The 116,343-nt window shown below is 33.6% G+C and overlaps 8 protein-coding genes, 5 long non-coding RNA genes and 2 pseudogenes across 19 annotated transcripts; 8 read left to right on the top strand and 7 right to left on the bottom strand.

Moving 5' to 3' along the window:
- Nucleotides 1–2,515: 2,515 nt before the first annotated feature.
- LOC148769978 (uncharacterized) lies at nucleotides 2,516–2,921 on the top strand. Its single transcript, XR_016031526.1, has 2 exons — nucleotides 2,516–2,563; nucleotides 2,653–2,921. It is a non-coding gene; the product is annotated as an uncharacterized LOC148769978 (long non-coding RNA).
- A 7,471-nt stretch (nucleotides 2,922–10,392) lies between these two features.
- On the bottom strand, nucleotides 10,393–14,674 carry LOC148769979 (uncharacterized). The gene is made up of 6 exons (XR_016031769.1): nucleotides 14,405–14,674; nucleotides 14,012–14,082; nucleotides 11,976–12,066; nucleotides 11,172–11,467; nucleotides 10,923–11,072; nucleotides 10,393–10,805 (listed from the first exon to the last, which is right to left on the bottom strand). It is a non-coding gene; the product is annotated as an uncharacterized LOC148769979 (long non-coding RNA).
- Nucleotides 14,675–31,160: 16,486 nt separating this feature from the next.
- Nucleotides 31,161–33,209, bottom strand: LOC148769980 (putative calcium-binding protein CML13 pseudogene; annotated as a pseudogene).
- A 7,455-nt stretch (nucleotides 33,210–40,664) lies between these two features.
- LOC148769981 (receptor-like protein 9DC3) lies at nucleotides 40,665–45,322 on the top strand (annotated as a pseudogene).
- Nucleotides 45,323–48,991: 3,669 nt separating this feature from the next.
- On the top strand, nucleotides 48,992–53,982 carry LOC148769982 (uncharacterized). The gene is made up of 4 exons (XM_088819719.1): nucleotides 48,992–49,793; nucleotides 51,736–51,799; nucleotides 52,013–52,092; nucleotides 52,344–53,982. Exons 1-4 carry the CDS (start codon nucleotides 49,160–49,162, stop codon nucleotides 53,420–53,422), a joined length of 1,857 nt encoding a protein of 618 aa, XP_088675845.1. The 5' UTR covers nucleotides 48,992–49,159; the 3' UTR covers nucleotides 53,423–53,982.
- A 6,816-nt stretch (nucleotides 53,983–60,798) lies between these two features.
- LOC105957272 (uncharacterized) lies at nucleotides 60,799–63,145 on the bottom strand. Its single transcript, XR_016031773.1, has 4 exons — nucleotides 62,381–63,145; nucleotides 62,191–62,287; nucleotides 61,346–62,083; nucleotides 60,799–61,264 (listed from the first exon to the last, which is right to left on the bottom strand). It is a non-coding gene; the product is annotated as an uncharacterized LOC105957272 (long non-coding RNA).
- Nucleotides 63,146–67,293: 4,148 nt separating this feature from the next.
- On the bottom strand, nucleotides 67,294–69,665 carry LOC148769983 (uncharacterized). 2 transcript variants are annotated; one of them, XM_088819717.1, is made up of 4 exons: nucleotides 69,361–69,665; nucleotides 68,678–68,788; nucleotides 67,834–67,914; nucleotides 67,298–67,638 (listed from the first exon to the last, which is right to left on the bottom strand). In XM_088819717.1, the coding sequence occupies exons 1-4, from the start codon at nucleotides 69,562–69,564 to the stop codon at nucleotides 67,564–67,566; spliced, it is 471 nt and encodes a 156-aa protein (XP_088675843.1). In that variant the 5' UTR covers nucleotides 69,565–69,665; the 3' UTR covers nucleotides 67,298–67,563. The 2 variants fall into 2 exon arrangements, with proteins under 2 accessions (XP_088675844.1, XP_088675843.1); XM_088819718.1 differs by lacking the exon at nucleotides 67,834–67,914 and having other exon boundaries at nucleotides 67,294–67,638.
- Nucleotides 69,666–73,906: 4,241 nt separating this feature from the next.
- Nucleotides 73,907–75,938, top strand: LOC148769984 (uncharacterized). Its single transcript, XM_088819716.1, has 4 exons — nucleotides 73,907–74,253; nucleotides 74,341–74,469; nucleotides 74,562–74,751; nucleotides 75,701–75,938. The coding sequence occupies exons 1-4, from the start codon at nucleotides 74,011–74,013 to the stop codon at nucleotides 75,748–75,750; spliced, it is 612 nt and encodes a 203-aa protein (XP_088675842.1). The 5' UTR covers nucleotides 73,907–74,010; the 3' UTR covers nucleotides 75,751–75,938.
- A 907-nt stretch (nucleotides 75,939–76,845) lies between these two features.
- Nucleotides 76,846–79,424, bottom strand: LOC148769985 (uncharacterized). The gene is made up of 4 exons (XM_088819711.1): nucleotides 79,034–79,424; nucleotides 78,797–78,925; nucleotides 78,279–78,480; nucleotides 76,846–77,081 (listed from the first exon to the last, which is right to left on the bottom strand). Exons 1-4 carry the CDS (start codon nucleotides 79,301–79,303, stop codon nucleotides 77,032–77,034), a joined length of 651 nt encoding a protein of 216 aa, XP_088675837.1. The 5' UTR covers nucleotides 79,304–79,424; the 3' UTR covers nucleotides 76,846–77,031.
- Nucleotides 79,425–84,126: 4,702 nt separating this feature from the next.
- LOC148769986 (receptor-like protein 43) lies at nucleotides 84,127–85,581 on the top strand. Its single transcript, XM_088819671.1, has one exon. The coding sequence runs from the start codon at nucleotides 84,603–84,605 to the stop codon at nucleotides 85,485–85,487; it is 885 nt and encodes a 294-aa protein (XP_088675797.1). The 5' UTR covers nucleotides 84,127–84,602; the 3' UTR covers nucleotides 85,488–85,581.
- A 379-nt stretch (nucleotides 85,582–85,960) lies between these two features.
- Nucleotides 85,961–87,261, top strand: LOC148769987 (uncharacterized). Its single transcript, XR_016031771.1, has 2 exons — nucleotides 85,961–86,301; nucleotides 86,713–87,261. It is a non-coding gene; the product is annotated as an uncharacterized LOC148769987 (long non-coding RNA).
- A 314-nt stretch (nucleotides 87,262–87,575) lies between these two features.
- LOC148769988 (uncharacterized) lies at nucleotides 87,576–89,523 on the bottom strand. 2 transcript variants are annotated; one of them, XM_088819714.1, is made up of 4 exons: nucleotides 88,958–89,523; nucleotides 88,747–88,854; nucleotides 88,418–88,626; nucleotides 87,576–87,833 (listed from the first exon to the last, which is right to left on the bottom strand). In XM_088819714.1, exons 1-3 carry the CDS (start codon nucleotides 89,294–89,296, stop codon nucleotides 88,444–88,446), a joined length of 630 nt encoding a protein of 209 aa, XP_088675840.1. In that variant the 5' UTR covers nucleotides 89,297–89,523; the 3' UTR covers nucleotides 87,576–87,833; nucleotides 88,418–88,443. The 2 variants fall into 2 exon arrangements, with proteins under 2 accessions (XP_088675840.1, XP_088675841.1); XM_088819715.1 differs by lacking the exon at nucleotides 87,576–87,833 and having other exon boundaries at nucleotides 88,296–88,626.
- Nucleotides 89,524–90,960: 1,437 nt separating this feature from the next.
- LOC105949088 (uncharacterized) lies at nucleotides 90,961–95,766 on the top strand. 5 transcript variants are annotated; one of them, XM_088819706.1, is made up of 12 exons: nucleotides 91,124–91,256; nucleotides 91,718–91,848; nucleotides 91,959–92,011; nucleotides 92,113–92,573; nucleotides 92,683–92,771; nucleotides 92,900–92,962; nucleotides 93,639–94,013; nucleotides 94,119–94,174; nucleotides 94,511–94,578; nucleotides 94,655–94,720; nucleotides 94,803–94,927; nucleotides 95,165–95,766. In XM_088819706.1, exons 1-5 carry the CDS (start codon nucleotides 91,212–91,214, stop codon nucleotides 92,758–92,760), a joined length of 768 nt encoding a protein of 255 aa, XP_088675832.1. In that variant the 5' UTR covers nucleotides 91,124–91,211; the 3' UTR covers nucleotides 92,761–92,771; nucleotides 92,900–92,962; nucleotides 93,639–94,013; nucleotides 94,119–94,174; nucleotides 94,511–94,578; nucleotides 94,655–94,720; nucleotides 94,803–94,927; nucleotides 95,165–95,766. The 5 variants fall into 5 exon arrangements, with proteins under 5 accessions (XP_088675831.1, XP_088675832.1, XP_088675833.1 ...); XM_088819705.1 differs by lacking the exons at nucleotides 94,511–94,578; nucleotides 94,655–94,720; nucleotides 94,803–94,927; nucleotides 95,165–95,766 and adding an exon at nucleotides 90,961–91,071 and having other exon boundaries at nucleotides 91,180–91,256; nucleotides 94,119–94,509; XM_088819707.1 differs by lacking the exons at nucleotides 94,511–94,578; nucleotides 94,655–94,720; nucleotides 94,803–94,927; nucleotides 95,165–95,766 and adding an exon at nucleotides 94,328–94,509.
- A 48-nt stretch (nucleotides 95,767–95,814) lies between these two features.
- LOC105951125 (uncharacterized) lies at nucleotides 95,815–101,130 on the top strand. The gene is made up of 7 exons (XR_016031770.1): nucleotides 95,815–96,271; nucleotides 96,333–96,479; nucleotides 96,654–96,715; nucleotides 98,059–98,126; nucleotides 98,235–100,251; nucleotides 100,445–100,547; nucleotides 101,029–101,130. It is a non-coding gene; the product is annotated as an uncharacterized LOC105951125 (long non-coding RNA).
- A 10,396-nt stretch (nucleotides 101,131–111,526) lies between these two features.
- On the bottom strand, nucleotides 111,527–114,520 carry LOC148769989 (uncharacterized). Its single transcript, XM_088819712.1, has 4 exons — nucleotides 114,130–114,520; nucleotides 113,893–114,021; nucleotides 112,041–112,242; nucleotides 111,527–111,762 (listed from the first exon to the last, which is right to left on the bottom strand). The coding sequence occupies exons 1-4, from the start codon at nucleotides 114,397–114,399 to the stop codon at nucleotides 111,713–111,715; spliced, it is 651 nt and encodes a 216-aa protein (XP_088675838.1). The 5' UTR covers nucleotides 114,400–114,520; the 3' UTR covers nucleotides 111,527–111,712.
- Between the last annotated feature and the right edge of the window lie 1,823 nt (nucleotides 114,521–116,343).

Consider the following 116,343-nt stretch of genomic DNA (forward strand, 5'->3'; position numbering starts at 1 on the left):
ACAGACACACACACACACATATAGATATAGGGGCAATTTTTTTTTTGGGGTTGTTTGTTTTGGAGTTTTTAAAATGGGGTTATTTTTTAAGTAGTAATTTAATTGGTGTTGGCCGCCACCAGGAATGGCGGCATCGGACGGAGACGCCAACGCTGGTGGCGGCACCGGGAGGAGACGCCGCCTCCAGTGGCGTCTTCTACTTTTTAAATTATTATTTTAATAATATAATATTTTAATATTTTAATATTTTTTAATATTTTATTATTTTAATATTTTCTTATTTTATAATATTTTTATTATTTTTTAATATTTGAATATTTTCTGATTTTTAATTTTTTTTACAAATAAAACAATTCTAACTACATTTTATTAAATTTATTACATTTTATCAATTAGATTTATTACATTTTATCAATTAGTGTTAAATTAATCAGTGCATATATTTATCTAATCAACACAAAAAAATATGTAGACAAAAACAAAAGGAATTTCTAGAAAATAAAAGAGTCATATAAAATAAATAGGTCCAATAAAAGAGTTATATAAAATAAATAGGTCCAAAATGAGTAAAAAGACAAAATGAGTACAAGAAAATAAAATTGACACTATGAAGTCAGTGCCTATGTGAACCAGTGCCACATGCAGGTGCCCGTCTAGTGCTACGCGACCTACCATCTCGACGAATGTCAGGATCTGCCGGTACATCATCAACAAACTGGGTGTCATCCGGTGGATATGGAACATGAGAAACATTATACTGTGGTCGGATCCGCTCTTGGGGACTTGAGTATCCCAAATTGAGCTCCAAATGTGAACCCCATGAAGAGAACTGAGTATCAATAGCAGGAGGATGTGGGGTAGCTAGAGAATCGGACCATGGCATATCTGGAACGTAATCATTCGTAGATAGACCAACTAAATCTGTAAATATGGGTACCTGAGATGTAGACGGTGACATATCCATAAATCCCTGTGTAGTAGATAAATCGTCCATACCTCCATGCACATGAACATCTGCATAAAAGGGTGTATGGGAAGCAAATGGACCGGCAACATCTCCAGATAGAGGTACCCGAGATGTAGATGCATAATAGTTTCCCTCTCTTGTCTGTCTCACGTCATCCTCAGTAGCTCTTTCGGTAGCGTTGGACCTTCTTCTGGTATTTATTTTATATAACTCTTTTATTTTCTAGAAACTCCTTTTGTTTTTGTCTACATATTTTTTTGTGTTGATTAGATAAATATATGCACCGATTAATTTAACACTAATTGATAAAATGTAATAAATATAATTGATAAAATGTAATAAATTTAATAAAATGTAGTTAGAATTGTTTTATTTGTAAAAAAAAATTAAAAATCAGAAAATATTAAAAAAATCAGAAAATATTAAAATATTAAAAAATAATAAAAATATTAAAAAATAAGAAAATATTAAAATAATCAAATATTAAAAAATATTAAAATATTAAAAAATATTAAAATATTAAAATATTAAAATAATAATTTAAAAAGTAGAAGACGCCACTGGTGGCGGCGTCTCCTCCCGCTCCGTCCGATGCCGCCGTTCCCGGTGGCGGCCAACACCAATTTAATTACTACTTCAAAAATAACCCCATTTTAAAAACTCCAAAACAAAACAACCCCAAAAAAAAAAATCCCCCTCCTGTTTGGGTAATTACAGCCACCCCTCAACTATGTATTATCTTACAAAAATACCCGTAAAAATACCCCTCCAGAGGTAAATGTAGGGATGTTAAATCGGTAAAACCGGACCGAAGTTTCGGTACGCCAACATTTCATACCGTTTACCGAACTGAATATGCAATATAGTTCGGTAATTACATGAATTATATGTAAAAATATTTAAAAAGAGGAGGTGACTGTAATTATCCAAACAAGAGCGGTCTTTTCATAATTTGGCCATACCTCAGGTAGTGGCCGTAATTTGCCCTAATTAATACATAGAGGCCCCTGTTTGGTTGGAGAAATTAGTCATGGCTTATCATTTTCCGATTTGGCCCTAATTGTTTTTTAGGTGGACCCGCCAAAATAATTTTTCGGGTTAGCCCTAATTGATGTTTATGATGATTTTAAGAATGACTTGTTTCCGCGAACAAAACCGAGTAGCTGATGCGCTTGCCAAGGATGCTTTGATATCTAAGAAAACGGAAAATGGTGTCACTTCGGAATCTCTTCCGTACCACATAAAAAAATTATTGTTTGAAGATAGAATTGGGGTATGGAATTTTCGAAGATAGGATGTTGGTTTGCGGATCGTGATTCCATGCAGAGCGATTTTGATGTTTTCTTCTTATGTAGGCTTAATTTAGCCCAATGGTTATTTAGGAGATTATTCTTCGATGCTTTTATTCACATTATGTAGGGGTACTCTTTTTCCTTGTGATTGGCCCACAAGGTTTTAACGAGGCCCCCTGTTCGTATTTTATAATGGAATAAAAAGTTTTTTGGCCAAAAAAAAAAAAAAAAAAAAAAAAAGAATGACTTGTTTCGAGCAGGTTGTCATAATGTCGTCCGAGAACGTACCTACGCGAATTAACAAGTAATCGACTTTTTGATTCATATCTCGATTTTTAGCTTCTATTTCGAGATAGAATAATTACTAATATGATTTTTTTGGAAAATGAATAGGTGTTTGGAAGAGGGAGCAGAAATGTTCATGTTGAAGCCTCTCAAGTTTTCAGATGTAAAGAAATTGAGATGTCAGTTTCTGTGCAGTTCTACAGTTAGAGCTTCATAGGGGATTCTTAAAAAAGGGCTATTATTCATTCTTATTATTGCCTTAATTTTTTGCTACATCAATTTATATGGATTGCCTTTTTGTTTTGCTCCAAAGTTGCTTGTAATTTTCATATAGGGCAAGTTCTTGCATTGGGTTTGTCAAACTCTCATACACTTAATTCTTGTCTCGATTTTATTCTTCCAAAAAAAATAAAATTGAAATTCACAATTTGATTTAACTAGGGATGTTCACTAGGTCGGTAAATCGACCGAACTAAAAATTCGGTACGTGTCAAATACAATCGAAAATTCGGTTGAATATTTGTTTTTTTTTTCTGTTTTTTTTTTTTTTTGAATTCCAGTATGGTATTGTATACTGTATTGATGTCTGATGTAACGTAACGAATACCGAAAATTTAATATGTATTTATTTTTTTCTTTTATTTTAAATCCTTTAAAGTTATATCAAATTATAAAATACTTATCGATTGATATTTTTTTTCCATTATTTACAATATAGCCTCTGGCCCTCTACTATAATCACTTTTTGTTTATAGAGTTACTTATTTAAATTTAAATGTCACATTCAAGAAGTAATTGGTTTAAATACTTCCTTTTACTTTTTTCTTAAAACACGTACCAAACTGAATAATCTATATAATATATAAATTGAAACCCTCATAACTTAGAAATCCGACATTTGGCATCCATGCCATCGCCACGTGTGAATCTACATGGCATCCTACTTATTTTACACATGTCATTATTTATTACTTTGATATCTTCTATTTTTATTTATTATCATTAATTGATGATTAGGCTAAACTTGCCAAAAATATTATCCGGATCATTAATTGAAATTTTAACATGGAATAATATCTTATGTCATAACAGTTTACCAAATATATTTAAAATATTTTTCATATTCCATGGTATCTACTTTAATCGTAATCAATTAATATCAATTAAAATATTTATCATATTAATTTAATATGTAAAATATTCAATTTTGATTTTCATAGAATGTGTTTAACTAATAATTGTCATTAATTCCGATTTATAGATTGTCGCCCATTATAGAATTTGATTTTTTTTAACTTAATTTCCGAATTAAAAATCCTACAATTTCAATTCAAATAAAATTGAAAACTCAACCCAGAATAAAATAAATTATCCGGATTTGTGTATTAAGTGGTGTCAATTATTTCTATAGATAATTTGAATCAAATCAATTTACATTGGTTTTAAATATTTAGTAAGCACTTCAATGCACATTTCTATAATTACTAAACATTTAAAATATTTGCTTATAAAATCAAAATCAATGTTGTACATTGTAATAATGAAATGAATGCTTAATTTAAAATTAATTATCCTTATTTTTTTTCATAATGTTATTTACATCCTATATATTATAAATATCAAAATCAAATCTTTTTTATTACAATCAAATCTCCGGAAATTTATTTTCACAATGAATATCACAAGAATGGATTATTTTGTCAATTAGTCATTATTCAATAAGTGTAATTTAAATTTAATTTCCTCAATTATCTTCAAAATATATGGCATTAAATTTTTCTTTCCTTCATAACATTTTTCTTTTACTTTTTTATTCTCCGAAAATTAGTATAAAAACCCTCCTCCTAACACATTCAATCACATTCATACTTTACACCCCACTTTTTAGAATCACACGAAAACACTATAGAGTCAACACAATTTTTTTTTTCATATTCGTATTCAATTATAGAGATTTACGTTTATTTTTGTGTAATTATTATTTTAGTTCGTTCGATGCATATATATTTTTTCTATATTATTTTTTTCTCGAAATGTTCCGTTATAAATACCAATATAATTATTTTATTTTGGTTATAATAGGAGGAACATGTTGATCAAATTTATCAACAAAATTAAAGATTCCACATGCAAGAGATGAGAGAGAGCGCATGACGCTTGCTATTTAAACTTCTTCTATTGTTTTCTATTTTTTTTTCTTACTCATTTAAGGAGACACTTTATGGTTACACTTTGTTCTTCTCCATTGCTAGATTTGTTTGTGTTTTAGAACGTAGTTTAGTATATGTTAATAAAGTAGAATACATTTGTAAATTGATATAAATATTTCAAAGGTATTTAATTTTAATCAAATCAAGTGAGTTTTTTTGGTTTTTAAAAATATAGTCATTTTTTCCGGATTTTTCGAATATTTATTTTTATAAATTTATGTTCTAGATACATACTCATTATAATATACTTCATGTTAACTACCGCAAACTATGTTAGTTGGCTATAGTTTTGAAATTTAAAACTCATTGACTTAGCCGTAAACATGTAGTCTTTTGGCATTTTGCACCCCAAAAAATATTTATTAGTATTTTTCACCATCAAACCACAATATATCATTCACACTGCACACTATAATATTTTTTTTAAAAATTTTATGAGGGAATGGTCATGTTTTTGGTAATTTTGTTTTTCGAGATACATTATAAAAAATTAGATTATCATTTATTCTAATTGAGTACAACCTAATTTCGAGCAAAAAGGCAAAAACAAAAAGTCTCTTTAAATTACTTAAATTTTTATTTTCTCACGTGAGATATAAAAGAAATTATCATAAACTTTTATTATCAAATTATTCAATTGGTAGATCTTTCATTGCAATTGGTGAAAATATTTGATGGATTTTTATATATAAAAAAGCACAACTTTTACGTGACTTGGTTAGAAAATGGGTGACAGAGAACTAAGTATAATACCCTCCCTTCTCCACATAGTGTTTTGTTACTTTCACATGACATGGGCAGGTGTTTTTTTTTTCGTCCGTGATTTATATAACAATTGTGTGATGTTGTTTGTACAAAAAATCATTTAGTTTGTTCAATGGATACTTTTTTTTTTCGTTATGTTTATGTTTTATTGTAATATTTCATTATATAATAAATCTAATATAACATATGTTATATAACATATAAAAATTGAATTTCATCCTCAATTGCTTGACATTTGGCATGTATTCAATTTCATCCCATGTGGCAAATTAATTGGTGAAAATAAATCATCAAAAAACATGTCACCGTTTTCTAAAATTAAAGATAATTAAATATATTTAATTATTTTATTAATGTATTTATATCCTATTATTTATAAAATACTCTAAATATATCAACTTTCTTGGCAAACTCTAAATATATTTATTATTGAATTTAATTTAATTTTAGTAATAATTAATTTTATTTGAATTTAGTTAAATGCAATTTCGAATCTTCCCTTATTATAATCCCTTGATTGGTGGTGTTACAGAATTTTTTTATTTGAATTCATAAACATGGATTTATATTAAAAAAAACATATGCAAAATAAATCATTTGATGTTATATATTTTATATGAACATGACCATATTATAAATAATGCGAAATTCGGCACTAATTTTTTTGTCTGCCATGTGTACACTAACATGCTGTCAATTATTTAACATATTGAAAATTATACTACTTGAATTTCATGTTAAAGTTTTAACTTTTGTTTTTTGTTCACTGAATCCAGTGACAAAAATTTATGATTGATTTAACTTTTTTAGATACTAATTAACATACAAACTTTCTTATAATTATACTAATAAATTGAATAACTTAAGTTAAGTTTAATCAATTGATAAAAAAAATATGAATTGATTTTTATATATTTCAAAATATAACAATGTTATTCTAAATATTTGGTATTATTTATTTATTTACTTTATTTAATACCAAAGATTAGTAATATCTCTTTGAAAGAAAAAAAAATTAAGAATACCAATTGTTTTATTTAAAATGTATAATGATCGTATATACTATATATTGTATTCCACTAATAATTATTTCACTGTAATAAATATAATTAAGTACACATCTAGAGTAACTCCAGCCCAAAAATATCAAAATGAGTTTGCAAAAATTTATGTGATATTTAATATTTTATTTTGATATTTATCTAAATGTATTTGCTCCAACCATATGTATATATTATAATGTTGTTAATTAAACATAATTAAATTGATTTATAAGTTCAATCAAATTGTAATAAAGAAATAGACAGTGGGTAGCCCGTCTATTTCAAAATAAATATTATAAATATTTATAATATTTATTATTATTATTATTATTATTATTATTATTATTATTATTATTATTATTATTATTATTATTATTATTATTATTATTATTATTATTATTATTATAAAACCACCACTACCACCACCAAATCTGCCGTCAGGCAGATTGAAGAGTACAAATCCCCTCACATTCAATTAGTGAATTTGGAAAGAATCACCGCCGTATTATGTGAGGCTAGGCATCACCGCCAATCGACGGCGATATGGATGGTGCAGAGTTTTTCTCATCCGGTGGATGGGAGGTTTATGTCCTCTATTTCCGGTGGGCCGCGAAGCAGAGGCGGCGGAGGGCTGCGAAGCAGAGTTAGCAGGCGATAGAGGGTCGCGAGGCAGACAACCGGCGAATTAGAGGCGGCGGGCGGCGGACGGCGGTGGGCTGAAGAAGGACGAAGAGTAATTTGGTTTTTGGTGGTGGTGACGTGAAGAAGATGATTTTTTTTTTTTATCGTTTTTTAAATTTATTAATATTTATTAAAAAAAGGAAGAAAATAGGTGTACGAGGAAAAGGCCAATTTATCCCTGCTCAAATCATGTGCTTTTCACGTGTTGTGGACTCCGGTTTATTTTTGCTAAAAATGGACAATTTTTGCTCCGGTGCTACAAATTAGTAAGTTTAGGTATGCCCGTGCAACTTTTTTCCGTTCAGGGGTAAAGTGCAAAAACGTCCAAAGTTTAGAGAAATTTTTACAGTTAACTCTAAAAATTAAACCTAATCATGTGAAAAACAAAATAAGGCTTCAAACAAAATTGTTTAAAGGTGAAAAATGACATCCACTAATCTTTACATCAAAATTTTGATAACCTAAGTATCCATTCTAGTTTCAAAGGTTTGAAATCCGTATGTAGAGTTCTCAAAAAATATTTCACCTTTTTATAGATAATTCTTTTTGAATTGTTCCAAATTTTTTTAAATAATGCAATAATATATTTAAAATAATATAGAACCTTACGTTTAGAATGTTATTATATTTTTAATCAACAATTGAAAAAAAAATTAAAATAAAGTAAGTAGATGCGTACTGTAAAATATAAATAAATAAATAACAATGAAATTTTTGTTTATGAAATATTATATTTTCTTTGAATTATTTTTGAAAATTAAAACGATGAAAAATATTAAATTTTAATTTCGATTTTAATAAAAAAAATTAAAATAAAATAAAATAAGTAGTTAATAAGTTTTTACTTATCTTGCAGGTATATTAATAATAATATACAAGTACAAAATAAAAACTATAATATGCAATCAACGTTAAAATGTCTTCCATAGTGAAACTATTGAGATATACTTAAGTTTCGCTTTAAATCTCACAAAAATTTAATGTAGGTTGCCATTTTTCACGAGAAATATCAGTTGAGGGTGAACTTTGAAATTTTTGAAATATTAGGATGCAAATCGTCAATTATAGTCAATTTAATTTGGGTAAAACGCAATTATTCATTTATAATTCCCCACTCTCAATTTTATTATTATTTTTTTTTTGCTTAAATAGTTATTGATGTTGTTGGTTTTTTTATTTCTTTGTCCCTCGCCAATTTTTGTTAGTCGTTAATTCATTTATCTTGAAGAATAAATAGAATTTGTTGGATTCTTGTAGACTTAGTTTTATATAGCACTTTGACGTATCAATCTAACCATGCATCATCAGTGTAAACTACGAATAATGAAGATAATTTTTTTCCCCAAGTGCATTATTATTTGTCTATTTATTAAATTTTGATTGCATTATTGTTTGATCTATTTTTTTTATTCACTTGTATCATATGAAATACGTTTGTTTATAGGCAATGACATGTGAATTTCCTATAAGTTTATTGCAATTTAATCTTCACCAGTTAGAGTCAAGTTTGGGTGTGAAACACAATTCTCCCCTCCCTCTCTCTCTCTCTCTCTCTCTCTCTCTCTCTCTCTCTCTCTCTCTCTCTCTCTCTCATTTTTGAAATAGTCATTGATACTAGCCAATTTTCATTAATTGTTAACTGATTTATCTTTAAGAATAAATAGAATTTGTTGGATATTTGTAGACTTAGTTTATCACTTTGACATATCAGTCTAACCATGCATAATCCGTATAAAAGATGAATAATGAAGATATGTTTTCCCCAAGTGCAATATTATTTTTCCATTTATTTTGTTTTTGGGGCATTAATGTTTGAACTTTCTTTTATGTCACTCCACTATATCTATATTCCATAATTTCAATTTAATAAATTGAAATATATATTCATAATTAAAATTTAATAAATTAAAATTTAATTCCATAATATTTATTTAAATTTATTAATAATTATTAATAAACATTAGTAAATATCAATAAATATTATTAAATTTTTACCATATCATAAATAAAAATAAATACCTAATATTTTTTGATTTTCATATATTTATAGTATTTTTTTCTCCTTGTTCTAAGGCCTCGTTTGGTTGCCAATATAAGATTAGCCAATATAAGATTAAATAATCTACTGAAACCCAATTATTTTATCGGACATTGGGACGTCCAAATAAAAAACTCCCTAAAAGACGAGACAAAGCAAGATAAGCTATGATTACATTATATTTGCGGGTCGCCGGCAAATTATTAGGGATACCAAACATCAACCAAAGTCCAACTATTTAGTTCATCATGACTAATCTCCCCAACCAAACGAGGCCTTAAGTTACTACACATATATTATAATTATCGAAAAAGTAAATTAGTGTTATCTAAACGATAAAAATACTAACATAGACATTATTATTATAAATTAAAGTTTTAATTATTCAGGCCAAAAGTATGAGAAAGAAACAAAAATTAAGTTAACATTGAATTTTGATTATATTTTGAATTGATAATTTAAAACTAAAGGAAAATAAAATTACATTCTATCTTGTAATGAAATATTATTTTTTTTGGGCTAGAAAGTCAAAAATGAATTAGCTCTGAATCTTGATTATATTTTCTATTAACGTATTAAAAAATGGTAAATGAATTACATTCTATCTTTAAAAAAGTATTGTTTTATTATTTTTTATTTGTCTCAAAAGTGGAAAAATAACAATTGTAATTAGTTAAGCTTCCAGTTTAATCGTGAAATCCATACGTATTATTAAGTTCTAGATACTTTATATTATGATGATTAATTTTTAGTAAATAAACCTTTCTTATTAATAAAAGGACTAAATTATAAAATGAACGACTTTAATATTTTTTTCTTTGTAGAGAATGATAAATGTGATGTGGTCTATTTATTATTTAAATTGTTAATTATTCAATTAACCATAGTTACTAATGTTACAAAACACATTTTATTTGGCTTAAAAATACAAAAAATAACAATTGTAATTAGTTAAACTTCGAGCTTAATCATGAAATCCATACATGTTATTAAGTACTACATAATTTATATTATGATGATTATGTTGTAGTAAATAAACTTTTCGTATTAATAAATTGACTAAATTTAATGAACTTCTTTAATGTTTTCTTTGTAGAGAATGTATAATAGGCACTATATAAAAGGGAAGAAACCACCACCCTATTCATCATTTTATATATAACTAGAAAAGTCATAAATCTGAAATAAGTCATACAGCCTCGCAAGAAATAAACAAAATAAATCTGAAAAACTAAATCGTCTCAAAGCTTAAAGATACATGCATTGGATAAACAAAATACCACAAAAGAATAAATCTGGAAATTGTCTTTAACAATGCACAACATATGCATCGGTAGCGTAGCAAAGCGGTGTGATCAGATTTGCATAAACTTTGCCATACCCTTCGTTTCCCCATTCCACACCCCATGTGTTGCGGATGTAGTAGAACAAGTTTCCTTCATCATACCCCCATCCCATGATAATAACCGAATGGAACTTGTCCTTCTCGTCATCGGGGTGTTCGAGATGCTCACGATACATATCCTACAAATTAAAAATAATAATAATTATAGTATCAAATTTGACAAAGTTAGTATAATTTTTTGACAAATTCTAAAAGACTTTAATAATAAAAAATAAAAAAAATAAAAAAAGACTTGCATGTTTTTTCAGCTTCTTGAAGCTTAAGAAGCTTTGGATACTCCCGATAATTGGTTGTGCAAAAATAGCTCTCTTAATTTCCGTCGATGTAGGATCTTCCAATTTATCCTTGTTCAGATACTTGATGTGTCTCACTCGGATTCTTGGGAACTTTTTTAATTAAGGAAATAGAACATAATATGTAAGAGAAAATTGTAAATGACATATTTATATTCTAAATAACTAGATATTTAGATTTTACATGCATACCGCAGGTGGCACTCGGCGCTCCAATCAGTGTGCCCTGTAAGGATAGAGAGCTTCTGTCGTCACCCCGTGTTCAAGTACATATCGGAATCCTAGTGCGGGCGCTGCCCTATAACATTTATTCTCATTGTCTTCTGTTGCGTCGTATTTAATCACTTTTGGGTATTTTCTAATAACCATGTCAAGTAACTCCTGCGACGATGCTGCGAAGCTGGGAGATTGATAGTAACGGATAAATGGATACCGCAACTTCAAGTAGTAGGTAATGACATCAGCTACGTCTATCGCCCAACAACAGACTACATGACAAGTAAATTGCAAAATTATTTAATGACATATAACATTACAAATGAATGCGACAATAATTTCATAGAGTAAAACAGAAATGTTTGTATAATTTTCAGTGACGACATGAATTTTCAAATTTCGATATATATCAATTTCTTTAAAAATTGATGGTTCATTCCCAAGTCTAATTAAACCAGTCAACCAAAATATATAATAATTGAAGTTTCTCAAAACTCTAGTGCTAGATTGACTTAATAATATACTTTTATCAGTTCTACCAACTTTCATATATACTAGGAACATAATGAAACTGCCCTAGTTCATAAAATAATATAATAAAATTGGCCAAAATAATTCTCAATTAGTTATTTGAGGAAACAGGGTCACGCAATTTTAGACAATAGAGAATGCACACATTCTTAATTATCATCCTACTTTCTCATTTTTATTTAACAAAAAACATATCACACAAAATCATAATTTAGAATAGTTACATAATTAAGAGAATTCAATTCCTACCACATTTGAATTGGCGTCGGATAGGTATGTTCAGACGCGGGTCATCCTGCCAATTCCAATTCTTCGGAAGTGGGAGTGACATCTCGATCACCTGTATAGATCAATTGAAACAACAAGTACTCGAATTTAAGAAAAAAGTTTGTAATATATATCTGAAACAAGAGAAAAATAACAAGAGGGGAGTATATCACAAAAGAGGGTTTCGTGGTGACGGTCAGCACATAAACAGAAACGAGAGAACAAGCTACAGTATCTGAAAATTCAAAACCAACCCACAAAAACAACAACCCACATCTTTAATAAAACTCATACATTTCAACTCACTTACCCCGAGATTAGATTTTACACACGCATACACAGAGAAAAAATGAACAACGGAAGCACCTTTTATATAAATATATTACCACACACCGATTAAGAGACACATTACATGAATGTCCGAGAGATAGAGAGAGAGAGAAAGAAGGGCCAAAGATATGTATATATATATATATATATATGTATGTATATGTATGTATGTATATATGTATATATTACACACCGACTCACACACATGAATGTTAGAGAGAGAAAGAAGGGCCAAAGGGGGCTTACCACAACGCAGAAAAATCAAGAGGCGGAAATGGAGAAGAAAGTGTGTGAAGTGTGTGAGATATATATATATATATACTAGTGTCGGTGCACCGCGCAAGGCGCGGTGTCTTTGCCCATGTTTTCGATTTGTTCTCAGGAATTGGAAGTGGACAAAAGAATTTACATAAACTAATTTATAAGCAGCGTTGCTGATATTTGCTCCAGTAATATATTGATGCTTTATCCTTACCTCTCAAGCATTGTAGTTGCATCACATAGGAAATAAAATCCTTATTTTCAATATAATACGTGCACAACTTCAAATGCAGGCACGGCACACAACTATTTGTGCATAGAGATCAGCTGTTGTCGTCAAAATAAAAGTCTTCGAAATAACGCGATCCACCATGCGTGGCGTCGCTGCCCAGTCGATTTAATCATACTCAATAAAATCGTAAATTTCCGAAGAAAAAAGAGATAGAAAATGGCTGCATACGACATGATGGAATACCTCGATCATTTTGCTAGAAAGGCAGCTAAAATATATTCCATTATTTCTTTTTTCTAAGCCTAAACCCTATAAATATTCTAATTTTCCAAAGTACAGGACATATAATTTTTTTAGAATGGAAAAGAGTAGTACAAAATATCACAAAAATAGTTATTAAATGAAGCCTCTCAGCACTTATGAAATGGTAATGAGTTGAGAAACAAATGTAGGAAAAATCGTTGGAGCCAAAAAAAATAGACCTGAAACTAAAATGTGAAAGTAAGCTCAATAATTAATTGTCTATTGAAAAGAAAGAAAATCAAAATCGACCAAATATTTCTATCTTTACAATCCATCAGTATGCAGCCGATCAAAACACTAGAGACCTGAAAATTAGCTTATAATAAAAGATTAGAACTATATATTTACTATAAAGGTTTATATAAGCCATCATCCACAGAAAAATAAATACCATCATCTATAAAACGTTGTATTCTGCTACACAAATATGTATATAACACCTAAACAAGGAGATTCAACATGTCACCAGGCAGACGAGAACTTAAGAGGCACAAATTTATTTATGAAAATTTAAGGTGCAAAGAAGATAAGCACATTAGTTTAAGCCAATGAAGGTTGGAATCTATGAAACAGGAGTCCGAAGACACTAACCGAGAAAATATATGAAAGAGATAATAGAGAGGAAGCCAAAGTTTTAATGTATGAAAAATGGGACGACTGGTTTGGAATCGATGATGATTCGATGAAGCATTGACAGCCTGTAGAATGACCTCTTCTTTCATCATGAACTGAAAATTTCTTCGCATAGGAGAAGATAAGAGGTGCGTAGCCAAAAACGAAAACGAAAACAAAATGCGATAAAAACATAATATTAATATTCATAAAATTAAGCATCTATAATTATGAAGCATATAACTTTGTCAATTAGGGCAAATACCCATTTGTTGTTTACCTGATAAAACCCAAACAGAGGAGGAAGAAATCAAGATGATGCCACAAAAAATCAACTCAGCAGCAAATAATCTGCAAATCCCAATTGATGAAGAAACAGATAAGTTTTGAGCTAACTATTAGGGCTCTTATTTTTTGATAATAAACTATTAGGGCTTTTGACTACTGAGAAATAGTAAACAAAGGCAACTATCCAACCAATATACCCTTTTTTTAAACATTAAAATATTTGCAAAATCTTAGGTTGGTAAAGGAACGAAGCAGGTAATTAACGCAAAAAGTTGATTGGCATATGGAAACAAAACCTCGTAATTTCAGTAATTAATGGACCAAAGCAAAATGGGAAAGAAATTGAAAGCCCAAATATAGCAAAGGTAAATTAGCAGCGGAAAACCTAAGGTCGGCGTCGGAGGCCGCCACGGATGTGAGCCTGGCGTACGCGTAGGTGGCAGAACCGGCGGCGTCGATGTCTGCGTGGCGAGGCCTCTTGATCGCCCCTCCTGGTCTGCGGGCGACGGGACGGTGACGAGGGACCTTGAAGGGAGGCAGTGGCGTTTTCCGGCGATAGAGAGACGAGAGGAGGTGGGTGCGGGATTTCTCTCCTCTGGAGAGGAGGCACAAATTGAAGACGAAAAGACGAGAAAAAAATAAAAATAAAGAAAGGGCCTGCGTACTAAGATGACGGCAAACACCCGGTTATTTTCACCAGGCACCTTAATTGATAAGATTTTCACTACGAATTCAGTTATGGTTCATTGTGTTTTAGAAAATGATTTATTAGGGATAACTCCTTTGTAGGAATTTTCTAATGACATGGGTCCATTTGATTTTTCACTTTTTGTGATAGACCCAAATTTGCTAACTTGGCCAAAAATATATGATTTGATATACCTATAATGTCCCTGTTACCATATGAACGTGATTTCATGTAACTGTTTTCTTGCCTAAAATCACGGAAGGAAGAAATCAACGCGACTTTTGAGCTGATATTATCGTCTTTTTTCCATTCAATTTCTCAATCCTGGAAACGATTGATTCGACATTGATTGCATCAAACTTGGTCTGCTTTCTCGTACATATATTGTTAGATGTGAGTATTCTTGCGTGGTTCTGTTTTTGTTGTCGTTTTTTGATCTCGTAAATTTTTTATGTGTTCTTTCTCCTAGTTTGATGATTTCGTTCCCATGGATTATTGAATTTGGATGTGTGTTTGTGTTACAGTTTTTGTTCGTAAGATCCTATGTTGTTGGTCATAAGCGATGTTAGTCCCGAATTTAGGTTCAGCAATGGTGATGTTTTTTTGTCCAATGTGATATACCAGAGTCGATTTAATATCACATGATAGTAGATTTCAATTCACGTAGTCGAATTAGTAGACTATCATTCATATATTATTGTACTACCATGCGATTAATAGACTATCATGCATATATTACTAGACTACCATACATTTATTAACAGACTATCCAATAGTAAGCACTACACATTAACAGACTATTAGATATTTAATGTAATACCATGCATTTAATTGATAATCAGGGTTTTATTAACTCAATTAACAGACTATCATGCATATATTAACATACTACTAAACTAATAATTAATAACGCACAGACATTAGGACTCCATCATTCATATATTAATGTACTACCAAGCGATTAATAGACTATCATTCATATATTAATGGACTATCATTCATATTTTAATAGACTATTATTCATTTATTATCCAATAGGTGAGTTGTTGTTTGCCGGCGAAGGATTTCCAACAGCGACGCAGCGAAATAAACCCCTGTCAGTGGATTTTTTTTGGGGGTTATGAACGAATACACTCCATTAGTCGATTAATTAACCAGGCGTTCCTTCTACGGTGGTGTGATGGTCCGGTGAAGTCGGTTGCGCCGTCGTCCCACGAGATGTGATTGCTGGATTTCGACATGTGGTTTAGAGAGGATTTCTGGATCTCTGTTGCCGTCTGTAGAATGGGGGTAGTGGATTAATGGGTAGTTGTTTGACGATATTATAGAGAGTGATTTCTTCTAATTTTCAAAAGGTAATGTAACGTGATTTGTGGGATTTTGTTCAGGGCATTTTTGGTATTATAAAAAATGTGGGTTTCTCTCAAATGGAAAATATAATATTAGATTTATCCCTATTTTTTGAAATTCTTAAGGTCCATTATATTTAATGGACCCTTTAGAAAAATAATTATAAAATAAATTAAAAAGAACACATGTCAATAAAATAGTTACCCGGTGAAAATCACCTGGTGTAGCATCGTATTTTCCGCTCTTATATAGTATTAATATAAAGAGAGAGAGAGCGCGCCTGCTTGCTTACTCATTAAAATTAATAATTTCCACCTTGGATCTTGAGCTGCTGATTACGTTGTGCCTTAATTAGTTAATTAGGAAAACAAAACACGTAGTATTAGGGTTTTATCTATCCTACACCCGGTGAAGGTTACACCGGGTGATTTTTTACCGTTGATCTACATATACCAATGTGGGTGTGGGTGTCTTTGTGTGTATATGAATGGTAAAGATCTACCCGGTGTAGGATCTCAAAAGCCTAGTATTAGTGTGGTGTGTCGTTTGTAGGATAATGATTTATAATATTATTTTAAGACAATGCCATATTACTAATAACTTTATAGGGTAAATGAGTGATAACCCCCTAGTTTTGAAAATATATATGAGGAAGTCCAATGATTTTTTTTGTCATAGGCAAAAACCCAAATTTTGATATTAATTTGTCAGACCCCCCTAAAGCATAGTGATATGCCAGTTTTTTTTACCCTTAATGGGCAGCTTTTGTGAATAAGGCCAGGAAATCACGATCCGTTTATTCGATTATCTTTTCCCCACCCAAACCCTAACTCTTCTCTCCAACCAAAACTCCTCCCCTCCAACGCCGCTCGCGCCGCTCTCCTTTCATCTGTTTTGTTCCGCCCGTCTCTCTTTTGTAACGACGGGACCAGATTCACTCTCCAGGCCAACCACCTCGACCGGCCAAATAGGGCGTCAAAGTCTAGCCGTACGACGGCTCCCCGACGATGTTCGCCGCGTACACGGCAGTGCTCGACCCACACAATCGGATCTTGGATGGTGGCCGGAGAAGTATTAATCAGAGTCAGCTGAGCAAGCAAAGATGCAGAGCGTCGGAATGTAACCACCATTTGAGCAGAACCCTTAGGTCCATTCTTCATGCTCGTTTTCAGTTATGGAACATAAACATGTATTTAAATCCCACTTTCTTCGTGCAAGGGTATCATAATAGAAGTACTTCCCTTCTTTGAGATTTGAACAGAAACAAGCATTCAAATCTCCATTCTTCGTGAAGGGTTCTTCTTTAAATGAATCAAGGTCTTTTGTCTTATCGAAAGTCATGTTTTTTGCTATTAAAATCAGCAATGGGGAAACCAGAAACCTTCAGCGAAAGGTTATATATATATATATATATATATATATATATATATAAACTTTCTCTGACACCCTCTCTCTCTTTGTAATGATTATATGTATATGTATGTATGTATATATGAAGTGATTTACTTTTTGCAGCACAGGGGTTGGAATGAAATATGGATAGGCAGCGGAGTAAGTACAACCCATCCCTCCATAATGGAATTTAGACTAGTGGTAATTTTGTCAAAGGACATGGTGTTCGCCTATTCAAAATATTTCTTTTGCAACCGATAGATTAGAGTTGTTGTCGGGTTGAAAAGTGGAATTTGAAGCTATAAATTCAAATTCCATTATATATGACTATGTGCATATAATTAGTCACATGTAGTTATATATAGTCACATATGGTCATATAGATATAGTTATATATAGTCACATATGGTCATATAGATGTAGTCATATATAGTCACGTGTAGTAATATGTAGTTATATAAATCTCTGAGTTTTTTCTAATGTGTAGTCATGTATGAGTTATGTGGGGAGTATATGCTGGTGATGTATATGTATATCAGTAGGTGATAGTATGTGTGTGTGTGCAGATTCAAATTTGAAGCAAAATTCGTTGTTTGTTCAATTCTTTTTCTTTTTTCACAGGTCTTGGTGTTTGAACTACTATGTAGTTAGTTTTTGCGGAGTGGACTTTGTGTTCGTCGTTCAAAACAAGCCGTTCTCGTCCTGGAGCTATAAACTACATTATATATATGACTATACTCGTAGTCACATGTAGTCATATACTTGTAGTCATATATAGTCACGTGTAGTAACATGTAGTCATATATAGTTATATATATATATATATATATATATATATATATATATATATATATATATATATATATATATATATATATATATATATATTTGTGATTGTATATTTCGATCTATATTTATACAAGTTGATTTATAATATTAAGAATTAAATTGTGATTTTTGTTGTTGGTGTTGATGAAGTTTTTTTTGTATATAATCAGCGGTCTATATAGTCGATCGACTATATATAACTAAATAATTTTGGGTGAAAAAAATGTACATAACTATATATAACTTTGGAGGAAAAAGAAGGTACATGACTATATATACTATAGTCATGTGTAGTCAGTTTATGTACAGGAAACTTTATAGAATTTTTTTTTTTAAATTTGAAAAAAATTAAAAAAAAATTAAAATATTAAAAAAATTAAAAAAAATTAAAAAAAATTAAAAAAATTAAAAATTAAAAAATTAAAAAATTAAAAAATTAAAAAAAAATTAATTTTTTTTTAAATTTAAAATTTTAGAATAAAAAAATAAAAATAAATAATAAAAAATGAAAAAATAATAATAAAATAAAAATTTATATTTTTTATTAAAAAATCTGAAAAATGATAAATGCAAATAAAAAAATGCTAAATGCAGTTGACTATTATGCTGAATGCAGTTGGCAAAATGCTGAATGCAGTTGGCAAAATTACAAATAAGGGCACAATAGTACTTTTGCCTCTCTAGGGGGTTATCTCAAAGAAAGAATTTTAGGGGTGGACCTATCCCTATATATTTTCCATTCTAGGGGTGTATATCAAATGGACCCTAATTTATAATATTATTTTCAGGGAATGCCATATATAACTAGTAATTAGCAGTGTTCTAAATAGCGGCCGTGGCGGTCGATATATCGGCCGCCATATCGGTATCGGTTATAAACCTTTACGATTTTGTTGAGGCGGTTTGGAATATCGGTTTTTTACGGCGAGGCGGTTTGCGGCGGTTTTTTGGCGGGTCAAACCGATATATCGATCAACAAATCGGTTTTTTATTTTTATTTTTTTTATTTTATAAATTTAAATTAAAATGAAAATATGTTTTGATTTTTTGTTTTTCTCCAATTCTTTCAACTTCCAAAACCAAACCAAGTACTACCCGCAATTTATGCTTTGTTGTGTTTATATTAATTGTTGATGCGAAAGACTTGCGAAGTATTTGTATTTCGTAAGAATCTTTTATTATATTATGATCTTATTATTTTTAATTTTTATTTATTTATTGAGTAATTAGAATTATATAATAACATATGAATGATAGGATAGAATTATGTTTAAATATTCTTTTATATATATTTTGAGTATTTACAAATAATATTTAGAAATATATTACACTAAATTTAAAAACCGATATATTTCCGATTTATCTCCGATAAACCACCGCCGCGCCGATTTATCGTGTGGCGGTCCCTCACCGCCACGTACCCGATAACCGCCTTTTAGAACCTTTGCTAATTAGTGTGGTGTCAAACACGTTTTCATCTCCACATGCATAAAGTAATTGGTTTGGGGAAATTAAAAACAAAACATATTTAATATTTGTTATCAAATTAATAAACTGAAAATGAATTGCTTTGGTTATTACAATTTCACAAAAGAAGAAATAACTTTCAGAAAAACAAAAATACTACATGACTACTTATACGAAATTATACAGATTATTAGTTGCAGAAGATGAAAAAATGTAATAGTAACTTTATTTTGAAACAAAGACTCTGCACTCTGCAGTAGTACTTATTTGCCAAGCCAGTTGGCTTTTTAGATGTGTGTTGGGGGGTGGGGGGATGGGGGTGGGGGGTGGGTGGTGGGTGGTATGTTGTGTGTGTAAAAGATAAAATGAAGTCAACTAATTTTCTGCCTTTATCAATTTCATTCTTAAGCTAATCTTCTGTTAATTTTAGTTAATGTTGATATCATGTAGTAATTTTCGTTATTATTTAACCACTTACCAAATCGTTATGGGTGACGGTGAAAGTTGGATGGATTAGATCGGAAATAAGTTTTTCGAAAAAAATCAACTTCTTATCGTATATCAAATAACACTTCTGATTTTATTTTTATTTTATTTCTGAAAGTTTTGGAAAATAGAAGCTCTCGATAATTCCAATAAGTCGCAGCTGCAATGATTTTTCGGAAAGTTAAGAAGTATTCGGAATTTAATTGGAATTCTTGGAAATTTAAAAAACGATCACAAATAAATTGTTACTTTGCTTAATGAGTTAAATGGAAACTAATACAATCACACTTATTAAAATTTACTATATGTAATATATTATATTCTTATAAATAAAATATAAAATAATTATTTAATACAGTATTTTGAAAAAAAATCAGAACATTGGAATTATTTTTGGACAACAAAATTGGACAGGAAATCGAAATTTTAAAAAATGTGTAAATAATATATGACAATTTTAAAATGACACTTAATATAGAAAAAAAAAATTGTGGTCAAAGCATCACTTAAAAAGAATAGAAATAAAGGGTAAAATTAAGAAGATAACAATTAATGTATCAATGAAAGAGTAAACTTATAGATAATATAGAGCAAGAAAAGATTATTAACTTCAAGTATAAATCAATATGGTTGCTATTATGTTTCTTTTTGTTCATTGATTGTTTACAACGTACATTCCTATTAAATCTTTGGGGAAATATGCAAAACCCCCCTCAAACCATAAATATTATGAGTTAAACCTATTTGACTTTTAAGACTTTTGCCCACACTCAAAGTCCAATCTTAATTAGTGAAACCCCCTCAACAATTGTGATAAGACGAAACTACCCTTATCAGTAGTTTTTTAAATAATTGCAATATTTATTTTCCATAACCGTCTCACGTGATTGTAGGATTACATTAATTCTCTCCATATATCTCTCCATATAAAATTTGTGGGGGTCATTTGTGTTTGATTTTGATATTCCAATTGTTGTTAATCAGTTAATTTATTTTTTGAAAAGATGCAGTTTGAGCATGAGAATGCAGTTGCAGCAACATGACTATAGTCATATTCGAATATGACTATACTCGTATTTATGTATTTAGTTATTCGAATTGTTTTTTTTTTTTTTTTTTTTTTTTTTTTTTGCGTTACTTGATATGTTAGTGTTAGTTTCAATGTGTTTGTTGTGGCTGAATTGAATTCACGTAATATTATGTGAATTGCATTTACAAAATAGTGCAGATTCATTCAGCAGAATTATGCACACAATAGTCACATTCTCATGTTTTTTTGTAGTGCTGCACATCATGTCGTCAACCTTGATGATTGTGTTGAAGTGTGGAGGGTCGTTTGGGTGAAGATATGCCAGGGTGATTTTGTGTATGAAGACCTCGTCGACTCCCGTCCCTCTCTCTCGTTTTTTTTCTATCTTTATTTATGTTTTTCGATTTTCTTTTCCAGATCTGAACAGCAGTAGTAACATGACTATAGTGATATTCGAATATGACTATAGTCATATTTATGTATTTTTCGAATATGAGTGTAGTCATATTCGAATACGACTATTGTTGAATATGTTCTATCTTCTCGTTTTAGAGTTGACTTCTAATAACAAGATTCAAATTGTGATTTTTTGTGTGGATGTTGATTGAATTGTTTTCGTAAATAATAGGGAATCTTCATTGGTTTATATGATTTGGTCATTTATATGATTTGGTTAACATGACTATGCCATATAATCGGAATTGTTCAAAATGTAAAAAACAACAATATATAGAAAGAATATGACTACAGTTTATAGTCACATATAGTCATATTCAACCATAGTCATATTCGGCGTTGCAAACCTCTTGAGAAAAAAAATTCAATTTTTTTTTTTATAAAAAGTTTTAAAAAAAATTTAAAATAATATTTTTATTAAAAAATATTAAAAATAAAAATAAATTAAAAATGACTAAATAAAGTCCAAAAATAATATAAAAATAAAAAATAAAAATAATAAAATCCGATTTTTTTTTTTGATTTCGTAGCAATTTTTTAGGAATTTGGAAGCAGATTTTTAGGAATTAAATTGTTGTTATGGAAAGAGAGAAAAAAAGAATAATTGAGATAAATTATACGATGAGCAGTTTTATTAGGGAAAGTATATAATTAAGCCTAATTAGCCAGATTAAGTGCCTCATTAATAGAGATTTCGAAATTAGTGGATAATTATAAAAAAAAATGTGATAGGTACTAGAGGGGTAAGATTGAAAATAAATATTCTAGGAGGTTTTCACAAATAAAGAATTATGGTATAGACATATCACTAGTTTTTATCTAAAGGAGGGGGTGTATTGCTAATGAGTAATGACGCCTAAATCTTTATAAAATATAGCTACTACTTATCAAAAAAAAGAAAAATACAAAAGTATAACTCAAGACACGTGTAAATTTGTAAACAACAGTAGTTTAAATTTTTGTTCTGTAAACTCACACCTTTGTTCACTAACTATTGAAAAGACACATGTTAAACTATCATTGGTATAAAATACAAAGATAAGTCCCCATCAAATATAAATATTTGTATCTATACTATACTACGAAAAATGTCTATCTATCATAGTACAAAAATAATTACTGGGCCGAAAATAAATGTCCTTATCAAATCAAATTAATGGGTTCAACTCGTATATTAAAGACCCCTTATTAAAGGCCCAATATTTATTACCCAATCATACAATTAAACCATAATTGACTACAGTCAACGCATTACTTGTATTGTGTAGATATTGTGTTGAGTCAATACATTAGCTATTTTCAGGTGGAGTCAATAAATATCAAGGGATTATTTTGTAGACCCCTCATTTTCAAACTATATAAAATTAACTAACAAGTGGATTACACCTTAGAGGAAATCCTTCTCATTCGAAAATATTTTGACATATCCCCTGGCCTCCTGAAGTTCCTATTATATCCTTTTAAAATCAGATTTAAACCCTAGCCACTCACATTTCGGTCTCTTTCTTCTTCTCACAGATTCAAAATTCCGCCTCCACAAACCTCCCACCGATGAAATTGCTTCCCGGAGTCATAATTCTCTCTCCGGTGGTCGGAATTCGATGGTTTAACTACCGTTGGATTCCTCTCGTCGAGCTCTTTCTTTTGGTGGTGATTTCATTCAGTTTTGAGCGCATATCAGTTTCTGCAAATTTTTTTCATTCGACGACAGTGGTCTTGCCGGAGGTGTAATTTGTGTTCCACCATTCGAAATTTGACGGGCTACCCACCGTTGGATTCCTCTCGTTGAGATCAATATTTTGATGGTAATTTCGTTGTTTTTATGTTCTTAGATTTATTTCTATAATTTTTTGCATTTGTGGGCGCGCGGAACCGTGGGTGGTTATTAGCGGCGCCTAGGGTTTTGGTAGGAGGCGAGGGGGTGAGGAGTCACTGTCTATTTGATTTAAAATATGTAGAATTTCCTAGCAATAACCTCTCTCTCTATCTCTCGATCTCTTAGTGCTTGTTGATTTTTGAGTGTTTTGATGTTTCTTCAAATTTTGTTGATTTGCACTAAAGTAATTTCTTTTGTTTTGATTTGGCAATTGCAGCTTAATGAAAGCAATTGATCCTCTCCTTGAATGTGTCAAAAATTTGGTTGAAGTTACATGTGAAGTAGTGTTCAACAAACTGTATACATTACTATACATTACTATACATATAGTAACATGTAATTACATATGCATATATTTGTGTATTTTCGATTTGTATTTTATTGGTTCTGAGGTGATTTATAAAAAAAATATTGAATTTTGTAAATTTTTGTTGGGGTTTATGAATTTCTTTTGTATAAGCCAGTATTCGTGTGTGTACATAATTGATCGACTAAAAATATGCGTAAAAAAAAACGAACATAACTACGAATTACTATAGGTACTATAGTTACATGAAGTTATTTTCAGTACAGTAAACATATTGTTTTGAAAATTAAAAAAAAATTAAAAAATTAAAAAATTACAAAAAGAAAATTAATTTTTTTAATTTAAAAAAAATAAAAAAATAAATATATATATATAAATTTAACAAACATGTTTATTATTATATAAAAAAAATAATAATAAATAAATCAGCGAAAATGATAAATGCAGGACCAGAAATGCTGAATGCAGTTTGACCGAAAATTGCATATAAGGGTAGTATAGTACTCTCGCTTCTCCAGGGGGTATGTCAAATGATGATTTAGGCTTGGGTTTATCCCTAGTTTATTTGGTAGTTAGGGTTATGTAAAATAACCCCAAATATTAAATATAACCAAAACACTCTTCAAAATAATGGGTAATTGGCCTTTGCACCCTTGAATTACATGTCTTTGGCACTTTGGACCATTAAATTAAAAAAATAGCACTTTGCACCCTCTAATTAGTATTTGCTTGGCACTTTACACCCTACTACACCTTTTGGCTAAAAAAATAACATACAACCAGTTCTATGTGTTTCAAGAGTAGCAACTTTGGCATTTTACCGCAACAGATTCAAAGAATCCCTAAGAAGAAGTTCTAATATTTTTTTTCTCCAATCCTTCCAAAATAAATCTTATTTTGCCCTAATATGCTAATTTATTAGCTATAACTCAAGAATAGTTGGAGAATCTACACAAGAAATCAACACTGAGATGCTTTTAAATAAAAAAATATTATCTAAAATTTTATGAACTGTGTATACTGATATACATTGGTTATTCTTCTACGTGCCTGGTCATGGAGGGGGGCTCCGTCGAGTTTCATAAAAATCAGGATACAATGGGATTTTATGATTTTCCCCGTCTTCTCTTTATGTGTTCATTATCAATAAAAAAAAGGGCTCTTCTTCTCTTTATCTAGTCGTTGTTATAGGAATTTCTATGGAAAATGTTCGGTCCCAAATAAGGTCAAATTATTTGATTGGAGGCTTTGTGGATGAATTATGTCATGTTTGCCATCATCCCTCTATTCACTCTGTTTTTCAATTATGAGTTCTCTGTATATCATAATACAAGTCATGTATATAATCTGTAAACCAGTAGTGATTCAAAAAATATCTAATACACTTGGCTACTACATCATAATCGGTAAGAATTCATTAAGAATATTAGAGTTGAAAAAAATAGAACAAATAGCTTAGAATTCATAAACTTTGCAGATTTCCAATTGAGAATGAAGAAAGAAAAGTAAAAGAATGGTTTTTAAGTTTGTGGGAAATTATAAAGACATATATGCCCCTTTTCAAACCCATAAAACGGGTTGTAGGTCCATTTTCTAGCCAAAAGTTGCAGCAGCGTGCAAAGTGTCAAGCAAATACCAATTAAAGAGTGTAAAGTGCTATTTTTTTAATTTAAGGGTCCAAAGTGTCAAAGTCATATAATTCGAGGGTGCAAAGTGTCAATACCCCCAAAATAATTCAATAAAATTAATCAAATTGATCACTTCCCCCTGAACGCCACATTTTGCACCGTTTTCCTCGTACTTCTTTTTTACCGGCAGAAATGCCAGCCGGCGGCGGCAGCGAGGAAATCTCGGCATAACCGAAATCGCAACCAATATCCGCCATAATTGTACTAGATGATCTCATCCTGTAAAGCCAGAAGTTTACTCGCTCCAGAAAATTCCAATTTACCCAATTCAAGTTCAGCATTATTAGCCGACGAAGATGGCGCGTGTAGACGCTCGGCGGCGAATGCAGTGACCAGGCGATACGAAGATTTGGCGGCTCAAAAAATTTGTTAGATCAAGTTCCGTCTCCTAGATTTGGAGCCACGTGGAGGTTGTTCATTTTCTAGGTGAAGTCGACCGATTATGGTGATGGCTGAAGAAAATCGAGGCAGAAAAGCCTTTACTTGGGTAATGCCTTCCTCTTCGGAAGGATTTGATGAGGGGTAAATTAAAGGAGTGTGTGGTGCATGTTAGGAGTATCACAGATGTCATAAAACAAATTTGATGAGCAATGTATAACATACATTCCTTTTTGTTAGCATAATTAGTTTTTCATTTAAACTTTCAAATGTATAATTTAGATAAGTCGTATAGGGTTGGAGTCTATCTATTAGTTACTCCATTGTATTCTTCCTCTATATAATAGCAATATACATCTACTGTTTTGGTGTGAACTACCAAACAACTTTTCTTCCATCTTATAATCTTACATGGTATCGGCCAGATATTATGCACAAGCCTGACTCTGAACTTACGCTTCCGTACAAAATATTTTCTTTATAAAATGTCTACCCCTTCCGACACCTCGAATGGAACCACCAACCCTTCACTCACTCTCACGTTTCCAAATATCTCATCCCAAATAGAACATAAAATGGATGGCACCAATTATCTTCAATGGCTTGCACAAATTGTTCCACTCCTTCGAAGCTTCGAACTTATGGGGTTTGTTGATGGTTCAGATTCCACCCCACCCTTAACTCTTGCTGATCAATCTCCAAATCCAGCATATAAGATCTGGTATAGGAGAGACCGACATCTTTTAAGTCCAATCCTTGCTTCTTTAACTGTTAATTTTGTTTCAACAGTTTATGGTCATAATACCTCCAAGCAAGTTTGGACTGCCCTTGCATCTCGGTATTCGGCACAGTCTCGTTCTCGATTGGCTCATCTTAAACGCCAATTGCAAACTATTTTTCAAGGGTCCCGTTCATGCAATGAATTTATCGACACTGTCAAATCCATTGCCGATCAATTAGCTGAGCGAATTGATGAACACGACGTTATCTCATATATTCTTGCCGGTCTCAATCCTTCTTACAACTCCTTTGTCACGTCATTCAATTTGGCGTCCATAGATAAGGAATTCACTTTGGAAGATCTTGTGGCTGAGTTACTTGGATGCGAATCAATGCTTGACTCTCAACATTATTCTTCTCTCAACGATACACACTTTACTATGGTTGCTGCCAAAGGGAGGAGTTCAATGCCAAAATGAAAGCACTTTTCACCTCTGCCTAAAGGTAACAATTTTGGGCAGCAAAGAAGATCACTCCATGCCACTTTTAACAGTCGTTTGCCACTTTTACCGACCCCAACGCAAAAACCGGGTGATGTTTCTACTCCCATTTACAAAGAAAAATGTCAGATTTGTGATAAAACAAGCCACAAGGCTATCGACAGTTACCACAGGTTTGATTATTCTTATCAGAGACGCCATCCACCATCTCAACTTGCTGCCATGGTTGCTGAAAGGAATGCTCAATATGACAATCAAGTTTGGTTTGCGGATAGTGCAACCAATGCCCATATCACGTCAAATGTTGAGAACTTCTCCTACCAACAGCCATACCACGGAAATGAATTTGTTACTATAGGAAATGGCTCAGGTTTGCATATTAAGAATACTGCCTCTACTTCCATAAAAGATGGCAAATCCCAGTTTAATCTTGCCAATGTTTTACAGTGTCGTTCAACATCTTCAAACTTAATTTCCATAAATAAGTTTTGTTTAGATAATGATTGTTAGTTTTTACTAACTCGTGATGATTTTTTTGTGAAGAAGAATCACACGGGCAAGATTCTGTTCCACGGAATGGTTGAGAATGGCTTATATCCCTTTGCTTTCAATTAGACTTCTTCAAGAAAACTGCAGTGTCATACATAGGAATCAAAGCATCTTTAACTCGTTGGCATTCTATATTAGGGCATCCATCTTCATCTGTTCTTAAGAGTTTAGTTAATTTACACAGTCTTCCAATTTTAAGTTCGATAAATAAAGTGTACTTTTGTTCCTCTTGTCAACTAGACAAAGCAACAAAATCGCCGTTTTATTCTTCAGCTCGTCAATCAACAAAACCTCTAGAATTAATACACTCCGATGTTTGGGTTACACCAATTAATTCAATCAGTGGCTGTAAATTTTATGTTTTATTTATTGATGACTTCTCTCGTTTTTCCTGGTTGTATCCTTCATATCACAAGTCGGATGTTTTCTCTACATTCGTGAAATTTAAAGTACTTGTTTAAAATCTTTTTTCCATGTCTATCAAACAATTTCAATCTGACAATGGTGGTGAGTTTGTTTCAGCTTCATTTAAAGATTTATTTACAAAATCTGGGATACACCATGGATTAACTTGTCCATATACTTCTCAACAAAATGGTGTAGTCGAGAGAAAACATCGTCATATTCAAGAGATTGGGCTTACTTTGTTGGCTGGTTCGGGTTTATCGCAAAAATATTGGGTTGATGCTTTTCAAACACCTATTTTTTTTAATCAATAGGTTGCCAACTAAAGTTTTGGAAAATGATACACCATACTTTAAGTTATTCCATCGACACCCAAATTACATGGAACTAAAAACCTTTGGGTGTGAATGTTTTCCTTTACTAAGCCCATATCAGCCACACAAACTATCTTTTCGGAGCAAGAAATGCATTTTCTTAGGATATTCCAATAATCAACGAGGTTATAGATGCTTAGATTTTTCTACACGGAGAGTATACATCTCACGGCACGTTGTTTTCAATGAAGAGTCTTTTCGAGCAAGTCAAATTAATCATTCTCCTATACATGTTCTGAACAAAACTCTCTCTCATAAGTCTCTCACAGAAGATCAAACTGTTAATATGAGTAACGATTATTGTCTTGCATATTTTCATGATCCTACAGTCACTGCTAATAACTCTTCTGATCCAATTCAAACTTCACAAAATATCGTCACCAACAACCAAAAAGATCGTTCAGAACAACGTCCTTGTAACCTCAGATTTGATACCTAAATACTCCCAACAATTCACTACACGAGTCATCCACACCCGAGTCATTTTCTCATGAAATTTCACATAATTTTCATGTACCTTCCCCAGACACGCAACTTGATCAATCATTAACTTTGTTAATTCCTACTCCAACTTTGGCTATAGAACTACCTACTGAGTCCATCTCTGAACCCGACAATTCTCGTCGAGTTACTCGTTCATAGAAGGGAAATTCCAAACCAAAGTATTTTCCAAATTTCAAAGCCCTTTATTCAACTAGACATCCACTACGTGTATTGAGCAGTGTTCTTAGAACTTCTGAAACCGAGCCATCTTCTTATAGTCAAGCAGCATCTTCTCCGGAGTGGCGGGCTGCTATGGCCTATGGGCACAGAGTTTGATGCTTTGATGAAAAATGGTACTTTATCTCTCTGTCCAAAACATTTTGATCATCATATTGTGCGTAACAAGTGGGTTTATAAAATTAAACGCAAACCTGGTGGGAGTATTGACAGATTCAAAGCAAGGTTAGTTGCTAAGGGATTTGATCAAATTAATGGAATTGATTTTCATGAAACTTTCAGTCCTACCATTAAACCAGCTACTGTTCGTTTGGTGGTCGCTCTAGCCGTCTCTTTTGATTGGCCAATCGCCATTGGATGTATCTAACGCCTTCTTGCATGGATTTCTTGAAGAGGATGTTTATATGGTCCAACCAAAAGGATTATTGACCCCGGCCATCCAAGTTACGTTTGCAAATTGCATAAGTCTCTTTATGGTCTCAAACATGCACCACGTCAATGGTTTTTACGTCTCAGCCAACAACTAATGGAGTTTGGTTTTCAAGGGTCGTCTTTAGATCACTCTCTTTTTACCTTTCACTCGACTACTGTGACAGTCTTTATACTTATTTATGTCGATGATATCATAATAATTGGATCAAATGAGCATGGTATATTTTTTGTTATTGACAAATTGAAGGATAGTTTCGGCATGAAGGCTCTCGGACCTTTGAACTATTTCTGGGGCATTCAAGCATCTCGAGACTCTACCGGTCTTCACTTACGACAAACCAAATATATTTCTGATTTGCTTGATCGTGCAAAAATGACAGGAGCTAAGCCACTTAATTCTCCAGCAAGTGGCACCAAACTATCTGCTTATGGTAGTGACACACTAAAAGATCCAACTCAGTATCGTCAAATAGTTGGTAGCCTCCAATATTCCACATTGACACGTCCTGACATTGCCTATACTGTTAATCAATTGTGTCAATTAATGCATAATCCTTGCTCGACCCATTGTACAGCAGTCAAACGTGTGCTACAATATCTTAAGGGAACTATTGATTTTGGCTTGTATTACACTCAGTCCTCTATATCTCTTAATACATTTTATGATTCAGATTGGGCAGGTAATCCGGATGATAGAAAATCAACAAGTGGTTATAGGGTTTTCTTAGGCACTAACTTGATTTCTTGGTCCGCCAAGAAACAAAATGTAGTATCCCGGTCAAGTACGGAGGCGGAGTATCGCTCTATGGCAATCGCTACTGCTGAATGATGCGAACCCCGTAGAACTTGTTACGAAACCCTAATATCTTCCACAGAAGTAAGACCGAACACATCCAAAAGAACAAGGATTCAGATTGGCGGAGGCAATGAATAATGACCCCATAGCTATGAAGAGCTAGAAACCATTATTATCAAGGTGGAATATTGACCCCGTGGTTATAATGAACCAGAAACCAATATTATGTCGCTAAGAAACTTACAAGAATCCACTTCTAAAATCCCAAAGGTTGCTTTAGAACAGCGAATGAGAATTAATATCACCAAATATTCAAAATATCATTAAAATTCGTCCATTAAAATAGGCCAAATTGTTAACCTATTAATAAGGTCTTAAAAGACTCATTTTTCACCAGGAAAATGACTCCTATCTAAACTATAATACGGAAAGTTATAAATAAGCAACGTTAACCATAAAAGACTCTAAAATAATAAAAACATAATAAATCCTAAATTAAAAACGTGCATAAATAAAATAAATAACTAGATCTTCAAATCGACTTCTCGATCAGCCTTCTTAACTCGCGTAGACGGTAGGTTGTGCACGTGTATGCAATTAAAGCTCCATTTCGACACTGTTCCACTTCGAATATCTCTTCACTCAAAACATATAATCTTACAGTGCACCAAATACAAAAGAATGCAAATTCATCTTCTCTCACTTGGCTACCATGCAGGCGATGAAATCCTCGCAGCGGATCTTGCCATCGGATCTGACATGGATCTCGCGGATCCACTCGTCAAGCTCGGCGGGATCAAGTTTCTCGCCGATGCTGATGAATATGTGCCTGAGGTCCGAAAAGACGACGTATCTAGTTCCGTCTTTGTCAAGCGCCTTGAATGCGTCCCGGACCTGCCGGTCGAACGGCTCCGGCTTCGGGTGCTTCGACATTAGTTCTGCGAATCTCGCGAAACTGAAGGGGAAATACAGCTTCTCCTCCACGATTATCGACTTCAGCTACACCTGTGTAGGGTTTCCGCCAAGTGACCGCATAAGGATTCTGAGCTCCGACGCCGCAATCTTGCCATCGCCGTCGGTGTCGAAGAAATTGAACGCCTCCTTCATCGATGATACCCGCTCGTAGCTCAGATCCTTCTGTAAGAGTAGTTGACCAAGAGCCAACTAATTGTTGTGTTTTCTCACGCTACTCGTAAATAATCTATTTAGTATTAATGATAAATATCCCCTTTGGCATTCTATATCTTTGTCCCTTGCATAAGCATAGATATAGTCCTTACCGTTACTTAATTACTATAAGTAGATCTAGTAGAATCATGAGATTATTTAGTTAAGTATAATAACTGTTAAACATGGTTCCTAGTGAACGGGTTACACCACTAATGAGGATATCGGCCTTTCCCATTCGAGACTAGCACTTAGTGTATGTGTACTGCGTCTCATCAGTCAACGGTGTTGTGACATCGGCATACATAAGTGGGTGCTCATAAGTTGATGAGTTCACTGAACTCCCTTAATCTAGAGGTCTTTAAGTGGTTCCCAATAATCGAGTAGATATTTCAATGATATATTTCTACACCATTAATCCTTAAGACCCAGACATCATCGTGACTTCACTAGAGGACCAGCTGCATCGTGACCTATCCCAGAGTTCCACCAAGGACCGCCCCAAGGGCCAGTGTTCGTGCAGTCCGAAATCTAGTGGGAGGTCTGTGTATTGTAGTAGGAGATTGGATCGCTTGATTAGTCAAGGATATCCTGTGTGTTCTTGTGATTTATAATCCATGAAGTCTGTGGCCACAGCTGAAAGTGTCGTGATTAGAGAAATCTATTTCTCTAAGTCAAACACGAACGAATTATATAATCAAGAACGTCCACACAGTGATTGAACTCATAAAGAGGTCTCGACGAACCAATGCCTCTAGTTCAATCGGGATATATGTATCGAAGGGAGCGTACTGTACGTTAACTATATCACAAGGTTCTTGCAGGCACTTCATTTGTATCTAGGGAATCATGACGCATAGTTGCTAAACGCCAATCTTGATTCGTTGGGTAGTTAAGTTGAAACTATATTCAACTTAATTGTAACTCTAGGGACGAGTTTAAACCACAATGGGTTGTGGGCCCACGGCTAGCTTACATCTGAACCATCGAGGGTCACACTGCTCGTGTACTTGAGATCCTTAATGCAACGAGCTAAGATTAATTAGTTAATCTTAGTGTAATTGGAAGTCAATATGATTGAGTCCAACATTTGTAATTGTTAATTACGGATGAGAATAAGTAGTGGAAAATAATCCGACGGAAATTTAGTGAACTTTCTATATTGGGAAGTTTCCCAATTTGGTAAGTCCTAAATTAGGGTTTCCAATTTGGGAAATTGGTAAATTGTAAAGTGGTACTCGTATGGACGAGAATTTGTGCTCGTTGTCAAAATATAATTATTATATTTTTGTGAGCATTCGTTTGTTAGAAACGAGCTGAGAAAGAGAGTGGACTTAAGTTGTTGGGCCTAGACCAACTTAAGGCCTGTTAGGGTTTTTACAATGAGCATATAAATAGGATTTATATGTCTTGTGAAAGACAAAAAAAAAAAACAAAAAAAACATAACACAAGCTTGAAACTCTAGCTTCTCTCCCCACGGTCGTCCACCTTGAAGCCGAAACCCTACCTCCGCCACCAGACGCCGCGCCGCCGCTACTCCCTGCCGCATCGGCATCTTCCTTTTTCCCTTCGTTCTTCATCGTTGTACTTAGCCTATCACGTATCTAGTGTTGTGTGGATAGTGGATTGAATATACGAGGTGAAACCTAAGAGGAGGAAGATTATTATGCCGCCAACGCCGCCACCAGGGTCGTCTCCACGCGCCCCCATGCGCCGCCACAAGCCGGTGATGCGAGAAGGCAATTCTGAAAAACTGCTCTTAGATTTTCTACGCAGTCCGGCGAGAAAATTCGCCATAAATCATCGGAGATCGGATTGACGTGAAATTTTGGCAGAAGCTTCAAGACTCATAAATATACAATAGTCCAGAAGAAATTGTCCATCCAGTTGATAACCATGGAGATATTGAAGTCGGAGCAGGGCTTTTAATTTCAGATCAGCAAACAAGTTGGATCAATAGAAGTGGGAAGAGCAGCTAGCCATCTTCTCGAGTCTTCGTTCGATTCACGCTTCAAGGGTAACATATAGTTTTCCCTAATTCATATACATGTATTAATTAATTTAGGGTAAATTACAAACACCCCCCTGAGGTATGGTCAAATTACAAAAACACCCCTCTTGTTTGGATAATTACAACCACCCCCTCAACTCCTCAAATTTAGTGGAATCTTCGAAATTATATGGAATATTATCACTTTTGTACCCGTTTTATCCCATTCAAACTCTACATTATGAAGCAAGATGATCATAATATGTGATTTTTAGCTTGTATATATCAGTTTGTGGTGCATCGGAAACTATATTTTTACACAAAACGAGTACAAACTAGAGCAAATTTCACGGAATCTAGACGATTATGTTGAATTTGGCACCATAAGGGTGGATGTGTAAGAAAAAAATCACAGTTGAGGGGGGTAGATGTAATTATCCAAACAAGAGGGGGGTTTTTGTAATTTGACCATACCTCAGGGGGGTGTTTGTAATTTACCCATTAATTTATATTAATTGAGATTAATGTATGTTAATTGATTATTGAATAACATGAATCTATATGTTCGATTATGTGTTTATGTGAATCGTTCGTTGAGCATGTTAATTATTTGATTTAATTTCGCGAGCATGCTATGATGATTTAATTTATGTCATTTAAATTAATTATATATGCGAGCATGTTTGTCGGTGATTGGAAGCGAAAAGGTACGCGATTAATTGTGATTTATTGTGCACGTTCTTGTTTATATAAATAAACTAAAAATTTTGTTTTCCGCTGCGTACACGTGCCTGAATTGGAATGTTGTAGGAATGTTGCCTTCAACTAAAACACCATTGTCCTAATATTTCTCAACACATGAATTTGGGATAAGCTTCCTACGTATTAGAGGATACGTACTTATAGAGATAAATAGATGAGGTCGCTTAGTTATCCCAATTCATATTATAGACATGATATAATGTGTGCAGTGAAGCGTCGTTGTAGATATCATTCTAACCCCAACCAAGTAAGTTGAATAACAATGAAACAAATCCTTAAATATTTGCGAATTAGTAAGGACTTGTTATAGTCTATGGGGATTCCGAGTTGAAAATAAAGTCGTTCGACGACTTTAGTGTTTCAATCGGAAGTGGACAACTCAAAAAGGACGTCGAGATTTATATTCATGCTTATTAACAAGGTGTCGTATCAGTTCCAAGTGAAACATGACGACGGATTCCACCTCCGAAGCTTAATATATTGCGGCATTAGATGACGCGAACGTAGCAGTTTGGATTCGAAATTACATTCAAATGTTTAATGTATGATTTCAATAGGTCTCATCAGAAATCCAAGCATATACTGAATCGTAATTATCTCATTAGTAAGATAATTAATAGGGGCGAACTTTAGTGGAGAGAGTTGTCTCGGTTGACAACGTATTAGAACCCTAAACTTAGCCTTTACCCATACCGGTCCATGAGAAACATTGACAGTCGATGGGACTTAGGTAATAAGTAGTTGGCTTTCGGTCAAGTGGGAGATTGAAAGAGTAGGTGACCAAGAGCCAACTAATTGTTGTGTTTTCTCACGCTACTCGTAAATAATCTATTTCGTATTAATGATAAATACCCCCTTTGGCATTCTATATCTTTGTCCCTTGCATAAGCATAGATATAGTCCTTACAGTTACTTAATAACTATAAGTAGATCTAGTAGAACGTGAGATTATTTAGTTAAGTATATTAACTGTTAAACATGGTTCCTAGTCAACGGGTTACGCCACTAATGAGGATATCGGCCTTTCCCATTCGAGACTAGCACTTAGTGTATGTGTACTGCGTCTCATCAGTCAACGGTGTTGTGACATCGGCATACATAAGTGGGTGCTCATAAGTTGATGAGTTCACTGAACTCCCTCAATCTAGAGATCTATCTCTAAGTGGTTCCCAATAATCGAGTAGATATTTCAATGATATAGTTGTACACCATTAATCCTTCAGACCCAGACATCACCGTGACATCACTAGAGGACCAGCTGTATCGTGACTTGTCCCTGAGTTCCACCGAGGACCGCCCCAAGGGCCAGTGTTCGTGCAGTCTGAAATCTAGTGGGAGGTCTGTGTATTGTAGTAGGAGATTGGATCGCTTGATTAGTCATGGATATCCTGTGTGTTGTTGCGATTTATAATCCATGAAGTCTGTGGCCTCAACTGAAAGTGTCGTGATTAGAGAAATGTGTTTCTCTAAGTCAAACACGAACGTATTATATAATCAAGAACGTCCACACAGTTATTGAACTTATAAGGAGGTCTCGACGAACCAATGCCTCTAGTTCAATCGGGATATCTCTGTCGAAGGGATCGTACTGTACGTTAACTATATCACAAGGTTCTTGCAGGCACTTCATTTGTATCTAGGGAATCATGACGCGTAGTTGCTACACAACAATCTTGATTCGTTAGGTAGTTAAGTTGAAACTATATTCAACTTAATTGTAACTCTAGGGACGAGTTTAAACCACAATGGGTTGTGGGCCCACGGCTAGCTTACACCTGAACCATCGAGGGTCACACTGCTCGTGTACTTGAGATCCTTAATGCAACGAGCTAAGATTAATTAGTTAATCTTAGTGTAATTGGAAGTCAATATGATTGAGTCCAACATTCGTAATTGTTAATTACCGATGAGAATAAGTAGAGGAAAAGAATCCAACGGAAATTTAGTGAAATTTCTTTATTGGGAAGTTTCCCGGCCCGATTTAGCAAGTCCTAAATTAGGGTTTCCAATTTAGGAAATTGGTAAATTGCAAAGTGGTACTCGTATCGACGAGAATTTGTGATCGTTGTCAAAATATTATTGTTATAGTTTTATGAGCATTCGTTTGTTAGAAACGAGCCGAGAAAGAGAGTGGACTTAAGCTGTTGGGTCTAGCCCAACTTTGGGCATGTTAGGGTTTTCACAATGAACATAATAGGATTTATATGTCTTGTGAAAGACACACAAAAAAAAAACAACAACAAAACATAACACAGGTTTGAAACCATAGCTTATCGCCCCAAGACCGTCCACCTTGCAGCCGAAACCCTACCTTCGCCACCAGACGCCGCGCCGCCGCCAGTTGCCGCCGCATCGGCATCTTCATTTTTCCCTTCGTTCTTCTTCGTTGTACTTAGCCTATCACGTATCTAGTGCTGCGTGGATAGTGGATTGAATATACGAGGTGAAACCTAAGAGGAAGAAGATTATTATGCCGCCAACGCCGCCACCAGGGTCGTCTCCACGTGCCCCCACGCGCCACCACAAGCCGGTGATGCGAGAAGGCAATTCTGAAAAACTGCTCTCGGATTTTCTGCGCAGTCCGGCGAGAAAATTTGCCATAATCAATCGGAGATCGGATGGACATACAATTTTGACACAAGCTTCAAGACTCATAAATATAAAATATTCCAGAAGAAAATGTCCATCCAGTAGATAACCATGGAGATATTGAAGTCGGAGCAGGGCTGTAATTTCAGATCAGCAAATAGGTTGGATGAATAGGAGTGGGAAGAGCAGCTAGCCATCTTCTCGAGTCTTCGTTCGATTCACGCTTCAAGGGTAATATATCGTTTTCCCTAATTCAAATACATGTATTAATTAATTTATATTAATTGAGATTAATGTATGTTAATTGATTATTGAATCACATGAATCTATATGTTCGATTATGTGTTTATGGCAATCGTTCGTTGAGCATGTTAATTATTTGATTTAATTTAGCGAGCATGCTATGATGATTTAATTTATGTCATTTAAATTAATTATATGTGCGAGCATGTTTGTCGATGATTGGAAGCGAAAAGGTACGCAATTAATTTTAATTTATTGTGCACGTGCTGTTTATATAAATTAGTTTATATAAATAATATAATTTTTTTTTCCGTTGCGTACACGTGCCTGATACTAATACCTTCCCCATTTTCTCTCTCAATTTTTTTTGTGTTGCGGCTATATGCAAGACTAATTCCACTTGTGCAAGACCAAATTGAAATTTTCAATGTATAAATACTATAATACCCTTACTTGTTAAAAAAATAGAAAAATTCAAATGTGCAATACCAAAAACTCAAAAACACAAAAACACAAAAACACAAAAAACCCTATCACAAAACCACAAAACCGCAAGACCAACTATCATCTTCTCCATCTTCCAAAACTCACAAAACCTTTCTCCTTCCTCTTCCATAAACCCACAAAAACTAAACATTCAAAATCATCAAAACTCAATGAATCTTAGTAACATGGCAAGTATGGAGTCAAAAAACATCAAAATAGAAGATTCTACGGTGGTATAACCCAAGAAGGTATGCATTTATGTGTGTTTTAGCTAGAATATTGTTTTTCTAAAAACAATCTCGTCCAGATGCGGTCGACATGTACAGGTCGAATTTTATAGGTAAAAATCGATATTGAGATGTCGATTTTGGAGTACAAAATTGACACCTTAGTGTCGAAATTTTATCTGTTAGCAAATTAGTCCAAATATACTAAATTTCGACATTAAGGTGTCGAATTTATGGACATATATTCGACACCTTAATGTCGAAATTTAGTTGTTTCATATTTTTTTAAATCACGCGCAGACGCGGTTGACATGTACATGTCGAATTTTACAGGTAAAAATTGACATTGAGATGTCAATTTTGGAGTGCAAAATCGACACCTTAGTGTCGAAATTTAACTGTTAGCAAATTAGTCCAAATATACTAAATTTTGACATTAAGGTGTCAAATTTATGGACATATATTCGACACCTTAACGTCGAAATTTAGTTGTTTCATATTTTTTTAACTTTCTATTTTCCAATTACTTTGTATTTCAATATTCATTTATTTTTTATAGCAAAAGTCGAATGCGAAAACGCAGTTTATTGTCCAAATTCATCCAAGATTTCAAAATATGTACAAGACATCAAGAACATCGGTCGGCGGTGGAGCTTGGGCAGCGGAGCTTTGGCGTAGGGTAGGGTTTCCGGGGGGGGGGGGGGGGGGGGGGGGGGGGTGGTCGGTTTTTTTAATTTCACTTTTTTTTTTCTTCTTTTTGTTTCACTTTTTTTTTCATTATTTGTTATTTGGTCTTGCATGAGCGAACAAAAGCTAATTTAATTTATGGGTATATTTCTCATTTCATCTTAATAAATTGGAACCTTTTGGAAATATTGTTTAATTTGGTCTTACACAAGTGCAATTAGTATTGCATATAGCCGCATCCTTTTTTTTTCTTCCTCCTCTTTTCTGATTTTCAATTAATTTCCTCGTCTTTCTCTCTCTATTTTTTTGGGAAAATTAGCAATAACCCCCTCATCTACGAAATATAGTTAAGGAAACACCTCCTCCCAAAAATAATTAGAGAAAACCCCCTTAGGGTATATTTCTAGCAAAATGAATCTTTAATAATCCCTAAACTACCCTTATTCAGATTCTTAATCAACTATACTTCATCATAGTCCATTAATATACCTGATGTAGATAAAAAAATTAAAAAAAAATAAAAAAAAAATAAAAAATTAAAAAATTTCCTTAATCGACTACAAAGCATAGTCGATTAACGCTTATCGATTATGCTCCATAGTCGATTAAGGAAATTGATACAGAAAAGAAGGAAAAAAAAACGGAAAAAAAAAACGAAAAAGAAAACGCTGAGTGCGTGACATAGTGATGATGTGGATGGTGGGGGCAAAGCTGGAAAATATAATGCTGAAAATGGGTGTGGACTTTTCTCAAATGGAGAGAAATATTTTGGGCCTCTCTCCATTAAAAGAAGTAATGATGGGGTTTGCTCAAAGATGCCCATTTTTTTTTATCTCTCCCTCATTTTTTCAGAAAATAAAATTCTTACTATGTTTCCGTTGGGGGACTGAGTATGAAATATACAATATTTGGGGGTCACTTTTGGAATTGTCGAAGCAATTGCAGTAAGTTATAATTGTCAATCAAGTATGGCCATGGCCATGGGCCATAAGTTTTGAAGTAGGGTAAATTATAACTACTTCCCTAAGGCAAAGTTTAATTACAAACATACCCCTTCCTTTTGAGAAATTACATTCAACCCCTGTGACATGTAATTTTTTTACATCCACCCCTACAAACGGGTGTTAATTAGGGGTGGTAAACGAGTTGAGCCGACTCGTGAGCTCGATAGGCCGGCTCGAAAAAAACTCGAACTCGAGCTCGACATTTCTGACTAGTCGAGCTCGAGCTTTTTTTTGTTGTTCATGAACTCACGAGTCGGCCGGCGAGCCTTATATATATATATATATATATATATATATATATATATATATATATATATATATATATATATATATATATATATATATATATATATATATATATATATATATATATATATATATTATATTATTAGGTATTATAGGATAGTAGGATTCTATTATGATTCGATTACCTAGATTAGTTAGGATTTAGTTACCTAGTCAAACTCTATTAGCCTGCAATATTTCTCTATATATATTCCATGTAAATCAACCCATAACAAAATGGGGGTTTCTATTATATTACGTATTATTATTTCTCTCTTTCTCCTATTCTATTCTTCCTATAGGATACAACATTTGTTAATACATCGATTGAACACTTGTTTACAATCTGGATGATACATCTCCACATTAGTATGATATTATCCACATGGACCAAGTCCAAGGCCATGTAGCCCAACGAAAATTCTCTAATGTTAAAGTCAAAAATCGTAGAGGGTAATCCAAAAAGTGATGAAATCATGGAAAATTAACCGTAGATCTAATTACCATAGCATCTAACTCTCGGACCCGAACCTTGTAAATTACATCACTTGTAATAATAACTAATTGAGACTAGCTTCAAGATAATTCGTTAAAAAAATATTAAATGAGCTCATTTTAGTATACCCATCAAAGTTACACCTTATTTTTCTAGAGAGTCCTACTACTTGATAATTAATGAACTAATGACGTTAATGATTTGGTAATGCCACAGGTACTATCCCAGAAGAAACTTGGCTTCTTAATAATTTAAAGGAATTGAACATGAAAGCTAACAAGTTGAGGGGGCCACTACCTACAAACATTTTGAACACATCTTCATTGGAATCAATTGACATATCATATAACAGCTTGTCGGGAAGTTTGCCTATCCACCTGTGCAATTTATACTGCAATCTAATTTCGATTGATATGTCTGAAAACATGTTCGACGGAAAAATACCATCCAATTTGGAAGCTTGTTCTAAACTTCAAGTGTTGTGGCTATCATCCAACAGATTTAGTGGACCGTTGCCGAGTCATATTGGGAATTCGACATTGCTTCGGGAATTGCAACTTGACGACAACTCTTTAAGTGGTATGAGTTTTTTTTTTCTTTTTTTTTTTTAATAATTTCTTTCGGATTACTTTAAGCTAAGTAGCCTAAATATTTTCGCCGAAAAACACATTTTTCTTTAATGTCAGTGAAAATAAATATTATCTTCTTCCTATTTTATTTGTCTTTCTAGAAAAAAAAAATACTTCAAAATAATTATCACTTTAGGATTTCAATTAAGTATTTATTGTGTTTTTCTCAAACATCTATGAAAGTGGTTTTTTAGTCATTTTATTATAATTTTTTTAGAATCCATGCACATTTGTTTTTTTTTTTTTTTAAATACGTGTGAATTAGCCTAAAGCGATAATTAAAATGGAAAGGAGGGAGTAATTTTTTTTTACTGTATTTGTGAGGGAAAATTGGCCAATTCAACTCAAAACTTGCATTTAAAAATCAGAAGGATTATTTTTATAAATATACATTTTGAATTTGAACTAAAACTTTTATGATTTTGGTTTTTATCCTATGTTTCTTATTGGAACTTCTAAAATTCATAACGAGTTGAAATGAACTTCTAAAATTCATTTAAAATTCAGAAGCACTAAAATATTTCTTCTATGCTAATTTTGATTTGACCTTTCTCATTTCTACACTAGTTAAATGCAGCCCAAAAAAATCTATTTTTAATGATTAATAGTAAGATAAATATATATTTTTCATAGAAAAGTCAATGGAAAATAGAGAGTAATTTGGACAGACCCCTTGCAATTTGTAATGGCCGAAAAAACCTCATGTTAAAAAGAATTAGCAATTACCTGCATATATTGCATTTTATTTAGTTCACTATTTCTAAGAAATACATATGTTGACTTCAAGAAAGTAACTATGCTACCTTCATTAAAATACAACATAAAACAAAATAAAAAACAATGGAGGCACCCGCCATGGTCATCTCGGTATCTTACACCACACTCGCAATGGAGGCACCAAAGGCAAAGAAGCAACAGCCACGGAAGCCTATAAGGCTATAATGGTGGACTACTATTGAGAGACGTTGGAGAAGAAACCAAAAAAATGCAAAAAAAATAGTTTTTTTCATGGATGTTTTTTCTTCTGAAAAAGCTTTCCTTTTTTTTTTTGAAAATTTTCGATCCGGGCAAATATTTTCTTGGGTTTTATGGTTTATTAGCGGGTTTTGCAGAAGAATAATAAGCTTGAATCTTAGATAATTTTTTTATTGAAGATATTAATATTAAATAATACATTTCAAACTAACAGCTTAAGTTTTTGATTGAGATGTCATTCAACATTTTATACTGTTTTTTCTTGATCTAAGTTACAAGAGAGTTGATGCTCAGATTTGATTTTTTTTTTCTTTTTTTTTTTTGAGAGAACTTGGTGCTCCAAAATTAGAGAGAAGAATGAGTTTAAATGTACCTTACTTTCAATTAATCATAATTTTTTTCTTTTCAGGGTATATACCAAACGAAATTGGTCGTCTTAATAATTTGGCGGCATTCTCGATGGGATTTAATAAGTTGACGGGGCCGTTACCTTCAACAATATTTAACGTATCTTCCTTGACATATATTTATATTGCCAATAATACCCTTACCGGAGAATTACCAGTAGAGATCGGGAATGTGACAGGCAGGGCCGGCCCTGGGGTGGGGCGAGCAGGGCCCACGCCCAGGGCCCAGATTTAAAAGGGGCCCATTTTTAGTGTTTATATATATATATATATATATATATATATATATATATATATATATATATATATATATATATATACTAACATTTTTAATGTGTGAAAAAAAATATTTTTCTATTGTATACAAAAAAATTATTCTTCTATTGTTCAAAAAAAATATATTTTCTATTTATAAATTTTAAAGCTTAGTTTAATATATATACAATATAAAAATCTTTATTTATTCAAACAAAAATTATTTCATACATTGCTAACATTTGCTTTATAAAAAAATATGTAGATATATATTAATATTTCCAATATTTTATTGATAATAAAATTTAAATTAATAATTTTTTATCTATATTATTTTATCAAGAATTAAAAAAAAAATAAAAAAGGAAAAAAAATATCGGGGCGTTGCCCGAAACCCCATATTATTAAGGGCACAAAATATATTCTCGCCCAGGGCCCCCAAATACGCCGGACCGGCCCTGGTGACAGGGCTCTGGGATTTAGAGCTCAGCGACAATTATTTAAGTGGTAAGCTCCTGCTGGTCAACTCTTCTTCTTTCACTATGATTTGTGTGCGTACTTTAATTTAGTATTTTCTATTTTTGTTTTTATTTTGGAGAAAATGTGTTTTTTGAGAACAGTTTTAAAGAAAACAATTTTTTTTCTTTTTTTTTCTTTTAGGAGAAAATGTTCTACGTAAAGCAATAAAATAGTGTTGGAAAAATGTGATTTTGGAGAATTTTGACTTTTGAGAGAAACGCTGACACGGAAATGACGATATGGGGTAAATGAGAAGATACGGGTACACGGCATATCCCAAAATTGAGGATACAGGAGTTTGGAGAAAATTATTATTTTGCTAGTAATTAATGAAATAATATTACTCTCTCTATTCCCTTTTAATAGTCGTTTTTAGCTTTGCACACGGATTAAGAATTTCATCAAATGAATCTTGATTTTATGAAAAACGTATGCTTTTATACTAATCTGGCCTTATCTTACAATTAATAAGAGAGATAAATCAATTAAAAATAATAGCAGACAGAGTTAATAAGAGTGTAGAATGGAAATTAAGTAATTAATGTGGTATTAGAAATCTACTCCCTCTGTCCCATATTATATGTCTTTTTAGAGAGTTTTTTTGTCCCAAATTATTTGTCATTTTACATTTTCAATGAAGTATTAATTGCATTATTTTCAATTTTACCCTTAATCACTCTTAATTCATTAGTTGAGAATCAATTAATGTCGAGGATATTTTAGTAATTTTATCTATTTTTTACTATAATCTATATTATTTTAACGATAATTTCTTTTTTTTTCTTTTTTTGTTTCTTATAATTAAATTACCACATCCTTATTATCTTTCAGGTAATATTCCTAGAGAGTTGTTCACAGCAAATATAAACATAATTGATCTTTCAAACAACTTTTTAGAAGGTTCCATACCATCAGAGATTGAAAGATCCCCAAACATGGGTTACCTAAACCTTGCAGAAAACAATGTTTCAGGTACACTACCTAGTACCAAATTTTTGGAGGTGTTGCACTTGAAGTCGAATTATTTGCACGGTCTTGTTGCGCCGACAACGTTCCCCGAGGATTGTGTTCTTCAATCGCTTAACTTGAACGGCAATAAATTCGCGGGAAAATTGCCGCAATCTCTCGTTAACTGCGGACAACTACAGGTTCTTGATGTGGGGAACAATGAAATACAGGGACACGTTCCCGGTATGGATGGAAATTCTTCCTATGCTCCGAGTTCTCGTCCTCAGATCCAATAGGTTTAACGGTGCCGTATCGCTCGGTTCAAAGACGACGACTACAATTCCGCCGTTTCCCAGTTTGCAGGTTTTCGACATATCCCACAATGAGTTCACCGGCCCTTTGCCCGTCGGATACTTGGAGAATTTCAAGGCGACGATAGATGCCAAGGAAACTAGCACGGTACAAAGGAATTGGTTTTCGTATCACGAAGAGTCGATGGTATTTGTTTTGAAAGGATTGGAGCTTCCGGTTACTAGAATCCTCGAAACAATTACAACCATTGACATGTCCGATAATAAATTTTCCGATACGATCCCGCAATTTATAGGAAAGCTCAACTCCCTAAGGTACTTGAATTTGTCCCATAATAGTATCACGGGGAGTATACCTATATCTTTTGGAAATATGAGTATACTTGAATCGTTGGACCTGTCCTCGAACCAATTGGTGGGGGAAATTCCATGGTAATTGACGAAGGTGATATTTCTTTCCAAACTAATCCTTTCGTTCAATAATCTTGTAGGACAGATACCTCAGTCTAGTACCGGTCAATTCCCTACGTTTGACAACAGTTCGTATATGGGAAACTCGGGATTGTGCGGATTTCCATTGACGAAAAAGTGCAAACAGGACAATGTACAAGTACAATCTTTATTTCCAATGTTACCGGGCGACTCTGATTTTTTCGATGGTTTTTTTTTGGGCAAGTTGTTCTTTTGGGATATGGATGTGGATTCGTCCTTGGAGCTACTATTGGTTATTTTTTATTTTTCGATTCGGAAAGACGAAATGGTTCGCGGGCCTCTTTTTTAACATTCAATAGAAGGTAAATTAAATGAAATGAGTACTAAATCCTTTTAGTCATATTGGTTGATTTTTTGATGTTATCTTTAGATTTTCAACAAAAGAAAGGGATAATCAGATTCAGATATATAGTTATGTGATTAGATTTTTATTTATCGATAATGGTCATCAAAACTTGGTGTGCATGGGCGGGCAGCGGGCTGACCCGGAACATTTTATTAGGGGCAAGCGATGTTTTGTATTTTCTAGAAATAATACAACGGTGGTAGGTTCAAAAGTTTGGAGTTAAATTGTTTTAATTAGAATAATTCATAAAAAAAATGCAAAAATAAACAATACTAGATTTTATTTAAAATGGTGTAAATTGTAGGGTAAATAGCATTAAATCGTGTAAACTTTGCCCGTTTTTGCAGATTATCATCTAAACAAAAATAAAAATTCCGATACCACCTGAACTCAATAAGGTGTCCCACGTTGCCAGTTTTTTTTTTCTCATTTTCAGGAAAATGGCCGGAAGTGGACACGCGCGCATTGCATATGTTATTTTGAAGGTTTTGAATTTCCAGAGGAGGTAGATTTCAAGAATGTCATTTTTGTTCTTTTCTTCTTTTTTTTTGTGATTGTACAATAATGTCATTTGATTATTTATTGCCTTAGAATGAAATTAAAAAGTATTTGATTGGATTTTGTTTTACTGTACAAATCAATGAGAACAAAGATTGTGAGAGAGAATTTATTAGCTGCAATTCATGAATCTCAATTCAAACTTTTTTACTATTGTTTAATGAATTGGACTTAAAATCGCACTTTGCACCCTTGAAATATAAAGTTTGTTCACTTTGCACCCCCTTGAAAAAAAATTCAAGCCATACTTATTTCTTAACTGAAATTGAAGATAACTGCTCATTAAAAGTAGGACCGACAATTGAGTCGGGCCTAACCAAAGCCCGATGGTTCGCCTTGATATTTGAACCGAGTCTATTTTTTAGTGAGCCGGGCCGAGTTTGAGCTATTTTATTAAACCCAATTTATTTATGAGTCGAGTTTGAGCCTACTATGGGTCAACCCAAATAAGGGCCCGGCAGATTAGGTTAGTAATTAAATATATAATATATTTATTATTTTAATATTATGACTCAACATACAAGTTACGACCGTATAAAATTATTTTATTTTGAAAAGAAAAAGTCAAAATAAAAGGAATTAAGTGGTGCGGTGGCAATAACTTAAATATGAATCAAATACCACATACCCACCGAAATCCAATTGCTAAAATTTACCACAGAGATTTGAGAATATAAAATGTTTCCAATAATAAGAGTTTTTAATCCTTTATTACTTCTTTCAGTCTTATTTTAAGTGTTTCCAATAACCTGCAAAGATCGTATTATGGTTTTTTGGATTAGCTTCACTGGAGGTAAATCTTTTTTATCACTTGTTTTTATAATACTTTTTACTCATTATAGTTATATAGTAATGGGGCCTGACATAAACCCAAAACCCGAAAAAATAAATGAGTCGAACTTGAGCCTTAATAATGAGACCCAATAATATGTGATCTTGAGTCTATAATAACGAGATTTAATGATATATGAGCTTCAGCTAACCCGAATTCGGTTCACATGGCCCAATTAACAGCCATAACTAAAAAAAGGACAAATGGACATAGATAATATATATCTAACTGAAAACAAAAGATTGACCCTTTCTCATGGATAAATGCACATCAAGTCTTTGTATATTGGTGGTGTCTTTTGATTTTTTTTAATGACCTTTTGCTTCCAATTATCAATTGAAGGGATAATTACTATTTTGGTATATATATTATACACTTTTATCGATTTGGTGCTCAATTTTATCTGGTACGAAATTGGTCATCATATAATTAGTTTTTTTTACAAGTTTTGTCTACCGTTTGAAATTGTTGTTAGTTTAGACGGAAGAGTCTCGTGCAAGGCACGTGACAGTTCACATCAATCCCTTCTTTTTATCTATATTGTTAATTTAACCCGAATATCACTTTATTCGTACAATTTCGTTCAAATAAAATTCAATTCGATAAATGTACTAAAACTGTGAAATGACAAAATGGGGGAAAATTACAGTTTATGTCCCTAAACATTACCACCAAAACGATTTATATCCTTCAATATTTTTATCCCCGAAATATGTCCTCAGATTTGTCAATTTTTAACGATTTATGTTACGCCGTCAACACCTTCTGTCAACTTGAACGGAAATATCATGTGTGGCGCACGCGATGTTGATTTGGCTGTCAAATATGACGTGGAGTGACATATAGCAGTAAAATGTTGGTCTGGCACACAAATCAACCGACATCCAATCTCTAACCCACTCCCTCAATTCTCAATTCTCACTTCATTTTTCATCCCCTAAACCATAGCCATCCAATTTCAAAATATTGTTTAATCGCATAAACTCAGTCCCAAATTTCGAATCCAATCTGCATTCCTGGTCGAAACCATACCAAATTCGAAGTCATAAACCCATTAAAAAATTCAAAGTCTCACATTGCAAGAGTTGTTCAATCGAAGATGTCGCGCTGCTTTGGGCGATTTCAGGGGAAGACAATGTCAAGAAGGAGTGACTCTGATATTGTTGTTGCAGAGGTTCATCTCAATTCAATGCTTCGTACGAGAAATTTGGTGGTAGGCTTTCTACATTCGGTTCAATAAAATAGGAGGAATGAGAAATTGAGAATTTTAAAATTGAAATAAAGGGAGAGAATCTCATGTCACTCCACGTCATTTTCTTTGCACACATCATCTCGGGGTGTCAGCTAGATCGCATTTAACGGCCAGATTGACATCACGTGCGCCACACGTGATATTTCCGTCAAGTTGACGGACGGAGTTGACGGCATAACATAAATTGTTGAAAAGTGACAACTTTGAGGACGTATTCCGTGGATGGAAAAGTTTGAGGACATAAATCGTTTTGGTGATAATGTTTAGGGACATAAGCTGTAAGTTTCCCACAAATACCATAGTAGGGTTTCTCGGAATTAGTACACTCTATTTTATTTACAAATTTTATTTTAATTGTTTTTTAATCGGAAACACTATAACTAATTTGACTATACCAAATTTTATTAAAGAGTTTTTTTTTTAATTTTATAAATATAATCTATTTCATTATTTAATAATTATTAATAATAAAGAATATGTAAAAGAAATAATTAAACATATATTGTAATTTCAGAAATATTATTTTTAGTCGCTTATACAATAAAATCGAGTAATATTATAAATTTTATGGTATTTTTATTATTCTTTAATAAATCTTAATAGTATTTCAATTCTAATTAAAAATGCAAAAAAGCAAATCAATTAAAAAAAATTAAATTAAATAAAAAGTGACACATGATCACGTGCCTCGCACATGGATTTTATGTCTAAACTAACAGCAATTTCAAACAGTGGATGGAAACTGTAAAAAAACAAACTATTGGAGGACCAATTTCGGGCCAGCTAAAGTTTAAGGACCAAAATTAGAAAAATGTATAATATAAGGATCAAAATTGTAATTATCCCTGAATTAAACTACCAAAGATTCATCTAGATCATATTTTATCCAACGTGCAAAGGATTGAATCCATCATCATATTTCTACACATATGCTTCCAAGAAGTTCTTTGCCATGAATTTTGGACTTGTTTCTCTCAAGGCATCTTGTTTGTTTTCATTTGTCGTCACTGTTTTACTTCTTTAAACAATAGATATTAATCTGTAAAACCAATGTTATATTTGTGCCAAATGGGACTTGTATATATGGTGATAAAACACCGTCTCACATAGAAACTTCCTCAATAATAGGACAATAACCTAATCAATTTATATTACACACACACTAATAAGTAATATATATAGCTCCATTTAATTTCTTGTTTGCCAACACAATTATACTCTTTAAAATTTCACTCTAATGGAGATATCGTCATTTTGCCATTTTTTCCTACTTGCTTTCCTATTTTCGGTTCATAATCACTCGACAACCGCAAAAACGAGCAATATCGACAACGATCGATCTTCACTTCTTACATTAAAATCCCTTATAACCTCAGATCCTTACAATAGTCTTACAAACAATTGGACCACCAAAGCCTCTGTTTGCAGCTGGATTGGAGTCACTTGCGACCCTCTCCACAATAGGGTGATCGGGTTGGATATTTCAAATATGGGCCTCGTAGGCACAATCCCACCCGAAATCGAAAATCTTTCGTCTCTCGTGACACTCAACTTGGGATATAACCGTTTCCATGGTCCTATCCCTTCATCCGTATTCAATATGTCGTTGTTGGAAACTATTTCGGTCGCGAGCAATAGCTTATCCGGGAACCTACCGGTGGATATTTGCAGCCATGGTAGTCTTGGTAGGCTCGTTGTACTTGATCTATCTTATAACGATTTCGATGGAGAAATGCCGTCGAGTTTGGGCCAATGTTCACAACTTGAAGTTCTATCGTTATTTGCCAACCGCTTCGATGGAAAGGTGCCGAGAGGAATTGGGAACATCACACGGCTTCAACAATTATATCTTGGTGTCAACAGTTTTTCTGGTAAGATTTGCACTAAGATCAAATTATCTAAAGCCCCTCAAATATTCATAATTACCAAAAACAGCCCTTCTGACTAACGGTTGATCAATTTTTTTACACAAAAATGTATAATGCCTATAGAGCTAGCAATCAGGTCATGTGAGCCGAGATTGGGAAGGCTCAAGCTCACGTACCATTGGGCCTCGTTACTATAGGTTCAACCTCACATAGCACCGGGCCTCATTAGTATAGGTTTAAACTCGGCTCATATATTTTTTCGGGTTTCGGGTTTTATATAAGACCCCATTACTATATAACTGTAATGAGTAAAAACATTTATAAAAATAAGTGATAAACAAGATTTACTTCCATTAAAGTCAATCCAAAAAAAGCCTAAACCGTCTTTACAAGTTATTGTAAAAACTTAAAATAAGACTGAAAGAAGTAAAAAAAAAAAAAAAAAATTAGTAACTCTTATTATTGGAAAAAAATTATATTCTCAAATCTCGGTGATAACTTTCAGCAATTGGATTTCGATGGGTATGCTCCATTTGATTCATATTTAACTTATTGCCACCGCCACCACTTGATTCATTTTATCTTTACTTTTTTCTTTGTCAAATAAAATAATCTTATACGGTCGTAACTTGTATGTTGAGTCATAACATTAAAATAATAAATATATGATATATTTTATTATTAACCTAATCGGTCGGACTTTATTCGGGTTGAGCCATAGTAGGCTCAAACTCGGCATAAATAAATCGGGTTTAGTGAAATAGCTCAAGCTCGGCCCGGCTCATTAATAAGTAGGCTCGGGTCAAATATAGTCGGGCCGAGCCATCGGGCTTAGCTTAGGCCCGGCTCAATTGCCGGTCCTAAATGTCTATTATGCCCATTAGTTAAATAAAATTTAAAAAATCATAAATTACCAAAAATATATTTCTGGTCATGTCAATTTATCCATTTTAGGAAGAGTGAATTGCATTTATTATCCCTGTGTAAATCGTATCAAGTGCGATTCCCCCTATCATGAAAAAAAATAAAAAATAGCAAAAACCCCCTATACTAATTAGTCAAAGGCTAAAACCTCCTCGGAGCATATCGTGTGTCGCACGAACGGATTGTGCAGTTTTTTCTTCATTTTTGCATGTGAAATGACATAATTACCCCCAAAAGCCTACACCATCTCTCCCCTCTCCTCTCGGTCTATTCTATGCTACACCTGGTGAACTTCACCGGGTGTCTTAAAATTTTAACATGTGGCATTTAATAATTATGTAGTTAATTATGTAATTTTAATTACAGGAAAACAAATAAATTAATAGAATCACTTTATTATAGGCAATTATGATTTTCTTTCTCCAAATTTGTCCTTATTCTTCCACCATTATTTGTTTAGTTTCTGTAACTGTCGCTTCCCACCCAAATGACGAAATTAAAATGATACTGATAATATAAACTTTACAATTAAATGAAACATAAGCATAAGTGGAAAACCATTTTTGGATAAATTAATGTCTATTTTTATTTTTTATTTTTTATTTTTTATTTTTGAGTGATCTACAGGCATACCAATATTTGACTCGGAAGTAGAAATTTATCAAAGTCAGATTTCACAAATAAGAGCCAAGATCTTATGTTCCAGTGCTTTAAGTTTTGAAAAGAAAGCAATTTATTGTGAAAGAACTTAATAAAAATTAAAATTGTGAAAAAGTGCAGCAATGGTAGAATGCAGTTAATGGAGGAGTAATTGTTTTTGTTTTTTTTTTTTTCCTGAATCGAAAAATGGAGAGGTAATTGAGAATAAAGAAATAATTGAAGAGTTTTTTCGTAATTTGACCTTACTTTAGGGGGTTGGACGTAATTTACCCTTCGGTTGTTTTCTCACATCAGCCCATATATTGTATTTAATCATATTGATATATACCAATGTAGTGATCCCCTATATATTATCATGCAGGTACTATACCAGAAGAAATTGGTCTTCTAAATAAACTGCAGATATTGGAAATGACATATAATCAGTTGACGGGCCCGTTACCTCCAACGATTTTTAACATATCTTCATTGCAATATATTTACTTGTTCGGTAATATCTTATCAGGAAATCTGCCTATCGACATATGCAAACATAATCTGAATGCTCTTCATTTAAATGACAACATGCTCAGTGGGGAAATACCATCTAATCTTGGACGATGTCCGAAACTTCATGCGTTATATCTATCATTCAACAGATTTAGTGGTTCGGTGCCAAGAGAAATCGGGAATTTGACGAGACTTGAAGATGTATTACTTGGAAACAACGCTTTAAGTGGTAAGATTTGTTCTCTTTGCATATAAACATTGATCTTTAACTTCTTTATATATTGCATTCGTATAATTAGATAGCGTTTTAATTTAGAGTGTGGTTTGCTAAGCTTATAAGTTGTTAAAAATGGAGTACAGTATGTTTAAGAGCTTATAAGTTCTTCCAAAGTGTTTGGTAATTTTATTTTTTAAAATCTTAAAAATTCACAAAATAAGCTGTTGATTCTTAATTTTACAAGTTTTCTGTATATATTTCAGGCAACATTCCTTGGGAAATATTCACAACCAATATCCGGACGATCGATCTTTCCAGCAATATATTACAAGGTTCTATACCACTAACAATCGGAACATCTCGAAATTTGGTTTCACTCGATCTTGCAAAAAGCAATATTTCCGGTAGAATACCTTCCACAATTGGGAACCTGCAGTACTTATCTCTCTTAATACTCCATTCCAACAAACTCATAGGCGACATTCCGTCGTCCATTTGCAACTTGACATCCCTTCAATATCTTCATCTGTCAAGTAACAATTTAGAAGGACAAATTCCAAATTGTTTAGGACACTTGAGCAAAACTTTAGGGGTCTTGCATTTGAAGGGAAATAATTTTCGTGGTCCGATTCCAACAACTTTTTCAAAGGGTTGTACCCTTCAGTCGATAAACTTGAACGGTAATAAATTCGACGGAAAGTTACCACAATCCCTCGTCAACTGCGGACAACTGGAGGTTATTGATATCGGAAACAATGGTATACGAGACGTGTTTCCTTATTGGATGGAAACTCTTCTTAAGCTTCGAGTGCTTGTCTTGAGGTCTAATAAATTAAATGGTGGCATATTATCTACTTCAACGGATAAGCTTCCATTCCCCAAGTTGCAAGTTTTGGATATATCTTTGAATCAATTTACCGGCCCTTTGCCTAGTGGATATTTGAGCAATCTTAGAGCCATGACGGTTGTGGAGGGAAGGAGAATCGAGAGAGGAAATTGGTTTTCGAATTATCAAGAGTCGATCGTGTTTGTTTTGAAAGGTGTGGAGCTTCCCGTGATGAGAATCCTACAAACATTTACAACCATTGACTTGTCCGGTAATAGATTTTCCGGAACCATTTCGGAATCCATAGGAAACCTTAACTCTCTACGATACTTGAATTTGTCTCGTAACAGCATCACCGGAAATATACCATCGTCTCTTGGAAATATGAGCATACTTGAATCTTTGGACTTGTCTTCAAACCAATTGGTCGGGAAAATTCCATTGCAATTGACAACTGTTGGTCGAAAACCTACACGCAAGTGCACGTATCGTACAAGTAATATAGTGGACAATTAAGTCCGGATATCGAACCCACAGGGAATATTTAATTATCTAATCCTAGACGCTAAATTCTACCAATTATTATCAAGCCCACCCTACACAGTCGAATAAGGATTAATAAACTAAATTAAACTAAATTAAAAACAAGCAAAAACAAGAAAACAGTTTAAAATACGAAGATTAATCAAAGTAGACAAGCCTAGGATTTTATTCTTCCCCCTATGTGATTATTACTCCCCCAATTCCTTCAATTATGCAAGCAATTAACCCGGATTATTAACCTGAGATGCTAAAATAATCATAACTCGCTTCCGCGTGTATTACAATTCTAATACTCTAGATTCAATTACTATATTCCTATGCAATTAATTCTAGAACAAAGCATTAAGCACAAATCTCAATAATGGCTACCTAAGAGATTAACTATATTCCTATGTTAATACCACAAAGGCTCTTCTACCACAGTTCTAATTATTAACCCGATCTTCCGATTCATGCGATTAACAATAACATAAAAGCGCATAAAGTGGCCAGTTTCATGAACTTAATAAAACAAGTAGAAGAAATAATCCGGAATTAAAACTTGCATAAAATCATAGAATTGGGTTCATAAATCCCACATAGGGTTCCAAATAAAATCCTAGAAACAAGTAATTTAGCTACTCAAGCAATTTTTTTTTTTTTTTTTTTATATTCCGGAAAAACGAACAATAAAAACGAATAAAACCTAATGCATGCAAACTAAAACAAATAAGCACAAAAATAACATGTTTTTCACCCCCAAACTTAAAATTTTCGTTGCCCTCAACGAAATTAGCACAAAGTTTAAGGATAGAAAACACCTGATTTAGTTGGAGTCGATGTGATCGGGGTGCTCCTCCCTAGCTCTCTCATGCTCCTCATCATCCGAAAGCTCTCTCGCTCCATCTTCATTCGGAATCGTCGATCGGCACGGGAGCTTGAGGATTCGGGGTCGTCTCGGGCTTGAGGAGCGGCTTTGGAAGATGAATCGTCGTTTTGGTGGCACTTTTCTTGCCTTTTCCTTTGCCTTTAGAAGATGAAGCTTCACTCGTGCGGCTTCTTTTGTTGGACAAGAAAGTTGGGAGAGAGGTTGGAATAGATTCGGCAAGAATTGGTTGACAATCGAACTCAAAATTTGGTTGGAGCAAATTATCGAACACCTTGTGGGCGTGCCTTGAAAGAGTAGATTTTGGAGAATTTGGTTTGATTCTCTAGCTTCCTTTTGTGTGTGAGACTTTGAGAGAAGGAAAGAGGAGGGTTTAGGAAATAATGGGGAAAAAAATCTAATTTTTTAAAGTTAAAACGCCCTAAAAATAGTCGGACGGCCGTCCCGGTTTTTGTGCTGATTTTCGGATGGCCGTCCGAATTTTGTTTTTCTTGCTGGTTTTGGGACGGCCGTCCCACATTTTAGGCATATTTTGGGACGGCCGTCCCACAGGCAGTGGTGCAAAAAATTTTTTTTTTTTTTTTTTTTTTTTTTTTTTTTGCGAACAGCCGACTCGACCCCCAATCATGTTTTCGACCCTGAAAAGTAAAATTCAAATGAATAAATTAGAATGCATGCTTACGATATTAAAAACGAAATGAAAAAAAACAAAGAAAAACTACGAAAACAATAAAGCTCGGGTTGCCTCCCGAGAAGCGCTAAGTTTAAAGTCTTCAGCCGGACGTTGCTTCGTTATTTTCAAGCAAAAGTGACCGAGGTCACTTGGCATTCTTCACTCGCTTCCCAATACGGTTTGAGCCGACTCCGTTTCACGTTGAACGTACGATTTGAATCGCGCTCCTTTATTTTGACCACCTCGTGAGGAAGAATTTCTTGGACAATAAACGGCCGCGACCACGTTGATTTGCGTTTCCTTGGAAATAACCAAAGACGGGATTTGCACAATAACACCAATTGTCCTTTGTGCAATTCCTTTTTGATTTTCTCCTTACGACCACAATAGCTTGACTCATCCTTCTCTCGTGACCTTCTCGAGCCTTTTGGTGGCAACCTCTTTCTTGCATTCTCATCGTCATTAAGACCTCGACTCGTATGACTTTCTCTCCGAGGATTTAAAAGTGAGTCCATGAAATAAACTTGCTCCGTCCGATTCCCGTTTCCGCCATCCTCTCCTGCACTCAAAGATGCTTTCCCATTGTCCAAGATCGAAACATCAAACTTTTCATTATTTGTAAAATCCATAAGCTCAATAGCAAAACAATCATTATTATCATATGGATTTTTATTAGCACTAAAAACATTGAATTTGATTGTTTGATCATCCACAGTCATTGTAAGATCACCACTAACACAATCAATGAGAGTTTTCGACGTGGCTAAAAACGGTCTCCCTACGATAAGAGGTATCTCCCTATCCTCATCTATATCAAGTATAACGAAATCGACAGGGAAGATAAATTTATTGACTTTCACTAGCACATTCTCTAAAATACCTTTTGGGTAAACTAAAGATCTATCGGCTAATTGAAGAGTTATAGCCGTTGGTTCAATTTCTCCTAACCCAAGGTTTTTAAAAGTGGCATAAGGCATAAGATTAATGCTAGCGCCTAAATCAATAAGCGATCTAAAATTTTTACCTCCTATAGTACAAGGAATAGTGAACTTACCTGGATCGCCGAGCTTTTGTGGAAGAGGCCGAGTAAGAATTGCACTAATTTGCTCCGTGAGTTGGATCATCTCGTTCCCTTGCAATTTCTTACTTTTCTTCACGAGGTCCTTGAGGAACTTCACCCACTTTGGCATCTTTTGAAGTGCTTCAATGAAAGGAATATTTATGCGAATTTCCTTCAACTTGTCCAAAAATCTTTGATATTCGGCATCGAGCTTCTTCATTATAAACTTTTGAGGATAAGGAATTGGAGGGACTTGCGAAGGCACCGTTGATGGTGGCTCTTCATGAATTGATTCTTTTTCCTCATTCACTTTCGGCTTCTCGATTACCGTGTTTCTCTTCTCTTTTCGTGGGGCTTCCTCCAATTGTTTACCGTTCTTCAAGGTGACTGCTTGGCATGTCTCGACCTCGATCTTTTTCGTTAACAATCTTTGTGGATATGGGATTGGCTCGACCCATTCGGCTACAGTGACTTGCGGCTTGACTTGAATTTCTTCTTTTTTCTCGATCTTGAAATCGATAGCTTGGCACGTCTCGAACTTTTGATTTCGAGGATCTTCCGTATTCGATGGCAATGCTCCCGCCGGACGTTTCTCTTGATTCACAACGAATTGAGCGAATTGATTCTCCAAATTCCGCAGCGAGGCTTGGGTAGCGGTCATGAATTGGGCCAATATCTCATCCGTATTTGATTTTTGGGCCGGTGGATTGTTGCCTTGATAGCTTTGTTGAGGAGGGGCTTGATTTTGAAATTGACCTTGAGGTCTTTGATACCCTTGGCCTTGTTGATTTCCTCCATATTGCCCTTGTGATCTCCACCCTTGATTTTGGAATTGGCGAGGCGCATTGTTGATGTAGTTGAGCGACTCCACATCTTGTTGGCATTGGAGCGTGTAGTGATTTCCACCGCAAATTTCACAACATGGAGAATCAACGGCTTGGACTTGTTGTGGTGGATTTGCTTTGATGTGCTGTAGAAGGAGTTGATTTTGTTGAGCAATTTGGGTCACTTGAGCTTGAAGGGCCGTAATTGCATCTAACTCCAACACTCCGGGAACTTTCTTGGCACCACTAACCGTCCTCTCGCTTGACTTGGCAAACCGATTTTGTGCAATTTGATCCAACATGATGAAAGCATCCGGTATCGATTGACTCATAAAATTTCCCCCGGTTGATGCATCTAAGACCGTTCGTGCATTCTCGTTAATCCCTTGGTAGAAGATGTGGATTTGCCGCCATTGTTCGACTCCATGTGTTGGACATTGCCGCAAAAGAGTTTTAAATCTCTCCCATGCCTCATATAATTGCTCGCCTTGCTCTTGGACAAAATTATGAATTTCTCGTCGGATTCTCTCGTCCTTCTCGGGTGAGCTATAGACTTTCATGAAAAGGTTGAGGAGTTGAGGCCACGACGAGATAGAGTGGGGGGCTTGGGACATCAACCACTGGCGAGCTCTTCCTTGTAGGGAGTGCTTGAAGAGAATTAATTGAAGCGCCTCTTGGGAAACGCCGTTTTGACGGTGGGAATTACAGGTATCTAGAAAATTGACAATGTGAAGATGGGGATCTTCACCTGCCAACCCACTAAATAGCCCGTTATTTTGGAGCATCGTCAAAAGGCCTTGCTTGATCTCAAAATTATGCGCCTCAATGGGTGGATATTGGATGCTCGGGCGGAATCCGTCTAGAGTTGGGATTATGTAATCTTGAAGTGCTCGTGGACGAACTGCTGGTTGTGCTGGAAGTTGAGGGGGAGGGTCTTGCACTTGGTTTCCGTTGGCCTCGAGTAAATTACCCGCGGCCCTGCGTTCTTCGTCCTCCATTATATTATTTGCGCGTTGAAGTCTCCTAGCGGCTCGAAAAGTGCGTTCGATTTCGGGATCAAACGGTTCTCTAGCAAGATCGAGTCTCCTGCGCATACAACGTACCTACAACAAAAATAAAATAAAACGAAAATTAAATGGGTGAATCGTGAAAATTGTTCAAATCTAGAGCTAGAATAAAATAAATAATTAAAATAATCCCCGGCAACGGCGCCAAAAACTTGTTGGTCGAAAACCTACACGCAAGTGCACGTATCGTACAAGTAATATAGTGGACAATTAAGTCCGGATATCGAACCCACAGGGAATATTTAATTATCTAATCCTAGACGCTAAATTCTACCAATTATTATCAAGCCCACCCTACACAGTCGAATAAGGATTAATAAACTAAATTAAACTAAATTAAAAACAAGCAAAAACAAGAAAACAGTTTAAAATACGAAGATTAATCAAAGTAGACAAGCCTAGGATTTTATTCTTCCCCCTATGTGATTATTACTCCCCCAATTCCTTCAATTATGCAAGCAATTAACCCGGATTATTAACCTGAGATGCTAAAATAATCATAACTCGCTTCCGCGTGTATTACAATTCTAATACTCTAGATTCAATTACTATATTCCTATGCAATTAATTCTAGAACAAAGCATTAAGCACAAATCTCAATAATGGCTACCTAAGAGATTAACTATATTCCTATGTTAATACCACAAAGGCTCTTCTACCACAGTTCTAATTATTAACCCGATCTTCCGATTCATGCGATTAACAATAACATAAAAGCGCATAAAGTGGCCAGTTTCATGAACTTAATAAAACAAGTAGAAGAAATAATCCGGAATTAAAACTTGCATAAAATCATAGAATTGGGTTCATAAATCCCACATAGGGTTCCAAATAAAATCCTAGAAACAAGTAATTTAGCTACTCATGATTAAAGCAAAAACGCAAATAAAATAAATCATAGACGATAAATCTTTGCTTGGAATCTTCGAATTCTTCGTCTTCGTTATTGCTTTGTTGCTCTTGAAATTGCGTAAAAAAAGATCCCTAATTGTGTGCTTGGATTGGTCTTATATAGGGTGAAGAACTTGGGGAAGAAGGCAGTTTCCTTGTGCAATTAAAATCCCTTTACTGCGCAATTTCGGAGTCTCGGACGGGGGTCCCATAATTTGCACTAAAACTGGGACGGGGGTCTCAGCTTTAAATCTTCAGAATTTTGATATTTTCACTTTTGACCCATATTTTCGCCAAAATTGCAGTTTTGACCCCATACTTTTCCAATTCTTCAGTTTGTACCTAAAATACAATAAATCAACTTTTTAAGCACCAATTATCGTTAAAACACACCAAAAGCTCAAATAAAAAGATACGATAAAGTGTAAAAATATACACTTAACAACAAGTCTCACATTTCTTTCTTTGTAAAATCTCTCGTTTAATAATCTTGTCAGGCAGATACCTCAATCAAGTACTGGTCAATTTCCTACATTTGACAACAGTTCGTATATGGGAAACTCGGGATTGTGTGGGTTTCCATTGACAAAAATGTGCGGACGAAACGAGGTACGGCCTTTGCCTCCAATATTACCACAAGGTGATGATTCCGGCTTTTTCGATGGTTTTGTTTGGCAAGCGGTTGTTTTGGGGTATGGATGTGGATTTATATTTGGAACTACTATCGGTTATTTCATTTTTCGATACGGAAGGCCAAAATGGTTTGTAGGCCTCTTTTTCAATGTTCAATGAAAGTTAAATGAATGGAATTGAAGAATGTATGTGGAATTAGAAAATACTTTGATTGAAAATGCAATTTGTGATTCTTTGAGCTTTAGTTCGAACTTTTCTATACTTTTTTCTTATAAAAGTATGAATACTAAGGTGGTTTCTTCCATTTTATGTATGTCCAATAATGTCCTTTGAATAGGTAAGATTTGAAGGACAATTAGGTAACATTGATTAGTATAATGAATTAATATTAACACACACACAAGAATAACAATAATCACATTAAGCAGGTACGAATAGAGTGAGATAAAATTAGTAGATAAATGATGACCTTTACAGTTTATTTTTTACACATTCCCGTCAAAGATCTTTTATCTTCCGTTTTTTAAACGGTTATTGTACATAAACTTTCAAGCGAATAATGAATGGGTAAACAACATAAAACCCCCATGTGTTAAGTAAAATCTGCACCAAACCCCTCTATGTTTGTTTTATTACGTAAAACTCCTCACGTATTTCGTTTTTCTTTGCATGAATTCCCATTTTTCATTAATAGTTGACTCTGTTAACTAATGAGAGGATTTTATACAACTTCTATGATCTATCTCAACATAGGGGAATTTGGTGCATATTTTCTACAACACATGGGGTTTTATGAAAACATAATTTATTCATTTAAAAAGCAGAACATATTTATTCAGTTACAATATTAAAAATAAAAAAATAATGACTGGAGGTGAATATTTTTTGAGAACTCATTTCTTTTAAATTCTTGTTATTTTAATTCCAATTTTTCATACAACATAATTAACTAATGCATTTATAAAATTGATTTCTAAAATACGTTTTTATAATATTAAAATTAGTATATATTTATATAATTTATTCTACATTAACTATATGTAAAACAATATAAATAATTTGAAATTGCGTTCCAATTTGCATCTCTATAAACAATACAAAACATGCACTTAATCTTCCGAAGTTACAAAAATCTTGCAAAAAATCTCGCGTCGTCTATTAAACAAATTCATATAAACATGATAAAAATGTACGAATTAAAATCTATAAATCCCAAGTTAGGGGACCTAATGATGAGTTTTTTTACGTCAGGGGTCCCGATTGCAAAAAAGAAAAACTAAAGTGGCCTTATACAAAAATATGTACACATGCGAGTGGAGGGAATTAATGACTGGAAGATGCCGCAGCCTCTGTGTTAACTGCAATAGCAGAGAACAAACAAAGGTGAGAGGGCCGGGGGTTAAAATAATTAACACGTGTCAAAATGTTAGTGGTTCAATTCGAAGTATAGAAATTACCTTCACTCTTCATGACAATGTATTGGAATTCAACTGCATTTCGAAACTCCCGTTTCTTTTTCTTGATTTTCATCAGAAAAGAAGCCTTGCCGAGTGTCGTATTAATTTCGTCCGTGGTAAGTTTAAGGCCCTGCTATGAATACACGGATGAGATATACGTTGCGAATTTTTTTATCTATTTATTTATTTTTTTATTAATATATATGAGCGATTTTCTTGCTTACCTTGTCGAACATCTCCATGCAGGCTACGTCATTCGCACGTGTAAACTCGACAGCCTGTTCTCCAAAGGCGATAACATCCAACGAGCCACTGGGATCGGTAACGGTTAGGAGAATGCTTTCGCTGCATTAATGCACGTGTGATTAGTGAATAATATTAATTTAAAATAGCTATTTTTATCATTTTTAAATATCTATATCATACTGTGGTGTAGCAGTAGTATTCTTCTTGCAAATATTGCAAGTGTAATTGTAGTTGTAATCTGCACTAACAGCGGAACGACATTCTCCGCATCCTATATAGAATCCTTTCTGGTTACGCCGAGTGATTTTTGCCGTAACTCTGACATCGAATTCGTCAACCTTCAATAAATTAAACGTGTGCCACCATAGGCAATAATTAATTAATAGAAGATAATTTGTTGCGGTAATTGATAAATTAAATTGTACGCCATCGATCAACATTCACCTTCGTGTTGACAAATATGTCCGAAATTGAGGAGATTTTATCGAAGTGTTGCTTTCCTTTTACGGTTTTTGCTATAGCGAGCATGTTATTTTGTCGCCTGCGAATAGGCATACAAGAAGTATTGCAATGTACGATAAATAGGATATTACAAGTGGCGGTTTTTTGATCTACTGACGAGTGTTTTAGTACCACGATTTCAAAGCTACTGCCTCGGGAATTTGTGGATTCACCGCAAGAGTTGTCCACATTGTTGAGCCGAGAGATCCACCTAAGAATAAATAAAAGAAATTATTTATTTAGGAAAAAAAAAAGTGCAGCAATATAATATAGGGGGAGTAAAGAAACGTGCCGTAATATGGAGAGACGAAAAGTGCAGTTGCTCGTATAATTGGGAGGGTGTCTATGCAAGTGTCGATGACATTTCCTTCCGATTCAGCGACGACGTTCCACAAAGTTAGCACAACGGCTTTATGCCTGTTTACATATAGAACGATAATTATTAGCCGACAAATAAATAAATTTAACTAAAATCCTATAAAATTCGAGACAATTAAATAAATGTAAGGAATTAGGTACGCAACTGTTGATCCAGCAAAACATATTCTTTAATGTGATTTAGTCCGCCTCTTGCAAAGACTGAGCGTGGTTCCTTTCGGTCGATCACTATAGCAAGAATATCTATAATTGTAATACATTGTTAGATACATTATTGAATTAGTTATTACAAAGAAAATATATCGAAGATACAAAAAACATGTATAAATTACGTACCAAGATGTAAATGTTCATTGCCGATGAGGGTATGAATGTCGGAGAAAGAAGTAAAGTGATGTTGTAGGAGGGAACGTGGGATAGGATCGGACACTTCCAAACGAAATTCCGTATCTATATCAACGATCCATTGATACGGATAGTTGTGTCTATTGTAGCACTTTTCGGAGATGCAATTTACCCACGCGTTACTGATTATATACGTTTCGTGCAAGTTGAATGCGTGGTCGAAAAAAGCAATGTCGTCGTCTCCGAATATTGTTGCATCAACTTTTTGTCCCTGTTTATAATACAATGGAAGGAATAATTATTATCTCAAAATATCTACATCATGTTTTAAATATAAAATAATATTTAATAAAAGACAAATAATGTAGAAAAACACAAGTACAAACTGCACTTTGCCCCCTAGAAATTCTAAAAAATCGCACTTCCCCCCCCTAGAAATTCAAAAAATAGACAGTCCCCTGCATAATATATTTATGTTGAATTTTGCCCCAAAGTCAAACTTTCGGCGTATATTTTTACTGAAATTGACAAATCCGTCCACTCAAACATTAGGATTTAAAAAATAGGGTTCTTCTCTCCAAAATTACGATTCTTCTCACCCAAAGCGAGAGCTTTAATGTACGGATGATGCATTTGTATTCTCACAATTGCATACACATTGTTTGAATTGAAACCATACGTTACTTGTGTCCAATTTTGAGTTCGTTCCCTCATGAGTTTTTTAACGAATGTGATGGAAAAACCGGGATAGCTTTCTAATCGAAGAAAAAAATGAAAGATTCTCACAATTTTCGGACTACAATATGTACAACTTCCCCTGAGAAAAAAATCCCTAATTTTGTGTTATGAAATTGTTTGGTGAAATGAGAGTGGAGTTTTTGACAACTGTTGTGGAAGAAAAGAGAATAATATTACGGCTTGAATTTGGTGGGAAATATGAAATGACGGTAATAACCTTTGAGTGGATGGAATTTTGTTAATTCCGGTGAAATAATATGTGGAAAGTTTGATTTTGGGACAAAATGAAACATAAACATATTCTGCAAAAGGACAGCTCATTTTTGAAATTCTTGTGGGAAAGTGCCAATTTTGAAATTTCTAGGGAACAAAGTGCAATTGGTCCAAAATATAATATACAGGAAAATTAACACAGCGACGTACCACGCACGTACACCTTTCTAGTACATAGATACCTTTCTAGTACATAGATACAAACAGTAAGCCATACAATATACGTACGTACCAGTGTATCCATGAAAGTTATGCGTTGGTATAGACGCGGGCTGGACGATGCGCGACGGGGGTGCGTTTTGTCGTATACTACGACCTTAGCATCCCACCACACAGTTGAATCGTTTATGTCTCTAATCATGTACAAGTACTGATGACTTGACATATCTCTGCATATATATATGTAGAAATTTGTTAGTAAGGAATAATTATTTGTATCAAATTATTATGAATTTTATGCAGTCACTATAAACAACAGAACCATTTCTTTTTTCTCTTTTTTCTTCCTTTTTCTTTTTTGTTTGTTCAGCAAGCACAAAAAAATTAAAACAACAAATCATTTATATTAAATAAGTGAAAATAATTATCAAATGTCCTTGCTGTTTATATGTGCAAAACAGGGCAGTAAAATCAATGATTTATAATACATAAAACAGGGGCATTGGAAAAGAGAAAAACAAATTAAACATTCACAAACGGAAAACTCGCCGTTAATAGTTGTTCAATAGCCGTCGGCCAGTGCAAACAAACTTTGAAACTCGCCGTTAATTCATTTCATAGGAAGAATGTTGGTCCCTGCATTTTTGGACACGTGTCATCTAATTTTGAATTGTGGTTAGATGAATGCATTTCAAAATGGATTTTATTTATATTTTGACAGAGTTGAATCGACACAAAATACTTGTATTTATAATGAGAGAATTTGTTAGATACTTTGGGCAATAATACAATTGGATTTTTTGTTATTTGCTAAAAGTTCTATGTTCTTTATTTTGACTCGCCATTATTCTGTCTAATCTAATTGCACTCTCATCCAACTATCAGCACTTCGTCGAATCTGCTTCACCCCATTCTCTTCCGCTACTTTGGCCGAAACTCTGCCAAGTGCACATGTACGCAACCACACACACGCGCACACATACAATTTTTGTTACACTTTCCCGGCTGTAATATGATAATCCCGGAAACCAAAAAGGAAAAATACGAAAAATTGTTTGCTGGTGGTGTTGGTAATGTTGGTGGTGATGTAGGCACGAGATTTAAGTATTCTTTGTTTTATTTTAACTAAGTTGTTGACCATCAATGTAACTAAGTTATGTGATTAAGCTATTCAAATAAGCTTCCGCTCTCTAATTAGCTCAAACTTCGTAGTAAAACTACATGAAATACATATTTTTTTTCTAGAAGTTTTGCTCATTAATAAAACTAAGCTCTGTAAATAAATTTTCTAAGATGTCTCTGTAAGTTGTGTATGTGATGTGGGATGCATCTAATTTTGTTTTAGTTTTTTATTCAGTTTATTTTACTTAAGTTGTTGTTTATTAATATAACTAAACTGTGCAAATCACTGTCACTGTCACTGGTAGTTTTCCTAAGTAATTTTATAATACCGTTAGAGATACCCCAATTTTGACTGACACTGCCGGTGACCACTGGTCAATAGCCGTTGGTCATCGGACTCCGACGTTGACTTATATTTTTTTAAAAAAAATTCTTTCAATGTTGACTTTTTTTTAATTCCATTTTTTTTTCGGCAAGACAGCCGCCGGTCTCCCGCGTTAACTTTTAGTTTTTTTTAAATATGTGTTTTCTTAACTATCAGTGATACTAATGTGTCAATATTAATAATACTGTCTGAGACAGTAATATTTATGTGTTACTACTTGTTAATATTAATATTTATGTCGTAGTCTGTAATGTTACTGTCTCAAACAGTAATTTTACTGGCAGTAATAATACCATCTCAGCCTGCGATATTTCTGTCTCGTACAATAATTTTATTGTCTCAAACTCTTAGGTGGTGTTTGCAAACGCTTTTCTAAAGTGATTATGAGTTTTTTAATGTATCAAAAAACCTGATTTTGAACCAAAAACCGCTCATAATCACTTTGGAAAAGCATTTGCAAACACCACCTTAGTGCTATATTATTGTCACTGATAATTATACTGTATGTGAGAGTAATATTATTGTCTCAGTGCAATATTACTGTATGAGACAGTAAAATTACTGTCTTGGTTGTTAAAAAAAAAATAATAACAGGCAACGTCGGAGACTGCAGTCGACCGGCTAGAAAAATATTACGGGAATTTTTTTTTGATTTTTTTTTTTAATTTTAAAAATGGGGGGAATGTTATATATTTGTTAAATTTGGGGTTATTGTGCAATATTGGTGAAGTTAGAATTTAATGGACAAAAGTGATTTAAATTATATCATAAGGGGTATTTTAGGAAAAAAAAAAAGCTTGGAGATGGGTCTATTTGCGAAATTGTTTTTGGTGCACATATGTGCATTTAAGTCCTTCTCTTTGGGATTATATGCAATTCGCCCTTTATTTCTCTTTATAGGACAAAAGGCACTTTACCCCATAGAAATTTTTAGTTTTCACACTTTTCCCCCTAAATGAGAGTCACCCTTCCAAATTTTGTTATAGTTGTACTTTGCCCAAAATGGAACTTTCCAACGTATTTCATCTGTATTTTCATATCTCCGTCAACTTGAAGGGCATCATATCCGCGTGCCTCATTAATATCGATTCAAGCAGCAATGGGCTGGATCTTTCGCCTTGAAATCGAGGCCGTTGTCGGATGCAACAGCACTTGCACCGTGTTTCTTCTGTCGTCGCCGCCGTGGGGTTTGGCTAACGGGCACATCTAGGCTGCCTCGGATGGGCCAGAGGATGAGGGATTGTTGCCACCGCCATCGGCTGCGGTCATAAGAGCATTTAGAATGTGCTGCCGAAAACAACGGTGGTCGGCGCCGCTGGTGTCGTAACCCACATGGCGGTGGGCGGCATCATATTGGTGTGCCTCATTAAGCTTCGTGGAGATTGACCTGTGACCACCAATGCACTATGGAAGGAATCAAGTGCGGATTTAGACAGTGGGACCGACAGAGTTGAGGCGTTGCTTCTGACATAGATGTTAAGGCAGGAGAAATTGGCCGTAATTATGTCGGTACTGGTGGTAGTTATAATATTTGGGTGGGGTTGGTGAAATGACAAAACTACCCTTCAAGTTGAAGGAAAAAACTGGTGAAAAATACGCCGAAAAGTCCCATTTGGGACAAAATAGTATAAAATTTTTGAAAGGGGGAAAGTCTTATTTTTTAATTTATATTGGGGAGAGTGTGCAAACAAAAAGTTTCTAGAGGGCACAGCGCATTTCGTCCTTTATATATATATATAGTGCATTTTTATTTTTATTTAGAACTACTTATGTATTGGCTCTCGTTAAAAAATAAACCATTATGTATACTTTTGGAATCAACTTTGATAATTAATCCTACGAAATATTTTATCAAAATTTATATAAAATCCGCTATAAAACCAATTTAACATAAAATAAAAAAATAGTTCTTCTTTACTCTAAAAAAAAAATAGTTCTTCTCAATGGGTTTATTTTCAGTTAATCAAATTTCTATCTATTTCGGGTTTTTTAATTTTTTTAAAACAATTTTACTCACCGGTTCAATCTCTTGTTTTACGGAGTTCTAATTATCATATTTGTACATACTATATCAATTTATTTTTGTTTAATTAATGTTTGTAAGTATTTAATTATTTGTGTTAGTTAAAGTTTTGCATAAATATTCCTAAAACAATTCGGGGCAGAGCGCTACCCCTGAACCCCTAGATAAGTTTAGCTCACCCATCCAAATTTATGGCCCGAGTTAAGTACGGGGTACGTCAAATAGGTAAACAAAAGAAGAAAAAAAAAACGAGACTTGTGTCGAATGAAACTTGTTTTGAGGGGTATCTTCATTTCCCCTAAAATGAAAAATTGACTCCATTGCATGCATAAATAGCTAGAACATGTTTTTCTTTATCTTATTAAGATGCATAAAACGAAAATTAAAAATTAAAGTGGAATAAAGAGTAGAATAATAATTAATGGAGATCAGATAACGCAGAGAATGTGACCAACAGGCCAATTATAGTGCATTTCATGTGTTTGAGTTTACAATCTTACTGAGTTCTTCAAGCTTCCTCATTCTGAATTTCTCACTTTGATTCACCAGCTGTAATTAATTAAAAAAATAGTTATCACCACAAAATTAAAAAAATTAAAAATAAATAAAAAATGAAACAAAGGTAAAAAATAATAGGTGGGCAGAATAAATCACATTCTTAATTAATCAAACCTACACATGTAAAATAATTTGAATTAAAAAATATTGAAGCAATATAGTAATGTTTTGAGGTTAACTATGTACCTCAATAAGGGCAGTGGTCAACTGAGATTTTTCATTGTTTTTTTCTTGGAAAGCCTCCATCGCTTCTTTATATTCTTTTTCCTGCCCAATTACATACATATTTATCGATTTGGCCCCTATTTTTTATTTTTTATTTTAGAGAAAAAGCTAAATAATAAGCAATAATAGTGTTTCTCGTCTCATTTTTCACTCTCTAATTTAAATACGGGTTTAAGTAAAAGGGGCTTGATAGTCGCAAAAGTCTTTTGATAAGTTGCAGAGTAATTTTCAATATAATTCAAAAAACTTCTTACAATTTAACAAATTCTCTCATTTTCAATCTTGCAAATTGTTACGTTTTTTCCGGATTTTATCAACTAGGAAACGACAATAAACCAAATGGACGACGAGTATCTTGATTTCCAGGTCAATTTTTTGTTTTTCCAAAAATTGTTTTTTTGGTTATTCCGTGTTAGTCTACGTAATACGGAAAACCTATCTGCGATTCCGAATTCCATGTTAAACAACATAGAACTAAAAAAAATTAGAAACTGAAAACCGGTGTCCGTTTTGAACAACACGGAAATAGCATAATTCGTTTATTTATTTATTTCAGATATGCATAATTCAAGAATCGTTAAAATATAAAATTCACCTCAAATATGTTATCCTATGAGTCGAAAATTAGCGTCTGAGAGAAAGAAAAAAAAATTGTTGAACGAGTTTGAGATAAAGTAAAATTTTAAAATACGAATAATTAATAAATATTGAAATTACTCTGTGACCTATCAATTTTTCGTCCGCGAATATCGTTTCAGTTGCGTAAAATGGAGAAAATTAAAATAAATTGAAGGAAAAATCTTACTTTCTTTTGGCAGATTTGTCCAATAGATTTGAGGTCTCGGTTGGCCAAGTCTATTCTTTTGCGCACAGTGGCAACTTCCTTTCTCATTGGATCAGTCAATACTTCTAGTTCCTAAAATTAATATATCAAAATTATAAAAAAAAAAAAAAAAAAACATTAATATATCAAATTACGTCTTTCGTTTTCAAATTACGTGTCATTTAAGATTTCAGCGCGCATAGTTAAAAAAAATCAATAAATATGTATAGATCTTAGGAAAGAAAATACAATATGACTAAAATATATATCTGTCCAGTAATTCTCTCCATTAGTTGTTCGATTTATTTTGTAAGAATCAAATTTCGAAATAAACTAGGAATAATGAGGGCAAAATTGGAATTTGACACATTCATCGTTGGAAAGTGACAAACAATATCGATGAAAAGTTCCCCCAAAGCGACAGTTAAAATAGAACGAAAAAGAGTATTTCTATGTTTGTGAATAATATTCTTATTTTCATCTAATTGACTCGATTTTATCATATACATTTTAATCAATTTTTTTTAACATTTTTTGAATTTAAATAAGCAACATAGTTAAAATATCAATATTTTGTTTTTCTTCATATATACTTGAGATAAATCTAAACAAAATTACAAAGTGAATTAATTAATTAATTAATTAATTAATTAATTAATTATTACCTCCCACACTTGAGCCAGACGTCTGGTTTCTTCCTCGGCACGGGTGAGCTGAGACTCAACCCTCTCCTTCACTTCCATTTTCCTCCTCTCAATTTCTTCTTCTCTCTCTTGATATGTTGCAATCGCCGTTTTTGATGCCTCGTATTCTTCCTTATCATCGGTCGACGGTCGCCCGTTGCTCCCCATACTTGTAAGACTCATCATATTTTTTGCCTATATCTATATATTAAAGTTGTTATATATATGCCCAAAACACTAGTTTCTTGTATCTCTATATATATATTGTGCACTCACGGAATATTCTTTGCAAATTTATACATGTCATATTTCACACTTTAATTTCTTGCTTTTGCTTTAAACTTACATATTCTTCTATAGTATACCCTCCTTTATTTTATATGTAATTCGTCGAACAATATGGAGAGACTAGTACGAGATCATGTTCACAAATTACACGCCTTTATTATGATTCTTTGGCTCTATGGGTGAGAATCGAACGCATCATATCGAAATTAGTATTATTTAAAAACAAACCAAGAGTTAAAAATTAAGTTCAATTTCTTCCAAATTTTTATCAGAAACTCAAAATTCCGAAATTTGGTAACCAAAATGGAGAAAAAAATGTTCTACAAAAAATCGGATAAAGTTAAAATCGGTAAATTCCGAAATTCTATTTCAATTTTCACGTCTAGAATATTTTTTTTTTAATAATAATATAATATAGATTTATAGACATATATCTTTGAAAATTACAAAAAAAAAAAAAAAAAAAACTTTAAAAATATTTTTGAAACTTGAAATACAATTAGAAATTAAAATTATTTATAATCCCGCCTATGATCCAAAAATATTAAATATATTATTGCAAAGTCACAAAATTGTTAGATAGAAGACAAAGGAATTTTAAAAATTATGTTCCGATTTCCACCCTTATAAGGTTGGATAGGAGATCTTATATATATACTTTATATTTGTAGATGTACATTTCTTACAAACTTATAAATTATATATGGGTACTCACATTAGTATTTCTTAAATTGTAATGCATTATCTCGTATGATTTACACGCTATTATGCGAGAGTATAGATTTACTCAGAGCACCTATATAGTTGGTTGCGAATTCTTCATTAAAAAAAATAAAAGTGTATAATGCATAAATAAATACAGTCATTCATGTATAGGACGTTGATTAATTTTTCCATGCTAGTTAGATTTTTATTGATTATTAACTCATACAAAAAACACACATACATAATGGTGTTGGTATATATATATATATATATATATATATATATATATATATATATATATATATATATATATATATATATATATATATATATATATATATATATATATATATATATATATATATATATATATATCAATCAGAGACAATTTTAATTTTGCGGGGCGAATGCATTAAAACTGTACTCATAAGGGGGTGGAGGTAAGGTTAATTTTACACAAATTTTATTAAATTTTACATAAAAATTAGGAATTCGAGAATTATTATGGGGGTCATGGCCCCGCTGTCACTATACTGACTCCGCCATGGTTTGCTTTAAATGTGGGCAAGTTGGTTGGTCAATGGGACGTTCGTTGAAGTGTTTGGTCAGACTCACATGTGAGCTTAGAGTGATAGTTTTTCATTTTTTACCTTAACTCTCAAGTCACGCATGAACAAGATAAGCTATGGCTGATTAATATTGGAAAGTGAACTATATCTATATAGATATAGATATTTCAATAATGGGTGCAAATTTGGACCGAATAGCTTGTTTTAATAGGAAAATTGGATGCCATAGGATGATTGACACATGGATAGTTTAAATAAAAATATAATTAAGATTTTAATAACTGAAAAAAAAAAAAGCATAACTCGTAACCTCTCTAACCTTAATTATAATCAGCGTAATTTATTAAGATCAGTTAAGACTTAAGAGTGCTACATGTCGAAAAATTAATAGAATCCAATTTATATTAAGAGGAAATGAGTGATAACCCCCTAATTTTGAAAATATATATGAGGAGGCCCAATAAATATTTCCTTCCTAGTCAAAAACCCAAATTATGATCTTAATTAGTGAGACACCCCTGGACAACTTGAAGTACCTATTTTACCATTTTAGTTTTAATTCAATTATGTCCTAATCTCCTAATCTTATCTCTTCTCACTCACACGTTCCCACACCGTGCCGTTCTCTCCCTCTCTCGCCAGATCTGGCTTCTCCCTCTCTCTTCATCTCTCTTCGTCTCTCCCTCTTTCTTACTCTTTCTCGCCAGATCTCGCACCGACAAAGAAGAGGAAGAAGAAGCGCAACCCAAACTCTCCACCATCCGTTGCGCCGCGGATCGCCGTCGAAAAGGCTACACCCTCACTCTTCTCCCCGGCGATGGCATCGGCCCCGAAGTCATCATTGTCGCTAGGAATGCCCTACAACAAGTCGGTTCCTTCGAAGGTAATTAATCAACGAGAATCAAATTTATTAGAAAATTAATGAGAATTTGCAGAGGAGAATATTTTATGAGTGTTGATTGAATGATTTGATTTTATCGGTTTTGTGTGCTGCTTTTTGAAGTTGGATTTTCAGCTTTCCTTTCTCTATTCGGTACTGCAATTGTTTAAGAATTTGAAGAAATTAATTAATTAATTAATTGATGGTTCTGTTCAGGTTGTTCAACTAAAAAGAGAGTTTTTTTTTCTTCACCTTTTATTTTATTTTATTATATTTTATTTTATATATCTTCTGCTGGCACAAAGTTGTAGTTTCTCTTGAGTAATGAATGATTTAATGATGTCTCAAATTGCAGGTTGTTGGTTCGTTGACTGAATATTCAGGTTCAGTCGAGTTTGTTGATTTTGAACCAAGGTTTATAACAGCTCCAAAAAGTTATTTATTATCCTTGATAATAATTCCTTAAGCTCTATTATGATATGAATCTTTTGGTAGTCATATATAGTCACGTATAGTAATATGCAGTAATATATAGTTATATATGGATATGTAGTAACATGTCGTAATATATAGTTATATATAACTTATGTAGTAGCATGTAGTCATGTATGAGTTATGTGAGGAGTATATGCTGGTGATGTGTATATATATTAGTAGGTGATAGTGTGAGTGCATATTCAAATTTGAAGCAAAATTCTTTTTCTTTTTTCGCATGTCTTGGTGAATTTCGCTCTCTTACAAAATGTGTGTCCATGTTTTCCGATAATATAGTGGATGTTTTTTTCTATGTAAGGTTTTCAAAATTGTTCTCTTATCTTGTTTATTTTTGTTATAAATTATATGTCATTTATGTTTTGTATTTATTTGAAGATGATCCGAAATGCCTCAAGTGTGAGAGCTTTGTTTGTCAGTAGTATAAACTTAATCAGTAGTGGTTACTTAGATGGGTAATTTGGGTCAGGTGAATATACAGTTATATATAGTCATATACAGGCATATATAGTCGCGTATAGTCATGGCTACATATAACTATACATGGCTATAGAACTTGTAGTATATACTATAGTCATTTGTAGTCGATTTCAGTACAGTAAATTTATCAAAGAAAAAAAAAATTCATGTTTTTTGTATTTTTCATGGAATCTAACTCGCATGTTCCATTTTTACATTCTCAATTTCTCAATAGATTGTTTACGATGATTATAATAATGAACAACGTTTTGTGATATTGCAGATTATATAATGCAGAGAAGAGTCAGATAAATAAATGGCGGTATACGCTATTGGAATGAGATGAGCCAATATGAAGTACGATCGACGGGCCATCTCAGAAGCTATATATTGCTCAATTTCAGGGGGAGCAATAGTGCGCTGCACTCTTTTTCCCTTATGTCTGGTTTTGTCCCATTGGGTTTTCCAGCAAAGGTTTTTAACGAGGCATCATATGCACACGGCTTGGATTGAGTTATGCACTCTTTTTTCCTTCTGACCGGTTTTATCCCACTGGGTTTTTCGGCTTGAGATTTTTAACGAGACATATATACATTTCTACTCATCTAGTTTACAGCCGATATTATAATATTTCGTCCAAGGAGGAGTATTATAATACTGAAGTATATCTATTCATATTCATCATGTGGACTCAACATTTTGATAGCTTATAGATTAAGTATTCATGTAGCATGACATGTCTAATAAAGCTTCTCATGATGCTACCTGTCAAGACATAAATTAGTTTTTGGTTGACAAAGCTTGTACAAATTCTTGTATAAATAAATGCATTGGCAATGTGAAATAGATGGCAGCCTCATTCGAATGCAATTTCCTTCTGCAAGCATATATCATTTTCTTTAGAGTACCTTTAGCAATATTATTTTGTTTGTTTACAATATACATATTTATACTTTGATAATTTAATAGCTAGTGGGTTTTTCTATAACAATCTCTCAATTTTTGGAATTACTTTTTTCTTTATCACAAATAACCATATATATCCTAGAAGAAGAAGGAGAAAAAAAAAAAAAAAAGAGAAACGGCCAAAATAGGAAATGACTAAAATACCCCTAGGGGTTCTTCCGTTTTAAGAGAGAGAGAGAGAGGGGGGGTATTTAAGAGACGAAAGGGAAAGAAAAGACGAGAAGGCCAAAGGGAAAGGGGTGAAGACGATTAGGGATTGATTGAAAGATAATTATGGGGAGAAAAAGATGCTACTACTTATATGGGGATGCGATTACGAAGATCGATAAGATGAGTATACTATTCAACAAATTGGAGGAGGTGGAGGTGAATAATAAATTGGAAGAGGAGGTGAATAATACGGAACAGAAGAAAAATATTAAATTGGAATTGGCGAATCTGATATATGATATACGCGAACAACTCGAAATAATCGCGGCGGAGAAGAAGCGGATCAATCGTAGGCTTTTCATTAAGGTATGTAATTTTTATTTTTATTTTGATTTCTTCGAATTAATAATTTATTTTAAGCTTCAATTTTGTCGTATTTTAAACAAACTGCAGGCCGTGGATCGACGCAAACGGCTCGTCTATGACCGAGATTCCACATCCGGTGAACTTCGTAATTGCAAAAAAGCACGATTTCTTAATAAATCTGCCAAAATTGCATTAGGTCACTATCGCAGAACAAATGTATGTTTTTTTTTTTTAATTTGTTTTTTTTATTGTCTTCCTTTTTCCGAGACTTATTGCTTCCTTTGTTATATCTGTATGTATGTGTGTAGCTGCCGCACAACGAATGGTCGGTGGTGGACGTTATCAGAGCAACCGAATCTCCGTGCAGGGGCGGCTATATATTGTGTTCGACGTTTACCGCCACATTTAATTCTGAGGAACAAGAAGTCAAAACTTTTGAAACAATGATTTACTTCGGAATCGATCGAACTGAAGTCAGATCTGTTCGAATTGTTACAGGTAATTATTTTTTCAATTCAATCTTTGCTCTTCTTTTATGATTTTTCATATTCTTTTTTTCGGTCTTTTATATATACATTTACATATTCGTCTTTCTTTTGTACAACTTCAAAATTTTGAATATTAAACAAAAGAGGCTTATTTGAGTTGGTGAGATACTTTAACCTGAATGTTATGTTTGAGTCCTTGCATTGCTCGTGTTTGATGGCGTAATCATTTGTTTCACACTAATATGTGGTATTTCATAAAAATTCTTGGCACTAATATGTGGTATTTCAAATATTGTTGCTCATAATTTCTCTTTAATGATGAATCGATCCCCACCTTCTTTTTGACCACGACGGACTCAATTTCTTCATGGTAGACATAAATTAGAAAATCCTTACTTTGAAATGCAAATGACTTGATTTGTTACTTCGCCGTTTGATTATTCCGTTACTGATAGAGACTTTTTAGTTATCCCCCCTCCTTCTTACATTCACAACATTAAGTTGTTCTAATTCGTGTGCTGAATAAAACGTCGCTTGAAAACTGTTCAATTAGTACCCCAATTCACTGCTTCCGCTTCTCAGATACCATGTTCTTTAAACATTAAACTTTGGATTAATTGAACACCTTGAGCATTATTAAATTATACATGTACTGTACTTGTATCTCTCTAAATTGAACAGAAAATTATGTCTTTTAGCATCATGAAACATCATATTTACCATATTCGTAAACAAAATTAGTTAAATAATTTCTATATTCATGCATTCAAGTGACTTTGTGCTTTGTCTTTTCCACAGTCTATTGCGATTGCATATATTTCAATTAATTGATATGTACGTAGTGTTTGAATTATTTGCACTTTCTTTTGCTTCGTTTTATAGAAATTTTAGCATCTTTGTATTGTACTCTTTCACTTGCATTTAACACCTTCAAGGATTTTTTTTTTTTATATTTGCAGGCTATTCTAGTTCAGAACATTCTTCTAGTTCAGAAGAGGAAGATTGTTAAGTTGTGTTGCTTTTCATCTAATCGGGTTGTGACTACATTTATGTTTCTGCATTCGGTTTGTGAACTATTTCATACTTCGATCAACTGTATTATTAATTGAGAGAGCTTGTATCTTTAGTTTTTTCCATTTATATGGTTAGTTGTATATGAATTTCTCTGTTATACTATGCCCTCTCTTTGTTTAAAAATTGTTTGATGCATACCAATACCTTGATCACTATAAAACATACCTTGATCACTATAAAACGTTTACGAGAAATGAATTGTACGATCCTTCAACACTTTTAGACTGCACATGAATAGAGACAATGTATAATTTCATCTCAGTAGCCAAAATAAGTACTGCGGAGTTAAATTAATTTTCATACTAACGAATAAATGAATAATTTCATAGACTTAATCTATACATGTGTTTCTAAAATTGTCAATCAATTGTCGCAAACAATATGCATGGTGTCTATTGCCTACAAAAAGTCTTCTTGATGGCAAACAATATGCATGGTGTCTATTGCCTACAAAAAGTCTTTCTTGATGGCAAACAATATGCATGGTGTCTATTGCCTACAAAAAGTCTTTCTTGATGGCGTGGCGCGATTTGATTGACTCTCTTTAAATTCCTATTAACCGACTTATTTTGCAAGATAAATTATAATCTTGGAATTCAATTTAATATAATATAAATTATATTAAATTTACGTTTCTACGGTGGGTTTATGTTGTTTAAAACGATTAAAATCGTCCTAATTTACCAAAAACTAACTTTGAACACAAAAGTAATTTTTAACCACGAAAAATTTATGATTTAAACCGCATTTTGAATCTCGAATCTATTTACTATAACGAGATAATAGTTTTAAAAATTATGTCTCAAAATTAAAGCGAGTTTACCTTCGTCAAAGCAATAAATATCGTCCTAATTGACCAAAAAATAATTTTAAACAAGAAAATAATTTCTCAACCTGTACTAAATTATGATTTAATCGCATTTTGAATCTTGAACCTATTTAGGATAAGGAAATAGATATTTTAAAAATTATTTCTCAACATTAAATCCGGTTTATGTTAGTCAAAGCAACTAGAATAGCACGTAATTCATAAAAAAACAACCTTAAACTGGTAGAAATTATGATATAACCGCTTTTTGAATCTCGCATCTATTTACGATATAACCATTTTATCAAAATTATCCAGTTATCAATTGTCTCTATTCATGTTTACAACCCAAATCCAGAAACATAAATAATGTAGTTCACAACCCGATTAGATGACAAGCAACACAGCTTAGCAATCTTCCTGTTCTGAACTAGAAGAAGGTTCTGGACTAAAATCATCTGCAAATTAAAAAAAAAAAAAATCCTTGAAGGTGTTAAATGCAAGTGAAAAAGAGTACAATACAAAGCTGCTAAAATTTCGATAAAACGAAACAAAAGAAAGTGCAAATACTTCAAACCATCGTCTCTGTGTTATCATCATAAGCAAACCAAAACCACACACATTCACAAACACAAACTTTCATTTTGAGGTTTTTTGGAGGAAGAATGAGCTCAGTTCCCATAGTAATTAATCCCAAACCAAACCGCCATTAACAACCACAATTGAAGCTTTTGAAATTCAATCAATCAAACAATCAATCAATCAATGGCTGTTTTCGGTGGCGCCTCTGTTTCGTTTCTCTCTCCTCATTTTGGGAGCAATGATAGTAGTAATAGTAATAGCACATCGCAGAATGGGTTCATCATCGCAAACCCTTCAAGTTCAACACCATTGAATTTTCGTTGCAGCCTCTCCCTTTGCACTTATTCCAACAAGCGTCCCCCTTTCTTGAGTGCCCCTAAAGTATCGGTATCTAATGGCACCACCACCACAACTGATGATGGCCTCGATCAGTCTTTGGATGACCTCAAACTAGCCCGGGTGTGTTTCTTTCTTTTCTCTCTCTGTTTTTTGCCGCCGCTATTCTTTTACATTTTTGTAATTTGTTAATGAATGGAGAGAAAGATGAAAACTTCATAATTATTGGTTATTGGACTCTAGATAAATTATTGGAAAGTAGGACTGAGTTTTGAGAGATAATTAGAAAAGGTCTTGATAGAGGAACAACAGACCGGATAACTCATTGTCGATTATTTTTGGGCCGGTATCATTTTAGAAATGCAGTAAGAGTTGATTGTCTTCTGCATCTAATTGGCTAGATCCGAACAGATAATTCGATTGTATCAGCATTTTCTAATTCTGACGTGGACTGGATATTTTGATGCTTTTTGCAATCCAAGTTATGTGAACCAGGTCTATTAATGATTAAAAACAGATTGGAATTCCTACGTTATCGGAGTCGATAACTATTTGATACTACTTAAAAACAGACTGGAATTCCGTACAACATAAGCCTCTTTTGTTTAATATTCAAAATTTTGAAGTTGTACGAAAGACAGACGAATATGTAAATGTATATATAAAAGACGAAAAAAAAAAAATGAAAAATCATAAAAGAAGAGCAAAGATTGAATTGAAAAAAAAAAAAAATTTACCTGTAACAGGAAGAGGGACAATCTGAACAGATATTACTTCAGTTCGATCGATTCCGTAGTTAATTACTGTTTCGAAACATTTGAGTTGTTCCTCAGAATTAAGTGTGGCGGTTGTAAACGTCAAAGACAATAGATAGCCGCCCATGCACGGATATTCGGTTGCTCTGATAACGTCCACCACCGAGCATTCGTTGGGCAGCAGCTACACACACACATACATACAGATATAACAAACGAAGCAATAACTCATTAATTATTCTATGAGTAAACAACCACCCCTGGGGCATGGTTAAATTACGAAAACCCCACTTCCGTTTGGATAATTACAACCACCCCTCAACTATAAATTCAGTTTCAAATATAGTGGAATGTTCGATATTATATGGAATATTATCACTTTTGTACCCGTTTGTTTTATCCCATTCAAACTCCACATTTTGAAGCAAGATGATCATAATATGTGTTTTTTGGAAACTGTATTTTTAAAATACACAAAAAGAAAAAGAAAAAGAACATACATTTGTTTTGCGATAGTAACCTAATGCAATTTTGGCGGATTTGTTAAGAAATCGCGCTTTTTTGCGATTACGAAGTTCGGTGGATGTGGAATCTCGATCATATACGAGCCGTCTACGTCCACCGACGGCCTGCAGTTTTTTTAAAATACGACAAAATTGAAGCTTAAAATAAATTATTAATTCGAAGAAATAAAAAGAAAAATTAAAAAAATAAGGGGGGGGGACGAACATACATACCGCCCTGAAAAGCCTACGAGCGATCCCCTTCTTCTCCACCGAGATTATTTTGAGTTGTTCGCGTATATCAATTATCAGATTCGACACTTCCAATTTATTCTTCGTATTATTCTCCTCCAATTTCAATTTCAATTCCAATTCCAATTCCAATTTATTCTCGACCTCCGTATTAATCAACACCACCTCCTCCAATTTGTTGATTAGTGTGTTCATCGTATCGATCTTCGGCCTCGCATCCCCAGATTTGTAGTACCGTCTTTTTCTCTCCATAATCTTTCAATCCCTAATCGTCTTCACCCTTTCCCTTTGGCCCCCTTTCCCTTTGGCCTTCTCGTCTTTTCTTTCCCTTTCGTCTTTTAAATAACCCCCTCTCTCTCTCTCTCTCTCTCTCTCTCTCTATATTAATAAAACGGAAGAACCCCTAGGGGTATTTTAGTCATTTCATATTTTGGATTTTTTTCCTTCTAGGATATAGTATAATGTATATGGTTATTTGTGATAAATAAAAAGTGATTATTCCATCTTGCACATTAAAAGATAATCACAGTGCAGTCAAAAAAGGAAGAATGCACCAAGAAGAAGAAAAATCGCTAAGATAACATATAACTATCAAATAGCTAGGGGTGAAAGTCGGATGGATCAGATCGGAATTTGCCTTTTCGGAAAATTTTCAAAAAATTTGGAAGTACAAAATCAATTCCAATTCCAATTCCAATTCTAAAGTTTTCGTAATCTAGAAATTCATTCCAATTCCAAAAAGTCCGAGAAATTTCGGAATTTCAAAAAAAAAATCGGAAATCACACAAGCTTTAAAATTTCAAAACTTAGCGGAGATTTTCTAAAATGTTCATAATTTTCCAAAAATAAGAACATCCTGTCGATAAAAGTAAAATTAATAACTATTAAATTTCAGTTCAAAAAAATAAATAAAAATACGCACAACATAATATAAAATAAAACTTCTAAAAAGAATTCATCATGTCAAAATCCTAAAAAAAAACTTATAGGTGTATTTTTCGGAAAATAAGTATTATATAATATATATTATCTATAGTTGTATTTTTCGGAAAACAATCGGAATTTTTCGGAATTAATTTCGGAAATTAAATCGGATCGGAAATCGGAAATTCCAGATTTATTTTATAGAATTCCAATTCCAATCCAAAAAAATCGGAAATCGAATTTTCAGAAGTCGGAATGAAAAAAGTTGTTCCAAAATCGGAACTTTTCAAATCGGAGCCAGCAGAAATTGAAATTTTCGTTCCAACTTGCACCCTAAATTTATTTTTTTTGAAAGAAGGGAAAATATGATTAGGCACCCAAGGCCAAAGAAGTAGAGGAAGGAAGAGAGTTCCCTTCTAAAACATTCAAGACATTAAGAGAAGCTAAAAAATGAGCAAGATAGTTCCATTGCCTCTTAATAAAGGAAAATGAGCAAGAATTGAAATGCCTAGCCCGAAAAGGGCAGTCTTCAACTATGGGACCAAAGGGTTTGAGGAACTGATCTCCTCGTTTGAGGGCAAAAAATTACCCCCAATTCCTTAAAACCCAATTCAACTATAATTTCATGATTAACACCCCAATTTAGCTTAATTTCACCAATGAACCAATTTTGACCCTAATTTCAATTTTGACCCCAATTTTGACCCGCCACCACCGGAGACCGCCGGTCAGCCGCCGTTGACCGCCGGACTCTGACGTTGACTCTTTTTTTCTTGTTTTTCGAAAACTTTTTTTTTCTGAATTTTTTTTTCTGGTAGGTCAACCGCTTTTTTATTCTGCTATAATTTTTTTAAAAATAAATTCAATTTATGAATTAAAATACAAAATGTCCGTAACACCAACAATCATGCAAATATAATAAGGGAAGACTTTAAATTGAATTTAACTAAATCCAAATTAAATTAATTACTATTAAAATTAGGGCGAATGACAAAAAGGCCCATCACATGGGACTTAAATGCATTTTGGTCCACAAAAAAAAAAACAGTATCTCAATTAAACTCATCCTCATGTCTTTAGTCTAAAATACCCTCCATAATATAATTCATATCAATTCCACCCATTATGCTCTAACTTCGTTAATATTACACATTGACCCCGGATTTAAACAAATATATCATATTAACCCCCAATTTTTTTTTCAGAAAATAATTTTTTTTTTTCTGAAATGTTTTTCTTCCGGTCAAATTTTGGCGCTAACTTTTTTTTTTTTTGAAAACTTTTTTTTTTCCTGAAATTTTTTCCAGCCGGTCGACCAATGTTGAACGCCGGTCTCCGGCGTTGACTTTTTTTTTTTTGAATTTTTTTTTCTTAAATTTTTTTTTTAATTAATATTACTGTCCTGGCTACTAAATTACTGTCTCTCTCTTATAAATTGGGGTGTAAATCATGAAATTGGAGTTGAATTGAGTTTCAATGAATTGGGGGTAATTTTGGTATATATAAAGGGATTTTCCTTATTTGCAAATAAGTTTGAATGAACTAGATTTATTAGAAAAACAAAAAAGTTGGATTTCCCTCTTTTATTTAAGTGACCTTGTCATGGGCCTATTTGCCTTTTGCCCTTAAAATTAAATTCAAAAATAAATCTATTTATAGTTTTCAAGAAAGTTGATATATTTAGAGATTTTATAAATAGTAGAATATAAATATATTAATAAAATAATAAAATATATTTAATTACCTTTATTTGAAAATAATGACATATTTTTAAATGATTTATTTTCAACAATCAATTTACCATATGGGATGAAATCGCGCTACGCCATGAAGGAGACTTTATGTAGGACTCTTATTCTACCACTATAAATAGGGACCCTCTGTCAAAGTTCAGCGTTTCGATCCGAGATTCAAGTCGCAAGACCCTCGGAAGACGTTATTCAAATCCAAATCAAATCCGGAGAAGATCAAGTCAACGACCCGTCTCCGAATAACACAGGGGATTTAGTGCAGATTTTCCTTAAAACATGGGCATTTTATGCAATTTACCCTGCATTATATAGGAGTTTTAGTCATAAAATAACAAAAGAGAAGTTTTTTAACAATTCGATATAACACGGGGTACTAAATGTAATAAATTCAATATATATATACATATAAAAAAAACTAGTTTGATTTATTTGACTAAAGCACACGAAATTCATTCTATTTTTTTGATGAAAAATTGAATATTTAACTTTTCATGATTTTATAATGCCAATATATATGCAGGTACTATTCCAGAAGAAATAGGGCATCTTAATAAATTGAAGGAACTGTGGATGGAAAATAACAAGTTGACGGGGCCATTACCTTCAAACATTTTCAACATATCTTCATTGGAATATATTGACATATCATATAATAATTTGTCAGAAAGTTTGTCTATTGAAATGTGTAGTGAAAATCTAAGTACGGTTCGTCTATCTGGGAACACGATTCGTGGGGAAATACCAACAACTATTGGTCGCTGTTCTCGACTTCAAAACTTGTGGCTTTTTTCGAATACGCTGAGTGGACCTTTGCCGACGACTATCGGGAATTTGACAATGCTTCAGACGTTATACCTTGGCGACAACTCCTTAAGAGGTATGTAAGGCTTATTATGTATGCTTCCTTTTAACTTGCATGTTTTTTTTTACATTTTCTCTTTTTGGGGTTTTTATGGATTAATTAGAAATTCCGTAGCCATTTTTAATTTCATATTGCTTTTGGGTTACTCATGTTCTATAATTTTTTACTTTTTATTTTATGTGTGTATGTCAAGTGGCGCGAGTCCCGAAATTTGTTATAGGGTGGACTTAATTTTCTGGGGGTTTGAGGGCGGCGTCCACATTTTTTTTCTTTTTTAAGATTTGTATTGCGTAAGATGGGACAAAATCATAAAATAGGAAAAAAGAAGAAAAAATAAAGAACAGAAACAATGTAGGACTTTTTTCTGCATAGGGTAGGACAAAATCAGAAAATAGAAAAATAAAGGTTTTTTTTTTAGGATTCTATTGCATTAATTTGATTTTTGAATGAGCTACATATTAAAATTGAGTAGCTAAATAAAAATATGGATATGATATATATTTCAGGGTTGGCTTAAATCTACTCTAGCCATAGGGTGGACTCGCTCCTGTGTATGGATGTAATATAATCTACCAATCACGAATTAGAAGAAAACTTGTAAAGAAACGAAATCAATCACTCAATTGAAGCCTCAACACCAAATGTTAAGGCTAGAATCACTGTAAAAACTACTCGTTTTTGTGTAGTTTATCACTTTTAAAAAAAAAAAAAAAAAGGTTTGATTTATTACAAAAAGGATCCATGTGTTTGTGGAATTGATAAAAATCTACCCTATATTATTTTATTTGCAAACACCCCATATGATTTATATTTTATATAAATAGTACTCTGGTTTAGAAAAAATAATTCACTCCATGTATATAGTTTAGTTATTTGAATTATTAAAAGTTTTGTAATAAGAATTCCTTCCAATTGTATAGTGTAATTGGTAACATGATTTTTCCATGGATATTATAATATTTCAGGTATTATTCCAGAAGAAATTCGTCATCTAAATAACTTACTGGTTTTAGACATGTCGAATAATAGACTTACTGGAGCATTGCCCAGAGACATTGGGAATGCAACGTCGCTTTGGGGTTTAGCCCTCCGTGACAACTGACAATGCTTTAACCGGTAAGATTTATTACATCTATCCAATATAACAATACGTTTTTCAAAGCACACCGGTCCTTATTTCGAAATTTATTATCGACTTCTGTGAAACGGCCAAATTACCCTTACGAAAGAAATATAAAAAAAAAAAAAAAGAACAACAAAGGAAACAAAAAGAATTTCGAGGGTATTTTAGACTTTTTTGCTTTGACTATTTTTCAAAAGGGGTTGTTGCTAAATATTTTTAACAAAGGATTTTTTTAGCAATTAGAGACTACCCAAGGGGTAGTTCTTGCAAAAAGAAAACCCTTAAACAATATTTCAAAAGTTAACATAAGCACATATTATCATTTTATTTTGTGATCATAAAGCTTTTAACAATAACATTGAGCTATAATTTTTATTTTTTCTTTATTTTTTGCAAAGTTATATGTTATTGAATTAATTGCCTCATTTGTTATATTTTTTTCAGGTAACATTCCATCGAACATGTTCCAAGGAGATATCAGAACGATCGATCTTTCGAACAACAATCTATCGAATTCAATACCTTCAAACATTGGTAATGCCACAGATTTGGCTTTCTTATTACTCCACGACAACCAATTGGAAGGGTCAATTACGCATTTATGCAACTTACGAGTCCTTCAATATCTCCAAATATCGCACAACAATTTGGAAGGTTCGATCCCACATTGTTTAGGAAACTCGAGCATGTCTTTGAAACTATTGCAACTAAAGCAAAATAACTTCCGCGGCCTCTTTCCTTCAACTTTTTTCAAATGGTAGCATTCTCGAGTATCTCGACTTCAACGGTAATAATTTGGAAGGGACGTTACCCAAATCCTTGCTAAATTGTGAACTATTGACGGTTTTCGACGTTGGAAACAATCAAATAAGAGACGTGTTTCCTTATTGGATGGAAACTCTACCCGAGCTTCGAGTGCTCGTCTTGAGGTCTAATAGATTCCATGGTGACTTTTTGGTTTCGTCAAAGAGTTATAGTAAGGTCCCGTTTCTTAGTTTGCAAGTCTTCGATATATCCAACAGCGAATTTGCCGGCGCTTTGCCTGTCACATACTTGGAGAATTTCATCGCCATGATAGATTTGGGGGATAGTACAACACCGAAAATAGACTTGTTTACGTATTACGAGCAATCGATGACATTTGTTCTTAAAGGAGTGGAGCTTCCATTGGTCAGAATCCTGACAGCGTTCACAACCATTGACTTGTCTGGCAATAGATTCTCGGGGAATATTCCGGAATCCATAGGAAAGCTTACTTCTCTCAAGTACTTGAATTTGTCTCGTAATAGCCTCGGGGGAAGTATACCTCCCTCTCTTGGGAATATGAGTGAACTCGAGTCGTTGGACATGTCTTCAAATAAATTGGTGGGGGAAATTCCAAGGCTAACATTTCTTTCCAAATTTAATCTTTCGTTCAACAATCTTGTCGGGCAGATGCCTCAATCTAGTACCGGCCAATTTCCTACATTTGACATTAGTTCGTACATGGGAAACTCGGGATTATGCGGATTCCCATTGACGAAAAAGTGCAAAGGCGACGATGAACAAACTTTGGTTCCAGTGTTGCCGCAAGGTGATGATGATTCCGATTTTCTCGATGGTTTTACTTGGCAAGCTGTTGCTTTGGGATATGGATGCGGGTTCGTATTTGGGACTATTATCGGTTATTTCATTTTTCGATATGGAAAGCCTAAATGGTTTGTTGGTCTCTTTTTTAGTGTTCAATATAAGATGAGTCGAAGTACTAAAAGGAATGTAGTACGACGAAGAGCTTGATTAATTGAAGATGTAAGTAGATTAATTGAAGATGTAAGTAGATTAAATAAGCTTAAGTTGGAACTCTTGTATGCTTATTTTCTATTTTTGATGAGATTGTTGGAACTCTTATTTTCGAAACGATGCATATGTGATAAGACTCTTCTTTTCTATTATATATTATCAAACGAAAATTTAGTTCCCAGAACTTAATTAGAAAATGATGAGATTTTTTATTTATTTATTTGAGATATCAAAAATGTGATTTATGTGTTTTATCTAGAGGTGTTATCAGTGTATATCCAGGTTAAGGCCTCTTTTGGTTGGGCCGATCTGGGTGGATTGATCCTCTAATCCACTCAGATCTTTGATTTGGTTCACCACTAGCGGGCTACAGATTGATCTTGGGCCCGGGTACCCATCCATCAAATGGCGGATCGCACATCAGGCCAAGGGAGGTGAGTTTAGGTAATCCGTCTAAATGTCAGCCCAAACCACCATGTTCTTTTACTATTTTATTCTCACTTATTTCATGTATTTACAAAAGTAGTCCATATAAATATCAATTCCCATCCCCAAATCGAAGACTGATACCCTAGAACACAAATCCCGTAGTTGCGATTTCACCGGCGTTAAACCTAATTCCACTCCGTTTCTCGATTGTGTGGATTTATATTTTCATATTGCAATGGTTTGTAGGTAATCGATTGATCGTTTATGTTTTGTTAGGGTCCCCTATTCTGGAATATACGCGCAGCAGCCAGAGTTACACCTTCTGGAAAACGGTGCGGAAGTCGACAATTTTCGGCTTCCACTACACTATCTTCGTTGTCAGGTTAGTGAACAAATTTACCGACCTTTTTTTGGCCGAATTGATTGAACAATTCCTTGTCATTACCAATATAGATGAATGAGTGAGGAGTTATATTTTCGAATGGGAGGTAGGGCCTGGTTATGACAAAGGTGAAAAAGTGCAACTGGTTTTTGTCGATTGAGTGAGAAGGTTGAATTCTCACCACCAAGCACTTTGGAAGAATTGGTGAAATGTGAAATAATTTTGCCAACCAACAACAACTAATTTAACTAATTTAGAACAAGTAGAAAATAAATTTGTAGTATTTGAAATTGAAAATTGACCCATATAAAACTGTGATTTTAAATGGTAATATTTATAATATTTGCAAATTGACCCCTAAGTGCAAATCACTAAATTGTTTGACCTTATATTTTTGTTGTTTACAATTAGAACAAGGCGGAAAATGCATTGCACAATTTCTTCGTTGCTAACGGGTTTCCCTACTACGACACTTGTGAGTTGGTGTTTGTGGAGAAAGAAGCGAGGGCGATTGAGTTAAGTGTCGACAAAGACTCACGATTGACGAAGGAGTTGGATCGGGCATTGAGACGGATATATGAAGATGATGGGCCGTTTGAGTTTGCCCCCCTAGACGAGGCATATGCAATTGTTCTGTATGAGGGGGGCTCGGAACGAGAACTGTTGTGCCGTATGAGGGTCTGAATGAAGTTGAACCGAGGGTTATTATAGCGACGAGACCGAGGGGTTCTTGGATTTTACGGATAGTTGATATCGAGCCAAGTAACTCGGTCATTGTGTTTTCCAACATTGCTATGCATTTATTTTTCGTTTAAGCACATTTGAACCCTTGTATTTGTTTTATCGTCTTTATGTTTTTGTGATTCTGTACTAGTTTGTTTTTCAATTATCGAACTTCTGTTATTATTCAACTTTGATTTTTGGTGTGATTCCGTACGACTTTAATTTCCAATTATCAAACATCTCTATCACTCCAACTTTGGTTTTTATGTCTTCACTTTAACATTTGTATGTTTAATATTAAGCGTATCTTCAAAATGCATAAGAAAAATTTAAGCATCCATTTCCAAAATTTTGGACAGTAGACAATTTATTAAAATTAATGTTGCTAAGTTAAACAAACAAACATATGTTGTTAAGTTATATATTCAATATAAGTTTATAAACCTAAATACGTGAAAATATTTATAAATATTTATAAACCAAAATAGAATAGAACATGTAAACTTAAAAAAACAATATTTATAAACATTATTGAGTGGCCGCGACGAAACATGAAAATAATATTACAAACTGAAATACAAAGGCGAGAAAATTTAATACTGACACCGAAAAACTAGCCGACTACATGGAGGTGGAAAAATACTACGGTAAATACTAATATTAATAGTACGGAAAAATATTAGGAAAAACTAGCCGAAAACACGGTGATTAGAAAATTTGGACTCCCGTTGTTCAATCCTAAACGATACACGCTTCGAATGATACCTAGTAATCGTTTGCCCCGTCGATTGCCCCTTGCCGTTATCTCTCTGAGGTGCGGTTTGACCCGGACGAGCGAACAAAATTGGAGGGGCGATTTTATAAAACAAGAAAAATAGTTGCCGTAAGAAGTGGTGGGTTGAAACAGTGTTTTTCATTATTTTGGTGTATATAATATAATAATACAAAAAAGAGAGAAAGGGTGGTATGGTAAATAACCACATTATCCGTCCCAATCAACCCAACCATTTGTGAGATTAGCACACCTAGTTTCAATCCCATAGACCCGAATCCCACCAACCAAAACCGAGATCCCATCCAACTAACACCAATCCATACAGTAGAATTTCAAAAAGAACCCCAAATCCCATCCCATCCCATCAACCCAACCAAAAGGGTTAAAGTATCTCACCAACTCAAATAATTAGCAAATGATGAGATTTTTTATTTATTTATTTGAGATATCAAAAATGTGATTTATGTGTTTTATCTAGAGGTGTTATCAGTGTATATCCAGGTTAAAGTATCTCACCAACTCAAATAAGCCTCTTTTGTTTAGTATTCAACTTTTTGAAGTTGTAAAAAACATGAATACGTAAATCGTAAATGTATATGGCTAACGAAAAATAATTACCTATAGCATATAGCATATAGCAGCAGCTAAGTAGGGACAACTCGAATAAATTCTACTTCAGTTAGGCCGACTTTGAAGGAAATCCTCGATTCGAATGTTGTGGCTTCTCGGAGACGATTAGTCGCGGTAAACGTCAAAGACAATGATACACAACCCGGCGAGAGATGTTTGTTTGCTTTGATCACGTCCACCACATTGTATATGATGCGCTACACATACACACACAGACATAACATATAGACATAACAAAACAAGTTTATATATAGCAATTGAAACCCCAAAAAGAAACAAAATCAAAATCAAATTAAGAAAAAAAAGAACATACGTACATCTGTGACGTTGAAGTAACCTAGTGCTACTTTTGCATATTCTTTGAGACGTTTCGCTGTTTTACAATCATCAATGTTATAGATGAGTTGTTCATCTCCAACGCTGGGCTACAATTTATTTAAAAATAGGATATTATAATTAGAACAAGATAACAAATAAATATAAGAGAGAGAGAGAGAGAGAGAGATATGTAGAGAGAGAGAAACAGACAGAAATCTGGCGTAACTTCTCATCTGAATCCTCATCTGAGTCCTCCTCCTCCTCCGCCGCCTCCTCCTCCTCCTCTGAATCATCCTCCTCCGAATCTTCCTCCTCCTCTGAACGCTTCAATTTGTCGAGTATTCTGCGTATCTTGTCGATCCGGTTCATCATCTCGACCCGGATCTGGGAATCCGGATCCACCTCCTCCAAGTTTCTCCTCTTCTTCTTCTTCTTCTTCTTCTTCTTCAATTTGCCCCTATTTAAATCCTCCAATTCTTCGAGTAATTTGTTTATCTTATCGATCCTGAACGCCGTCTCCCGATATTTGAAGCGGGCGTCGGGATTCATCTCCAACAACAAAATTCGTATTTATTCTAACAACCCCTAATCAATCGTTTTCGATTCTCCCTTTGCTTAATATTCTGTTATATCCTGGGGTGCAAAGAAGCAAAGAGGGACGAGGATTGGAGTAAATGAGAAGAAGATGAATGGGATTGAGATGAATTGGGGGCTGAGGGGGAAGAGGAACCCTAGAAGTGCTAAAAGAGGAGTCTTGGTGCAATCGGGGAATGAAGACCTGATTGAGGATCGAAACGATGTCGTTTCGGTGGATGTTGTGGGAGCGGGCCTCATGGCTATGGGCCGATTTTAGCAGCCCATTTACATGTCTGTTAATTCTATTGGGCTCGTTTGTTTTCCAAATCCAATAGTTATTTTGTTTATTTTGTTTTGGTGTTTTGCTGAAGATACTATCGTTTTCGATTCTCCCTTTGCTTAATATTCTTAAATATTATTTCAAGAAACAAGATATTATTATTATCTTTATATATATATATATATATATATATATATATATATATATATATATATATATATATATATATATAAAAGCGCAGGTTATCAAGTAATGGGCTGGATTATTTTCATCAAGTAATGGCCTGGACTATTGCCTAATCGTTTTCTACCGTCTCCCTTTTCTTTTCTTTTTTGGGTAAATTACAACCCACCCTTGATGTATGGTCAAATTACGAAAAATCCTCTCTTGTTTGGATAATTACATCTACCCCTCAACTATGAATCTTCTTACATCTCCACCCTCTCCAAGTTTGGACGTGTAAGAAAATTTATAGTTGAAGGAGGTTGTTGTAATTACTTAAACATGATGGGAGTTATCGTAATTTTATCATACCTCAAGGGGTGATTGTAATTTTACCCTTCTTCTTTTTTTAAATTAAATTTGTATTCTATTGTAATATTTAATTATTACTTGTGGCACTGAGTATATGATTTCTACGTGTGTTGCTCTCAATTATAGATATTCTATGTTAGTATGACAAGGCCTTATAATATTCATATATAAATAAATACATAATCAGAGTGTCAAATAAGTATAGATGCATTTTGTCTTCAATAAAAACTCCTCATTTCCTTTCCTCCTCAATTCATAGGTTATAAGATAAGATATCAACTTAATTTATATTTTTAATCTTGTGAGTTAATTGGGCTCAACAGGTGGCTTTGCTCAACAGGGATTTGCTATTTTTCTATTGTTCTATCTATTTTATTTTACGAAGATCCACATCTTCGATTTATTGTCGAAAAGACAAATGATGAGCGAGCGAATACATCAGTATTTTATACGCTATCATTTCTCAAAGGATATGATGGATTCATGTATATACATATATAGCTCGTATATTTATTGAATTGCTGTTGAAATTTATATTTGCAAGCTTGTGAATGCCAATCACTGCTATAAGCCTATGGGCCGACTTGTGACCTGTTCGGAGGGCCTCGAGAAAGTAACGCAGAACCGTCCTCGTCGAACTTCTTTCGTTTGATTAGTTTTTCAAGTTTTGAAAATGAATGTAGTTGTGTTCTTGAATCAATAGTTGCCAACATTAGGATGAAAGCTTCGTGTTTGTCGTTTATCGATTTTATCCTTGTCCGAATCAATGAACTAATAATTCGAAGGGGACTTATGTTTTACAGATTAGGACTTAAAATTACAACAAACGATGGTCGAAATATTTCCACTTACATCAGAAGATGCTGCGTATAATAAATTTAAAGGGACGCTTTCGACTGTTACAGATCCTTTTACGCGCATAATCAGTCGTAAGGTATTTTTTTTCTTGTCTTAATTAATTAATTAATTCAAATTTTACTTATGATCCATTTTTCGCACATTAATGGGCTGTGTGTGTCTCTGTATTAATGAGTCAACTCAGCCGTAGAAGCAATTGATTGAGAAATTTATAAAATGGCGAAGCCTCAAGTAACCATCACTCTCGGCCGCTCCGGTCAGGTACTCATGTAAATCTGCCCCTTTTTGTTTTCGTTATCCATGACTGTGGACTGCTTAATTTTGCAATCCTGTATTAATTACGTTTCATCTCAAACGAGATTTCCGATCGTCGTCGTTTTGATAATTAAGCTAATTCTGCGGGTGTTTGCATTTTTCGTGACGCGCAAAAGGTGGTGAATGATTCGTCGAGAGATTCTAATGGAGTTCGCCGGAATGCTTTGGGTGCTATCCGGAAGCAAAAGACCGTCGTCGGAGTCTTTTCGGAGCAGTGATGATCGTCGATTTAGCAATGCCAAAAGGTGATTGTTGCTTTCACCTTTCTACTGGTATTTGATTTCAATTTACTTTCTAGCTTATGCATTTGTATAAGTGGAAATTAGCAATTTTTGTTTGTATGATTTGTTGATTCAGAATGAGAGTGGGTGTGTTCTGCGGGTGTGTGCATTTTTCGTGATGCGCAGAAGGTGGTGAAGGATTCGTCGAGAGATTCTAATGGAGTTCGCCGGAATGCTTTGGTGCTATCCGGAATCAAAAGACCGTCGTCGGAGTCTTTTCGGAGCAGTGATGATCGTCGATTTAGCAATGCCAAAAGGTGATTGTTGCTTTCACCTTTCTACTGGTATTTGATTCAATTTACTTTCTAGCTTGTGCATTTGTATAAGTGGAAATTAGCAATTTTTTTTTTATGATTTGTTGATTCAGAATGAGAGTGGGTGTGAGTGCACGGAGCTACGGGTACAACAGCCGTTTAGACGGTAATAGTTAATTTCGTAAAATAGATGCTCTCTCGTGTTAGATTTTTTCGTCTCTTTTTAATCAATAAATTTCATGGTGTATTTAAACTTTATTGCTGTAGATTCAAAAGATCTTCGCCTGAAACTAACACGCAAGAGAATGTCAAAGCATATAGAGCTCGAAAACGAGAAGCGTAAAAAGATGGAACTACACGACAAGGCATCAAGAGCTACACCACCTTCTAGAAGGGCTGCTGAAACACAACCGATAGGTTCAACGATTAAAAATTCTTATGCTTCTTGGAATTCAAATGCAGCGAAAACGAGATCCCCCGAAAGAATTCCAAAATTTTCTGGTGGATTTTCTAACAACCCCATGAATTCTATTGGTCAACTGCCTCATGTACCATCAATTAGGCCGGTAGATGCTTCAAGAGAAGAGCATTTGTCGATGAGGGATGCCTTGGAATCTTCTAGGCCTGATTTACCTATATTCACCACTTCGAGAGGTTTTCTGGATAATGGCAAGATGGTCACCGATCTTCCTCCAGCAACAGGTGGCATGTCCAGACCTATTTACCAGGTAAAAATCTATTTTATCTCATATTTCGTTTACCTCGACTCCTCTGTTTTTGTTTAGCTCTGTTTTGGTGAATTTTTCCTTATTTTAAGATCATGCATTGTTGAAGCAGGTGAAAGCGATGAGGCAACTACAACTTAGAAAATTGAGGCGTGTGGCAAACAAGCAAATGTGCAGCAAACCTCTGTAGCTGAATTTATGGTTTGTGTTTCGTTTGCACAATTTTTCTTTTTACCTTTAATCAAATGAGGTCTGGTATCGATTGTTTAATTTATGCTACGATTCTCGACTGGAATTTCATCTAATAAATGTAAACACTTTCATTGCAGATCTGCTTGGGGGGTCTCGTGTGCTGATCATATTAATAAGTTAACCTCATTTTACATAGTCTGGTAAAACATATTAGAATTCAGCTATGCTCTATGATTCCATGTTCTCTTCTGTATCAAAAAATGATGCTTGTTTATTTAGTACAGGTTGATACTTTTGAAAATTTTTTATTAGGTTTAAGTGTATCATGTTGTATTACTGTTATTATTAGCTGCAACAATAAAAGGTTTCTGATAGTTATGTGAGTATTAGTTTCTTTGATGTTAAGCACATTAAAAGTGACATCTTGGCTAGGTTAATCTCATTTTACACTTCTAATTCTATAATAAAATATAAAGACTTCACTAATTTGTTTAGGTATGTAGTTGTTTTCTTTAGTTATTAATATGATATGACTATATATATACCTAGCCTCTTTTGTCAGTGTTGCGACTCTAATCTATAAATTCATTATTTTGTTTTTCAATTTTGCATTGTTTTCTCTGGGAATCCGAGTTTCAAACATGTACATGAGTTAGGTTATCTATGTATAAGTTTGATTATATTGGTTTATAGGTGGTAATCTGGGTACATGTGGTTGCCTTGTATTATGATTTTTCAGAAACGTGGCCTTTGCTTCTAGGTTTATCAGTTCTGCTCTTTTTCTGTGTTTACATTTATTACAGCAATATTCATTTTTTATTAAATCGTTTCTTTCCATAATTTGGTTTTAATTTCTGATAACGGCATTCTGCGCAGGCCTTTGTGTGAGCATCATTATTCAATCACTCAACAATTCGTGAGGGGGTGTTCTTCACGGGGCGCACAAAGCCGGACAAATTATTTGCGGATGAAGAAGAAAATATGTGATTTAACACAGGAAAAATTTATCGTCGTCCTCATCTTCCACCTCCAATCTTTTTAAATCCCACAGTTACTTTCTCATGTTGCTTTATGCAGATAATAATTGATTTCAGTTCTTATGATTTCAGAGCGCATTTTCCGTAAGCATGATGCTCTTTTGTTTTTATTGCATGCCACACATCCAATTAAAAGCAGGCAATTAATAGCTTCAAGCAATAGCACCGTGAAAGAATGAGCCCTAAAATGGGGAAAATTGACATTCATTATCAGGTTCTTTTACTATTCATTATCAGGGTTAAACCATTTGCATTAGTTTTCTTGTTGCTTGTCTTTTTTCCAAATTTGGGACTAATATTTCTATTTTGACTTTAATAGGGTCATCCATGATGCCTCCTTAATGCATCATTCTAAACTTACATTGCCAGCTCAAGGTGATCTTACGAGGGAAAGAATTTTTAAGTGCATCGTTGATATTTCCTCGAAAGTGTTCTTCTATTTGGTTTATTGTTTTTAGTTTATTGTTTGGTACAAATTGCTATACATGGGTGGTTCTTTTGACGCTAATATGTTGGATTTTTTTATAGGCTCCGTTGTTTCAATTCTTGATAATTTGGAACCATTGCTCCTAATCAAAACGACTGTTAGATTTCTTAGGGCCTCGTTTGGGAACATTCGATAGAGCTTCATTATATTGTCTATCATGCCTAATCATGATTGCCAAACAAGGCTTAAGAGTACAAAATCATCATTTTTGTTAAGCCTTGCAGCTCAAAGAAAAGTTGGAGAAACGTCGATTAATGAAATCAGCTCGAGATCCCACGAAATTATTACATTGGTATATTGTGATTTTATTTAATTTATTGTTTATTTATTCGATAACTTTTGTTAATGAACAATGTGGTTTGTCGCAGACTATTGAAAGCTGTTCTCGTGACTTTTTTGGAAGGGACAATGCAAGCACTCTTACAGCTGCTGTGGTATGAAATTTATCTAACAACAAAAAAATAAAGGTATAGCATTATTTAATGTTTTCTAATCGGAGAGTAATTTTATTGACAGAATTTTGTCGATTTGGCTGGAAGTGAACGAGCATCTTAATCGTTATCAGCTGGCACAAGGTTAAAAGAAGGCTGTCGTATTAACCGTACTCTGCTTACACTTGGAACTGTTATTCGTAAGCTGAGGTAAAGATTACATTTTTATCAACATATCGTATTCTTTTTTTACGGATTTAATTAAAATAAACGAACCTCATTTCAGATTTAGTTTTTGTTAGACGTATTCTTTGGTCTTTGAATGTTGTTGTCTTTGTCCATTTGCGTTCGCATGATTAATCTATGCTTAGATTTCGGGCGTTATAGTTTGTGTTCTATTTTTTCTTACATAAAAGGTCTGTTACATGAATAAATTTATACTTGCAGTTCTAAGTACCGCACAACTTACTTATCCAGAATTTGAGATTTCAATAGATGAGCATGCTGCTACTGTCGTGCTTGGGCTAAAATACCAAATTGTTGTTTCCAAAGGCATCACCTGTGATGGGGTTTCTGCAATAACTTAATATTCTCTTTTGCAAGATTTAGTAGACTATTTTATATTTTCTTTTGCATAACAAAGTGTTAATGTGTTTTCCAAAATTCAGGGGCTGGCTATTCCAAAGAAGAATATGGCAGCTGACATAAACATGTGACATTTCTGAACTATTTAAATTTTAGCAATATGTTTTGGTTAGTTCCGAAAATCCATTTTTCCAATTTCTCTTAGACCCATCTCTATATCACTTGGGCTAAAAGTCGCTGTGAAATTTGATATTTTTGTATCATATGATTTTTCAGGCGAGTCACTAGATGAAAAGCTCTCAGTACCGCGGCGTCATGTTTTATCGAAGAACTGGCTGTTGGGAGTCGTTAATATGGTATTATATATAAATATGTATCTATGTGCAGGGCAATTATTATTTTTTATTTTTTGTCGTTTTCCCGTTTTACCATAATGTTACCTCTCCTCTTTTTTTTTTTTTTTTTTTTTTTTTTCTTGTAGGCCTTTGGGAATTACGTTTATTTGGGTAATACTACTAATCAGTTCCTATATTTACCGTTTAATTCGATTATTTTGCCATTTGTTTCCCTGTATTTTTTTGTCAATATTGATGTGGCTGATATTGGTTTCTTATCTCCACCGGTTATTTGTTTTACTGAGAATTGATGAAAGATTGATTCATTGTAGATATTTACCATATGTATCTCAACTATTACCAATAAGGTGTTTTAATTTTATGTTGATGCATGTTCTCTCCTTCGTTATTCCTTCAATGGGGGAGTCAGATTATTTCGTATCATATAACTGTATATATATGGCAAAGGCTGCCAGTATTTGAAAGTCTTTTCCTTGCATCATAATTTTTTTACTGTACTTCGGGAATTGGAATCTTGAGGGCTTCGATTTGTAGGTACTGATTGGTAAGTCAGTAGTCCTGGAATTGCTTTCTTGTGTTTCGGCTTGGTCTTGGTCTCTCTATTCATTTACAGGTTTGCCCTTTTTTTTTTCCCGGCTCCGGCTTGCTCTTGGTCTCTCTCTGTTCATATACAGGTTTCCCGCTTGTTCGAGAATTATATTATTATTTTGCTGGTGCCATCTACTTTTTACACCTGATTTTATTCGGGCGAGTGAATTCTGAGATGGAGATGAGTTCAGCCACGTTTGTTGATGGCGCCACTCCGATGAGTAGCTTTGCACGTCCGGCGACTTCGTTTGCTTTATGGCTCTTATATATATATATATATATATATATATATATATATATATATATATATATATATATTTCTTACGATTTACTTTGGTTCGTTTAGTTTTTCGTATTTTTTTTGATTATTTGAACTTAATGTCTTGTTGCTGTTTTGATGTTTGTAGAAATTGTACGACTCCCGATGAAAAAATCAGCGGAGATGGTACGACGGCCAGGATTTATAGAGGTAAAATTCTCATTTATTTAATGAGTTCTTGTTTCTGTTACACAATGTACTTCTTTTTTATTCAGTCTACTTTTCTCGGTTCCGAAATTACGGATGTTTATTGTGCTCTAAGTTTTGATTATGATTCTTTCCGAAATAGGGATGCTGATGTTGGTTTTTTCAGCAACCACCACCAGGTTTGCTCTGATGTATTTTTTCTTCACGTCACTTTTTCCTTTGAGTTCAGTTTAATCAGGCCCCGTAAAAGGCCTCTATAATTCTTCAATTCCTTAGGTCGTTCTTGACTGCTTGTTTCTTCACATTCTTGGAACTTACTGACCGCCCTTAGCTGGCTCTTGGGTCCGGTTAAATAATATTCCCCACAGTTCCGGAATAAAATTCATTAAAATGGCTATTTTGATTAATGAGTATATATATTGTGTTGTTTGCAAATATTTTACTATTTGTGAGGATAAATTCTTTGGTCTTCTATTCTGATGATACTCGATCACATTGAACTATAGTTTGGAGTGAACCCCATAGTCATAGGCTGAAAATGGTGGTCGTTTTGTATTATCTCTCCAGGTCCTACTTGCTGCCTTGAGCTTCAGGTTGTAGCTTCACGCTGCCAAACGTTTTCGCAAGTGTCCCAACGGAAGAACACGGGTAGTTAGTTGGCAGTCCTGATATTAATAGTTTTTTACTTTTTTATAGGTGTGGTAAGGGCAGGGAGTAGAAGCTATGGAGGTCCGAGTCTGCTTGGATTTCATTCGTGGGGTTGAATACGCGCCTAATTGCCTGTAATTCTCTGCCCCATGTGGATGCGTATGCGTTTAACTTTCCGTTTCTGAATGCCAATTCATAAACATGAATAATTTCTGCATAGTTATTGGCTATTTGTGGTTTATGGAATTCGGTTTATAATTTGTATGTGTTTCTCTTTTCATTATTCATAAGTTGCTGCTTCAGTTTAGGCCCGGGATATGAATGCAGGGGGATAACGACGAATAAAATTCCTTAAAAAGTGGAACAATCTTATACTGTCGTGCCCAAAATTGTGCTGGCTCAAACCTAGGGATATGAATGCAGGGGAATAATGAAGAATCAAATACTTTAAATAGTGGAACAATCTTATACCGTCAAACTTGTGGAAGAATTCCGCCACAGTGAAACCAAAAAACGTTGTCAATTTTGATCGCCAATTTTTGTCGTCGAAATTACGCGTCTTTAGGGAACATTGCCTTTCGTTTTCCTCTAAATGAACATGTTTCAATATTCGTATCGATTTAGTTATCGTAAGTTCTTAATCTTTGTTAGTGTGACGTGAACTTTAACAAAAAAAAAAAAAAAAACTCTTTAATCAGGCGAATGGATGAACGCTTCAGCGGGACTAGCATTTACACCACATGTACTACACGTTGGAGTCGGAGAGGTAAGTTTGCTGCATTCCCTAATTAATTATCTCAATTTTATTCGGTAATCCGTCAATTTGCAATAGTAATTTTTATGTTGCAATTATTAATTGCTAAGTTGTGTACAGGATATTGCGGCAAAAATACTGGCATTTGCACGACAGAGACCGAGATGTGTTATGCATCATGGCAGGTAGTGGATCGGTTTCTTCGGTGCCACTACGCCAGCCCACAACTTCTGGTGCAAATATTACGTTTGAGGTTAATGCATTTTCTACTCGTATAATTCTTTATACTAACCAAATAAATTTTTTTCGTTTAATGAATTAATGGCATAATTGTAAATTGTGTGCCACTTTGGTTGCGTATTTAGTACGTACTATGAAGCATCTATTTACCATTTTAATAAAGATGCTGGTGTTTCTCTTAGAAGGATTTGTAATAGAAAATTCCAATAATCGTGAAGCTTTAAACTTTTGTCCGGCTACAACTTCGTTTTTAATAATTTAAATAGACTTTTTTTGTTTCGTGAAGCTTTGAAGTTGAAGGTTATTTTTCAGTCCTAGATTGTCCATGTTGATTGTAAGTAATTACTTTATGGTCTGTCCTTTTGTTCGAGCTATCATTATTTTATTTTCTGACTTGCTATCTCTAGATAAATTGTGTCGTTTTGAGATATTGTGCTTGTCCGATTCGTACTTTCTCTCGGAAAGTGGTGGGCGCCGCATTCAGACAGGTGTTGTGTAGTCCTGATGGCCATATGATTGAAGGTGCAATAGGTGGTAGTCTTACTGCAGCAAACCCTGTGCAGGTATTTGGTCTATTTACTTTGTTTTTCTGTTTAAAAACGGGTTAGTTTTCTTAGGCATTGTTTAGTTCATAAGATAAGATTAACCAAGATAAGAATATTAAATAATGTAATGAAAATTCGATTGTAATATTGGACCAATAAATAATAATGTATTGGTCACCCGATGCCCGCCGGCGTTTTGCAGCAGGGTTTTTTTTTCCCCAAACTGCTGCCTAAAATACAACTTTGTTTTGCAAACTTCTTTCTGCTTTCCCCTTCTTGGTCAGTGGTCGGCGGCCTACAATTTCTGGAGCCACCAGCAGCAGCTTGTCGCATCTTTGCCACGTTGTTTGACATGCGCCCGCCACCTCCTCTTTTTTTTTTTGAATATTATCCTGCATCTTCGCCACCTAAGTTTGCTGTACAGCCCCCACCTCCTTCTCTCTGCCACCTGCGACTATTGACTCAATTCCTTATTTTTTCGCCATATCAAGTTCCCATGATTTTATGTAAATTTGCTGCTATGTACATTTTTTGGGCTTTCGAAGCTATTTCAAGATTGCCATTTTCTGCTATTATGGGTTCCATTTTTCATGTTTTGCTTCTTTCTTTTCGATGGGTGTTTTGTTGGAATTAATTAAATCACAAATTTTTTGATTATGAATAGCAAATTCTATCAGTGGGAGTGGGGTTCTGGATAACCTTGGTTTTACGTATTTTCTTTTATCATCATAATGAATTCACATCGACATCGTCTGGAGGTGTAAATTTCGGCGGTTTTGCTTTGTTCGTTAACTTTAAAGAATTGATTTACTTTTTAAGTTTCAGTTGTCATATTCGGTTGCGATGGAAAGAGTTCATTCAGGCATGAGCACAGTCTTGGTTTGTACCGCCTTTTGGTTAATTTAATTACGATGAATATTACCTTTTCTTTTTTGTCTTCTGGAATAACCAAGGCCTTTAGCTCGTCAAATAGATTCCAGAGTGCGATTGGAAGCTTATACTTCAATTTGTTTTCTTTTATTGTTTGTTGTGAATTATTCCTTATTTTTCAGTTCGAGATCGGTTTAGAGGGTTCTGAATTGAAGCCCTCGTTTTCATCCTCTGGAGTACCACACCAGCTGGGAGAAAAGTGTTACATTTATTTTCATTATTGTCTGTTTTAAAGTTTGCTGGCTATAGATAGTTCATTTGCTGATTTTACTTGTTTCGAAGAGTGTTCGCGTACTATCGGCGAGACAAGAAGATTTGCCCCCCACAAAACATCGCGCCGTCCACTTGCTCTGCAACCCAATACTTTCCGCCGAAGCGCCTCCCACCAAATCGCTCCAGTTTGCCGCCTCAGACGTTTAAAGGTCGTTTAAAGGTCCTGTGCTCTTGACCTTAACCTCGCTCCACATATTATTGTTGTCGGTGGTTAATGGGAAAGATGAACTGTGCTTCTGTTTCTCTTCGGTTTACAAGAACTTTCGTATTTAAAAAAAATCTTTTCTTGCAGTAATTTTCCACTTAATTTTCTTATTAATTAGTGGACATATCGCCTGGCAGGTATGCTCATGTTGTCGTGCTCTACCGGCTGCCTGCTGCATACTTACTGAAGTAAAACGTCAGTGTGTTCGCAAATACAATCGGTTGCCCAATTTAATTACAGGTATAATTCCTAAATTTTTATTTTGTGCATGTGCCGAAATTCATTCACCAAAACATATGCCCTGAATATGTTGAACTTTCAGATTTTTTGACGTCTTAGTTCTTATTCAGGCTTCTGTGCTGCTACCTCAGGTCTTCCCTTCAATTGGGAACTTGTGCTTCTGCTTTATTGTTGTAGGCATGGTTATGGTGGTCTATTTACGTTGTTGTCATAATTTTATAATATTAGTACATGCACAACATATAGCAAAGAGAATGACTTTACACTATAGAAATATTGTACTGGGATGGTATGGTTCTATGGAGATGAATCAAATAGGCCCCAAAACAAAAAATGGCAACGCTAACAAAATAGTCTTGTTTGAGTTGATTTGGATCTATCATCATCTTTTTCAGTTTACGGATCCGTTGTCGAAGTGAACCGATGTTCTTTACAAAAAAATTCAATAAAATAACTGTTATTACTCGTTTATACGTGCAAGGTCTGCTGTCCAACGTGGATATGTACTTGCTTCACGGTCGCTGGGAAGCGACCATCGTGACCTAATACAGTCTGGTACCGGTACCGCTGCCAACCAAGCCAATCAGACTTTTGGTTACATGGCGGCAGCTACAGATTCGGAAGAAGACCTGGAGGAGAACATACCCAATGGAGTTAGAAGTCCTTGATAGACCCAGTGATTCCTTTTTGCATCTTTTGACACCAATGTGCATGGTGGGTATATATATCTGCGATGATGAACTGGTACAATGCACAGTGTAGTGATTTTATGTATATATATGTAAATACTGCGTACGTCCAATATAAAGTATGAATGTAAATAGTTAGTATATTATCTATATAACTCATGCAGCTTTTCTAAATTATACTTGGGGTTTCTTACAACTACAACAAGACTTCACTCTAAAATTCAACTTCTTCAAGTTAAAGCAGCAACACCCCGTCTCACAATATACAAGGCTCTGTTTTAACGTGATTGTTATATTCAGTTTTCTAATATTATCAGGATATGGGGCAATAGCATATCATCAACCCCTTCAAACTCACGATAACATAAACAAAAAACATTTTGCAAATATATAAACCGGGCACCGGCACCGCGCATTGCGTGGTGCTCCAAAACTAGTATATATATATATATATATATATATATATATATATATATATATATATATATATAAAAGCGCAGGTTATCAAGTAATGGGCTGGATTATTTTCATCAAGTAGTGGCCTGGACTATTGCCTAATCGTTTTCTACTGTTTCCCTTTTTTTTTTTTTTTTGGGTAAATTACAACCCACCCTTGATGTATGGTCAAATTACGAAAAACCCTCTCTTGTTTGGATAATTACATCTACCCCTCAACTATGAATCTTCTTACATCTCCACCCTCTGCAAGGGTGGACGTGTAAGAAAATTTATAGTTGAAGGAGGTTGTTGTAATTACTCAAACATGATGGGAGTTTTCGTAATTTTATCATATCTCAAGGGGTGATTGTAATTTTACCCTTCTTCTTTTTTTAAATTAAATTTGTATTCTATTGTAATATTTAATTATTACTTGTGGCACTGAGTATATGATTTCTACGTGTGTTGCTCTCAATTATAGATATTCTATGTTAGTATGACAAGGCCTTATAACATTCATATATAAATAAATACGTAATCAGAGTGTGAAATAAGTATAGATGCATTTTGTCTTCAATAAAAATTCCTCATTTCCTTTCCTCATCAACTCATAGGTTATAAGATAAGATATCAACTTAATTTATATTTTTAATCTTGTGAGTTAATTGGGCTCAACAGGTGGCCTTGCTCAATAGGGATTTGCTATTTTTGTATTGTTCTATCTATTTTATTTTACGAAGATCCACATCTTCGATTTATTGTCGAAAAGACAAATGAGAATGATGAGCGAGCGAATACATCGGTATTTTATACGCTATCATTTCTCAAAGGATATGATGGATTCATGTATATACATATATAGTTCATATATTTATTGAATTGCTGTTGAAATTTATATTTGCAAGCTTGTGAATCCCAATCACTGCTATAAGCCTATGGGCCGACTTATCATCGAGTAAAAGATATAATAATCGCAGTTGAGAGTCGATTTATAGACTATGAGATTAACTCCTAGCCTGATGCTCGTGGAGCTAGAGAAACAATAATCTTTGTTTAAAGCCGATTTAGAGGCTATCGTATTAACTTCAGGCATAGTACACGTAGAACTTAACAAACACCATATAGAGGTCATACTATGACTCCGAGCCGAAAAACTCGTTGAATCAAGACGTTGGAATTCCCGTCAAGTAAATAAAATATAGCTCTCAGCCTAAGCTCGTTGAGACAAGAAGACCGATTTAGAGACTAAATCATTAATATAGCTCCGAGCCTATACCTCGTTCAGACAACAAAGCCGATTTAGGCATGATGAGGCGCGGACTAGGTCGCTCTCTTAAGACGAATTTCACGACCCCTTCTCTAATGAGGTGCAGAAAGGTTCCGATCGTATTGCCTATGGGATACAACAACCCAGCCTATCTCAACGCGGTAACTTCACCAAAACTGCACGTTCAAGTGAAGTAAAAGCTTAAACCAGACACATGCAATAACCCGAAATATATGTATATAATAAGGAGAGAAATTATGGAAAATTAAAAAAATATTAGCAAACTCTCTTATGCTTTAGAAAACAACTTTGTCCCCCATTTATAGTACAAAAACTTGACCACCATAAAACCTTTCATTAATATAGAATTAACGAAAGGGTCATTAGCAATAGGAGTTTGTGTGCATAAGTCCCCAATCAAGCATCTTTATTATTCTAGGTTTATGGGCTATATCTCTTTCACCAATAAGCCCATCCCTTTAATATCTTATATATAAAAGAAAGGAACGATAGGGCAACCCTAAGAAACCCTAATGTCATATTTGTATATTTTCTTTATTATTTTTTATTTTTATCTTCTAAATATTATTTTAGATTTTTATCTCCTAAACATTATTTTCAATTTTTATCAAAATTTTCTCTCCTAAGTATCATTTTAAATATCATTTTTGAATTTTATCAAATTCGTATCTCCTAAATACAATTGTAAATATTATTTTTGATTTTTAGTAGATTTTTATCTCCTAAATATTATTTTCGATTTTTATCAGATTTCTATCTCCTAAATATTATTTTATATATTATTTTCGATTTTTATCAAAGTTTTATCTCCTAAATATTATTTTAACTATTATTTTCGAATTTTATCAAATTTATATCTCTTAAATATTGTTCCGAGTTTTTTATCAGATTTTTATCTCCTAAATATTATTTTCGATTTTTATTATATTTTTGTCTCCTGAATATTATTTTCATTTTTTATCAATTTTTTATCTCCTAAATATTATTTTAAATATTATTTTTGAATTTTATCAAAAACATTTCACCTAAATATTATTTTTGACTTTTATCATATTTTTATCTCCTAAATATTATTTTAATTATGATTATTTTATCAACTTTTATCTCATTAACATTATTTTAAATATTGTTTTATATTTTTATCAAATTTTTATCTCCAAAAAATTATTTTTGTTTTTTATCATATTTTTATCTGGTAAATATTATTTTTCGACTTTTTATCAAAATTTTTATCTCCCAAATATTATTTTCGATTTTCATCAAATTGTGATCTCCTAAATATTATTTTCGATTTTTAACATTTTTTTATCCCCGTACCAGCCCAATCACTCCTCTCCTATTTTCAGCCATGAATATCTCTAATGCACAACCAATTAAATATCCCAAGTATTATTTTTTGATGATGAAATATTAATTATCATATTCTCAAATACGGACGATTCCCATAGACTTCCGACTCTCAACAGTTTCAACTTTTCTCTTCCACTTCAACAAGTTTGTGTTTTGTCTTGTTATTTATATCCAACTTCTCAACTTCTCCACCCCAGTTTTATCTCTCACCGTTTCTGCCAAATGTTTGTGGCTTCATAAAAGGTTACCTATTTTGCAATTTATTTTCTCTTCATAGTTCATGATAAATCTGATTTCAATTTTTACAAGAGAGGGTAAATAAATCTGATTTTCATCCCTAGCGGATTTGTTGACATCGTTTTTCTGAATGTCTACAACATTTGAATTTTATTTCTTCATCCAACCTAAGGCTTCTTCTTTTGGTAACCAGACTTTAGAATTTTTGTCTTATTTTCTTCTTCATCCTATTGTCTGTGTGGTAATTAATTTGCATCTTTTTCGATCATGGCTTATAGGTAATTTTATTTTGTTAAATTATGTGTTTCATTAATTTATACCAAAGATTTAAATTTCGTGTATAACAATTATTTCCTTTTAGATGTTATAGGACATGTTAGTGAAGGGGCTGATTTGAGAGAACTCAGCAAAAATGGATGGAGCCACAAGCTATTGGAAGTCGGCCTTCGAGACTTACTGTTTTAATGCAATATTTAATTTATTGTTTATATTTATTTTTGTTTCTTAATTTTTCAATTGTTAATTCCAGTGGCAAAAGGTAGTGGATAAGGGCTTAATTACGATGCAAGATGTATATATGGCCTTTTACGTTGTTATGTTATGGATAGTTTAGTTTTGATTATGTTAACTAAGTTATTAAAACTAATTACTTTTAAGCTCAACATGGATGACATAGTTGATGATTTTGTTCCAATTTCAATTTTTCAATCTATGTGATGATGTAAGAAATAAATCACCTTTAGTGTTGAAGCTGGGAGAGCAAAGTAGGTCACGTGCTCACGAGCTAGATAGTCCTGAAAACTTTAATTTACTCAAGGATCCTGCGAATAGAAAACACGTAATCTAAGTCGGGGGTTGATCCGGCGGAAACCCCTCCGACGCTCAAGTAACACGTGCGGATAATCAATAATAGCTGAGAGAATTTTTGTAGAGGGAGTGATTAAATAATAAAATGTGTGCCATCACACTCTCTCTCTCCGCATTAAATGCACCTACAAAGCGCGCGCGTGCACGTGCTTCCAAGCGCGCCACCTTCTACTTTGGAGCGCGCGCAAATCTCGCTATTCTCTACCCAATTGTGCGCGGATTTCACCTCGCTTCACTAAATCGCGCGAGAATTTCAACGCGCTCCACCAAATTGTGCGAGCTCTCCAGCGCATCTCACCATATCGCGCACACTCTCACACGGATAAATAAATAATTATTATTTCTCCACACCACGCCAGCAATTAGCGGTACACCACAACACCGATCTACTCTCGACACGATTCGGTACCCTTCTCGACTTATCTCCCATATCGAATCGAAAGTGGGGGGCTTGCGAGACAACTCCCACGAGGAGCCAACTAGCTCGGTCCTACAACCCGTTGCGAGGCAACTCCCATGAGGAGCCAACTCCCTCGGCACTACAACCCGCAGCGAGACAACTCCCACGATGAGCCAACTCGCTCGGCACTACAAATCCAACATTAGAAACACTTAGAGATATTATGAGAATCTATATAGCCTGGCCAGCTTGATTACTCAAATTTCTCTACTTGTTTTCGACAGGTCGTTTATTAAAACGTGGCCACGGTTCAAACATACGTACGACCCACGAGGTCTAACAAGGGGCACGATCCCCATATAAAAAAAAAAAATCTTGAGAGCCTGATCCACTCATCAAGTACATCACGCACAAGGCTATATGTAAACACATATAAGCAACGCGTCAAACCATTGACAACGTCAATACATAAACAAATCCCACGAGGAGATAACAACGCCGACGACTCAAGTAATTTGCATCGCGACATTTTGGTCGCGCTACGCGCCAACGCGCCTTCACTCCCCTCCGACACACGCTCCAACGCGTTTTCGCACACCATCAGGCCTTACGCCAACGAGCGACTACTATAATTTTTACTCTTGACACGATCTGTCACCCATTTCGACATGGCCCCCACATCGACTCGAGAGTGGGGGGCTTAATGATATGCCTAATTGGGCCAACCCAATGAGCCTACTATTTCTTTATCTAATGGGCCACGAACCCAATATTTAAGACCACTATCACCGAGGCCCAATCACCTTCAAGTAAGGTTTGGGCCCGACAATCTCAACTAAGCTATAAATAAATGTTTGAACTCAATCCTTAAGGTACGTCCTATTAACTGAGCAATAATACAAAATGTATATTCTCTTGACTATTTTTATGATCAGCACGTCTGACTTGAGCGTCGGAGCCCCCGGCCTAGTTCATGTGTTCTATGATCGCAGGTATCTCAAGGTCATCAAGCTCGTGAGCCAGTGATCCACTCTGCTCTTCCAGCTCATCCTACTTCAACTCTCTAAGGTGATCTAATTTTAGAATCATCACTATGGTATTAGTTGATCATTCAATTCATTTTTTAAATTATTCAAGTAAAGTTATTTGTTTTTTTTTTTTTTTTTGGTATAGAACACTTAGTAATGTTCCACTGATGAATTATTAATAAATAATTATAACAGAATTTTGATCATACGACACATCAAAAATTTGTTTATATATATTCTTACAACATCAAAAACAATGCAATTTGTTGTCCCGTGCATCGCACGGGTACAATTACTAGTTTATTATAAATAAAGGAAACATTCATGTATATGACAATATTACCCCCAACCCTTTATACCCAATTCCTAATTGTAACTCCAATTTAATCAATTTTGTCCACAAAAATCAAAATTTGACTTTTGTTTTTCAAAAACTTTATTTTTCACAAACAAAATTAAAAAAAAAACATTTTTGCTGCCGGATTCCGATGTTGACATTTCAATTTATTTTTTGTTTAGTTTTTTTCTCCTCAAGATGTTTTCGTTGACTTTTTTTTTCTGGTCTGTTTTTTTCCACCGGATTCCGGTATTGACTTTTCAATTTTTTTTTCTTTCTTTCGGATTTTTCGCCGGTTTCCGGCGTTGACTTCTTTCAGTGTTTTTTTTATGTTATTTTTCTTTTGTTTTTTGTTTTACGTCCGCCGCTAAACGTCGTTGACCGTAATTGTGCTGTCACTGACAGTAAATTAAGGTAATTATGCTGTCAATGACAGTTAATTAACGTAATTGTACTATCGTTGACAATACATTTATGTAATTGTTGTGTCGTTGATAGTAAATTAACGTAATATTATTATTTTTATTTTTTGTTATTTTTTTATTTTGTTTGATTTGTTGACAAGTCAACGTAATTATATTGCTGTCGTTGACAGTAAAATAACTGTAAACACAATAATATTACTGTCAACAACATCAATATTATTATTTTTTTGGGTTTTTTGTTTTGTTTGAGTTATTCACGGAGTAACGTAATAATATTACCGTCTATTATTGTAATATTACTGTAAACACAATAATATTAGTGTGGTTGACGGTAATATTTTTGTTATTATAGTAATATTGTTGTCAACCACATCAATATTATTATTTTGTTTGGAATTTTTTGTTTGTTTGAGTTATTCACGGAGTAACGTAATAATATTACTGACTATTATTGTAATATTACTGTGGTTGACGGTAATATTACTGTTGTTATAGTAATATTATTGTCACTCACAGTAATATTAATTCTTTTGGCTTTTTATTATGTTTACATTTATTGAACGGTCAACATAGTAATATTACTCTATCACACAATAATAATGAGTTTTGTTGTGTTAATATTATTGTGCTAGAGATTAATATAGCAAGTGTGTTAAACTATAGTTTAATTAATTTTACTGTGTTGAACAGTAATATAGTTAATATTACTGTCAATCACAGCATTATTGTTGTTTAAGCGGGAAAAAAGTTACAGAGAGAAAGAAAAAAAATCGAAAAAGTCAACGCCGGAAACCGGCGAAAAAATCCGGAAGGAAAAAAAAATTGAAAAGTCAACGCCGGAATCCGGCGGGTAAAAAAATTAGCGAAAAAATTAGCAATAATGTTGTTTAAGCGAAAAAATTGAAAAAAAAAAAATTGGGTAAAAATTGAATAATTTGTGAAATTTGGGGTCAAATTGAGGTTAAATTAAGTTAAGGATGAAATTGGAGCATATTAAAGTATGAGGGGTTATTTTAGTCCTTACAAAAATCTGGACCATGTATGGACGTATTGGTAAAGGAGTTTTTTGTCTGGATTTATTTATGAATAAGTACCCATTGATGTGCTTATTTGTAATCACCCCTTAGTTAAATTCAATTTAAAGTCTTCCCTTATTATATTTGCATGATTGGTGGTGTTACGGACATTTTGTATTTTAATTCATAAATTGAATTTATTTAAAAAAAAATAGCATAATAAAAAAGCGGTTGACCTACCAGAAAAAAAAGTTTTCGAAAAAAAAAAAAAAAAAAGAGTCAATGTCGGAGTTCGGCGGTCTCCGGTGGTGGCAGGTCAAAATTGGGGTCAAAATTGAAATTATGGTCAAAATTGGTTCATTGGTAAAATTAAGCTAAATTGGGGTGTAAATCATGAAATTGGAGTTGAATTGGGTTTCAAGGAATTGGAGGTAATTTTGGGGGAAAATTACATTTTTCGTCCTCATACTTTACTCACTTTTTCAAAACTGTCCCTAAACATTTTGGAGTTACAATAGTAGTCCTTAATCATGCCATTTTTTAACAGAATTGGTCCGCCGTTAGTTTTTGCAGTTAAGTTGGATGGAAAATGGCAAGTGCCTCTGACATGCCTTCAATTTACAACACTACATGAAAATGGACTTTCCACAACACGCATTGCGTCTTGTTAAAACATATTTTTTATAATTATTATTTTTAATTAAAATTTAATATAAAATCGAAATCAAATAAATTCCAAAAAAATCAACTCGTTTCGAAAATATTGTTTAAAAAATCAAAATATAGTTTAAAATTTTAAAATATTGTTCCAAAATCGGCATTTTTGGAATTCAATTAGAATGTATCGTTTCAAACCAAAATAAAAAATCCGATAGGAATTGGGGAATTAGAAATCTTCATTCCAATTTTCGCCTCTATTCAATTCCAAAAATCCCAATTGTGAGACAATATGTCGAGTTTTAAATCATTCCATATGGGTGAAAATTGGAAAGGAGTTTTCTTATGCTGCCTAGTTTGATCGAATTTTTATTTTATTTTAAAATAGTATTTTCATTCCATTTCCGAAAATTCAGATTTTAAAACACAATATTAGTTTTTTAGACAATATTATGATTTTTTAAACAATATTTCTGAATTTATTTTGAAAAAAGCAATCGAGTTTTAGATTATTAAATAAGGGTGAAAATTGGAACGGAGTTTTCTTACTCCGCCTATTACGATCAGATTTTTATTTTATTTAAAACAACAATTTTCATTTGGATTCAAGAAATCCTGGTTTTAAAACATTATATTATTATTTTAGACAATACTTCTAAAAATATTTTGAAACAATTTATCGAGTTTTACATTATTAAATTAGGGTGAAGAATGAAATGGAGGTTTCTTATCCCACTTATTCGGATCGAATTTTTATTTTATTTTGAAACAATGTTTTCATTTGAATTCCGACGTTTGAAAGCAATATTTCATTTTTTTAAAACAATGTTTCAATTGTTTAAAGAATATTTCTCAAAATATTTTAAAACAATATATATCGATTTTGGTTTTTTGGAATTTAAATAATTGCGAATTTCAATCAAGTTTAAATTATGAAAAATTTGTTTTAACAAGACGCAATGCGTGTTGTTAAAAGTTCATTTTCATGTAGAGTTGTAAATTGAAGGCATGTGAGAGACACATGCCATTTTCCATCCAACTTAACTGCAAAAATTAACGGCGGACCAATTCTGTCAAAAAATGGCATGATTAAGGACTACTATTGTAACTCCAAAATGTTTAGGGACAGTTTTGAAAAAGTGGATAAAGTATGAGGACGAAAAATGTAATTTTCCCTAATTTTGGTATATTTAAAAGGGTTTTCCTTAGTTGCAAATAAGTTTATTGATGTTTATGCCAATAAATTATTTTTATATTGTAATTTTTCTTAATGCTAATAGTTTTATTTTAATGTGCAGAGATGGAATAATTACTTTTTTTTCTTTATCACAAATAACCTATATATCCTAAAAGAAGGAGGAAAAAAAAAAAAAAAAGAAACGGCCAAAATAGGAAATGACTAAAATACCCCTAGGGGTTCTTCCGTTTTAATATATATCGAGAGAGAGAGAGAGAGAGAGAGAGAGAGAGAGAGAGAGAGAGAGAGAGAGAGAGAGAGAGAGAGAGAGAGAGAGAGAGAGAGAGAGAGAGAGAGAGAGAGAGAGAGAGAGAGAGAGAGAGAGAGGTGTATTATATATGACCGACGCAAACGGCTCGTCTATGACCGAGATTCCACATCCGGTGAACTTCGTAATTATGGGGTGAAGACGATTAGGGATTGATTGAAAGATAATTATGGGGAGAAAAAGATGCTACTACTTATATGGGGATGCGATTACGAAGATCGATAAGATGAGTATACTATTCAACAAATTGGAGGAGGAAGAGGTAAATAATAAGGACTTATTTTGCAAGATAAATTATAATCTTGGAATTCAATTTAATATAATATAAATTATATTAAATTTACGTTTCTACGGTGGGTTTATGTTGTTTAAAACGATTAAAATCGTCCTAATTTACCAAAAACTAACTTTGAACACAAAAGTAATTTTTAACCACGAAAAAATTATGATTTAAACCGCATTTTGAATCTCGAATCTATTTACTATAACGAGATAATAGTTTAAAAATTATGTCTCAAAATTAAAGCGAGTTTACCTTCGTCAAAGCAATAAATATCGTCCTAATTGACCAAAAAATAATTTTAAACAAGAAAATAATTTCTCAACCTGTACTAAATTATGATTTAATCGCATTTTGAATCTTGAACCTATTTAGGATAAGGAAATAGATATTTTAAAAATTATTTCTCAACATTAAATCCGGTTTATGTAAGTCAAAGCAACTAGAATAGCACGTAATTCATAAGAAAACAACCTTAAACCGGTAGAAATTATGATATAACCGCTTTTTGAATCTCGCATCTATTTACGATATAACCGTTTTATCAAAAGTATCCATTTATCAATTGTCTCTATTCATGTTCACAACCCAAATCCAGAAACATAAATAATGTAGTTCACAACCCGATTAGATGACAAGCAACACAGCTTAGCAATCTTCCTGTTCTGAACTAGAAGAAGGTTCTGGACTAAAATCATCTGCAAATTAAAAAAAATAAAAAAATCCTTGAAGGTGTTAAATGCAAGTGAAAAAGAGTACAATACAAAGCTGCTAAAATTTCGATAAAACGAAACAAAAGAAAGTGCAAATACTTCAAACACTACGTACAACATAAGCCTCTTTTGTTTAATATTCAAAATTTTGAAGTTGTACGAAAGACAGACGAATATGTAAATGTATATATAAAAGACGAAAAAAAAAAAATGAAAAATCATAAAAGAAGAGCAAAGATTGAATTGAAAAAAAAAAAATTTACCTGTAACAGGAAGAGGGACAATCTGAACAGATATTACTTCAGTTCGATCGATTCCGTAGTTAATTACTGTTTCGAAACATTTGAGTTGTTCCTCAGAATTAAGTGTGGCGGTTGTAAACGTCAAAGACAATAGATAGCCGCCCATGCACGGATATTCGGTTGCTCTGATAACGTCCACCACCGAGCATTCGTTGGGCAGCAGCTACACACACACATACATACAGATATAACAAACGAAGCAATAACTCATTAATTATTCTATGAGTAAACAACCACCCCTGGGGCATGGTTAAATTACGAAAACCCCACTTCCGTTTGGATAATTACAGCCACCCCTCAACTATAAATTCAGTTTCAAATATAGTGGAATGTTCGATATTATATGGAATATTATCACTTTTGTACCCGTTTGTTTTATCCCATTCAAACTCCACATTTTGAAGCAAGATGATCATAATATGTGTTTTTTGGAAACTGTATTTTTAAAATACACAAAAAGAAAAAGAAAAAGAACGAGTTAATTGCATTGAGCCCCCTGTGAAATGTCTAATTTCCATAAAAGTCCTTGTGTTAAAACAATTGGCATTTACCCCCCTATGATGTGTTTTATTTAGCCTACCATCCCCTATCCAAATAAAGCCCGTTGACTGCATTGAAATGGCTATATTGCCCTTATGAATGTAATCCAAAAACAGCTGTCCATCAAAATTTGTACCTTATATATTTGTATTTCTTTATGTATATTTGTTTTATATTTTTAATAACTTTTAATTATTCTCTTATGTATTTTTAGGAACTTTTAAATTTGTACATAAATATTCCAAACACTATACAAAAAAATATATTAAATGTAAATAAATCTTAAAAATTACCATATCAATATTTTATGTCATAGATATTTTATTTTGTCTACAAATTTTTATTAATATTTTGATATCTAAAAAATAAAAATACCAAAATATTTTATTGTTAATAAAAAAAATCTGCCCCATTCCATTACCCAACATCTCAATTCTCAAACCCCAAATTCTGAATCCAAAAAATCCAAAAATCAATTCAATGAACTACCCTTGAAGAAAAAAATCAGAACAGTCGAGTCCTTTTCTTTTTTGTTCATCTGCACAAAATCAGAAAGTAGAAATAAAAAATAAAATTAAAAAAAAAATAAAAAGCAGGAAGAAATCTGCTCTTCTTGCTCGTTTTTCCGAAAATGTTAGCCCTAACTCCGGCGAGGTCGTTGGTGCAGACGAGGAGGGAAATAGCTCGTCAAGCGGGATGAGGAGAATAGGCGGAGTATTGCGCGGTCCTAGGAAGGGATGGGGGGATGGACGACGACTGAGGATGCGATGGAGGCGGGGATCGAGAATGCGCAGCCGGCATAGATTAAGAAACCCAGGGGAAGAGAAGACTGAAGAGGGCCATGCCTGAGGAAAGTGACGGGATGAGAGGAGCTGTCAATATCTCCAATAGGAGCGATGAAGAGTTACATTTTGGGTTGGGGTCTGGTTTTGGGGTGTGGTTTTGGGTTGATTGGGGAAGATGGCTTTTTACAAATATTGGGGATTGAATTGAAAATTTTGAAAACTTCATTTTGGGCCTGATTAAAATTATGGGGTGAATTTATAATTGTTTAAATTTCTAATTTAAAGGGTATTTGTGTCTTTTTGCGTAAAAAATACTCACCCATTCGCACATTCCGCGCGTGCTACACACGTTTGGATAGCAGGGGCCTTATTGCCTTTGACTAATTTTCATAGGGGGGTATTTGCTAATTTTTTTAACATAAGGGTTTTTTCAGCAATTCGAGATTACATAAGGGTGGTTTTTGCAAAAAACCCGAAAAAGAACATACATTTGTTTTGCGATAGTAACCTAATGCAATTTTGGCGGATTTGTTAAGAAATCGCGCTTTTTTGCGATTACGAAGTTCGGTGGATGTGGAATCTCGATCATATACGAGCCGTCTACGTCCACCGACGGCCTGCAGTTTTTTTAAAATACGACAAAATTGAAGCTTAAAATAAATTATTAATTCGAAGAAATAAAAAGAAAAATTAAAAAAATAAGGGGGGGGGACGAACATACATACCGCCCTGAAAAGCCTACGAGCGATCCCCTTCTTCTCCACCGAGATTATTTTGAGTTGTTCGCGTATATCAATTATCAGATTCGACACTTCCAATTTATTCTTCGTATTATTCTCCTCCAATTTCAATTTCAATTCCAATTCCAATTCCAATTTATTCTCGACCTCCGTATTAATCAACACCACCTCCTCCAATTTGTTGATTAGTGTGTTCATCGTATCGATCTTCGGCCTCGCATCCCCAGATTTGTAGTACCGTCTTTTTCTCTCCATAATCTTTCAATCCCTAATCGTCTTCACCCTTTCCCTTTGGCCCCCTTTCCCTTTGGCCTTCTCGTCTTTTCTTTCCCTTTCGTCTTTTAAATAACCCCCTCTCTCTCTCTCTCTCTCTCTCTCTCTATATTAATAAAACGGAAGAACCCCTAGGGGTATTTTAGTCATTTCATATTTTGGATTTTTTTCCTTCTAGGATATAGTATAATGTATATGGTTATTTGTGATAAATAAAAAGTGATTATTCCATCTTGCACATTAAAAGATAATCACAGTGCAGTCAAAAAAGGAAGAATGCACCAAGAAGAAGAAAAATCGCTAAGATAACATATAACTATCAAATAGCTAGGGGTGAAAGTCGGATGGATCAGATCGGAATTTGCCTTTTCGGAAAATTTTCAAAAAATTTGGAAGTACAAAATCAATTCCAATTCCAATTCCAATTCTAAAGTTTTCGTAATCTAGAAATTCATTCCAATTCCAAAAAGTCCGAGAAATTTCGGAATTTCAAAAAAAAAATCGGAAATCACACAAGCTTTAAAATTTCAAAACTTAGCGGAGATTTTCTAAAATGTTCATAATTTTCCAAAAATAAGAACATCCTGTCGATAAAAGTAAAATTAATAACTATTAAATTTCAGTTCAAAAAAATAAATAAAAATACGCACAACATAATATAAAATAAAACTTCTAAAAAGAATTCATCATGTCAAAATCCTAAAAAAAAACTTATAGGTGTATTTTTCGGAAAATAAGTATTATATAATATATATTATCTATAGTTGTATTTTTCGGAAAACAATCGGAATTTTTCGGAATTAATTTCGGAAATTAAATCGGATCGGAAATCGGAAATTCCAGATTTATTTTATAGAATTCCAATTCCAATCCAAAAAAATCGGAAATCGAATTTTCAGAAGTCGGAATGAAAAAAGTTGTTCCAAAATCGGAACTTTTCAAATCGGAGCCAGCAGAAATTGAAATTTTCGTTCCAACTTGCACCCCTAAATTTATTTTTTTTGAAAGAAGGGAAAATATGATTAGGCACCCAAGGCCAAAGAAGTAGAGGAAGGAAGAGAGTTCCCTTCTAAAACATTCAAGACATTAAGAGAAGCTAAAAAATGAGCAAGATAGTTCCATTGCCTCTTAATAAAGGAAAATGAGCAAGAATTGAAATGCCTAGCCCGAAAAGGGCAGTCTTCAACTATGGGACCAAAGGGTTTGAGGAACTGATCTCCTCGTTTGAGGGCAAAAAATTACCCCCAATTCCTTAAAACCCAATTCAACTATAATTTCATGATTAACACCCCAATTTAGCTTAATTTCACCAATGAACCAATTTTGACCCTAATTTCAATTTTGACCCCAATTTTGACCCGCCACCACCGGAGACCGCCGGTCAGCCGCCGTTGACCGCCGGACTCTGACGTTGACTCTTTTTTTCTTGTTTTTCGAAAACTTTTTTTTTCTGAATTTTTTTTTCTGGTAGGTCAACCGCTTTTTTATTCTGCTATAATTTTTTTAAAAATAAATTCAATTTATGAATTAAAATACAAAATGTCCGTAACACCAACAATCATGCAAATATAATAAGGGAAGACTTTAAATTGAATTTAACTAAATCCAAATTAAATTAATTACTATTAAAATTAGGGCGAATGACAAAAAGGCCCCCATCACATGGGACTTAAATGCATTTTGGTCCACAAAAAAAAAAACAGTATCTCAATTAAACTCATCCTCATGTCTTTAGTCTAAAATACCCTCCATAATATAATTCATATCAATTCCACCCATTATGCTCTAACTTCGTTAATATTACACATTGACCCCGGATTTAAACAAATATATCATATTAACCCCCAATTTTTTTTTCAGAAAATAATTTTTTTTTTCTGAAATGTTTTTCTTCCGGTCAAATTTTGGCGCTAACTTTTTTTTTTT

Source organism: Erythranthe guttata, chromosome 6 (assembly GCF_056151865.1).
Source record: "Erythranthe guttata isolate IM_541 chromosome 6, IM_541, whole genome shotgun sequence".
NCBI classification, from domain to species: domain Eukaryota; kingdom Viridiplantae; phylum Streptophyta; class Magnoliopsida; order Lamiales; family Phrymaceae; genus Erythranthe; species Erythranthe guttata.

What these genes read in the sequence shown, in the direction of transcription:
- LOC105949088 (XM_088819705.1), top strand. Translation starts at nt 91,212, where the DNA reads ATGGCGAAGCCTCAAGTAACCATCACTCTCGGCCGCTCCGGTCAG. An exon ending in CTCTCGGCCGCTCCGGTCAG is followed by an intron (nt 91,257 to 91,717) that starts GTACTCATGTAA and finishes CGTGATGCGCAG; the next exon opens with AAGGTGGTGAAGGATTCGTC. An exon ending in CGATTTAGCAATGCCAAAAG is followed by an intron (nt 91,849 to 91,958) that starts GTGATTGTTGCT and finishes TTGTTGATTCAG; the next exon opens with AATGAGAGTGGGTGTGAGTG.
- LOC148769989 (XM_088819712.1), bottom strand. Translation starts at nt 114,399, where the DNA reads ATGGAGAGAAAAAGACGGTACTACAAATCTGGGGATGCGAGGCCGAAG. An exon ending in CTCGTAGGCTTTTCAGGGCG is followed by an intron (nt 114,022 to 114,129) that starts GTATGTATGTTC and finishes AAAAAACTGCAG; the next exon opens with GCCGTCGGTGGACGTAGACG. An exon ending in TGTCCCTCTTCCTGTTACAG is followed by an intron (nt 111,763 to 112,040) that starts GTAAATTTTTTT and finishes TTTAATTTGCAG; the next exon opens with ATGATTTTAGTCCAGAACCT.
- LOC148769985 (XM_088819711.1), bottom strand. Translation starts at nt 79,303, where the DNA reads ATGGAGAGAAAAAGACGGTACTACAAATCTGGGGATGCGAGGCCGAAG. An exon ending in CTCGTAGGCTTTTCAGGGCG is followed by an intron (nt 78,926 to 79,033) that starts GTATGTATGTTC and finishes AAAAAACTGCAG; the next exon opens with GCCGTCGGTGGACGTAGACG. An exon ending in GTTACTATCGCAAAACAAAT is followed by an intron (nt 78,481 to 78,796) that starts GTATGTTCTTTT and finishes GTGTGTGTGTAG; the next exon opens with CTGCTGCCCAACGAATGCTC.
- LOC148769983 (XM_088819717.1), bottom strand. Translation starts at nt 69,564, where the DNA reads ATGATGAGTCTTACAAGTATGGGGAGCAACGGGCGACCGTCGACCGAT. An exon ending in GACAAATCTGCCAAAAGAAA is followed by an intron (nt 67,915 to 68,677) that starts GTAAGATTTTTC and finishes GTAATTGGGCAG; the next exon opens with GAAAAAGAATATAAAGAAGC. An exon ending in TGACCACTGCCCTTATTGAG is followed by an intron (nt 67,639 to 67,833) that starts GTACATAGTTAA and finishes AATTAATTACAG; the next exon opens with CTGGTGAATCAAAGTGAGAA.
- LOC148769988 (XM_088819714.1), bottom strand. Translation starts at nt 89,296, where the DNA reads ATGAATCCCGACGCCCGCTTCAAATATCGGGAGACGGCGTTCAGGATC. An exon ending in AGAAGTTACGCCAGATTTCT is followed by an intron (nt 88,855 to 88,957) that starts GTCTGTTTCTCT and finishes AATAAATTGTAG; the next exon opens with CCCAGCGTTGGAGATGAACA. An exon ending in GTTACTTCAACGTCACAGAT is followed by an intron (nt 88,627 to 88,746) that starts GTACGTATGTTC and finishes GTGTATGTGTAG; the next exon opens with CGCATCATATACAATGTGGT.
- LOC148769982 (XM_088819719.1), top strand. Translation starts at nt 49,160, where the DNA reads ATGGAGATATCGTCATTTTGCCATTTTTTCCTACTTGCTTTCCTATTT. An exon ending in TGGTGTCAACAGTTTTTCTG is followed by an intron (nt 49,794 to 51,735) that starts GTAAGATTTGCA and finishes ATTATCATGCAG; the next exon opens with GTACTATACCAGAAGAAATT. An exon ending in TGGAAACAACGCTTTAAGTG is followed by an intron (nt 52,093 to 52,343) that starts GTAAGATTTGTT and finishes TATATATTTCAG; the next exon opens with GCAACATTCCTTGGGAAATA.
- LOC148769984 (XM_088819716.1), top strand. Translation starts at nt 74,011, where the DNA reads ATGGGGAGAAAAAGATGCTACTACTTATATGGGGATGCGATTACGAAG. An exon ending in ATCGTAGGCTTTTCATTAAG is followed by an intron (nt 74,254 to 74,340) that starts GTATGTAATTTT and finishes AACAAACTGCAG; the next exon opens with GCCGTGGATCGACGCAAACG. An exon ending in ATCTGTTCGAATTGTTACAG is followed by an intron (nt 74,752 to 75,700) that starts GTAATTATTTTT and finishes TTATATTTGCAG; the next exon opens with GCTATTCTAGTTCAGAACAT.
- LOC148769986 (XM_088819671.1), top strand. Translation starts at nt 84,603, where the DNA reads ATGGAAACTCTACCCGAGCTTCGAGTGCTCGTCTTGAGGTCTAATAGA.